General features: G+C 35.7%; 2 protein-coding genes across 7 annotated transcripts; one reads left to right on the top strand and one right to left on the bottom strand.

Moving 5' to 3' along the window:
- Positions 1-6,372: 6,372 nt before the first annotated feature.
- On the bottom strand, positions 6,373-78,043 carry LOC123552376 (serine/threonine-protein phosphatase 6 regulatory subunit 3-like). 5 transcript variants are annotated; one of them, XM_045341995.2, is made up of 27 exons: positions 77,728-78,043; positions 67,098-67,175; positions 66,359-66,438; positions 63,731-63,817; positions 43,512-43,698; positions 42,673-42,810; positions 41,422-41,487; positions 40,581-40,693; positions 38,182-38,298; positions 36,418-36,547; positions 35,372-35,530; positions 33,484-33,609; positions 33,001-33,065; positions 31,212-31,330; positions 30,646-30,731; positions 29,503-29,592; positions 24,517-24,614; positions 24,145-24,205; positions 23,268-23,398; positions 22,697-22,827; positions 22,082-22,310; positions 21,654-21,736; positions 20,671-20,974; positions 20,138-20,290; positions 19,673-19,735; positions 14,349-14,483; positions 6,373-12,867 (listed from the first exon to the last, which is right to left on the bottom strand). In XM_045341995.2, the coding sequence occupies exons 2-27, from the start codon at positions 67,155-67,157 to the stop codon at positions 12,789-12,791; spliced, it is 3,090 nt and encodes a 1,029-aa protein (XP_045197930.1). In that variant the 5' UTR covers positions 67,158-67,175; positions 77,728-78,043; the 3' UTR covers positions 6,373-12,788. The 5 variants fall into 5 exon arrangements, with proteins under 5 accessions (XP_045197930.1, XP_045197932.1, XP_045197931.1 ...); XM_045341997.2 differs by having other exon boundaries at positions 24,517-24,596; XM_045341996.2 differs by having other exon boundaries at positions 77,814-78,043.
- Positions 78,044-78,231: 188 nt separating this feature from the next.
- On the top strand, positions 78,232-125,573 carry LOC123552378 (SIN3-HDAC complex-associated factor-like). 2 transcript variants are annotated; one of them, XM_045342000.2, is made up of 5 exons: positions 78,232-78,433; positions 84,421-84,689; positions 96,277-96,487; positions 105,699-105,873; positions 116,142-125,573. In XM_045342000.2, the coding sequence occupies exons 2-5, from the start codon at positions 84,462-84,464 to the stop codon at positions 116,497-116,499; spliced, it is 972 nt and encodes a 323-aa protein (XP_045197935.2). In that variant the 5' UTR covers positions 78,232-78,433; positions 84,421-84,461; the 3' UTR covers positions 116,500-125,573. The 2 variants fall into 2 exon arrangements, with proteins under 2 accessions (XP_045197935.2, XP_045197938.2); XM_045342003.2 differs by lacking the exon at positions 78,232-78,433 and having other exon boundaries at positions 82,866-84,689.
- The last annotated feature ends 2,373 nt before the right edge of the window (positions 125,574-127,946 follow it).

Genomic DNA, 127,946 nt, shown 5'->3' with positions numbered 1-127,946 from the left:
GGTATATTGATTTACATAAAAAATAAAGAGTGGTAATTTGTCATAAATTCAGTCAATATGTATCTTCACTGATTGTCGCAAGTCCATTTGATGGCATAAATGAAATTTCAGATCAGTATATTCATTAGTTACGGAGATTATACCCATTTTAATTTGAAATAAAGGGAGGTAATTTGACATAAAATCAGTCCATAGTTATCTACCCCGATTGTCTGAGTCCAACTAATGACAATAATGAAATTTCAAATGAGTCCTATAAGTACATACTGATATAAATCCATTTTGATTAAAATCAGGGGAGGTAATCAGAAATGAAATAACTCTAGAACCTATGATCGGATCTGACAGATTCATCATGGAATCCAAGATTTATTGTTGTTGGAGATATTTTGCAAGTTTGTATCAAATCAAACCATAAATGAAGTCTCTAAATGACAGCAAAAGCCAAAATAGCAAATTTTGGACCTTTAAGGGGCCATAACTCTGGAACCCATAATGGGATCTGGCCAGTTTTCGAAAGGAACCGAGATATTATGCCAATACAAGTTGTGTGCAAGTTTAATTAAAGTTGATTGCAAAATGATGTCTCCATCGTGTTCACAAGCAAAAATTAGAAAATTTTGGCCCTTTCAGGGGCCATAACTCTGCAACCCATGAAGGGATCTGGCCAGTTTTCGAAAGGAACCGAGACGTGACAGGTGAGCTAAAAAAATATAATTATACAAAAAATTCCTTTGATTTGACCTAGTGACATAGCTTTTGACTCCATGTGACCCAGATTCAAATTATCCAAGACTTCATGATAAACATTCTGACAAAGTTTCGTAAAGATTGAATAAAAAAGTGTCCTCCAAGTGTAAACAAGCTTTTTCTTTGATTTGACCTGATGACCTAGTTTTTAACCCCACATGACCCAGATAAGAACTCTGGGACAAACATTCTGACCAAGTTTCATGCACATCAGATGAAAAATGCAGCCCCTATTCGAACTTGACCTACAGGTCATCAAGAAGATCATTCTGACCAAATTTCATAAATATCTTGTGAAAAATGCAGCCCCTATGGCACACACAGTTTTTCTGTTATTTGACCGAACGACCTAGTTTTAGACCCCAGATGACTCATATTCGAACTTGACCTAAATTCATCAAGACAAACATTCTGATCAAATTTCATGAAGATCCAGTGAAAAATGCAGCCCCTATTGCATACACAAGGTTTTTCTTTTATTTGATCGGGTGATCTAGTTTTTGCTCCCAGATGACCCATATTCTAACTTGACCAAGATTTCATCAAGACAAACATTCTGATTGAATTCCTCGAATATTCAGTGAAAAATGCAGCCCCTATTGCATATACAAGGTTTTTCTTTGATTTGATCATGTGACCTAGGTTTTGATCCCAGATGACCCATATTCGAACTTGACCTAAATTTCATCAAGACAAACATTCTGATCAAATTTCATCAAGATCCAGTGAAAAATGCAGCCCCTGATGCATACACAAGGTTTTTCTTTTATTTGACCAGGTGACCTAGTTTTTGATCCCAGATGACCCATATTCGAACTTCACTTATATTTCATCAAGACAAACATTCTGATCAAATTTCATGAAGAACCAGTGTAAAATGCAGCCCCTATTGCATACACAAGGTTTTCCTTTGATTTTTTGATTGGGTGACCTGGTTTTTGACCCCACATAACCCAGATTCAAACTTGACCTAGAAGTCATCAAGACAAACATTCTGACCAATTCTCAGGAGTTTCAAACTTAAAATGTGGTCTCTAGAGTGGTAACAAGACTTTCCTTTGATCTGGCCTTGTGAGTTAGTTTTTGACCCCACCTGACACATATTCGAACTTGACCTAGAGGTTATCAAGCCAAACATTCTGACCAATTCCCACAAGTTTCAAACTTAAACTGTGGACTCTAGTGTTAACAAGATTTTCCTTTGATCTGGCCTACTGACCTAAGTTTTGAATCCACATGACCTAAAGATCATCAAAACAAACATTCTGACCAAGTTTCATAAAGATTGGGTCAAAACTGTGGCCTCTAGAGTGTTAACAAAGCAAATGTTGACGCACGACACCGGACGATGACCAGTCACAACAGCTCACCTTTTTCTTGCTCAGGCGAAATAAAAAGGCTTTAGTAAAATTTTCTAAACTGAAAAAGGGGCAGAAGTTTTCAAAATGTAAGCTAGAACTATGAATCTTGTTATGTGAAAGTCATCTCATGGTGCCAAAGATGTAAGGATAATCTAAATACATTTAGCCATGTAGTTCCTGAGAAACATGCTTACATGTAAAACTTTCACAACATTCCTGTTTAAATCGGGAATACATGCCTTGTTGGGTAAATTCATGATGCCAGACACAGGTCTGTAAAAAGTGAAAGCATTTGGCCTAGTTGTTTCTGGGAAACCTGCTTATATGCATAACTTAAGCAAATTTCTAAGTTAAAATGGGGCACAATTTTGCTAAAATATAAGCCGGAATTTTGAAACTTGCCCTGGGAGGTTATTCAATTTATGTTGCAGACATCTGCGAAATTAAACAGCATTTAGACAAGTATTCTTTTGAGAAACCTGCTTACATGCAAAACTTGTGGTGGACATTAAATTTTTTTTCAAATAGTCAAGGTAAACAAGAGCTGTCGGAGGACAGCAACGCTCGACTATTCAACAGCCTTGTCAATTGAATGAATACAAAAGCTGGCCTCCTAGCAGGCTTGAACAAAAATAAAGGTTTTTAAAAAGGCTCCAATCTATGGAAATAAAGGCCTTTTAGTGTAAAATATTAAAAAAACAGAGTAAATAAAGGCTATTTTTGTCGGAATTCTCGTTGAATACACATAATATAAATAGGTATTTACTAAAAACATCTAATGTATGTGGTCAGGTGAACACAACAGCATTCTGAAAAACTCAAGATGAAAGATACACAAGCAGTATCCTAATAACAACACTTAAAAGGGAGGAAGAAATACAGTAGTATAACCAGTACTTGCTTTAAACTGGCACGGCAAGCAGTCTGAACAAAAATATAGGTTTTGAGTGAAAATTACAGGCTATTTGGCCGTTTTAAAGGTTTTTTCAGAAGATTTAGAGGTTTTATAGGTTTGCTCTGAAATTAAAGGTTTTTAAAGGTTTCACTAGGAGGCCTGCAAAAGTCGAAAAAGGGGCATATTTTTTTAAAAATTGGAAAAAGGCTTATAGAACCTTCACAGTGCTTATCAGCTCATAAAGTGAACAAGTGCGTGAAGTTTCAATCCTTTCCCATAAGTAGATAATGAAATACCAGCTTACATACAAAAACTTAACCAAAAACTGCTGAGTCGAAAAAGGGGCATAATTTTGAAAAAATTGCAAAGTAGAGTTATGGGACATATACAGTGCATGTAAGATCATGACAGTGACCAAGTGTGTGAAGTTTCAATCCATTCCCATTAGTGTGTACTGAGATACTAGCTTACATACAAAACCTTAACCAAGAATTTCTAAGTCAAAAAGGGGGCATAATTTCATAAACAAGAGGGCCAAGATGGCCCTAGGTCGCTCACCCAAGAAACACACCATAACAGTGTAAAACATGTTTGACCTAGTGATTTCATGGAAACAAATATTCTGACCAATTTTCATTAAGATTGGACCAAAAAATTGGTCTCTTGCGATAAAACAAGCATTTTCTTAGATATGACCTAGTTTTTGACCCTAGATGACCCATGTTCAAACTCGACCTAGATTTTATCAGGGCAATCATTCTGACCAAAATTCATGAAGATCAATTGAAAAATACAGCCTCTATCACATACACAAGTTTTTTCTTTGATTTGACCAAGTGACCTAGTTTTTGACCTCAGATGACCCATATTCAAATTCGACCTAGATTTCATTAAGGCAATCATCCTGACCAAATTTCATAAAAATCAATTGAAAAAAACAGTCTCTATCGCATACACAAGATTTTTCTTTAATTTGACATAGTGACCTAGTTTTTGACCTCAGATAACCCATATTCAAACTCGACCTAGATTTCATCAAGGCAATCACTCTGACCAAAATTCATGAAGATCAATTGAAAACTACATCCTCTATTGCATACACAATGTTTTTCTTCGACTTGACCTAGTGACCTAGTTTTTGACCCCAGATGACCCATTTTCGAACTCGGCCTAGATTTTATCAAGGTAATCATTCTGGCTAAATTTCATGAAAGATCAGTTGAAAAATACAGCCTCTATTACATACACAAGGTTTTTCCTTGATTTGACCTAGTGACCTAGTTTTTGACCCGAGATGACCCATTTTCTAACTCGGCCTAGATTTCATCAAGGTATTCATTCTGACCAATATTCATGAAAATCAATTGAAAAATACCGCCTCTATCGCATACACAAGGTTTTTATTTGATTTGACCTAGTGACCTAGTTTTTGACCCAGGTTGACCCATTTTCAAACTCGGCCTAGATTTCATCAAGACAATCATTCTGACCAATATTCATGAAGATCAATTGAAAAGTACAGCCTCTATCGCATACACAAGGTTTTTCTTTGATTTGACCTAGTGACCTAGTTTTTGACTCGAGATGACCCATTTTCTAACTCGGCCTAGATTTCATCAAGATTATCATTCTGACCAATATTCATGAAGAATAATTGAAAAATACAGCCTCTATCGCATACACAAGGTTTTTCTTTGATTTGACCTAGTGACCTAGTTTTTGACCCGAGATGACCCATTTTCGAACTCGGCCTAGATTTCATCAAGGCAATCATTCTGACCAATATTCATGAAGATCAAATGAAAAATACAGCCTCTATTGCATACACAAGGTTTTTCTTTGATTTGACCTAGTGACCTAGTTTTTGACCCGAGATGACCCATTTTCGAACTCGGCCTAGATTTCATCAAGGCAATCATTCTGACCAATATTCATGAAGATCAATTGAAAAATACAGCCTCTATCGCATACACAAGGTTTTTCTTTGATTTGACCTAGTGACCTAGTTTCTGACCCGAGATGACCCATTTTCGAACTCCGCCTAGATTTCATCAAGGTTATCATTCTGACCAATATTCATGAAGATCAATTGAAAAATACAGCCTCTATCGCATACACAAGGTTTTTCTTTGATTTGACCTAGTGACCTAGTTTTTGACCCGAGATGACCCATTTTCGAACTCGGCCTAGATTTCATCAAGGTTATCATTCTGACCAATATTCATGAAGATTAATTGAAAAATACAGCCTCTATCGCATACACAAGCTAAATGTTGACAGACGACAGACAGACAGACAGACAGACGACGGACATCGAGTGATCAAAAAAAACTCACCTGAGCATTGCTCAGGTGAGCTTAAAAGCAAAACAGAGTTATGGAACCTGTGCAATGTAGGTCAGTTTATCACAGTGAATAAGTGTGTGAAGTTTCAATCCATTCCCACAAGTTGTTACTGAGATACCAGCTTACATACAAAACCTAAACCAAGAATTTCGAGGTCGAAAAGGGGACATAATTTTGTAAAAAAGCAAAACAGAGTTATGGAACCTGTGAAATGTAGGTCAGTTTATCACAGTGAATAAGTGTGTGAAGTTTCAATCCGTTCCTACAAGTGGTTACTGAGATACCAGCTTACATACAAAACCCTAACCAAGAATTTCTAAGTCGGAAAAGGGGCATAATTTTGTAAAAAGCAAAATAGAGTTATGGAACCTGTGCAGTGTAGGTCAGTTTATCACAGTGAATAAGTGTGTGAAGTTTCAATCCATTCCCACAAGTGGTTACTGAGATACCAGCTTACATACAAAACCTTAACCAAATCGGGACGCGGACACATGGGTGAGTCCAATAGCTCTACTATTCTATGAATAGTCGAGCTAAAAACGGACATGCAAGTCTCCACAATATGCACATTTCCATTTTATATTGATGATATATACCAGGTTTCATTTCAGTTAAATGGAAACTTTATCGAGTAGAGTACACAAATTACAGATGTAATATTTTAACGTCCGAATGGCCATAACTCTTACACAGAAAAAAAAAAAATTGTACACAAATGTCCCGAAAAAAATGTGCATGTCCACTTCATATTGATAACATATAAAAAGTTTCCTTTTACTTGAATGGAAACTAGGAATTGAGTACACCAGCATAACGAATAGACTGACTGACAGTTCAAACACCAAGTCTCCTGGGTCTTAGACACTGGGTGCATAAAATTTGTCCTCATAAAAACAGCCATTCAGATGCTGTGGTTTTGTGCCTGGCTGCCAAAATGAATTTAAACTTCAGAATCCAAGATCAGGCCAGATGCCTTACTATTGACTGAATGTATACAAGGCAAGTAATAATAAGAAAGGCATTTCTGCATCAGAATTTTATTATTTCTTTTTTTTTCATGATACAGGTAGATTATGTGGAAATCTATGATCAAGAGACAAAATAAACACTCTTATAGTACATTTCTCTGTTTGATTCGCACATAAAATACTATTTATATACAGCTTAGAAATAAATTACAACTTTACTTCAACAGGCTAAAAAAATTAACAAATGCCAAAACCTCGAGACATTCATCAACTTTATATGCATTTATCCATAACAAAATTTCATAATACTTTTTGCTACCAAATCATTATTTACACATATTTAATCTTTGGTAACAAAAAGTGAAAACAATGATTAAGAATTAACGCATCGGCAAATAAAAAAAAAACATTTTTATACATGAACATATTATAATTATGCAACAACCCTATTCAAGGCTATTATATATTTATTTTGCATTAGTCATTTACTCTGTGGCAATGCTACATGGCTTTGGCTTATCGAACACTACGAGTGATGAAATATCAGGTCAGTTACATGTACATTTATGAAATTCTGACAAACTGAGCCCAATACATGTATGACATACTGAAAAGCTGAGTATCTTTCAAAAACTTAGTATGATTGTATGTTTATATGACAATCTTTATTTCTGCCTTGCAATTTATGATTTACCCATATATGTTATTAAAAGTAATTCCAGTTTCAAGGGATTACAAGTGTTAAGGAAACCATCTTTAAAGGGGCAACACTCCAAATTCTAACAAATATATAAATTTTCAAGAACAGCACTGTTTATAAAGTATTAAAACAAGTATGCCCACAGCAGAATGTCGAGCCCGCCAGCTGTCAAGCGTGACCTTAACCTTGGACTTAGGGACCTGGTTCTTGCGCATTACACTCCGTCTCATAATGGTGAACATTCATGCTAAGTTACATCAAAGTCCCACCATGCATGAAGAAGAAATGCTCCGGACAAACTTCAATTTGACCTTTGACCTCCAACTGTGACCTTGACCTTTGAGATAGGAACATGGGGTTTGCACATGACATGCCTCCTCATTGAGGTAAACATTCATGTCAAATATAAACAAGATTGGTCCATGCATGTCAAAGTTATGGTTCGGACAAAATCAGACAGACACACACATACACCGAGTGGTGACTATATCGAGTTCACCGCAAGCAGCTCGACAGAAATATTAATTACAACTTAGTTGGTATTTTGTAGGTACAGACAATTTCAAATCAAATTATTTTCTATATATTTTACAGACAACATAAAGAAGTATGTTTCTATAATTAAACATTGCCAATGAGTCACTGTTTTTTACCTGTGGTTTACAGTTTTTGGAGTGTTGCAATTTTGACAAATCTGTAATATTTCGGTGTGCCCTATGAAGTCAAAGCTGCAGTCTACACATCATTGATCAATTACATAATTTCCCATGACAGCCAAACCTCAAATTATTCAAAATATGCAGATTTCAACTTAAAAACACAAGTTAAAAGCAGATTTTAATAAAAAGTGCACTTTTTAAAATAATTCTACCATGAAATTATTTTATCTGAATTTGAAAAAATCACTGATTACTGCCATGAAATAAAACAAATGCCAAAATAAACAAGAATAATCTAATGTCAAAATCGTCCTTTGTTTACAATGTTACTTACATTCTGGGAACATTTGTAAGCAATTTTCATTCTAAAAATCAATATTTTCTTCTACAGGTAACTAAACTAAAATGTGACTTCCCTACAATACTTCATTAAAATCAAATCAAATCATGGAACTGGTAGCAAACAAAGTATCAAATCTTTGTTTTGTTTTGTTTAAACAAAGCACATGCACAGCAAGTCGGAACTTGAATTTCGCACTTTGTGAACAAGAAATAGACCAACTGTACTTCAGAAGACAAAAATATTATTTTGTATAAAATTATTTCATACTGCTGTTCAGATGGTGTCTATTATACAACTTCTTGATTCTAGATCAAAATCAATTGTGGTGTTTCACAGCGGATTTTCAAATGGATGACAGAGGAAAATGCAATGGGTGGATAGTCTATGATGAATAAATAATGTTAGTTTGGTGAAAAAAAATAGATGGTCCAACAAAAATAATAAATAAATGCGAATTTGGAAACAAATATATAATTTGAAAAACTCTTCAATTGATTTCAACAAATAAAAGCCTTTTTCACATTCAGGGCTTCTTAAATAGAATTTTAAATATATTCAACAAATGAAAATGAAAATAATGACCAAATGTTTTTTTCTGATGGGGAAAACAGAATTGACACAAAAAAATAAACAAATGTATCTAGAAAATTTATAGTTGCATGTTACGCAAAAACACTCAAATATTCATGGATATAAATCTGTTTCCATTTATATTTAAGTCAGTTTACAGATGCATCTATAAACATGATTATTCATATAACAGAATAGAACAAATTCCAGCAAATTTATTTAAAAATCTTGGGGAAACTCTGATTCAGTAATATTTCAAAAGAAGCCGCTAATCTAAAATTATTACAATTACAATGATAAATTAACAGCCAATTGACATGTATTAAAGCACTTTCAGCTAGTTTAAATGTTAATAAATTGTATTATATAGCCTCCTTTAAAATGAAAAGTCACATTTTTGCTTACATTTGGAAATACATCAATCTTCCTGATACTATCAACTATATATGTTGATTAAATCAATTAAGTTATACTAGCCTTAACACTAGAAAATACTTTTTTTCTTAATAAACTGAGAAAGAAATTGGATCAAGTTGTTAAACATAGAAATAATGAAGTTTAAAACATTCTTAAATCTCACAAGTACTTGCGATACACATTCTGTATGAACTGAAGTATATATACATTGCCTCTCAAAAACAGAATTCATCCAATTTTTTTCTTAACAAACAGTATAAATATAGTATACAAATTGGGATTGAACCTTTTGTTACTGACATTCTTTTAATTAGATCCACAAAACAGAAAAATTAAGTTGCATATAAAGTGAGATCCAGCAAGATTTTAACCAATCACAGTATCTGTCACACTATACTTCACACATACAGTCCCAAGAAGGGAAGCATTCTAAAAATAAAGGGGAAAAAGTGATCCAGTAGTTAAGACGCAAGACTATATATCCAGGGTTGTGAGTTTGAACCCCCCTGCTCCTCCACTAAAATTTAGAGTCTTACTGACTTTAAATCCAGGTACCCTGTCAGACACTTACACTTGGGACATAAAAATGGAAACTTGGAGCATCTTGCACTATATCAAAGCCTACATTGACTAACATTCTTACTGAGTTGGTGCCCATACAGGCAATGCATAACCTAAATACCAACAATGAAGTGCTTATACATGCAAATACAGACTCTTCTGTTCTCAGCTAAAGCTTTCTTAGCAATCTCAAAATATTAGCAGTTGTGGCAAACAATTTCTTTTGCTTTAATAATACTTAATAACTCAAATCAAATTTGTGTTCCTCAGCAAAAAAAGCACATAAAAAGCTGCTAATCTAAAATTAAGAAGATAGGGAAGTTTTCAAAAAAATCAAACCCATTTTCATACTCACAATTTTCTCTATACAATCTGCATCCAACTGTTTTTTGTCTGATCTATAATTTTCATAAGAGGAATGGAAAATTCTGCTTTATTTTGGTAACTTATACTTAATTTTTTTTTTTAAAGCATCAAACTGAGAAAAACAAGAGGACCATGATGGTCCTGAATCGCTCACCTCTTCCCACATGACCCAGTTTTGAGTACGAGTCGTTTTTTCTATTATTTGACATAGTGACCTAGTTTTTGAGCTCATGTGACCCAGTTTTGAACTTGACCTAGATATTATTAAGATAAAAATTCTGACCAATTTTCATGAAGATCCATTGAAAAATATGGTCTCTAGAGAGGTCACAAGGTTTTTCTATTATTTGACCTATTGACCTAGTTTTCGAAGGTACGTGACCCTGTTTTGAACTTTACCTAGATATCATCAAAGTGAACATTCTCACTAATTTTCATGAAGATCTCATGAAAAATATGGCCTCTAGAGAGGTCAAAAGGTTTTTCTACTTTTATACCTACTGACCTAGTTTTTGACCGCACGTGACCCAGTTTCGAAACTGACCTAAATATCATCAAGGTGAACATTCTGACCAATTTTCATGAATATCCATTGAAAAATATGGCCTCTAGAGAGGTCAAAAGATTTTAATAATGTTAGACCTAATGACCTAGTTTTTGACCGTAGTTGACCCAGTTTCAAACTTGACCTAGATATCATCAAGATGAATATTCAGACCAACTTTCATAAAGATCCCAAGAAAAGTATGGCCTCTAGAGAGGTCACAAGGTTTTTTTATTATTTGACCTACTGACCTAGTTTTTTATGGCACGTGACCCAGTTTCAAACTTGACCTAGATATCATCAAGGTGAACATTCTGACCAATTTTTATGGAGATCCATTCAAAAGTATGGCCTCTAGAGAGGTCATAAGGTTTTTCTATTTTTAGACCTACTGACCTAGTTTTTGATTGCACGTGACCCAGTTTCGAACTTGACCTAGATATCATCAAGCTGAACATTCTGACCAATTTTCATGAAGATCTTGTGAAATATATGGCCTCTAGAGAGGTCACAAGGTTTTTCTATTTTTAGACCTACTGACCTAGTTTTTGACGGCACGTGACCCAGTTTCGAACTTGACCTAGATATCATCAAGCTGAACATTCTGACCAATTTTCATGAAGATCTTTTGAAATATATGGCCTCTAGAGAGGTCACAAGGTTTTTCTATTTTTAGACCTACTGACGTAGTTTTTGAAGATCGTGACCCAGTTTCGAACTTGACCTAGATTTCATCAAGATGAACATTCTGACCAACTTTCATTAAAATCCCATGAAAAATGTAACCTCTAGAGTGGTCACAAGCAAAAGTTTACGGACAGACGCATGCACGACGGACACCGCGCGATCACAAAAGCTCACCTTGTCACTTTGTGACAGGTGAGCTAAAAATGTGTATGTAGGTACAAAGTAATTAAGTAAGAATTTCTTAATCACTGAAATCTTTTATTTTACATATCATGAGATGCATATATCTAAATGAGTTATTTCATGTTACATACAACATACATCCTTTCAAGTTTTCTGAAAATACTTAATAATCACAGGCAATGCAAACACCTATTTATATTACGCAAATAGGCCAATGGGGTCCTTTCATTTTTGTCTACAGATAATAAATTGAAACGAAGCACCATATTAAATCGGATTTATCATTACACTGAAATGTACACGACTGATGACAATGCATTAAGATTCACCAAATCAAACATTACACTTTTATCTCGACTAATATTGTACGACTTTAACCTGTTAATGGTTTGCAAACAATCATACCATGAAAATGCTGGTATATCACATATACGCATAAATTATTTTAAACTAAATGTGTACAGCTTCTGTAGATTTTTCCCAGTAGTAGGTGAAATGTTGAATGAAACCAATAAATAGGCAGGCAACTATAAATACAAGTACAATATGCCTTAGTGGTCCAGAATGAGAAATGTGTTATCGTTTGTCACCAGGCAGGTATTTAAGGTAGTAGCTCTGTAACGGTTATTAACAATTTCTGTTTTATCCTGTGTTCTCCATATGAGATAACTGTCATTTTGGACCAATCACCTTAAATACTAATAACCAATGACCTACCTATCTACTGGATATCATTATTTGTACCTTCAACATTTATGACTAGGGGAATTCAAATCCACCACTTTGCATTTCAAATACACAACCTTATTAACAAACAGGAACTAATTCACTGTATGCAAGCCCAGAAATTGTAAAAGCTTATATGATATAAACAGCTGCTTAATGAATCCATTTACTATTTTGGCCAGCGGGCAGAATGGTGATGTAGATTTTTTTTCCAATGCAAGTCATTTTAAAAACAATCCTATCTCGCTAAAACCCATCATGTCTTTACAGATTTACAAACTAAAATGTAAGGATTTTATGCATCATATGCTGTATTTTCATGCATTTCTATGCGGCTATATATTCCAATATGCTGGTGCTTTTATGAGTCTACTATCAATTGTTTAACTAAAGTCAATTATCTCTAGCAACAACACTACACGTCTCTACATACTGAAATTTGCAATCACGATCACAGCATTATCTCTATATACAGTAACACCGACCTTTCAGCAGGTCGACGCTGTACTAGTTTTTATTTTACTTTTTCCTTATTAGGTAACACAGTGACCTTGAGTTAAGTCAAGGTCACTCATTGTTCACCTGTGGAACAATGTTGTTAGGTTTTACACGTAACGCATTATGATAGACAGACTATATACACAGCTGCCGTGTAATCACAGTATTATAACATGAACCAGGTTTTCTTTTTCAACTGTCTGTGTCGGCAAGTATCAAACAGGACCATTCTGTACATTGGCACCAGATTGAATTGCTGTATCAAATGACTCCAGCGCATCTTTAGCCTGAGTCCTGAAAAGAAAATTTAATAATAAGGGGCTCACAATCGTAAATGCATTCTTTTCTCAAAAAATCATAATTCAATGTAATACACTGGGACCCTGTTATAACGCTGTAGTCGTGGTCCAAGGTTCGAGACCCATGGATCTAGCAGGGTTAAAAGTTATAACACGGGTTGATGGTATCAGCGGTATATGCAATACCCCACCCATCAGTAATGTATCAGACGTATTTTGGACGCTGTTTTTTGTTAATAAGAAATAAGAATCACATAACGGGACATTTATTTACCTTAAATGCTACTGAAAAATACATTAAAAGAATTATAACGCTGTGTTATCTTCTCATTTTGTCGTGATTCTAAAAGAAAGTTGGAATTGTGTATCCCGGAAGTAAACATATATAACGCTGTGTGAGGAATGCGCGGTTGTGACATACGCAATGCAATTGCACTGAGGGTTTATGTAACTAAGAGAAAAAACGTGGACAGTCTTAAAAAATTTAATTTTGAAAACATGAAGAAAATCGATAAATAAGATTGAAAATTGTTAAATCACCGTCGTTAATATACCATATTCAAAAGGGAAAACATTCTCAATATGGTTTTCAGTTCGTCGAATCTTCGTTAATTCCAATGAACTGAGTGTGATGATTACGAAAAACGGCTGCATTTTATTACAAAACTGGGCCTGTTGTTCGATTTTTTATTCACTCAAGTGTTCATGTCATCCGCTTAATTGGTGCAAACTTAAACGGTTTGATAGTTGACTAACAAATGTTACAAACAATCTAATTTTGACACGGTACTGATTGCCTGATTGTCACATATCTACATGTATTCAAACTTTAACAAAGGCGATACGCAAACAAGTAAGCTAGCAGACAATTATTGATTTTTGACACAAAGTTGTCATGGCAAAGGTGTCAAAGTACAAAGTACATGTAGTTTTAACGCTGGTTATAATCAAATTAAATAATATCCGCGGACTCAGTTTTTTTGTTTGTTTTTTTTTTTTTTAACCCCCGAAAATTCCGGAGCCAAGGGCCTACCGCGTTATAACGAATGCCGCGGTATATCGAGTAGCGTTATAACGGGTTTCGAGTGTATTTGGGAACACTTTTGCAAGGTCCATGAAGTTTCCACATTTCTGTGCTTCATTTGTCATTGTTTGCTGCAGTTATATTAATTAGAAAATGTAACAATTTATTTTATTAAATCAAATCCAGCCCTGTTTTCTTACACGGTATAGTTCCTCCCAGACTTAGATTGGAGTTTCACCATATAGAAATTTTGAAAAACCTTTGCTAATTACACAGGACACAGGCCAAACTAAAGATCTCAGTTCAGAAACAGTGCGCACCTACTGAAAGTAATGTATGAACAATGAACATCAAAACTACAGTTCAGTATCATGTTTTCAACATTTAGACGAGCGTGTATCACAGTTTGGTGTACTGTCTTCTGTAACAAGCCACTTAACGTAAGAACATACCTTAATTCTTCTAATTTATCTGTTGATATATCAGGTGTATCTTTCGTTGGTCCATTTCCCTGAATATCTGACTGACTGGGGCTCACACAGTTTGGGGCACCAGCCGGCTTCAAAAGACCAACTTTGGTCAGAAAACTGCAATATACAAATTCCAAAGTTGTTTCTCTACACACATGTAAAATTACACCAAGCCTAGTTCCTGCTTTTGTGTTATACTGGTTAAATATGTAACATGTTGTCCTGTTAATGTGGTAATCTTAATTAATGTCACTATACTACTACATGTACGTTGTAGGTGTTACCAAGACAGATATTAATTTATGCATGCTTGCTAAAGAGTACCACTATTAAAATGAAAAGTAAAATTCATATTCTCATATATTAATAAGATGGTTCAATAGCATTATGAATCATGTATTATACTAAGGTTTTATAAACTTTATAAATGAAGCAAACAATGTGTATAATTGTGCTAGTACATTAATTATGCTGTGTCTAAGTTTGAAGCCAGCTGTTCAAAATTATTTACAGAAACTGTCACCTGTAACAATAGATGTCAACACCTTCTAGATACTTGGCTAACAACTTGTGTAAGCAGTTGCGTCTTGTTTTCGAAACAGTATGAATTATTCAACAACTTTGTCTAACATGAAAACAGGCTTTAGTATTTGAGACAGAGGGCATTATCTGACATGAAAGGGGACATAAATGGGGTTCTTTTATTTTTGCCATTCTATCACTTTTTAAGGAAAACAGAAACAGGAACTTGGAAATCTAGGCCAGTACTTAAACCTAGAATCTAATTTTGCAGTTAAAAAAAATGCAAGTGGTAAAAATCTTTGAGTAACATACAATTTTGCTTCACAAGGCATATCCATTAAAACTGCTTATGAGTCAGTAAGCACACTAAGACAGACAGGAGACGTGCAAAATTTCCAGAACACAATAAGCAAATAATGCAGGTCTACCATTTATCCTCTAGATATGGATACAAAAACTTTTGGTCCCTATTCGATTAACCAACTCACAAACATATTTTGACTACCTGTTTGATTCATTAAGGACATATTCCTTTAAACAAGACTTGAAACTTGCATAAATACAGATTTTCTTAAAATAATTCCTATGCTGCTGAAGTCCCTAAAAAGTACCAAATTTTATAACAGAAAAAGGGGAGCCTTGTGAGGTTACTGACTCATAACAGTGGCAAAAGCATTTCAGGCAACACTTCACACCAGTTTACTGTAACTTCATTCACATTTTCTAAATGCTATTAAATTATTACATTTTGCTTTAGATATAATTTTCATTTTGTTGGACTCTTACTGACAATTACACAGTTCAGGTCGTACAACCACAGGGATCTGTCACGTGCTATGATAGAGGGGTAAAATTTCTTTTATATGTTTTGAAAAAAAATACATATAAACCATATATAGAGACAAGGGGGATAACATGGTGAATTTCAATTTTTTCCCTACGTTCTTGTACCCCATGCTATCGTGCAACATTTTGGTAATAGCCGACTCATAACTACTGAACTACATGAGCAAAGGATGATACTAACAGAAAATGTATACTTTTCCCACTTTAAAATGTACCAAAAAGTCGTAAATCATAATTTTCTATATGCTGACACAGCCGTGTTTACAACTTGGACACGATCGCGTAAAGCATTAACACTGTCATGTCGAGGTGTAAACTGCAATAAATCGCGGTAGAAATTAGTGAAACAAGTTATGATTCATAAGAATGTTAATAAATACACTAACTGCAAACATTTACACACCTCTGATATTTCTGTCCGGGAAGAATACGCGTATTTTATCATAACTGACAAACATTGTCTTCTTTTCTAGTTATGAAGCAAGAAAGGTCACATGATCTTTTTTTTGTATCGGTCATCCAATCAGAAAACAGGTTTCATCAACACTTAGACGGCTGTCAACATGGAGAGAAATGCATGAATGTACAGCGAGAAAGATAAAATACGCGTATTCTTCCCAAACAGAAATTTCTGAGGTGTGTAAATGTTTGCAGTTAGTGTACTTTTAACATTCTTATGAATCATAACTTGTTTCACCAAGTTCTACCACTATTTATTGCAGTTTACACATGGACATGACAGTGTCAATGCTATACGCGATCGTGTCCAAGTTGTAAACACGTCTGTGTCAGCATATAGAAAATTATGATTTACGACTTTTTGGTACATTTTAAAGTGGGAAAAGTATACATTTTCTGTTAGTATCCATGGTTTTCCCTCGGAAATTTTGATAGGGGGTCATTATGACCCTTTCAAGTTTGACTTTGGGGGTCATTTTCAATTTCAAGGGGTCATTTTTTTAAGTTTAAAAAAATGAATAAAATGGTATTGAAATCTATATAACAAGAGCTGTCTCCATAGGATGACACATGCCCCCGATGGCACTTTAAATGAATAGTTATGGCCAATGTTAGAGATTAGGACCTTTGACCTACGAAATTGGGTCTTGCGCGCGACACGTCGTCTTACTGTGCCACACATTCATCCATAGTTATTTTAAAATCCATGTATGAATGACAAAGATATGGACCGGACACGCCCATCAATGCACTTTCATGAAAAATGACCTTTAACGTCTAAGTGTGACCTTGACCTTTGAGCTACGGACCTGTGTCTTGCGCGCGACACGTCGTCTTACTGTGGTACACATTCATGTTAAGTTATTTGAAAATCCATCCATCGATGACAAAGATATGGACCGGACAAGCCCATCAATGCACTATCCTTTAACGTCTAAGTGTGACCTTGACCTTTGAGCTACGGACCTGGGTCTTGCGCGCGACACGTCATCTTACTGTGGTACACATTCATGCCAAGTTACTTGAAAATCCATCCATCGATGACAAAGATATGGACCGGACACGAAAAATGCGGACAGACTGACAGATGGTTCAAAAACTATATGCCTCCCTTCGGGGGCATAAAAATCCAAAAGAAAACAGTGTGTTTATCATAAATTAACTTGCAATGTACTGTAAAGTAAAGAACAAAAAGAAATACTAGTACATTAACAAATTAATTTTTTACACTTTTTTGAAATCAGACAGTAATTGCAAACTTTTGAGTGCATCTGCGTGACGGAGGGATCTTTCAACGAATCTTGGACGTTTCGACCCCAAGACATTTCAACCCCAAAATTTAATTTTCTTGGACAATTCGACCCCAAAGAAATTTCGATCCCAAGGGATTTCGACCCCTCAGAAATAGTTGTATGTTTTCATTTTATATTTCTTTCATTTTGCATATTTTAGAAAATATGAATATATAGATCTATATAAATATTCTATTTTTAAATGAATCATACACAAAATACATGTCAGTGAATAATCCGCGCCGGCTGGAAAGGATCGGCCGTATGTTTATTATTGACAAGTTATTAACAAGTTTCGTGAAGAATTTTTGCCTAAGGCTAAGTGTAGTGTTGCAAAAAATTTCGCAGCCCAATACGAAAGGATTGTTTTGAATCTTTGATACATGGCCAGCATTTCATTTCGAAGTGATGACAAGTGATATATAGGGATATATAAATGTTTACATTTTCGGTTGAGGACCTTTCAACAGGGTTTTCCTCCGTGCAGAGAAAAACGTAATCTTTTGTTGATGCACCATTTTATTGAATGGTTTACCGTATAAAGAGACGCCGATATCGAGCCGATAATTAAACCTAGAACGCAGTCTACCTTTACTACTTCGTACCTACGCGCGAATCGGTACTTACTTACAATATTGGGTACGAAAATTTGTGTCGTCGTAATTTCGGCCGATAGTTGAGTTGCGTCAACAATGACGCGTTCTGAATTATTTTGAGGGTCATTCTGAAAATCAGTGTGCTAAAACGCACAAAAATGTGCGTCAAGGAAAACCCTGAGTATCATCCTTTGCTCATGTAGTTCAGTAGTTATGAGTCGGCTATCACCAAAATGTTGCGCGATAGCACAGGGTACAAGAACGTAGGGAAAAAATTGAAATTCACCGTGCTATCCCCCTTGTCTCTTTATATAGTTTATATGTATTTTTTTTTTCTTGAATTTCATTTAAAACATTTAAAAGAAATTTTACCCCTCTATCATAGTACATGACGGACCCTGTGCATACAACAACTTTCCAGTTTTAATGGCAGATCAAGACCACAAGTACACCTCCCTGTGTTAATTCAGACACAAGCTGGCACCTCGATAGAACCCATAAGCCAGCTACGGAGCTTCTTCACAAGAGTCAGTGTTCAAAGCAACAATCTTATTTTTACAGAGGTGAGCGTAAGGTGATTTGCAGTCACCACATTATCCACTTGAGTAAAAAGGCCTCTAGCTGTATGCTTTTTTTTCTGTGAAGCAAGATTTCCTATCTTGTCTTTTAATATTGCTAAAACTGAACTAACTAGAAGAGATTAAATGCCAGTTCAGATACTATTCCAATCAGATAAATGATCTGCCAATAGGAGGGCGGCCAACCCATGTGACTTTTCCGTATCGTATAAATGGGGGAAGATTGCTTGATTTAAGTAACATTGTAAGTTCCTTGTTAATTGTTATAAAAAGGTTTTGAAGACAGATAAACAAGTGCTTTCGTCTACAAGAATTTATCAATGTTTTTTCAAACACTTCACCCTAATTCCAGCATGTACATTACCTACACATTTGGTCCATGAAAATACATTTGGGCCAATTGTTCCAGAAAAGTATCAAGAATGTCTGGCAGACACTATGTGGTGAGGAAAGCACCCATTTTCCTGTCTTAGATGCTTTTTATTTTATCGCACCCATTTTCTGGTCTTAGACATTTTTATTTTATCGCACCCATTTTCTGGTCTTAAGACATTTTTATTTTATTGCACCCATTTTCTTGTCTTAGATGCTTTTTATTTTATCACACCCACTTCCCTGTCTTAGATGCTTTTTATTTTACAAAATCTGTCTAATAATGAAATTATAAGCAAAAATACATGTTACCAGAATCAAGCGATTTTCCCCTATGTGTACAATATCAAAAAGTCATGTGGGCTGGCCATCTTGAATAGATCGGTGTCAAAATATCTAGCCTTTACTAAACCATCCATTTTCAAAGGCAAATTACTGTATGTCTAACACCAGTAAGGAAGAAAAGTTCTAAATATTTATGTAACCTTCACCCCCACCCCCCAAATGAAATGTAACAAAATTACAGTAAACATAAATCTGATTAATACAAAGCTGAACACAATAGCCAAAGAACGAAGTTATACAGTACAGAAAACATTGTGTTGACAACAACGTGGTTAGTGTTTGTAACCAAAACTCACTTAAAGTTAGAACTAAGATCATCATCTGCAGACTCTTGTTGTTCATTCAAGCTTGTGTTACACCTTAAAACATAGCATATGCCCAAAAACGTTAAAAACAAAAAGCAAAATAGATGAAAATACCGCAACTTCTAGAAAACACAGACATCAAGCTTCATTCTGACATATCACAAATTACTGTGAATAACTAAACTAATTAATGTGAATGTACTATGTACTAATGTGAGAAAAAAATCAACTTATTTATATAAAGTAAATGGTCTCATTCATGCTGAATTGCATATATGTTAAAAAATAAAAATGTGAACATATTTTGGAAAAAGTGCGACTATTCTGCAACAAAAAATATCACTGTGTACAAAGTTCTTTTAAATGATTGAAATGAAACATGCTACTGTTCTACCTACGACTTGGCAAGGCAATTTAATATTGTTAGTGTTTCACAAAGTGATGTAACATACATACCCATCCCCCTGTGCGTTTGTATCTAGGTTTGGCTTTTCGGAATCACAGTCTGTACTAGGGGCTGGGGGAGATCTAGGGGACTGGGGCACCTGCTGGTTCCCTTCTTCATCTGGCAGGGGACTAGATGGTGGTGTAGGGGGCTTCTCTAAGGGACTAGTAATTACAGGAAAAAAGTAAATTGTAATTTATGTTCAAACTACCTAAATGGAACCTTGCATATATTACAAATGTGTTGACCAAACGCTACAAAAACAAAGAGCTAACATGCAACAAAGTAAAAACAGCCTGTCTGCAAATTAAGTAAACAATGCTTTTTTCTGTTTTAAGACTCCCCCTTCACACTGCCACAAAAGAACAAAACGGCTTTTACAAATCTGCCATGCTATCTCGTAATATATCATGTAACTGTCAGCAACAAAAATAGAGATATATAAAAAAATCTGCAATGCAAGCTATATAATAAATAGCAAGGAAATTCTTTTCTGGCATACTGGCAGTTAAAACAATCCCTCAAAGTAAAAGAAAGCAGTTACCTTTCAGTTTTTTCTGGAATATTTGACTGTGTCACCTTCTGTGTTGTGTCTTGTGAAGACTGGTTCTCTGATTTATTCACACTGGGAGACTGTGAACTAGACTGAGAAGCAGACTGGGAGTCAGTCTCCTTGTTGACATTATCACTTTTTTCACTTGAAGTGTCAGTATTTGATTGTTCCTGTTTTGCACTAGAGTCTGAATCACTATTTTTGTCTACAAGTTTATCGACATCAGTTCCTAAATCTTCGTCTGTTGTGGTATCTACACTTTCTAACTTTAAATCCATTTCTTTGTTACTGGCCACTATAAACATACAAATATGATAGTTTTATTTCATGAAATTCAATCGCCAGTTTGACAATGATCTCTCAGCTTCTACAGTGAGACCCTTACTACAATTTTACATCTACAAAAATTATCTTTTTAAAAGCAAAGAATGGTTTACTGCTCTGACATTCTTTTATCAACATAACATGACTGAATAAAAGCACTTTTTTGCTGTAAAATTGACAAGCAAAATACATTTCAGATGCGATGCGATTTTATAGTTGTATGCATGCATTAAGGATTTCAGCCTTTAATTTAAATAGCTTCCAAGGAGACAAAATTTAGTAGTACATGTTTTAAACACATTTTAGCTGTATAAATCCAACACATACATCTAAAGCCAAAATCTGAAGTTTTTAAGTATGCAAATTTACACATAGCAGGCAAGGCAGTTAATTTATTTTTGTTTTTGTTGGGTTTTAATGTCACACCGACACTTTAGGTCATATGGCGACTTTCCAGCTTTTCGTGGAGGAAGACCCCATAAATTATTTAATCACAGGAGGGCACCTGGGTAGAACCACCAACCAGCTGGTTGGCTTCCTCACATGAAGAATTGTATGAACAGGAATTTTTTACATGTAGATCTACACACAGAAGCAATGAAATCACCTCTCTTAAATTACAAGACTTGTCTGAAAGTGTTTGTACATACAGTAAGCATTTGTTCTTGAGCTAGGTTCCGTGGTATCCATGGCGACTGGTGAACTACTTCTTGGCTCAGCTTCACTACCTTCACTGTAATTAATTAAATGACTTAATGAACTGTTCAATCTGTAACCTGCAAAGTACCTATGATTAGTATGAATTCATGGATTTCAAATTTTCTATGTAAAAGTTGCATGTTGTTTTTTTTTGTTGGGATTTAAAATCAATATTATCATGTACTGACAATAACCACGAAATCCATGAAAATTAGTTTCCTACGAAAAATAAGAATTTAACAGTTATAACATCAAGCACAATAGTTTTAATGTTTCCATCAAGCAGCTGCCACAAAACCTAACAGAGTGAAACATCTTGTTCTACACGCAACCAATCAAACACAATCCATGGATCCAAGTTCTTAACAGATTATCGTACCTTTTAATGTTATCAAAATTCGTGAAATCTGCCCAGTTATCTTTGTTACTACTGTCCTCTGAAGATTTAGTCTTCTCTCCCTCTGAGGCCTTCTCAAAGTTTGCCCAATTATCTGATTGTGCTGGTTTATCTGTAGTGTTACTGTCCCAAGGCGAGGTATCCATGGCAATAGGACCACCTTCTATTGAGCCTGTCTGTTGTTGTTGTTGTTCAAAGTTTGCAGTCCATGCTGTAAAATGTATATATATATATATATTTTTTTAATCTAACAAAGTAATTTACATATCCCGCACCTTCACACAAATCTGTTAAGCTTCATGCCAGTAAAATCATATCGTATCAGTTTATTTTTAATGGAACAGCTGAAATTTTGTCATCTAGCAGTCTTCCGGGACATTATATCAAGTGTTGCTTTGAAGTAGAATTAGTCATTCAGAGGACCTTTGACTTACAAAACTCAAAATAGTAAGTCATCCACTGACCATCAGAAACAATCCTTTCAAGTTTTATGGTTGTTCTCTTGTTACTTCCCAGAAATCAAATAGTCAACCAACCAAATTACCACTGCGACTCCCTTTTCTTCAAAGGATTGGGCAGGATGGAGAAGCGACTTACCCTCATTTGAATCAACATCCATCTTTTCTGTCGGTCCTGGTTGTTGTACAATACGTTTGGGCGAGTCTAGTTCCTCCTCACTGTCTGTACTATCACTGTCGTCCTGACTACCACGAGTGACTGGCAATCTCCTGAAATAATGAAATAGTGGTGTAAATGATTGTTGTGCACAGAGATTGGCTTACATTGCTTTACTCAAGATTTCGTTTTGTTTTCTGGTTTTAAGTCACACTCTACTTTTTCCCAAATTTTAGAAATGAAGTTCTAAACAGTGCCACTCTACTCTGCTAAAATGGAATGTGTCCTTATATTTCTAATGTTGTTGAGAACAACGTCAAGGTGAATGCAATCTCATAGTCAGGGTTCATAAGTGGACACCTAGCCTTACAGGGTGGGATAGAATGTGCTGGCAAACTAAGACTCAGACCTGGGGCCTTGAAATACTGTTCTTCTGCTCTACAGATTGAATTACTTAAGTTCCATACAGAGACAAAATCAGCAGAAACAGTGCCATGTTTAATTGATCGTAAAGATGAACCTTTCACAAACTATTACAGTTTAAAAAGCTTACTCTGATCGTTTCTGTTGTGAAGAAGGTGAAAACGTGATTTCTTTCTCCTCCCAAATATCTTCATCACTATCGTTATCAAATTGTTGTAGTCTCTCGTTACAATACTGTTCAAAACGGGACGCATTTGGCCGCTGAAATATAAATATTTAGTACTTGTAGACAACTAGAAATGTGTCCATAGCCTAGGACACCAACACCTAATTTTTTTATGTAAAGCCTGAAGAGTGTGTCCTGTGAATAACAGCACTCCTGACAATTAAACATTTAGGAACTGTGACCATGTTCATTGATGTGACACATTGTCTCATACTGGTGGTCATTCAGTTGGTTATTTCTGAATCTGTCCAAGCAACATAAAGATATAGACCAGACATATTTTTGAACTGACACAAATGCAAAGACAAGGGTAACCCTCTAATATGCCCTTTATGGGGCCACATTAAACAGAGCCAATAAACTGACAATCAATTTCAATTTAATCATTCAGCACTATCAGTATTTTATCAAATTTCTTTTGAAATATGTATACATAGTCTAAAATACTGTTTATTTATTATACTTATAACCTGTAACTTAAGTTTATTCATTTTTTTTTTTTTTTTTACTTCAAGGCTACTTCTGAGAAACAGACAAAAATTGTAATTTTCATATTCCATGAATTTTCAAGACAAAAAAACCCAATTTGAATGACTTTTCCAGGTCTGTGCAAGCTATGTAATGTAACAGTTACTTATCCCACATGCTCTTATTCATAAAAGAAATAGCCAGGCATAGTGTTTTTTGCAAACTGTCTTGGGGAAACGTTTGGCACATGTCTCATTCTTTCCTCCGAACTTAGGAGGAAGGATTATAAACTTGTACAGTATAAAGTACCTACCACATCTTCGTTAACAGTGCCTCCAAAATCTATACTTGATATTCTGTCTGTAAATGGGGAACTGAAAACAAACATGTTTACATGTTTAAAGTAATACAATTAAGCACTCACTGCACATACATGTCATTCATAGTAATACTGCTCATACTTTGTCCAAAATAATTTGTTACATGAAACAGATATGATATTTTTAGTAACTTCAAAGAAGTTCACATATGAAACATCAAAATGCAGAAAGAATTTACCAGTGATATGATTTAGAAAATCATTTTATATTTGTCTCTGAAATCAATTACAGTTAAGACAGTTTTTCTTTGAGCAGCTTTTATTTAATGTGTAAGGCTCCTGCTAAATAAGAAATCTCCAACTTACTCTGTTTTTTCTTCGTGTTCCCCGAACTCATCTTCGTTAAATCCAAACTGGTCTATGAAGTTGGATGTCATCTGTTGCAGCTGATAATCAGAGAAGGCCTGAATAAACCAGGCAGTATTTCATGGTCACCAGCTTATAGGCGCAACACAATCGTAACACAACACACACACACACACACTACCAAAAAGCCAGCACAGGCACACACCAGTAATACAACCCATCAGGCATTAGCGATGTTGTGAATTTGTACTTGTTCTGGTATGCATATATGTAGTACTTCATTTTTTATTTAACTGAATGTCTGAGGTGTCAAAAATTAGAACATTACAGGTTTTTTTCACACAATTTACTCATACATGTTTGAAATGTACATGTCAAAACTAACTCTGAAGCCATCAATATGTAGATTTACATGTAGCAAGCAAATTCATCAGACAAAGTTTAGCTGAAGCTTATTACAATATATAGAGAATTACTACACTTATGCATACTTGTTCAAGTATGAAACCACAATACCACAACTGTCTATATTTTCTTGCTGTTTAAATACTTTCCAAGGACAATTTGTTTGTTTGGTTGGTTTAATGCTGTTTTTTGACAGTTTTTCAGTTTCCATACCAGTATTAACCTGTTCAACAAATACAAAACACGTCCTCCACAGTAATCAGTCTCAATCAATTGAGGTTTTGAACAGACTACCTCATACTCTTTCTACTGAGCTTACTGGGTGTAGCTTTTTAGAAAACTAATATACAAAATTAATTGTGTCTTTCAGCATAAAATAAAGAATTTTTATAACATGACACCTTATATAAATTGCCAGTACATAGTTTGTGCTACTGACAGGTATATAGTTCAACACTAAATTTTGCCACTTGAAAGTCGAAGCTTGAAGAAAAATATATGAAAATTTACTTCTGATGTCAGGTCATAAAACACTTACTGAATGTCAGTCAAAAGTCAAACTATCTACCAGCATGCCATTCAGTAAGTATATATTATATGCTTGTTTCCAATTCCTTCCCACTAATGTAATGTATCAGTATATTTTTAAAGTGTTTGTAACAATACTTTCTCTTACATTTCACCTTTAGATGTACAGTTAAAATGGACAAGCTCAGTATCATGACAAAATTTAACATTCACTGGTGTGTCCCTGGCCTTTACATGCAAGAATAAATGGGGGGAAATCTTTGAACAGAAATGGGGAAGATTCCTTATTAAATATTCTCAACAGAAAACACACATGTGACATATACTGAACATCGTATTTTCTACCTAAACATCTCTCAATGTCAAAATATATGAACAAGGTGTTCTATGCGAGGATTTGAAAAGAGCAACCAAAGAATAATGTATCTGTTATATCATTACGCACATAAAAGCTTTTTTAGTATTTCATTAAAGCAAGAAATTCTGTTGTTTAATGACTTATGAGAAGTAAATAATCTTTCTATTGAGAAGACATTCATACAAAAGAAAGCCTGGATTTTCTAGGTAACAAAAGGTGCTATACATATTAATACATGCAGATTTAGTACCATGAGTTTGATTTCACACAAGTATTCTAATCTTCATAGGAATAAGGAGAAATTCTGCTTTAAAACATAACAATTTTGTAATTTTTTCTGCACCTGCTAAAGATTGCAAGTATCTGGAAAACTACTTGCGATTTTCAGTGGCATTTTAAGAATGCTTTCTTGTGTTATATTTGGGCCCAAAGAGGAAAACATTTTTTTTTCCAAATTCCTTTCAAAAAGCAAGATTTCCAAACAATATAAACTAAAATTCTCATAACAAAAGACAACTGAATGAAATTGATGACTTATAAATTATGATATAATGTCAAATAAATATCATATGCGCACATATTTTTCTGCAATTCAAGAATTCCAAAAATCTGTAAACTTTGGTAAAAGTGTCATGCAGCATCATAAAAATCAGGTTTTAAATGCCATATGAATATATATGACAATATACATGTAAAACTGCAAAAACACAAGTTAAAACATGCAAAAACAAATTGTTACAAAGTTCAACTTGAAGTAGACTAAATCAAATATCGAAAACACGGAAAGCAAATCATTTCAAAAAGCAGTGTTTAGTAAGTGAAGTATCCCAGCTGTGACCATTTAGCTGGGAACATATGACCCAATGTTCTTGTATAAAACTACATCAACAGTACTGTTAGCAACATTCATTTCAAGAATAATTCTCTTTTGAAAGTATTCTTTATGCTTTATTAAAATGTCTTTTTGTATTTCCAAAACTCCTATTTACATACACTTTCAGAATACTGGGTCATATGTAAAACATAGTTGAACATAATTTTCACAAAAAAAGTATTTAGGTTTGTAAATTAAAAAGAGTACAGAGTCAGTAAAAATCTACCTAGTTAAAGCTAGTAAGATCTAAATCACATTGAGCTTGAAGCTTTATCTCTTAGCTCAAAAATTACTAATTAATTAAGACAGGTAAGCTCTGCTGATACAACTCTAAAAAGTTTCCAAATTGTGAAGGATATGCTACTTGAGAGTAACAAATTGTATCCCAAACACTTTGGAGGTGATTCAGTCACAAAACCTTTTTGGCATCGTTTGAAACTTAACTTTCAAAACTAAGCTAAGTTAAATTTTTCAAAGTACTGACTCTTCAAGTACTGGAAATTTCATAAATATGTATGTACACACAGGCTTTGCTATTAATCCATATATTCAATACAAATGTACCTATTTTGTAGTATCTGCAAAACACCTATAATCATGATATAAATACAGGATTTTATATTTTAATACTGTATTTAAACAAAATTGTCCATTAATTTTAATAATGCTTGTTCTTTTTAATTAGATTTGGGAACTTTTGTATGAAAATAATATCAGTGTTCTACATACTGCTAACTGCAAAGCCTGTCTGAACATATTATAACAAACAGGTTAACAATTACACATGGAAAACAGCAGATTCATGTGCTTGACAGCTGAAATATACTCCAGTGCTTTAATTCCAACAGGACAGGATACTTTTTATGTACATACAAAATAGAAAGTGATATCCTTTTCAACATTAACCTTGCAATTTTTCTAAGCATTCTTTTAGCATAACAGAAAACAAGAGCACCGCCTTGCGGGTGCTGACGCTCATCTGATTTTTTTTGTATAATAGAAATATTGTCCTACCCATGATTTTCTAAGTCTAAAAAGGGTCATCACTCTTGCAAAAAGCAGGATAGAGTTATGTTTCTTGATGTACAGTGTCCACTTATGATGGTGAAAAACTGTTGCAAGTTTTAAAGCAATAGCTTTGATAGTTTATGAGAAAAGTTGACTTAAACATAATATTCAACCAAGAAAATGATTTTTCTAAGTCCAAAAGGGGCAATAATTATTGCAAAAAGCAGGATGGAGTTATGTTGCTTGCTGTACAGGGTCAGCTTATGATGGTGAACAAGATTTGCAAGTTTTAAAGCAATAGCTTTGATAGTTTAAGAGAAAAAGTTGACCTAACATAAAACTTAACCAAGAAATCTGATATTTTCTAAGTCCAAAAGGGGCCATAAATCTTGCAAAAAGCAGGATGGAGTTATGTTTCTTGATGTACAGGGTCTGCTTATGATGGTGAACAAGTGTTGCAAGTTTTAAAGGAATAGCTTTGATAGTTTAGGATAAAAGCTGACCTAAACATAAAACTTAACCAAGAAATCTGATATTTTCTAAGTACAAAAGGGGCCATAAATCTTGCAAAAAGCAAGATGGAGTTATGTTTCTTGCTATACAGGGTCAGCTTATGATGGTGAACAAGTATTCCAAGTTTCAAAGCAATAGCTTTGATAGTTTAGGAGAAAAGCTGACCTAAACATAAAACTTAACCACAAGACCCACATCTTGATAATTTTTTTAAAAAACAGATGGCCAAAAATCTACTATTAAAAGCATGCAAGGATGAATCAGTCTGTATCTTAACATCAATTATTTTTAACAATATTACACAGTAAAGAATAGCTTATAGTTGGGCAAAAAAGCAGACCTAAACATAAACTTAACCAGGCAACGCCGACGGCCGACAACCGCTCAAGTGATGACAATAACTCATCATTTTTTTTCAAAAAATCAGATGAGCTAAAAATCTACTATTAAAAGAAAACAATGCAAGGCACATGAATCAGATACTGTCATCTTACCATCAAATTATTTTTTTCCAACATATATTTGTTAAAACAGTATGTAGAAAGCTATAGCATTAGCACAAACAGAGCAAGACTGACTTTTTCTAATCAAAATAAAAAATTTGGCACACCCTGGTCCCTGGAAGTATAAAGCTATCTTATCAACCACTGTAATATCTTCAGTATCTTCTACAGATAATAGCAGCTCTCAATCTGTGCTAATGTTATTACCTTTTCTATGCATTAGAAAACAAGATCATCTGATGCCAACAGTATCCACCTGTCACTCTTACTTTTTTTGTAATAGTTACTTTAACACTTCACCTAAACCTATTAACTACAAAAGCAGTGTTTTAATCTTTAAACACAATAGCACTGCATGTCACAACAAGGGATGCATATTTTAAGTAAATTAACATTCAAAATCTCTGATCAAATGAAAAAGATGACCAATCCAATCTACATGTAACATAAGCGAAGGAGACATTTAATAAATCAAAATAGCTAGCATGTCATTTGCTGGAAAATCTAAAATGCAAGTGAAAAGTGGATAGCTTTTACTTAAAATACATCACAGAACAGACCGATCTTGATTTGCTGAAACACTTATAAAGCATAAAATTTTCCAAAATCTATAACAAAATGTAACTCAGTTTGGTCTTATTGTAAATATCTGACTTTGTAAAATTAAAAAGCAAAAACAGACAGTTAACAAACCCAATGGAAAGCCCTGCGTAACTAGTACGTCAATTTTTTCAAATTGTGAAGTTCAGCAAAACAGATCCTCCCAATAACATGTAAGATGTAAGAAAATTGAATACCTGTTGCATAGCTGTATCCTGGGGGAACGGAATGTTGCTGAAGTCTGCGTCATCATCCTCGCTGCTTGAAGCAAGGCCATGACCTTGAACCTTTAGTGTAAAAACCTATTTTTATCAGACTGGATAAAAAAGTTAATCTGTAAATTATCTGTGTATCCTGAATAAAAATTGTATCAAAATTCATTTCTGGTTGTCACCAATTGCTAATACTGGCAACCCCTCCAGAGGGATGTTGGTCATTTTATATTTGGAGGAAAAGTGAAAGATACAGAATATGCTTATATGCCAGAAGCTTTCCCTGTGTATCGCCAACTTTAAGTCACATATAAATGACTATTAATATCATTTATGCAGTGTCCAGCTTTCAGTGGGGTTAAAACACAACCTTCCGCCATGTCACCAGTGCACTGAAACTCCCTTTAAGAACAAGGTGTCTGATGACAGCCCGCTCGACTTTTCTCAGTGCTTGGATCCGAATTGCTTTGCCAGTAAAAACTTTATAAAACTTTAACAAAAAAAATTCTAAGTTAAAAAGGGGTATAACTCTGTCAAAATTCAAATCAGAGTTATGGGGATTATTTCTCCTAGTGTAGACTTTGGAAGGAAATAACTATTTTAAGTTTCAAGTCAAAAGCTTTGATAGTAACAGAGAAATTCTACTTTATCAGAAACTTTAACCAAAAAATTCTAATTTAAAAATGGGCATAACTCTGTCAAAATTCAAATCAGAGTTATAGGGATTATTTCTCCTGGTGTAGACTTTGATAGTAAATAAATGTTTTAAGTTTCAAGTCAATAGCTTTGATAGTAACAGACATTTGACTTTATCAAAAACTTAGCCAATGCCAACGCTTCGAAGTCGAGCTAAAAATGGGAAGTTTCAAGACATTTAAATACTACAAAATAAATATTGTAGACATCATGTACTCAGAAAAAAAATGATGGGTTCTGAAAGAAACTGATGAGTAGAACTGCAAACCTGCAATTCAACTGGTTGCTTCCCTCTTCTCTATTTGAACCCGCAGCAGTAAGGAACTAGTAAACTATAACCTCTATGCCAGCGAGGTCTAAATAGGTTCTGATACAATACTGTTTTAAATTAAAGCAGTTGTTTTGTATTAAGAGTTTTCGAAAAATACTGACCAGCTCCACTGTGTTTCTTTTATTCGTTTCTGTTAATGTACCCGTTAAAAATGTTTCCCATTTTTCCTTTAACTCTTCAGGGAGGTCTGAAAATAAAAATAGTCACTTTTTCCTAAACCAAGTAAATTTTCCACATTTTTTACTTGATGCACTGTAATCACTTCTGACCATCACAATTTTATTACTTATAATACAGTGAATAGGACATGGAAGAGCTGAACCGATAAATGAGGGATTGTTGGGTGATTCAGCAATGTACAAGTAAGAGGGCAATGATGGCCCTTTATCACTTACCTGCATTTATAACTGTTTAAACTTGTAAATATTTACTCCCAAACTTGAAATTATATAGCATTTTTAACTAAAACAAGGGTCATGTTATCTCAGCAATCTTGTCCAGTATCAAACTTTTTTTTTTTTCATCTTGCAGCTGCCATATACATTGTGTGTGTTTCATGTAGATTGGATGGAAGAACTAATGCAGAGCTAAAAATCTATCATCATATATGTTTATACCCAATCAGCCGGACTTCAATTTAACTGTTAAACTGATACTGGTAATTTACCTGTAATTAAGGTTTTAATAGCCTCTGCATTCTCTCCCTTTTCCTGAGCATTGACTACATCATTGGCTAACCGTGTTAAATGACCCATAAAGCCTTTTCTTCGACCACCTTCTTTACTCCTGTGGATATAGAATAAGTTCAGTCATTAGTTTTTACGTCATACATACACTTACTAACTCTATTCAGTTCATATGTTGACTTTTCAGCTTTAAAGTGAAACAAGACCTCAAGAGCAGATACCTTGGTAGAACCCACTACCTATCCATGGCTAGCCGTACACCACCATCACAAAAAGACCAACCTCAAACTGTGAGGGGAATGATTCAAAGTCTGCCACCTTAATCTCTCAGCTGGCGAGACTATTTGCTTACATGTCTACAGCTGCTCTTCCAGTCTCCATAATAGTAGTTACGAGCTAACTATATAATTATAAGACAGAACTAAGGATGGGAACAAATAATTAATTACAGATTGTTGCAGATATGCAAATATTAAGTACTTGGTCCCATCCTCATAAAGAACTCATTTAATATGAAACAAATCAGTCAGGTAAATCTTAAAAAGCCTTGCACATCAGTGTTCATAATATTATATGCCAAACAGGAAAAATATCAAGCAACTTATTAAACCTATGAAACCTGCCTGCGTATTACTGGTAAAAAACTGCATTTTACCTGACTTTCTACCCACATTATCATTCAGATATAACTTACATTATATTGCAAAAATTTATGACTTTCACGCAGATTTCTCATCATATTTGAAAGCAAACTAGAGATGCTTTTGAGAAAAGCGCATGTCTCCCACAACTGCCCCTATGAAAAATGTTAGTTTCTCTAGATGTTTTAGACGAGTGGATCCAATTAGATGGTCTGGATGAGTGGATCCAATTAGTAATTCAAGGGCCATAAATCGAAAGTGCCTGGGCGGATTTGGCTAGTTATCGAACTTGGGTAAGGTCTTATGGCCAAACACATTTTGTTCAAGTTTGGTGAAGATCGGATGAGAAATGTTCGACTTGAGAGCAGACAAGAGTAAACAGACAGATTTTTTCGGTAATTCAAGGGCCGTAACTCTAAAATGCCTGGACCGATTTGGCTAGTTATCGAACTTGGCTGAGGTCTCATGGTCAAACACATTTTGTTCAAGTTTGGTGAAGATCGGATGAGAAATGTTCGACTTACAGTGCAGACAAGAGTAAAAAGGCCGATTTTTCGATAACTCAAGGGCCTTAACTCCAAAATGCCTGGACTGATTTGGCTAGTTATAAAACTTGGCCGAGGTCTCATGGTCAAACATATTTTGTTCAAGTTTGGTGAAGATCGGATGAGAAATGTTTGATTAAGAGTGCGGACATGAGTAAAAAGGCCAATTTTTCGATAATTCAAGGGCCGCAATTCCAAAATGCCTGGACCGATTCGGCTAGTTATCGAACTTGGCCGAGGTCTCGTGGTCAAACACATCTTGTTTAAGTTTGGTGAAGATTGGATGAGAAATATTCGAATCAGAGTGCGGACAAGAGTAAAAAGACCGATTTTTGGTAATTCTAGGGCCATAACTCCAAGACGCCTGGACCGATTTGGCTAGTTATCGAACTTGGCCGAGGTCTAATGGTCAAACACATTTTGTTCAAGTTTGGTAAAAATCGGATGAGAAATGTTCGACTTAGAGTGCGGACAAGCTTTGTGACAGACACACACACACAGACTGGAGTAAATCAGTATGTCTCCCACACCACTGTGTGATGGGAGACATAAATACTATGACAGGATTATCACAAAACACTTACTGATCTTGATCATTTGTGTCCCACTCATCTAAAATTCTTTGTACTAATTTGTATTCAGAAAATAACTGAAATGGAGAGAATATTGATTAATAATAATATTTCTAACAAGATTTTTCATGATAATTAGTAGTTAATCAATTAAGCACTTTTTTAACTAACAAATTTTTATTTTATTTCATTTCTGTTTGTTCAACTAAGGTTTGTAAATTCAAATTTTAGTTCTGTATTTACTAAGTAATATGTACCTTAACGTCATATCATTAACATCATTTTTTCATAGCAGGGGTAAAATTTATAACCAGTGTCAGTGTAAACTCTACCTCAAAACTTTTCCCCCAGGATTTTTGGCTAAAATCGGGGATGCATATTATATGCGAGTGTGCATCACAGATATCTACGGTAGCACAAGGAAAAGATATACTTGTTACAAAAATAAAATGGTTTCAAATAGAGAAATCTAAAAACTATATCAGATACACTTACTTGATTTAAAAGAGGACTTTCCTTTTTACCATCAACATCTATTGGTGGATTACTGAGTATTGTATATAAACACTGTGTGACATGGGTATGTAAGAAATTATTCCATATATAATTAAAATACAAATCCTGAAAACAGAAAAGAAAACCTAGTCATTTGAAAGACAAAAATGTTCAATCAAAATCATTTAAAAAAAAATATAACAAACATGAATCTACCATCAAAGTAATAATGTTACAACAATCACTCCAAATACTGTACACTCAATAATATAATTTTTTAGTCATGCTGATTTAGAGATTTCATAAGATTTTTTCATAGACAATTGATAAAATGTCAATGGTGAGAATTCTCAATTGGTAGGAAACACTTCTGGGAAAAACGAAGCTAATCATTCACATATTTGAAATTTGCATGTTGCTCATGTGGTACTGTTTGCCAGTATAAGTTAACAAGAGCACCGCCTTGCGGGTGCTGACGCTCATCTGATTTTTTTTTGTATAATAGAAATATTGTCCTACCCATGATTTTCTAAGTCTAAAAAGGGCCATCATTCTTGCAAAAAGCAGGATAGAGTTATGTTTCTTGATGTACAGTGTCCACTTATGATTGTGAAAAACTGTTGCAAGTTTTAAAGCAATAGCTTTGATAGTTTATGAGAAAAGTTGCCTTAAACATAATACTCAACCAAGAAAATGATTTTCTAAGTCCAAAAGGGGCAATAATTATTGCAAAAAGCAGGATGGAGTTATGTTGCTTGCTGTACAGGGTCAGCTTATGATGGTGAACAAGTGTTGCAAGTTTCAAAGCAATAGCTTTGATAGTTTAAGAGAAAAAGTTGACCTAAACATAAAACTTAACCAAGAAATCTGATATTTTCTAAGTCCAAAAGGGGCCATAAATCTTGAAAAAAGCAAGATGGAGTTATGTTTCTTGCTGTACAGGATCAGCTTATGATGGTGAACAAGTGTTGCAAGTTTCAAAGCAATAGCTTTGATAGTTTAGGATAAAAGATGACCTAAACATAAAACTTAACCAAGAAAACTGATTTTCTAAGTCCAAAAGGGGCAATAATTCTTGCAAAAAGCAAGATGGAGTTATGTTTCTTGATGTACAGGGTCTGCTTATGATGGTGAACAAGTATTCCAAGTTTCAAAGCAATAGCTTTGATAGTTTAGGAGAAAAGTTGACCTAAACATAAAACTTAACCAAGAAATCTGATATTTTCTAAGTACAAAAGGGGCCATAAATCTTGCAAAAAGCAAGATGGAGTTATGTTTCTTGCTATACAGGGTCAGCTTATGATGGTGAACAAGTCTTCCAAGTTTCAAAGCAATAGCTTTGATAGTTTAGGAGAAAAGCTGACCTAAACATAAAACTTAACCAGGCAACGCCGACGCAGACGCCGACGCCGACGCCGACGCCGACAACCGCTCAAGTGATGACAATAACTCATCATTTTTTTTCAAAAAATCAGATGAGCTAAAAATGAAATCTGTATAAATATAACGGAATTACATTAACAGTAATGCTATACAGGCTGTTCTCAGCACTGCAGGAATAATCTTTGTCCTACAGACAATAACCCCTTTAGACTTGAGCTTCAAAGGCATACACAGAAAATAATTTTCAATGTCACTTGAACACACAAGTTGAGAAAGCTTATCTACAGATAAAGTAGCCCCTGAAGCTAAGTGGTTATTGTTGTGTCTTTGAATCACATGCCCCTCACATCTTGTGTTTACCAGTACGCCTCACGTTGTGCATCATGCCAGGAAGCCATCCAGGCTGGTCATTTTACTCAGGTGCTTGGAAGTAAACTTCCATTTAAGCAAGAGGGTCAACATATGATTAAAACTAAAACTCCAAAACATTTATCAATATACTTACTATTAAAACATTTATGGTCCCCAATTGTGCTAGTTCTATATTTATAGAATGTGTATTGGTTAAAAGAAGAGAAGCTACCAGTCTACCCGTCTGTAATCTAGTGTTACCCAGAGGTGGAGCCAGGGGCCCAGCTGTGGAAGGCATTACAGAAAAACGTTGCTGAAAATAAACACAAATTCATTTCATACAAAATCCTTTCTTCACTGCAAAACTGCTCTATCTGCTTCATCATCTATAAGAAGTTTCATTACTTTTCAAACAGGGGTATCATTTAAGAACAGCTGTAGTTCAAGAGCCGGCATTCATATGTTGTCAAGAAATTCTACAGCATGAAGAAAACTGAAATATATTTCATTATTTTGGACATAATTAAGGGAAAAACAACCTCTCTAAACTTCTGAACGCTAAGTTTGGAAATCTGTAAATTAAGCCAATTTTCACAAGGTTATGCAAATCAGAAGTATTGCTATATATTATTAACTCTAAAATCATCAATTAAGACATTCTAATACAAGGATAATAACATATGACCATATTTCATTATATACAGTATTCATAAACATGAAAACTTCATATCAGTTTCTCTGGGGTTTTAGTCAACCCAATATGACAATCGGCAAATAACAAATTCTCTGTATGTTATTTGGGAATTTCCTGTTTTTATGGGAAGTTATATGCGCCTTAGCTACTTTACATCCAAAGAACGCCAAACTGTCTGGCAAGAATATGGAACAGCACAGAACTGCCAACTGTCATTACAGGTTCAATACCTTACTAGAATTTTTATTCCGCGTAGTACTGACTTGTTCTTTAACAGTAACTAACAACTTCACAACTTGTGTAAGCTGAGCAATCCTAAAGGTAAACATTTGCAAAGGAGATTGCAGGAAGGTTATGACTTTATACCTCTGTTGGCTCCACTACTATGGTGTGGAAATCTTTCAACCAAGAATAGAAATGGACTATGGCTTATCTTTGGTGCTTTAATTCATATACTGTGGAAACTTTACAATCTGGGGCAGACTGCAATAAGGACTATGACTTACCTTTGGTGGCTCCACCAATATTGTGTGGAAATCTTTCAACCGAGGACAGATTGCAGTAAGGACATTATTTACACCTAAAAACATCTGTTCAGCATCTACAGTAGTCATCTGTTCTACTGAATCTTCTGGCCTAAAATACAACAACAGTTCAGTCGTAGACTAATATCACTCACATTTTGTGTTTCCAGGCATTACTTATCTTAAAAGTATGCAAAATTACTATGGCTTGTGGGTACTGATGGCTTTTAATATCAGAACCTTGCAGGGATAACAATCAAATCACAAATGATGTCACCACTGTTTTTACCCCAAACATTATTATTATTATTTACCAGATTTTCATAGCGCTCTTTTCATCTATAAAATAAACGTTCAAAAGTGCTGGAATAAATGACTCCAGTCAATTTCCAAGCTTTCTATCTAATCTAACTAAAAAACAGCTTCTATTTGTTAGTTCGGGCTTAGCACCATTTTTTAGCAGTATGACTGTTATGCAGTATGACTGTTATGTAACAGCTAGCAGTTAACCTGTGCTCCTAGATTCTGCACCAGTACTATCAACCGGTCTTCCGCAAGCAACTGCAAACCTAAGACAAAGTATCTTTTATCAATTCGTCAGTAGAACATACAAGATCCTGAGATCCATAGATCTGCCCTTTGCCTACTGAGCTAAACAGGCCGGCTTCTAAACAAAAGCAGTGTTGAAGACTATTGTTTGTAGTTTCATTCAACACCAAGGTAAACATTATGTTTTATTGATATTGTCTCATAATAAAAAGCAGAAAACTGGGTAACAGTTCTTCTAAATTGTAACAATTAAATGGATTCATTCATGTTTCTACAACTTTCAGTGTTTGCATTATAGATAAATCATTAACAGCATACATAAATGAAGATAATAATGTGTATTTATCCTTGCTACAGGCTGTCTAGCATACCCTGACAAAAAATTAGGGCTAATTTTAGGGCAATTTGTACAAAAAAATAGGGCTAAAATTAGGAATTTGGTACAATTTTAAGGAAATTTTAGGGCTAATTTTAGGAATTTTCAAATTAAAATATGGACTTTAAAGGCCATGTAATGTGCTTACCTTTATGTGATTGACATAAAAGTAACTCACAAATAGTGCTTTATTTACAGAAAAGACGTCTACCACTGGTAAACTGCTTTGAACTGTGCTAAACTGTTTTTTTTCTGAATCAGAAGAACTTTTAAACAACATTTAAAACATTTTCTCTTTTTGATCATTGCAAAAAAGTTAAAAAATTAGGAATTTTTGTGGAAATATAGGCCTTTTTAGGAATTTCCTTTGATTTTTTAAAAAAAATAGGAATTTTAGCCAAATTGAAAAAAAATAGGAAAAAGTAGGAATTTTAGGGACGCTAGACAGCCTGTTGCTACTTTCCAACTTAGGAGTGACTGTTAGGCATTCAGACCATTATCACCTTTTTTTGTTTTTATAAGATAGAGGTTTATCGCACTGAAACAATTTAGATAATACGACAACTGGTGAGGTTCAGCTTTAATGTTGGGGAAGACACCAGATGCCACGCCAATTATTCATTCAAGAACAGGTTGGCAATAGGGTAGAACCACCACCATTACATAATAAAAACCAACTGGGTATCTTCTAACGTGAAATAATCCTACATTGAAAGCAGATTTTCAAACTGACAAGCATGGTTCAGTCAGCAATCTTATTAAACTATTTGGCAAAGAAGGCCCCTTGTCACTATACACAAGTGAAGATTTGATATACTCACCCTTGTTTCTTAAACTCTAATAGCGTCTGTATTACAGACAAACCATTAACGATCACAGACTCATTCTTTTCTTCATCATTCAACATGTTACCTAACATCTTCGAGACATTGTCTTCCCTGAAATATTCATGTTAACTATTAACCTTTACCCTGTTAAATTTCTAAAATGGACTGGTCCATCATTCAATTTGGGCAACACCACACATTATTCAAAGGAGTGTTTACTGAAAATTTACTGACTGAATAGCGAACAGTGAAGACCATGATCAGCCTGCACGAATTTGCAGGCAGATCTCGGTCTGCACTGGTCGCAAAGGAAAAATCACTTGCCGCCTGCAAGCTATAGGTTAACACTTGTCTTCCCTGAAATAACACTTTCAAGAACTTATGAAACAAGTTTCTCATTTATTTTTCAGTAACTTAAGAATCTTTTTTTGCAGTTTCTTTAGAATCAACTTAAGACATCTGAAGTGTATACTGTGCAAGAGATTATTTTTCTGTCACAAAATTTTTGCGGCTACCCAAATAAAAAACATTTTACACACAGAAATGCTTCCTATGAATTAAATTTTGGTATGAAAGAGCCTAAAGTCATAATGAATCAAATTTTGGTATGAAAGAGCCTAAAGTCATTTTCATTATTAACAAGGCAGTTTGAAAGACAGCTAAATCCCCCACCACTGTTATGGATAGTGAAAGGTTAAACCTTTGACCCTGAGCTGTGACTTGACCTTGAACTGACATGGCTGACACATGAATTCTGCACATTGTGATGAAGTGATCATTTGACACAAGTTTCATGAAAATCCTTCAAGGGGTTTAGGAGATACAGAGCTCAAACATTTGACCTTGACCTTGAGTTGACATGACTGACTCATGAGTTCTTGATGAGGTGATCATTTGACACAAGTTTGATGAAAATCCTTCTTAGGGTTGAGGAGATACAGAGTGGACACAAAATGGAAGGCTCAAACCTTTGACCCTAAGTTGTGACCTTGACCTTGAGCCCGCATGGCTGACTTATGGGTTCTGCACATGGTCTTGATGAGGTGATCATTTGAACAAAGTTTTATAGAATTCCTTTAAGGGGTTTATGAGATACAGAGCGACACAAAATGGAAGGCTAAAACCTTTGACCTGGAGTTGTGACGTTGGCCTTGAGCCGACAAGGCCAACTTATGAGTTCTGCACATAGTCTTAATGAGGTAATCATTTGACCCAAGTTTGATGAAAATCCTTCAAGGGGTTTAGGAGATACAGAGCGGACACAAAATGGAAGGCTCAAGCCTTTGACGCGGACATAAAATGGAAGGCTCAAACCTTTGACCCTAAGTTGTGACCTTGACCTTGAGCCGGCATGGCTGATTCATGGGTTCTGCACATCGTCTTGATGAGGTGATCATTTGACCAAAGTTTTATAAAATTCCTTCAAGAGGTTTTGGAGATATAGAGCGGACACAAAATGGAAGGCTAAAATCTTTGACCTCGAGTTGTGACCTTGATCTTGAGCCAACAAGGCTGACTCATGAGTTCTGCACATCGTCTTGATGAGGTGATCATTTGACCAAAGTTTCATGAAAATCCTTCAAGGTTTAGGAGATAATGAGTGGACATGAAGGTGTACCGACAGACCTAAGGACGGACGGACGGAGACCATTCCTATAACCCACACCACTCGTGGTGGGGGATTAAAAATGGCTACTTACAATCCTACTTTTTATCATCAAGTATTTATTTAATATGTTGTAATAAAAGCCTATAAGCTGTCAACAAATGAGCCGTGCCATGGGAAAACCAACATAGTGGGTGTGCGACCAGCATGGATCCAGACCAGCCTGCGCATCCGCGCAGTCTGGTCAGGATCCATGCTGTTCGCTAACAGTTTCTCCAATTCCAATATGCTTTAAAAGCGAACAGCATGGAGCCTGACCAGACTACGCGGATGCGCAGGCTGGTCTGGATCCATGCTGGTCGCACACCCACTATGTTGGTTTTCCCATGGCACGGCTCAAATATTGATTGTTTTACTTTTGTGAAGGTGTGAGAAACTAAATCCTTTGTTTCATAATATTACGAGTGGAAAGTCAAAATATATATCTTAATTCAAAATACAATTATGTTGAAGTTCTAGGCAGGTTTATACAATTTTTTTCATTTCTATGTAGCATTTTGCTTTAACTTTTGCATTATTGCTATTCTAAAACAAAGAGTATTCAAACACTTTAAAGACATAAACCTATATTTTGTTTGTTTGTTTGGTTTTGGGTCTAGCGCCTTTTTCACAGTATAACCTAATCAGTGTTCTTGAATTCTGAATTTGAACAATCAACTAAAATGAGATTGCTGACTCACACAATGGATCAATTAATACAAAACAAATTCTGGAAATGCAAACTTACATTTCTACAGTCGTAAGTAAAGGGTCAGGATCTGCCCTGTCTTGTAACTGTATAACCTGCTCTCTACCAAGACGTATAATGTCACATAAACTCTGTGCAGCATTACAATGGATCTGAAACAAAAATGTTTGGTATTTCTTAACCATATATATTTGATGTCATATGTAGTCATTTACCTTAAAACTGAATTCAGAAACAAATAACAGGGTTCGAATATATAAGCTCGCATACTCGCAAATTACGAGTGACTTTTGCACAAACTCACAAAATTTTGCGAGTGCAAAATCTCAAGTAGAAATTACCACGGTTTTAATTTCTTTAACTTTCAGTTGGGATCTGCTGTAAATACGCATTTAATGATGATGTTAAACATAGTACGCACTGACTGATGACATCTTTACATAGTGTGTGGACTGTTTGCAGATTTTGATTACGCAACACTACAGCTACGGTATGCACCTGCACGATACTTGATGGAAAAAACTTGTTTTGTACTACACACGCTTACCGGTAGTGTTATAGAAGACAGAGCCTTATACATAGAAAGAAAGGTTGAACAAATTGCGAGTAAAATTGATAAATTGCTAGTAAAGCTTCGCAAGTGCAAAAAGCTGTTAAATTCTAACCCTGAATAAATTTTCTTCTGACAATATTTTTGTTCACAACTGAAACTTTTAGAAAATTGAAAAATGCAGATCTTGTAACAGTCAATGATGCATGAGCTTCAACGATTAATGAACGTAAATCAAAAGTAGTCACTTTCTCCTACCATGGATTCGCAAGGCTTAGAGAAGTTCAGATCACATTACTGTTTCGCTGTAATGAGAGTTAAAATACTTACGTCTTCATCATAATCTTTATGTATACAGTTGACTAGTTTCTGGACAATTTGCTGTTCATTCAACCACTAAAATATTATATAAGAACCACAAATGTCAAAATATACACATTATTCATTTATTTCATATTAACACAATGAGGTTTAAAATAAAATACAGTTTATGACTACCCAACTAACTCTTGAAGATTTTATCATAATTTCTTTCTGCAACCAAAGTCTTGTCAAACTACTTTCAGTTACAATTTCTGAGTGTATTAACACCAAGGTTCTTTGAAGGAAACTTCCTGGGAAAGCTAGTAGATGATGTGGTATTCAATTCTTGACAGGCAGGTGTCTATTGACAGATAAGGAATCATGATCTGTAAAACATTTATATTGTAACTAGTAATGTTCCAATTGTTGCCGATGATAGCATAATTGTCGCCAAATTTTCAAAGTCGGCGAGATCGATTCCCACCATAGAGAATCCATTCTAGTCGCTCATTTTAATGATATGAAAGTCTTGAGAAAGGTTTTCTGTTACTACCATACTGCTACATTACAGTAGTCTATTTTGGTCTTCCAATTTCGATTCTTTTAGATTAATCGGATCGGAGAGATTAGAATTGGACCGAATAATCAATGCCGCTTCAGCCGTTCCATTCTCATCACTCGTAACAATAAATGGTAAGATCTCATAAAACTGAAGTTTACACATTCCCTTCCGTAAGAAAAATGTTTTTGACCAATATAATTAGTTGGTAATAAAACTAAAATTCATGGTTCATACAGAACTTTCAAAACAAAATTCAAGTACTTTTCAAGGATTTTTTCCACATTTTCAAGGACTACAAAATCGCATTTGTCGCATTTATTTCTTTTACTCATGAGGAATTCTGTAGATTTTCTACAAAATAAACACTGCGACAATAACCCAGAAATGACCTTCAATTCAGCACCAATAAAATTTCACATTGTGATTAATTGCGTTTAAAGTACTAAAACCAAACCCGGTACCGTACCATACTATCATTTACTCGTCGGAAAGCCCAGTCGAAGATAGGTCTGTCATTTGTTCGTCTTTTTTTCTATAGTTTGGTGTGATCTATTATTTTTTATCAAAATTTACATGCTTTTTTCAAAATTCAAGTACTTTTCAAGGAGTTTTTGGCAGTTTCAAATTCAAGTACTTTTGAAGTACTAGGCATCAAATTCAAGTACTTTTCAAGACATGTGCGAACCATGTAAATAATGAGAAAATCTTCTACAAACCTCAATCATGGCACGCCTGATTTCAGGTGATTCTATACAAGTGAGCAATCTCAGAAGTAAATCCATAATGGCAGAGGTCCCTATGTGTTTGAGAAGTGTACCAACAAAATCTTCACGTGTTTGTAGAAATTCTAAAATCTGAAATGTTATATATAAAATCATTCTAAAGTTTATCGGAAAAATTCGTGACGGACTAATTTTTCACTAATTGCATGGTTTCATTATTTTGCTGAGAACTGTTCCTAAGAAAATTCCTGAATCTAATTACTTTAATAGGATACAATTATGCAAAGATAAAGCCTAGCATTTCAGACTTTTTATATATATACATTTCACTTTTATTTACAAAATTGCACTTTTGACTTGGAACATGTAGTTCAACAAAGTTTTCCTTCATTTTCTTAAAAATATTTAGACAGTAAGGGACAAATTACTTGAAATGAGACATATACTGTATAGACTTTGAACAGCTCTTGCAATATATCCAAAAATGTAACCAGTACCACATAGCAATACAAAATACTAATTTCCTGGGGACTCAAATGGAGTTATAAAAGGAAATAATTTTCCCCTTGTTTTAAAAACCAGGATTGGGACAAATCTTGACTATCACAAAACTGCTGTTATTTTGAGACCAAAATAAGTAATCCAAATATTGTAATATATATATATATTCAACACATTATCTAATCTGGAACTAGTCTTTGTATGTGTTCTTTAAATCAGTTTTCCAAGGAATGAACATTTCGAACTTCCAACAAACTGAATCATTTTTCTCCAAAAAAAAATATATAAACTGAGCAGTGCTGTCATTTTTCTCTGACATCAAGCTAACTTACCATTTCACTTTTTCTAGTTATAAGAAGCCCCATAACTTTACTGAAGAAACTGGCAAGTAATGGATTAAGTGTCTTGTCTGTATCTAAGAAAGCGTAGAGTTTTTTGACAAGTTCATCGCTACCAGCTAACGCATCATTGATTTGTGATACATCTGAGGTCAGTAACTCACATGCAGTGTTTGGATATCTGCAAAAGGATAATTGATATGTACTGTTTATTTCATAAAGACAAAGGAATTCTGAATCAACAAGTGATTTAGGCGATACCACCGTAGTCTGTAATTGCAATCCAAATGCTGCAAAAGAATACTAGCTTTATATAGCGGGGTTAAGGTAGTACCTTTTTTGCATTAACCCCATGAACTGTGCAATCATTAGAGAAATTATCCCTTATTCAATACTGCATCCAACAATGGAATCTTTAATTTACAAGTAGTCATTGCCCACCAGCTCCAATGTCTGTAACTCACATGCTGTATATGGATATCTACAAATGGTATTCACTTCCACATGAACTGAGAAAAAAAAACAATGGAACCCGGGCTTTTAGCCCTTTTTAATCTACCTCCTGTAAAGGAGGCAGTCCAAAAGCAAAAAAGTTTTTTTTTTTTTCCTTCCAAAATCTGAACTGAAACTTCCCAAATGATAGTTGACTTTTACGGTTTTTGCTGTTTTACAATACTTTGCTAGTATGTCTGCTTATTTTGGTTATGTAAACAACATAAATATTAAGCTGTTGAACAATTACGAAATGTCATCCTACATTTGTAAATATAACACACAAAAACCATCTTTGTATACACTATTGTAATTTTCAATTTTTCCACATTTTGCCAATTTTTAAAAATGAGCGCATTTTCCCAATTTCACCGTTGTTGGTGCTCAAAAGGCATGGAACATAAAGTGTAGGCTGCAATTTAGAAGACAGTAAAATAGTTGTTGTATCAACAGATATCAACTGATGGTCATATTGAGGGGTGAATGCGAAAGAGTTCTAAGTGCATATAAATAAAGAAGCACAGAGTTCTGCTGAGGCTGCATTTTTGCGCCACTGGCGCGAAAAAAATATGAATGGCGCACCAAATTTAGCGCCGGTGGGCCTTTGGCATGCCAGAAAATCTGAAACTAAAACCCGTTAGTTTGCCGGTCTTGCACGGTAGATAGACATACCTCCAGGGGAGATCACTGCGACAGGCTTGAAAAAATAATGTGTCGTGATAATTGCACCATGACTGTATCAAAATGGCGACCGCACCGAAAGGAAAAGCGATTATGCACAATTTTTTCAGTCCTCCTGCCCCTAGGAAAATGAACCAGACTTTAGTTACACCAGGGAAAGATACAAACAAGAGGACCATGATGGTCCTGAATCGCTCACCTGTCCCAACATGACCCAGTTTTGAACTGAGTATGACGTCGTTTTTTTTCTATTATTTGACATAGTGACCTAGTTTTTGAGCTCATGTGACCCAGTTTTGAACCTGACCTAGATATCATCAAGATGAGCATTCAGACCAACTTTCATACAGATCCCATGAAAAATATGGCCTCTAGAGAGGTCACAAGGTTTTTTCATTATCTGACCTACTGACTAGTTATTGATGGCATGTGACCCAGTTTCAAACTTGACCTAGGTATCATCAAGGTGAACGTTCTGGCCAATTTTCATGAAGATCCATTCAAAAGTATGGCCTCTAGAGAGGTCACAAGGTTTTTCTATTTTTAGACCTAATGACCTAATTTTTGGACCGCAGCTGACCCAGTTTCGAAACTGACCTAGATATCATCAAGATGAACATTCAGACCAACTTTCATGAAGATCCATTGAAAAATATGGCCTCTAGAGTGGTCACAAGGTTTTTCTATTATTTGACCTACTGATTTAGTTTTTGAAGGCACATGACCCAGTTTCAAGCTTGACCTAGGTATCATCAAGGTGAACATTCTGACCAATTTTCATGAAGATCCATTCAAAAGTATGGCCTCTAGAGAGGTCACAAGGTTTTTCTATTTTTAGATCTAATGACCTAGTTTTTGACCGCAGCTGACCCAGTTTCGAAACTGACCTAGATATCATCAAGATGAACATTCAGACCAACTTTCTTACAGATCCCATGAAAAATATGGCCTCTAGAGTGGTCACAAGGTTTTTCTATTATTTGACCTACTGACCTAGTTTTTGAAGGCACATGACCCAGTTTCAAGCTTGACCTAGGTATCATCAAGGTGAACATTCTGACCAATTTTCATGAAGAACTTGTGAAAAATATGGCCTCTAGAGAGGTCACAAGGTTTTTCTATTTTTAAACCTACTGACCGAGTTTTTAACCACAGTTGACCCAGTTTCGATCCTGGCCTAGATATCATCAAGATGAACATTCAGACCAACTTTCATACAGATCCCATGAAAAATATGGCCTCTAGAGAGGTCACAAGGTTTTTTTATTATTTGACCTACTGACCTAGTTATTGATGGCACGTGACCCAGTTTCGAACCTGACTTAGATATTTTCAAGATGAACATTCTGACCAATTTTCATGAAGATCCATTCAAAAGTATGGCCTCTAGAGAGGTCACAAGGTATTTCTATTTTTAGACCTAATGACCTAGTTTTTGACCGCAGCTGACCCAGTTTCGAAACTGACCTAGATATCATCAAGATGAACATTCAGACCAACTTTCACACAGATCCCATGAAAAATATGGCCTCTAGAGAGGTCACAAGGTTTTTCTATTATTTGACCTACTGACCTAGTTTTTGACGGCACGTGACCCAGTTTCAAACTTGACCTAGTAATCATCAAGGTGAACATTCTGACCAATTTTCATGAAGATCTTGTAAACAAGAGCTCGTCGAACACGAAATGCCCCCCTTGATGCATTTAGTAATTGCACAAGGAACAGAAATTATATGCACACTGTAAATAAGTATATGTAAACCATGTGACCCACAGGGTGGAGCCATATTTGGCCCTTGGGGAATAATTTGAATAATCTTAGTAGAGGATCACTAGATGATGTCATATACAAAATATCAAAGCCCTAGGCCCTGTGGTTTTGGACAAGAGGTTTTCAAAGCCTTTTCCTATATAAGGCTATATAAACCATGTGACCCTAGGGGTGGGGCCATATTTGACCCCAGGGAAACAAGTGAATGAAGTATTGCCATGCAATACAAAGTCCCCTACTGGAAGGCACCTAATTTTCTCTACTGCAGTATAACATAATGAACTGATATCTGTCAATGATGTATAAACAATATTGTACTACATATACAATATGTGATAACAACACACTTGGATTAAAATGTGCATATATAAAAACCCACAGTTGTTTTCATATTGAATTTTTTTGGCTGATTATAAAAATGTTATCATGTAAGTTATTTATAGTAACAACAAAGGGAAATTAATCTTTAAAAAAAAAAAAAAAAAAAAAAAAAAAATCTATATAATATAAGTCCACAAGAAACTCTTTACCAGGTAGAGATAGGTCAAAATACACCTAAAAATTGGATGTAACATGCATGCTGTACCACAGAAAAGTGGTCTCAATTTTTCTCTACCGCCAGTAATAAACAAGAGGACCATGATGGTCCTGAATCGCTCACCTGTCCCCACATGAACTGGGTATGACGTCGTTTTTTCTATTATTTGACATAGTGACCTAGTTTTTGAGCTCATGTGACCCAGTTTTGAACTTGACCTAGATATTATCAAGATAAAAATTCTGACCAATTTTCATGAAGATCCATTGAAAAATATGGTCTCTAGAGAGGTCACAAGGTTTTTCTATTATTTGACCTATTGACCTAGTTTTCGAAGGTACGTGACCCTGTTTTGAATTTTAACTAGATATCATCAAGGTGAACATTCTCACTAATTTTCATGAAGATCTCATGAAAAATATGGCCTCTAGAGAGGTCACAAGGTTTTTCTATTTTTATACCTACTGGCCTAGTTTTTGACCGCACATGACCCAGTTTCGAAACTGACCTAGATATCATCAAGGTGAACATTCAGATCAATTTTCATGAAGATCCATTGAAAAATATGGCCTCTAGAGAGGTCAAAAGATTTTTCTAATTTTAGACCTACTGACCTAGTTTTTGACCGCAGTTGACCCAGTTTCAAACTTGACCTAGATATCATCAAGATGAACATTCAGACCAACTTTCATACAGATCCATGAAAAGTATGGCCTCTAGAGAGGTCACAAGGTTTTTTTATTATTTGACCTACTGACCTAGTTTTAAAGGCACGTGACCCAGTTTCAAACTTGACCTAGATATCATCAAGGTGAACATTCTTACCAATTTCATGAAGATCCATTCAAGGGTTTGGCCTCTAGAGAGGTCACAAGGTTTTTCTATTTTTAGACCTACTGACCTAGTTTTTGACCGCACATGACTCTGTTTCGAACTTGACCTAGATATCATCAAGATAAGCATTCAGACCAACTTTCATACAGATCCCATGAAAAATATGGCCTCTAGAGAGGTCACAAGGTTTTTTATTATTTGACCTACTGACCTAGTTTTTAAAGGCACGTGACCCACTTTCGAACTTGACCTAGATATCATCAAGGTGAACATTCTGACCAATTTTCATGAAGATCTCATGAAATATATGGCCTCTAGAGAGGTCACAAGGTTTTTCTATTTTTAGACCTACTGACCTAGTTTTGACCGCACGTGACCCAGTTTTGAACTTGACCTAGATATCATCAAGATGAACATTCAGACTAACTTTCATACAGATCCCATGAAAAATATGGCCTTTAGAGAGGTCACAAGGTTTTTCTATTATTTGACCTACTGACCTAGTTTTTGAAGGCACGTGACCCAGTTTCGAACTTGACCTAGATATCATCAAGATGAACATTCAGACCAACTTTCATACAGATCCCATGAAAAATATGGCCTTTAGAGAGGTCAAAAGGTTTTTCTATTATTTGACCTACTGACCTAGTTTTTGACGGCACGTGACCCAGTTTCGAACTTGACCTAGATATCATCAAGGTGAACGTTCTAACCAATTTTCATGAAGATCTTTTGAAATATATGGCCTCTAGAGAGGTCACAAGGTTTTTCTATTTTTAGACCTACTGACCTAGTTTTTGATGGCACGTGACCCAGTTTCGAACTTGACCTAGATATCATCAAGGTGAACATTCTGACCAATTTTCATGAAGATCTTGTGAAATATATGGCCTCTAGAGAGGTCACAAGGTTTTTCTATTTTTAGACCTACTGACCTAGTTTTTGACGGCACGTGACCCAGTTTCGAACTTGACCTAGATATCATCAAGATGAACATTCTGACCAACTTTCATAAAGATCCCATGAAAAATGTGACCTCTAGAGTGGTCACAAGCAAAAGTTTACGGACGCACGGACGGACGACGGACGACGGACGCTGCGCGATCACAAAAGCTCACCTTGTCACTTTGTGACAGGTGAGCTAAAAAGTTACAATAAAATCTATTTATAGTAAAACAAAGGGCCGTAATTCTAAAAACAAGGGTGCCTCATGGTGGTGAACATTTAGTCCAAGTTACATCAAAATCCCTCCATGCATGAAGAAGAAATGTTCCTTACAAAGTCATTCTTGAATTTGACCTTTGACCTCTAAATATGACCTTGACCTTAGACCTAGGGACCTGGTTCTTGCGCATGACATGTTGTCTCATCCTGGGGAATATTTGTGCCAACTGATATCTAAATCCTGCTTTGCATGACAAAGTTATAGACCGGACAGGAAAAAAATCCTCTTGACCTTTGATCTCAAAGTGTGACCTTGACCTTTAAGCTAGGGTACTGGGTGTTTCGCATGACACGTCATCTCACCATGGGAACATTTATGCCAAGTAATATTGTAATCCCTTGATGGATGACAGAGTTCTGGATCGGACAGGGAAAACACCTTATTGACCTTTGACCTCCAATTGTGACCTTGACCTTTGAGCTAAGGGTCTGCGCTTTGCGCATGACATGTTGTCTCATAATGGGGAACATTTGTGCCAAGTAATATTAAAATCCCTTCATGGATGGCAGAGTTATGGACGGGACAGGAAAAAAACTCTGTTGACCTTTGACCCCAATTGTGACCTTGACCTTTGAGCTAGGGGTCCTGGATTTGCGCATGACACGTCGTTCATCATGGGGAACACTTGTGCTAAGTGATATTAAAATCCCTTAATGAATGTCAGAGTTATGGACCGGACACGAAACAGACCCTGTTCATGCTATGTTAACATTTGACTGCTAAGTGTGACCTTGACCTTTGAACTAGGGGTCTGAAAGTTGTGCATGACACATCGTCTTATTATGAGGTACATTTGTGCCAAGTAATATTAAAATTCCTTCATAGATGGGAGAGTTATGGACCGGACAGGAAAAAAAAGCCTTGTTGACTTTGACCTCCAATTGTGACCCTTGACCATTAAGCTAGGGGTCCAGGTTTTGCGCATGACACGTCATCTCCTCATGGGGAACATTTGTGCCAAGTAATATTAAAATCTCTTCATGGATGGGAGAGTTATAAACCGGACAGGAAAAAAACCATGTTGACCTTTGACCTCCAATTGTGACCTTGACCTTTGAGCTAGGGGTCCGGGATTTGCGCATGACACATCCTCTCATCATGGGGAACATTTGTGCCAAGTAATATTAAAATCTCTTCATGGATGGGAGAGTTATGGACCGGACAGGAAAAAAGCCCTGTTGACCTTTGACCTCCAATTGTGACCTTGACCTTTGAGCTAGGGGTCTGGGTTTTGCGCATGACACGTCGTCTCATCATGGGGAACATTTGTGCCAAGTAATATTAAAATCCCTTCATGGATGACAGAGTTATGGACCGGACACGAAATTGCGGACGGACGGACGGACGGAATGACGGAAAAGTGCATTCCTATAGTCCCCGAAACTGGTTTTCAACCAGTAGGGGACTAATAATCTGAACAATCTTGGTAGAGGACCACTAGATTTTGCTACATACCAAATATCAAAGCCCTAGGCCCTATGGTTTTGGACAAGAAGATCAGAAACCATTTAACTGTTCCTGGCCAATGTGACCTTGACCTTTGACCTAATGACCTCAAAATCAATAGGGGTCACTTGCTGGTCATGACCAACCTCCCTATCAACTTTCGTGATCCTAGGCCTAAGCGTTCTTGAGTTATCATCCGGAAACTGTTTTACTGTTCAGGGTCACTGTGACCTTGACCTTTAACATACTGACCTCAAAATCAATAGGGGTCATCTGCTGGTCATGGCCAACCTAACTATCAATTTTCCTGACACTAGGCCCAAGTGTTCTTGAGTTATTGCCTGGAAACCATTTTACTGTTCCTGGTCACTGTGACCTTGACCTTTGACATACTGACCTCAAAATCAATAGGTGTCACCTGCTGGTCATGACCAACCTCCCTATCAACTTTCGTGATCCTAGGCCTAAGTGTTCTTGAGTTATCATCCGGAAACTGTTTTACTGTTCAGGGTCACTGTGACCTTGACCTTTAACATACTGACCTCAAAATCAATAGGGGTCATCTGCTGGTCATGACCAACCTCCCTATCAACTTTCATGATCCTAGGCCCAAGTGTTCTTGAGTTATCATCCGGAAACCGTTTCACTATTCAGGGTCACTGTGACCTTGACCTTTGACATACAGACCTCAAAATCAATAGGGGTCATCTACTGGTGATGACCAACCTCCCTATCAACTTTCATGATCCTAGGCCCAAGCGTTCTTGAGTTATCATCCGGAAACGGATAGGTCTACATTCCGACCGACCGACAGACAGACCGACCGACATCTGCAAAACAATATACCCCTCCTTTTTCAAAGGGGGGCATAAAAATATGGCCTCTAGAGAGGTCACAAGGTTTTTCTAATTTTAGACCTACTGACCTAGTTTTTGACCGCACGTGACCCAGTTTCGAACTTGATATCATCAAGTTGAACATTCTGACCAACTTTCATAAAGATCCCATGAAAAATGTGACCTCTAGAGAGGTCACAAGCAAAAGTTTACGCACAGACGGACGCTGCGCGATCACAAAAGCTCACACTGTCACTTTGTGACATGTGAGCTAAAAACAATTCCATCAAGGTCAATATTTCTTAATAATGTGATCTTCCACAGGTACCGTAGATACCCATGTATAATGCGCAGTTTTTTGATCCCCGGGACCACCCCCGAATCGTGGGTGCGCATAATATACAGGTATAGACAATTTTCCTACTTCAAAACAAGTTTGTTACCGATGTTCGCCATTTTGGTAAAGGGAAACTACTCCCCGCGCTTACTGTCTCCGCTAAAATCTAAGATTGCCGTTACGTTCCGTAAAAGATCGAATTGTTTATTTTTCTTTGAAAGAAAATTAATTTCATATAAATTTAAAAGTATTTTGACGAAAGAAATGTTTATAAATCACAAAAATTATGATACTAATTAAAGATCGAGAATTATCTTTAACCGAGATCAAACTGTGAACAACATAATTGACACGAGGTGACACGTTAATTGCCGGTAATTACTGGCTTTATGATCGTGACAAAAAGACTATCACACCTTTTGTTATCAGTTTGAATTGAGAAGCTCATGTCATTTTGAAAGATACCATTCCGAAATATTGAATCAGCTGCTATTTATTTATTCAAAATAGTGAATTAAAAAAGGTAAAACAACAAATATAACAATAATTTACTGGTTTTATTTTCGAGAAAACAAAAATCGATAGTACCGTGAGACTGATGCTGCTCTCCGCCGCGGAGATAAAATTCATTACCGGTGTCGATGTAAACTCTACTTTCGTTTTCCATCCACCTCAAAAATTGACCAAAATTTTTTTTTTTTTTTTTTTTTTTTCCCCCCAGGATTTTGGACTAAGATCGGGGGTGCGCATTATACACGGGTGCGCATTATACATGGGTATCTACGGTAATTTAAAGTCCAAATTCAAACTGTTTAAATACCGGCCTTACATCTTTTTAAAGATTTGAAGGACTTTATAAAATTTATAAATTAAGATAGAGGTGATCAGAAGAATAGACCTATTAAATGTACTAGCCCAGTTATCAAAAGCACACATGTAAGTATAGACCTATTTGAGAAAAGTAATCAGAAACAGGACTATAAATTGTATTTGGCCTTAATTGGTATTGAATCATGATCATTTGCATTTGTTTTTTAACTTTTGGATTATCAACGTTTAGAAGGAATGAATGTAGCAAAATACTTAGAGGCATTGCAAATTACAATGTGAATATGAACAAAATTAAAATTCTACAAAGGGTATCCAATTACATATTTATAATAATATGTTTCCTTCTTGTTTTAGATCTCTTTATCAGTTTATAAAATATAACATTTAATGTCATTTCCTGTGTATCTGAAGATACCGAAACTTTCGTGATAGCTTAATAAAATGGAATTAATAAATATCTAAGAAGGATCTGTAATATTTACTATACTGTGAATACTACCTGAAGTTTGATAAATTAGAATATCACCTTGAGATATAAATATTTCTCTCCTAGAAATCGTAAATTCTAATGTAAATATAAAACCACAAGAAAATTACATCTTAACCAAGTCTCTCCAGAAAATCTATCACAATGGAAAAACAGTCCTGATGCAAGTTTAATTACACTATCTCAAATACCCTAAAGAATTTTTTGTTTATTTCTTTAGGAAAAAAACATATATTTCAGAAACCTACATACTTAGTAAGCTAACATCACCTGGGCGTTTCTTAAGTTGTTATTATGAATAAAGTTCACTCCTAAATAAAATAAATGTCTGCCCCATTACTTGATAAAATTTGTTCTACATGTACACATTGACTTAACATGCTAAAATCCATTAAAAAGAATTCTTACAACTGCAAGAATGATTTAAAAATTTGTTGAGAGAGATAATGAAGTAGAGATACAGCCACCTAACCATGTGCACCCAATTTGCTGATCAAGCCAACATCATCACTCAACATCCTCATATAAAACATTACTGGTTCCATGATTATATAGGGTATGATAACCAGTCTGTGATGGTCAATTTCAAGAATGAGCTAAGAATTAACCAAACAGATGCTGGAGCTCTGAGACTGGTGTCCAAATGGAAGGATGTCTCACTGCGTATAATCATAGCGATGAAAGCACTGAAGGACAGTAACTGTTGTTCTGAAAAGTGTCAAACCAAACAGAGCAAAAATGAAAAGCACTAGGGCTCAATTTAACAATTAGCTAGATTATATCTATTTTAAATTTCAGTTTCGGCGGCGTACATAATTTATGTAATACTTTTTTTTTTTACATAGGAAATATATCGGGCACTATTTTTTTCACTATCACACACTCATTTACATTGTTATTCACAGTTCAAAAGAATAAATGGGTCACTTTAATCATCCGTTAACTGCAAGCGTCTTCTGAATCCTATTAAAACAAACAAACTTTCAGTTAGATACTGTTAATGTATGGAACTATTTTATTCCAAAGGAGTTTCGAAATCACAGGAGTGATAAAAAAATCGAATAAGGATTTTTTCATGTATAAATTTATCGTTTTTCATATATATATTTATTGGAGAGTGGGGGAGGAGTGTTGTATGTCTTCGACAACCGTCAAAAAACAATTTAAAAGGTGTTTTATGCTGAAAATATGTTCAATGACATGTCAATTCTTATAAATCCAACTTCCAAAATAACATAATTATATAAGCTTAGAAGAGGGAAAAGAGAGTCAATTTTCTGTTATTCTATTACAATAACTGTCCATAAAAAAACAAGAGGACCACGATGGTCCTGAATCGCTCACCTCTTCCCACATGACCCAGTTTTGAGTATGACGTCGTTTTTTCTATTATTTGACATAGTGACCTAGTTTTTGAGCTCATGTGACCCAGTTTTGAACTTGACCTAGATATTATCAAGATACAAATTCTGACCAATTTTCATGAAGATCCATTGAAAAATATGGTCTCTAGAGAGGTCACAAGGTTTTTCTATTATTTGACCTATTGACCTAGTTTTCGAAGATACGTGACCCTGTTTTGACCCTTACCTAGATATCATCAAGGTGAACATTCTCACAAATTTTCATGAAGATCTCGTGAAAAATATGGCCTTTAGAGAGGTCACAAGGTTTTTCTATTTTTATATCTACTGGCCTAGTTTTTGATTGCACGTGACCAAGTTTTGAAACTGACCTAGATATCATCAAGGTGAACATTCAGATCAATTTTCAATGAAGATCCATTGAAAAATATGGCCTCTAGAGAGGTCAAAATATTTTAATAATTTTAGACCTACTGACCTAGTTTTTGACCGCAGTTGACCCAGTTTCAAACTTGACCAAGATATCATCAAGATGAACATTCAGATCAACTTTCATACAGATCCCATGAAAAGTATGGCCTCTAGAGAGGTCACAAGGTTTTTTTATTATTTGACCTACTGACCTAGTTTTTTAAGGCACGTGACCCAGTTTCAAACTTGACCTAGATATCATCAAGGTGAACACTCTGACCAATTTTCATGAAGATCCATTCAAGGGTATGGCCTCTAGAGAGGTCACAAGGTTTTTCTATTTCAAGACCTACTGACCTAGTTTTTAATCGCAGTTGACCCAGTTTCAAACTTGACCTATACATCATCAAGATTAACATTCAGACCAACTTTCATACAGATCCCATGAAAAATATGGCCTCTAGAGAGGTCACAACGTTTTTTTCATTATTTGACCTACTGACCTACTTTTTGAAGGCACATGACCCACTTTCGAACTTGACCTACATATCATCAAGATGAACATTCTGACCAATTTTTATGGAGATCCATTCATAAGTATGGCCTCTAGAGAGGTCACAAGGTTTTTCTATTTTTAGACCTACTGACCTAGTTTTTGACCGCACATGACCCTGTTTCGAACTTGACCTAGATATCATCAAGATGAACATTCAGACCAACTTTCATACAGATCCCATGAAAAATATGGCCTTTAGAGAGGTCACAAGGTTTTTCTATTATTTGACCTACTGACCTAGTTTTTGATGGCACGTGACCCACTTTCGAACTTGACCTAGATATCATCAAGATGAACATTCTGACCAATTTTCATACAGATCCCATGAAAAATATAGCCTCTAGAGAGGTCACACTGTTTTTCTATTATTTGACCTACTGACCTAGTTTTTGTTGGCACGTGACCCACTTTCAAACTTGACCTTAATATCATCAAGGTGAACATTCTGACCAATTTTCATGAAGATCTCATGAAATATATGGCCTCTAGAGAGGTCACAAGGTTTTTCTATTTTTAGCTCTACTGACCTAGTTTTTGAAGGCACGTGACCCAGTTTCGAACTTGATCTAGATATCATCAAGGTGAACCTTCTGACCAATTTTCATGAAGATCTTGTGTAATATATGGCCTCTAGAGAGGTCACAAGGTTTTTCTATTTTTAGACCTATTGACCTAGTTTTTGATGGCATGTGACCCAGTTTCGAACTTGACCTAGATATCATCAAGATGAACTTTCTGACCAATTTTCATGAAGATTTTATGAAATATATGGCCTCTAGAGAGGTCACAAGGTTTTTCTATTTTTAGACCTACTGACCTAGTTTTTGATGGCAAGTGACCCACTTTCGAACTTGACCTAGATATCATCAAGATGAACATTCTGACCAACTTTCATAAAGATCCCACAAAAAATGTGACCTCTAGAGTGGTCACAAGCAAAAGTTTACGGACGGACGGACAAACGCACGGACGGACGGACGACGGACGCTGCGTGATCACAAAAGCTCACCTTGTCACTATGTGACAGGTGAGCTAAAAAGTTAGGCACTCAGTGGGATTTAGATTTACAAAGTCTATTGAGATCAAGTAATCTGTAATAAAGTTTATTCTTTCTTCATACTGACACTGACATTTTCTCAGAAAATCCTCTTCTCTCTTATAGGCTCATCTCAACAGAGTTAGAGTCAGAGATAAGAGATATAAGATTCTTTCACTGGTTATAGGTGCAGATGGGAATTTCCGGCCTCGAGGGTAACTGTTTAAGCGGTAACGAGGTTCCTACCGAGTTACCGCCTAAACAGTTACCTGAGAGCCGGAAATTCCCATCTGCACCTATAACCAGTGACAGAATCTTTTTCTTGCATACCGATATCAAGATATAATAATAAAAATAAAATCAGTGGAATGGCTTTCTTTTTAGAACTATTTCTTATTGCAGCGTATTTAAACAAAGCGCGGGAAATCAACGTCCGTAAACAGGAAAGACGTCATGACGTTTCAAAGACAAATAGCAATGTTAAGTTCCGGTTTTATTTAATCAGTTTCAGCGTAACGTTATGAATTTTTGATAAAATAACGTGTTTTGAATCGAGAAATATACTATCAGGAACAAAGTGGAACTGTCAAGGTATTGGATTTTTATTCCGTTTTCCAAAATAAAATATAAATAACCAGGGGTTCCACTAGACCTGAAAACCCAAGAGTCCCAGGACCCTTGGGCCCAAATTTTGAAGGGTCCTTTTCCAAAATACAGGAGTCCTGTCCCAACACGTCCATATAATTGACTATATTTTTTTTATTTAGTAATACGTAGATCTTTACCTAAGAAAACAATAAACCCAAGATCATGTTACAGCATAATAAAAATGTCAGTTTCAGGTCATATAGTCTCATATTGTAAACTAATAGTTATCAAAATTCATGTTATTTTGATAGGTTTTTCTTCTATATTTCATTTAATTTTTAATAACAGAACAGTGCTATAACACTCTATAAAAATGTATCCAAAATGTACTATCCGGATACTGGTACACTTTCGGAATGTCATCGGAAAGTAGTTTTTGCTTGGTTTACTTGGCCAACTAAGCTAAATCAGAGATAGTTCCTCAAATAATGATGCTATTTATCATTAAAAACTGCATTGAAAGTCAGTTTTTTTAAGGAATTTTGGAAATATGCATATGACATCGGGTGTAATTAGACTCGTGAACGGACATTCTAAATTTATTTTTGCTTTCAAAATTCATCAAAATTTGTGAAGTTTCTTGTTGAAATTATGGTATGATCACTAAACAATGGTCTATTTTAAAGTTGGCATGGAAAAATCTTGCAGGGCACTTTTCACATGCTCGGTAATCAGCTGTTTACGATAATTTAATAATTGGCGCCTTTTTTGACAGTACACAGGATCAGTACTCTTTATCAATTAATTTCAACACTTCATTGATTCTTCTTATCTATGTGCACTCACCGTGACGTAACTTGCTGATAAAAAAATCAGCGAGGCATGTCTACAGGAGAAAGGGCGGGATTTAGCAGAAGATCAAAGGCAGGAGGGCATGACCGCGAGTGTTTATTTTGGAATACACGTGTCTATCGTGGAAATAGTTTTACTAAAGGAAATGAATGATAAGAGAAAGGATTATCAAAGGAAAATGCCTCCGGGTCCCGAAGGACGCACAGGCAAGTATCATGCCGGGTCCTTTGAGCGTCTTTTGAAAATCTCCCGAGTCCGGACCCGGGGTCCCGGGTCAAATGGAACCCCTGAATAACTACATAAATCTTCTACATATATGTAGTTCGTAATACGTCATTTAAAGCACGAGAGTCATCTTACACCCTGGGGTGTAAGATGGATTTTTCCAGCACCGGTAAAAATACCGGAAATCCCCGTCTGGTATGCAAGAATAAGTTATCTCCAAACTAGAGCTATTGAGCAGAAACCATTTTTCTGTTTTTATTTACAGTGACCTTGACCCTGACCTGAGTGACCCCTAAATACATTCCCAACCTTTGAGTTTGATAAAGGCTATAATCTACACACCAAGTTTGCTGACAATAGGTGTAACCCTAAATAAAGATACAGTCAGTGGAAGCAATTTTACTTTTTTTTTAGTAACAGTAACCCCAAATATGTATCATCCAAGGCTTATTCTTCAGATAAGCTTGCTGTACATCAAGTTTGGTTAAAAGAGGTCACAAGGTTTTTCTATTTTTAGACATACTGACCTAGTTTTTGACCACACGTGACCCAGTTTTGAACTTGACCTAGATATCATCAAGATGAACATTCAGACCAACTTTCATACAGATCCCATTAAAAATATGGCCTTTAGAGAGGTCACAAGGTTTTTCTATTATTTGACCTACTGACCTAGTTTTTGAAGGCACGTGACCCAGTTTCGAACCTGACCTAGATATCATCAAGGTAAATGTTCTGACCAATTTTCATGAAGATCTTGTGAAATATATAGCCTCTAGAGAGGTCACAAGGTTTTTCTATTTTTAGACCTACTGACCTAGTTTTTGAAGGCACGTGACTCAGTTTCGAACTTGGCCTAGATATCATCAAGATGAACATTTTGAAAAATTTTCATGAAGATCTTGAGAAATATATGGCCTCTAGAGAGGTCACAAGGTTTTTCTATTTTTAGACCTACTGACCTAGTTTTTGATGGCACGTGACCCAGTTTCAAACTTGACCTAGATATCATCAAGATGAACATTCTGATTAATTTTCATAAAGATCCCACAAAAAATGTGACCTCTAGAGTGGTCACAAGCAAAAGTTTACAGACGGACTGATGCACGGACGACGGACACCGCGCGATCACAAAAGCTCACCTTGTCACTTTGTGACAAGTGAGCTAATAAAAACTAGAGCTATCACTAAAGGTGATGAATGTACCCCCCGCATGCACTGACACAGTGCATTGCAATTTGATGCACACAAGATTGCATAATTATGTGGAAGATAAGGCGCACACAAGGTTGCATATGCAGACTGTATGTACATAGTATGTTAACAAGAATCAAAGTCCCATAACTCTGCAATTTTTGTCGTTGAAAGAACCTAACATGCCCCATGCACAACTACTGTTGTTACTGATCACCTGTGTGAAGTTTCATTAAATTGTGTCAAGGGGACAAGGAGAGATGGTGCGCACAAGATTGTGTCTATGTATATAGTATAGTAACAAAAAAAAAAAAACCCCCCGTAACTATGCAATATTTTTTTCTGAAAGAACCTAACATGCCCATTCACAACTAGTGTTGTTACTGATCACCTGTGTGAAGTTTCATTAAATTGTGTCGAGGGGATGAGGAGAGATGGTGCACACAAGATTGTGTCTATGTATATAGTATAGTAACAAATAAAACAAAGTCCCGTAACTCTGCAAATTTTTTTCTGAAAGAACCTAACATGCCCCATGCACAACTACTGTTGTTACTGATCACTTGTGTGAAGTTTCATTAAATTGTGTCAAGGGGATGAGGAGAGATGGTGTGCACAAGATTGTGTCTATGTATATAGTATAGTAACAAAAACAAGAGCTGTCTGATGACAGCGCGCTCGACTATTCGAAGAATTGATTGAAGAATGGGGTCAAAATATTTCCACAGATATTCAGACAAAAGAAATAAATAGATTAGACAAACAATGTTCCTGTATTACTTTGATTTCGATAAGTCTTGCACTAAATGGCAATATATGAGCCAATTTCAAAGTCCAAAAAGGGCCATAATTCAGTCAAAATAGTTATGTACTCTTGCCTACAGATGGAAATCATAATGATAAACAAGTTTTCAAAGTTTAAAAGCCATAGGTCAAATAGTTTTGACAAAACATGGACTTGTATGAAAACAGAACCAATTTCAAAGTCCAAAAAGGGCCATAATTCAGCCAAAATAGATGACAGAGTTATGTTCTCTTTCCTACAGATAGAGACTATTAAACTAAACAAGTGATAAAAGTTTCAAAGCCATATGTCAAACACTTTACAAAAAATATGAACTGGTACGAAAAACTTAACCAAGATTTCTAAGTCAAAAGGGGCCATAATTCAGCCAAAATCCTTGATGGAGTTATGTACTCTTGCCTATAACTGGACATGGTGATGGTAAACAGGTGTTGAAAGTTTCAAAGCTTTATCTCAAAAGACTTTGTCAAAATATGAACTGGTACGAAATATTAACCCAGATTTCTAAGTCAAAAAGGGCCATAATTCAGCCAAAATCCTTGATGGAGTTATGTGCTCTTGCCTATAACTGGACATGGTGATGGTTAACAAGTGTTGAAAGTTTCAAAGCTTTATCTCAAAAGACTTTGTCAAAATATGAACTGGTACGAAAAACTTAACCATGATTTCTAAGTCAAAAGAGGCCATAATTCAGCCAAAATCCTTGATGGAGTTATGTGCTCTTGCCTATAACTGGCCATGATGATGGTAAAGAAGTGTTGAAAGTTTCAAAGCTTTATCTCAAAAGACTTTGTCAAAATGTGGACTGGTACGAAAAACTTAACCCAAGGTGTGACGCCGACGCCGACGCCGTGGTGAGTAGGATAGCTCTACTTATTCTTCGAATAGTCGAGCTAAAAACAAAATCCCATAACTCTGCAATTTTTTTTTCTGAAAGAACCTAACATGCCCCATGCACAACTACTGTTGTTACTGATCACTTGTGTGAAGTTTCATTAAATTGTGTCAAGGGGATGAGGAGAGATGGTGCGCACAAGATTGTGTCTACGGACGGACAGACAGACAACCTGAAACCAGTATACCCCCCTTTACAACTTTGTAGTCGGGGGGGGGGGAGGGGGGGGGGGGGGGTACAATGATACACTGAACAAAAACGACGATTCAAATATAGATATCGCTGAACATTAAACAACCTCAGAATCACAGATTGATTGGACCCCCACCCAGTCAAGTTATTTGTATAAAGCGAAAAAGTAAAAAGAGTAAAACATCTTGACAAACAGAGCTTTCAGAAGAACTTATTGGTTGAGCATACATGGTTAACAGGGTTCATACAGACAAGACCAAGTCAAATTCAAGGACTTTTCAAGCACTAGTCTTATAGTTTTCAAGGGCTTATTTATAAATAATACTTACACAGATTTGTAACGAATTGACGCCATTTTAAGCAGGGGAGACAACGCTAACAGAAAGTATGAAACATTCATACCCAAACTTTGCTTTCGTCCCGAACACATTCGACCTTTTTTATTATGGTGTTTTCGTAGCTCTGCCCATTGCTCGAAACTTGACGATTTTATTCTAGTAGATTTACTTTTGATTTTCAGGGAGATTTTAATTGTCTAGCATACCAGAAAATAAGAAATTTAAGTACTTTTCAAGGTCTTTGGGCAATTTTCAAGCACTTTTCATGACAAATTTTGTTTTCAAGGACTTTTCAAGACTGCCCTTCATTTTCAAGTACTTTTCAAGCCTGTGCGAACCCTGGTTAAGATATAAGGAAAAGAGAATTAATGACATGTACTTTGTGTACAATTTTACATTTAAACAAGAGATCACAGAGTGATCTTGGCGCCCACCAATGTGCCATTTTTGAGTGTTCCAAATTTCAAGACTTACTGACTAGCTCAAGGTCAAATTTCATTTCCGTACACAACACTTTGCATGTGGTCCAAATTCGAAAGCTGTAGCTTGAGAAATGTGAAAGTAGGTCACTAGATCAATTTCAAGGACGAAATGTGAAAGTAGGTCACTAGGTCAAAATCAAGGTCAAATAACACTTCAGAACACAAATTTATGCATGTGGTCCAAATTTAAAGCCTGTACCTTCAAAAATGTGGAAGTAGGTCACAAGGTCAAAATCAAGGTCAAATTTTATTTCGGAACACAGAACTATGCATGTGTTCCAAATTTGAAGCCTGTACCTTCAAAAATGTGAAAGTAGGTCACTAGGTCAATGTAAAGGTCAAAGTTTGTTTCGGTACACAAAACTATGCATGTGGTCCAAATTTGAAGGCTGTAGCTTGAGAAATGTGAAAGTAGGTCATTAGGTCAAAATCAAGGTCAAATTGCAATTCAGAACACAAAACTATGCATGTGGTCCAAATTTGAAGCCTGTACCTTCAAAAATGTGAAAGTAGGTCACTAGGTCAAAGTCAAGGTCAAAGTTTTTTTCAGTGCACAAAACTATGCAAGTGGTCCAACTTTGAAGGCTGTAGCTACAGAAATGTGAAAGTAGGTCACTAGGTCAAAATCAAGGTCAACTCATGTCAAGGTTCATCTTGCCACTCAAAACCATACATGTGGTCCAAATTTGAATGTTGTAGGTTATTGACAAGAAGATTTTAAAATCTTTTCCCTATATAAGTCTATATGAACCATGTGACCACCCTGGGCGGGGCCATATTTGACCCTAGGGGGATAATTTGAACAAACTTGGTAGAGAACCACTAGATGATGCTACATTACAAATGCCAAAGCCCTAGGCTTTGTGGTTTGGACAAGAAGATTTTCAACGTTTTTCCCTATGTAAGTCTATGTAAACCATGTGACCCCCGGGGCGGAGCCATATTTGACCCTAGGGGGATAATTTGAACAATCTTAGTAGAAGACCACTAGATGATGTCATATACAAAATATCAAAGCCCTAGGCCCTGTGGTTTTGAACAAGAGGTTTTTCAAAGTTTTTCCCTATATAAGTCTATATAAACCATGTGACCCCCGGGGCGGGGCCATATTAGACCCCAAGGAAATATTTTGAATCATCTTGGTAGAGGACCACTAGATGATGCTTCATACCAAATATCAAAGCCCTAGGCTCTGTGGTTTTGGACAAGAAGATTTTCAAAGTTTTTCCCTATATAAATCTATGTAAATTATAGAAATAAACAAAGGGCCATAACTTACTAAAAAATTGTTGAACCAGTCTGATTTTCAGGGGGACACAACTAGGGTACCAATACATCATTCTGACAAAGTTTGGTCAAAATCCCCCAGGTAGTTTCTGAGGAGATGCGATAACGAGAAATTGTTAACGGACGGAAGGACGGACGGACGGACGGACGGACGGAAGGACGACGGACCACGGACGCAGAGTGATTTGAATAGCCCACCATCTGATGATGGTGGGCTAAAAACTTTACACTTCTTAAAGCATAAGAAAGGTAAATTGTTTTATAAGAAAGGTAAAGTTTTTTAAATGTAAAATTTGATTCTTTTTGAATGGCCCAAAAAGTTTCAGAATGGCCCCATGTTTTCAAGGTAGACGGGCCATGGGCCCATCATGCTGAAATCCTCGGCAGAACTCTGGAAGCACTTAGAACTCTTTCGCATTCACCCCTAGATATATATTTGTAATGATTCAAACAGTACTACACTTTATCATGCTTCCTACATGTTCCCAATAAAAAGAAGCGTAACCTTACTTGTATCTGATTTTCTCTTCCACATCCTCTGCTGGTTCCTCTGTAATCAGTCTCACCAGCTCTTCCATATTCTCTGGCAGTACCAAACTGAAATACAATATCACAATTACTAAACCAAGAGCTGTCGGAGTACAGCAATGCTTGACAATTCAACAGTTTGTCAACTGAATGAATATTAAAGTCATAGGAGCATAATTTTGTAAATTGCAAAACAGGGTTATGGAACCTGTACAATGCATATCAGCTCATGACAGTGGAAATTGTGTGAAGTTTCAACCCATTCCCATTAGTGGGTACTGATATACCAGCTTATATACAAACAAGAGCTGTCACTAATGGTGACAAATGCCCCCGCAGCGCCTTGATCTTTGACCTGGTGACCCCAAAGTCAGTAGGGGTCGTGTACTCAATAAGTACTATCAGCATGTGACGTTTGAAGGTCCTGGGTGCAGTGGTTCGCGAGTAAAGTGCCCTCATGCAAAAAGTTAACGTTGTGACGAACTAACGAACGAACAGACAGTTGAAAACTAATATGCCTCCCTTCGGGGACATAAAAATTAACCAAACAAGAGCTGTCCGTAAGACAGCCAAGCTCGACTATTCGAAATATTGTCCCAGAAGCAGGAAAATATTACCCAAAAAGGTTAAATATCAAAAGAGTTCAAAAGTTCAAATGGGGGAATAATTTGACCAAAATGCATATCAGTTATGGGACTTGCTGCTATCAACTAGTTTTATAACCCCGAAGGCACATGTGATGTTTCAATTCAATATCTGCATTAGTTTTGGAGATAGAAATTTGCATGTAAAACTTTAACCAGAAGTCCAAAAGGGGGCATAATTTGCCCAAAATACATGCCAGAGTTATGGGACTTGATCCAATGAGGTTGGTAATTGATCTAGAAAAAGAAAAAATAAGTTTCAAATCTATATGCCTTTTAGTAATAGCTGTATGTACTTGCACGCAAAACTTTAACCAGAATTTGCTAAGTCCAAAAGGGGACATAATTTGGCCAAAATGAAGGTCAGAGTTATGGGACTTGCTGCTATCAACTAGTTTTATAACCCCGAAGACACGTGAAGTTTCAAATCAATATCTGCATTAGTTTTGGAGATAATAACTTGCATGTAAAACTTTAACCAAAATTTTCTAAGTCTAAAAGGGGGCATTATTTGCTCAAAAAACATGTCAGAGTTATGGGACTTGACCCAGTGAGGTTGGTAATTGATCTAGAAAAAGAAAAAATAAGTTTCAAATCTATATGCCTTTTAGAAATAGCTGTATGTACTTGCATGCAAAACTTTAACCAGAATTTTTTAAGTCCAAAAGGGGGCATAATTTGGCCAAAATGAAAGTCAGAGTTATGGGACTTGCTGCTATCAACTAGTTTTATAACCCCGAAGACACATGTGAAGTTTCAAATCAGTATCTGCATTAGTTTTGGAGATAGTAACTTGCATGTAAAACTTTAACCAAAATTTTCTAAGTCCAAAAGGGGCATAATTTGCTCAAAATACATGTCAGAGTTATGGGACTTGACCCAGAGAGGTTGGTAATTGACCTAGAAAAAGAAAAAAATAAGTTTCAAAGCTATATGCCTTTAATTGATGGCTGTATGTATTTGCATGCAAAAACTTAACCAAGGTGTGAAGCCGACGCCAGGGTGAGTAGAATAGCTAGACTATTCTTTGAATAGTCGAGCTAACAAGAGCTGTCACTTTTAGTGACAAATGCCCCCGAAATGTGCCGAAGAATGCTACAGTTATCTGTGCAATATATGCCAGAATAGTTTAGGTATGAATCATTTTGTGACCAAACAAAAAAAAGTGTTCTCCGAATATAACTTTGACCTTGAAGCTACGAGTCTGGGTCTTGCGCATGACACATCAACTTGTGATAGGGAATATTTGTGCCAAGTTATTTTAAAATTTGTTGATCAATGTCAGAGTTATTGACCAGACAAGAAACAGACCCTATTAACTTTTGACTTCTAAGTGTGATCTTGACCATGGAGCTAGGGGTCTGGGTCTTGCACATGACACATCAATGGCAGAGTTATGGACCGCACAAAAAACAGATCATGTTAACCTTTAACCTCTAATTGTGACCTTGACCTTAGAGCTAGGGGTCTGGATCTTGAGCACGACACATCGTCTCATTATGGGGAACATTTATGAAAAGTAATTTCAAAACCCTTGATGAATGGCAGAGTTATGAACTGGACATGAAACAGACCCTGTTAACCTTTGACTTCTAAGTGTGACCTTGACCTTGGAGCTAGGGGTCTGTGTCTTGCACATGACACGTCATCTTATAATGGTAAATATTTATGCCAAGTAATTTCAAAATCCCTTTATGGATGGCAGAGTACTTCATATAATCAAAACTCTGTTTATCCTTCAGCCTGTTGGCAGCAACTGATTCTGCCTTTGCGACCAGTGCAGACCAAGATCAGCCTGCATGTCCGTACAGGCTGATCAATGTCTGCACTGTTCGCTATTCAGTCAATGACTTTTCAGTGACCACCCCTTTGAATAACAAATGGTACTGCCCAAATTCAAGGATGGACCAGTCAATTTACAAATTTAGTAGGCTGAAGGTTAAAACTAGATGCAAAATCAACTTACAAATTGATAAGCTTTCTGTTTTGTGCCTTGCATTCCTGCAGGATATCATCTTCATCCATTAATTCATGGAGAGTAACATCCTGTAAGTACAAAGAAACATATAATCCTAACGTGTCAGTTAAAAGGATGTCAAACCTTGATTATTCTACAATAAAAAGCACTTGAAGTGGTATGGTGTCAATGTCATTTGGCAGCATGACGTCTGTTTCATTACTCCCAGAATATTTTTCATCAAAATATTTCTATAGAAATGTTAGAATGAAAATAAACAAAACCTTTCTGTGGTTAATTGTCCGATTTACTACAGTTTATCATCAGACGCTCTGCTAGTTAACCACTTAGGCTAATGCTCTCATAGTTAAGTTCCTGTGCATCTGTACATGGTTTATCCGACAACAAAAATGAAGGCCTTATTATTTAAGGTAGTCTTTTTTTAAAAATTTGTTTGAACTGTGGCAATTGTGACTCCATCTACTGGATAAAATTATGTCTCAAGATATATACAGGGTCATGCTAGCTTTTTTGTGAAAACATACTGCAAGATGTCAAATGTCATCAGTGCAACAGTGAGCAGTCATGTGGTTCTAGATGAAGATATAAATTTGTTTTGTATCAGTATTTTTTATCTGCTAACTTAAGGCAAGTAAATTAGGGCAACAGCATTAAGGAGAAATATATTATATGCATAACTTTCAATAAATCATTCTTGGGCAATAGTCCTTTAATGAACAATACTTACTTCCTTGTCTAACAAGGTATCAATGTGGGATGTTGTCAGCAAGTTAAACTTCCAAAACATCCTGAACAGTGTATCTCACTGAAAAACACAAAATGTAACCTTGTGATAGGCAAGCTAAATATATGTCTTCAACATGAAGAAACAAACTGCTCCTAGACTGCTCACCTACATGTAAATTAATAATATAGTTGAATCAAAGCCCCTCCCTCCTCAAGTGGAATTGGACCAAAGATCTTAGAGGGGGAATAAGAAGCAATTTCACACAACGAATGGGAATACAAGCAAAACTGGAACTCATGAAGAGGGGTGTAGTTTGAAAATGTCTGGAAATCTGTAACTGGTGAATATTTTCAATATCAATATCTGTATTTAAAATAAGTGTATGCAGGGGTTCCTCTTGACCCAGGAGAAGGGATTTAGATCCTTGAAATTAGCAAAAATGTACATACAGACTCCTAGGATTTCAGCTGAAGGGTCCTTTTTATCAACATGAGATATATTTCAAGTTTAAAGTAAACTACAAAGAACTTGATATATGGTCTCAGAAAGGACACCACATCACCTAATTTAATAGCTGGATCGACCTGTGTTTGTGATGAACCAATTTGAGATCAACCAACAAACGCTTGTATAGAGCTGGTTTCGCGAAGATCATTCGGCGCTTTATGATCTAGACTGCCCGAAATAAAGTCATTGTATAGGTCCAATAACGAGTTAGCATAGGAATAATTGCACCGAAACCAGTCTTTGAGAGTTATTTCACATTGAAATACCGCTACGATTCTGAAAACAATAGCGAAAGTTGTTATTTTACACCAATGCTCTTCAATTGGAGGAGCGCAAGTTTAATTTGCGACACGCTTTATCATGTTTATTTTGCAGCAGCATTAAAACAAATGTATAGGACCCTTCCGCAGTTCGTACATTTTTGGTTCCATTTTTTTTTGTTTGGTTGTTTTTTGGGGAGCGGCAGAATAAAACAAGAGCACCGCCTTGCGGGTGCTGAAGCTCATCTGATTTTTTTTGTATAATAGAAATATTGTCCTACCCATGATTTTCTAAGTCTAAAAAGGGCCATCATTCTTGCAAAAAGCAGGACAGAGTTATGTTTCTTGATGTACAGCGTCCGCTTATGATGGTGAAAAACTGTTGCAAGTTTTAAAGCAATAGCTTTGATAATTTATGAGAAAAGCTGACTTAAACACAATACTCAACCAAGACAACTGATTTTCTAAGTCCAAAAGGGGCAATAATTATTGCAAAAAGCAGGATGGAGTTATGTTTCTTGATGTACTGGGTCAGCTTATGATGGTGAACAAGTGTCGCAAGTTTCAATAGCAATAGCTTGATAGTTTAAGAGAAAAAGTTGACCTAAATTAGGGGTGGGCGATCTTGACCGCGGGTTTAGACCGTTAATTGCAAAATGTTATTCCTACGATACAGATTTGCGAATGGTTTTCAATTACCGGTTATTTTTAAATTTAAGTAACACTACGAAACCCATATAGAGTTCACAAAAAAAATCCTTTTTCTTGCAGCACGATCAACTTTGTTTTCATTTGTCTCCATCATTTCGTTGAGTGTAGCAGACTGGTTACGCTTTTAGGACCAATCCCATAATAAAACCCAATAAGAATTAGTCAAATATAATTTGGGTATTTGTCAGCGACTCATTAGTATTTTTCTACAACTTGAATTATTATTCTAACAACAGTTTTATAACCACTTTCTTTGAGATCGGTGAATTGAGCAACCTGTTATATATTGATTGTCACCCGTAAAACCGAATGTATGCGCACATTACATAGTAATATTTTGTCGCATCTTCTTTCGCTTTGATATCTGGGTATCGGCGCATACATGATAGCACCTTGTCTGGACTATCGATTTGTTGAAAATAAGCAAAATATCCATACAGTTAAAAGTATTTGTTGACAAATTGACAAATATTACCCCTTATTAGTCAAAACTTTTTTATTTTTATTGTTTACTGTATTTTATTTATGAGAAGTCGAGCAAACACCATTTGTTGAACAGTAATTTTTAATCCATTTTAATTGAATAAATTTGAAAAAAGCAGTATGAGTCATCATGTTTTTGTTCATTAAAGTGGTACATATATCCGTATATTGCAATTCCAATATCAATATGCAATATATGCAATACAATTTCGTGAAATACCCACCCCTACTAAACATAAAACTTAACCAAGAAATCTGATATTTTTTAAGTCCAAAAGGGGCCATAAATCTTGCAAAAAGCAGGACTGAGTTATGTTTCTTGCTGTACAGGGTCAGCTTATGATGGTGAACAAGTGTTGCAAGTTTCAGGGCTTAAGCTAGGCTAAGATTTTAGGGAGAAGTCACTTCTCCCTCAGGTAAGATTAGGGAGAAGTGGAGAGATTTTAGGGAGAAGTGGCGAGATTTTAGGGAAAACGTGGAAAGATTTTAGCACCATGACATGCAAGCTGAAAAAGGAACTAAATATGCTTTATATAACGTTACTATTTTTTATTATTCCCTGTCTTTGTTTACAAAGTCTATTAATTTAAAGTAAATAACAAATTCACTGAAAATGTCAGTGATTCTGTTTTCTTATCATTTTTAACCTTGTGAATCTAATTTGATTAAACTGCAAATTCAAGTTTTTTTTCACTCTTGCAATGATTGTCCAAACCAAGAAAACCCTTTAATTTTAAAATATGAATACAATTAAAAAAAGTTGATTCCATATCAGCAAAAAAAAAATAAATCAAGCTCCCAGTGCTAATGCACTCAAAGTCAGTCACTTTAAATAACAAGTATGTGAATTAAATACATGTCAATAGCAGTGACATCACTATGACATCACACAGAATACACATCTTCTTTGATCTGTTGTTGTCTCTTTGATAAGCTGGTGTCAGCACACATTGAAAGAAACAGTTGTCAAACAGGTTTAACCCAGTTTCTGATGGCAGGTGTCAAAAATTTGCCTAATTTAGTCACAGAAAGTGTCAGTGATAATATTATGTTTCTAAACTTTAAGACTAAAGTTTGGGTTTTAAAAAATATGAGTAAAATTAAGTGGATTTCAGGAAATTACTGGAGCCAAACACGGTAAGATACTTTCTAATGGTCAAAAAAAAATGTGTAAGCTTATGTAATATAAATCCCTACTGCTTTGTTTATCAACAGTCAGTTTACAAAACAAGTGTCACCTTCGCACTTCTCCGTAATCTGAAGTAGGCGGAGCTTAAATTATGCTATCTGTATTCCAGTCAAGTGTCAACAGGCCGATAGCGGATAACTGGAGGAGTGTGGATGAAAAAATCGGGCGACTTGAATTTCGCTTTGATGTTAGATTAGAGCGAAGTGGGGAGCTACAAAGCGACTATTTCGCTAAAGTCGCTCCCTAGCTCAAGCCCTGAGTTTTAAAGCAATAGCTTTGATAGTTTAGGAGAAAAGCTGACCTAAACATAAAACTTAACCAAGAAAATGATTTTCTAAGTCCAAAAGGGGCAATAATTCTTGAAAAAAGCAGGATGGAGTTATGTTTCTTGATGTACAGGGTCAGCTTATGATGGTGAACAAGTGTTGCAAGTTTCAAAGCAATAGCTTTGATAGTTTAAGAGAAAAAGTTGACCTAAACATAAAACTTAACCAAGAAATCTGATATTTTCTAAGTACAAAAGGGGCAGTAAATCTTGCAAAAAGCAGGATGGAGTTATGTTTCTTGCTGTACAGGGTCAGCTTATGATGGTGAACAAGTGTTGCAAGTTTCAAAGCAATAGCTTTGATAGTTTAGGAGATAAGCTGACCTAAACATAGAACTTAACTAGGCAATGCCGACCCCGATCAAGTGATGACAATAACTCATCATTTTTTCTCAAAAAATCAGATAAGCTAAAAATGTTGGGTCCGCATAAAAAGGAGGGGTGGGCGAAATACCCCTAAAAATTGGAGGTACCATCCATGTTGTACCACTGAAAAGTGGTCTCAATTTTTCCCTACGTCTGCTTTTCAGAAAAGCGCACGTCTCCCACAAGCATCTGGTATGACTTTAAATCAGATTTATGAATGTTTTATACTGTTAGAAAGATAATTTTATCATCTTTTAAAAGGTATTTTTTATATTTGTGTAGCTTGACAAAAAATGATTTTATGGGGAAAAAAGTACAGTAACCCTTAGAAATCACCAGAATTCCAGCTGATAAGCCATTGATTTCCTTATCAGCTGTGGTTGCTACCACAACAGTTACTGCCTAATCATCTAAATAGTACCGTAATTCAGTCTTTATATACTGTTTACTCACTACAAATATAACTTTGAAGAAAAAAATGCTGATTTTGTTTAATTAAAGGGCCATAACTCTGAAGTGCCTAGGGCGATTTGGCTAGTTAATGAACTTGGCCGAGGAGTTATGGTCAAAAACATTTGGTTCAAGTTTGGTGAAGATCAGATGAAAACTATTCGACTTGAGAGTGCGGACAAGAGTAAAATTTTTGGTAGATTTTTGGTAATTCAAGGGCCATTGCCTGGGCCAATTTGGCCAGTTATCGAACTTGGCCAAGAACTTATGGTCAAACACATTTTGTTAAAGTTTGGTGAAGATCAGATGAGAAATGTTCCACTTACAGCGCGGACAAGAGTAAAAAGGTCGATTTTCAGTAAAACCAAAGGCCATAATTCCAAAGTGCCTGGGCCAATTTGGCTAGTTTTCGAACTTGGCTGAGGACTTATGGTCAAACACATTTTGTTCAAGTTTTGTAAGATCGGATGAGAAATATTTAACTTAAGAGTGCAGACAAGATTTGTGACAGACAGACACACACAGACAGAAGTAAATCAATATGTCTCCCACACTACACAAAACAACGTCTTTTGACCTTTGACCTCTTAATTGCGACCATGACCTTGAAGGAGCCATCCAAAACATACGCTCTGCATGTCGTCTCGATGTGGTGAACATTTGTGCCAAGTTTCTTAAAATTCCTTCAAGCAGTTCAAGAGTTACAGAGTGGACACGAAACAGACTGATATGACCTTTGACCCCTAAGTGTGACCTTGACCTTGATGCGAGCCATCTAAAACAAAATTGCTAATGAACAGATGGACAGACAGAAGGGCAGAGGGACAGACGAACAGTGGGGTATATCATAATACGTCCCTTTGGGCGTATAAAAAACTATTGACAGGGTTCATACAGCCAGACTGACAAAAAATTCAAGGGGTTTTCAAGGAGTTTTCAAGGACTTTTATTACATTTTCAAGGATAAGCAAAAAATTGAACAATCACTTATTACACATGAAATGACTGGCTTACAATTGGTGAACACTTCTTTACATCCAAAATGACTATCACGTGATATAAGTTTTTCTATAAAGTTCTAATTTGCAATTGATCACACAAAATGACTGGAAAACAATTGATCAACACTTCTTACATCAACAGCGACTTATCATGTCATATAAGATCAAGTTTTAGGTGCCTCTGGCTGCTAGGGGCGAAGGTGGAATAGTAAACACATCAAGAGTGGCCGTGGGTGACTCTCGATCAGGTACATTTTTCTTGTGCTTCTCAGACTTGACGTGCGATTTCAGAGCCGATTTACCCATTGAACTAAAGTCAATAACTTTGTTACAATATTTGCACATGGCTTTCCGTTTGTTTTCGTGCTCGACCAGCCATGGATAGGATACAAGCCACTTTTTGTTGAAAATACACATTTTCTTCAATATCGGTAACGGAAATGGTGTGCGTAATTTTTACACGTCGTAATTTTCCTTGTCCCAGTCTGTTTAAAGCTCGTATCGTACGGTACACATAGGTTATGTAGACATAAAACATGGCGATGCGTACATATAACAAAGCGTCTTTTACGATCTATTTTTATTAAGCTGACCAAAATTTCTGAAGAAGGAAATTCAAGGACTTTTATCATAAAATCAAGCACTTTTCAAGCAGTTTTCAAGGCAAGAAACAAATTCAAGGAGTTTTAAGGAGGTTTTTGCAAATTCAAGCACTTTTCATCTAGCAGCTTGAAATTCAAGGAGTTTTCAAGTCTGTGCTAACCCTGATTGAAGATAATTAAAGATAGCAGTTGGATAAACATGGTTAACTAGAGATGCTTTTGAGAAAAGCGCATGTCTCCCACAACTGCCCCTATGAAAAATGTTAGTTTCTCTAGATGTTTTAGACGAGTGGATCCAATTAGATGGTCTGGATGAGTGGATCCAATCAGTAATTCAAGGGCCATAAATCAGAAGTGCCTGGGCAGATTTGGCTAGTTATCGAACTTGGGTAAGGTCTTATGGCCAAACACATTTTGTTCAAGTTTGGTGAAGTTCAGATGAGAAATGCTCGATTCAGAGAGCGGACAAGAGTAAACTGACGGATTTTTTCGGTATTTCAAGGGCCATAACTCTAAAATGCCTGGACCGATTTGGCTAGTTATCGAACTTGGCTGAGGTATCATGGTCAAACACATTTTATTCAAGTTTGGTGAAGATCGGATGAGAAATGTTCGACTTACAGTGCGGACAAGAGTAAAAAGGCCGATTTTACGATAATTCAAGGGCCGTAACTCCAAAATGCCTAGACCGATTTGGCTAGTTATTGAACTTGGCCGAGGTCTCATGGTCAAACACATTTTGTTCAAGTTTGGTGAAGATTGGATGAGAAATATTCGAATTAGAGTGCGGACAAGAGTAAAAAGACCGATTTTTGGTAATTCAAGGGCCATAACTCAAAGACGCCTGGACCGATTTGGCTAGTTATCGAACTTGGCCGAGGTCTTATGGCCAAACACATTTTGTTCAAGTTTGGTGAAAATCGGATGAGAAATGTTCGACTTAGAGTGCGGACAAGCTTTGTGACAGACACACAGACTGGAGTAAATCAATATGTCTCCCACACCACTATGTGGTGGGAGACATAATAATTGTGTAACAAGAGGGCCAAGATGGCCCTGTATTGCTCACCTGAGTACCATTGCTCAAAATGATGTGATCAAGTTTTGACATAGAGCATATAGGCATGGGGAACATTTGTGCAAAGTAATATTAAAATCCCTTCAGAGATAAGAGTTATGGACCGGACACAAAATTGCGGATGGACGGAATGACAGAATGACGGAAAAGCACATTCCTATAGTCCCTGAAACTGGTTTTCAACCAGTGGGAGACTAATAAAATCCTAAATGAAGCTGCTATAGAGCAGACAAGGTCAAAATAGCTAATTCTGGTCCTTTCAGGGGCCATAACTCTGGAACCCATAATGGGATCTGGCAAGTTCAAGAAAGGAACCAAGATCTTATGGTGATACAAGTTGTGTGCAAGTTTGGTTAAAATAAAATCATAAATGAAACCTCCATCGTGCAGACAAGAAATTGTTGACGGACGGACGCATGGACTGTAGAAGGACGACCACAAAAGCTCACCTTGTCACTATATGACAGGTGAGCTAAAAAGTGTAACATGATGCTAAAATTAAAATTTTAAGCCAAGTTAATGACATATTACCAGTCTTCTAGAGAACCAGTAACATCTTGCACGTAATATCGGCTGCCTGAAATTATTTTTGATTGTTTACTTTGTGTTTTTTTAGGCTGAAAAGCATCGTATTTACTTAGATATGTGATCAAAATACAGCCGTGATTCGTCAATCCAGTTAAGTGCAAAGTTTTAAGTAAATTGCCAAGTATTGTGTAGAGGTCTTCCGCATAAAAAGTAACGCGAATCAGCTTTTGTATTTGCAACCATTTAGTGCATAATATATTTTGTAAGCTAGAAATAAAATTAAGGCAATCATAAACCGTCTGCTGTGTATTTGACATCTTTTGAAGTAGTGACACATGTCAGAAAATTGGAAGTTCTAAGCAATCACACTCAAGCGTGACGTAATTATCAGGGATCACTTTTTGCAGATACCTTTTTGAAATTAATTCCCATTTGCCTTGAATCAATGAGATTTTGATAAAATGAATGGGATTTTTTCTTTTTATAATGAGATTTTACATCAGCAGACAGCCTTTATTACACTGAAAAGAAAACATCTGTTTATTTGTAAGAATAATTCATCTTTGTAAATAAACAAAACTGTTCCTTTCAGAGACACTTTTAACATAACTCAAAATTCTGTGCCTGAATAGGTTGATGAAAGGTGTAGCCGAGTGCAGGGTCCACATGCATTTTTCCTTTCAGGAAGGAAATTAACTTTTGAGCTTTTACTTCGAAGCTGCTCTGTCCAAGTGGAAGTTCAGTTATATATTAATCTTTTGGATCTGATACACTTCCATTAGGCCAGAACAGCTTTGAAGTCAAACTCGTAATGACCCTACCCTCGCCCTCAATTACAAACATTTTGTTTGGAATTTCTGGCGTTCAGCGTTTTTTTCATGAAGGGACTTCACGAGGGGTTTCTCCACCTTGTTGTTATTCTCACCGCTAATCGTCCGCACGAACGGAAGCACAGTTTGGCCTTCCAAACGCTTCAATTTCTTCTTCGGTGGCAATTTGACACTTCGCGAAAACTGGTGATTTTTGCCTTGTTATCATTATCACTTGACCCTCTAAAAGAGATAAAAGCGAAATTCAAGGGCCTAATAAACATCTTACGATCAGCAAGTAACGGCAAGTCCACATTTCAGCGAAAAGTTGCAATTTCGGCAAAAGATCAACGGCCGCACGGATGCAATTTTAAATCGCATGTGAGCAAAATTTATTCAATTTTCGCAAAAAAAAAACCCGTGAGAATATCGCGAAATCGCAGCCAAAAGTGATCCCTGCATTATCGGATAAATTGTAACACCGCGGGTGGTATAATAGCACAGCGGTTTTGTTTGATTTTAAAGTCAAAACACTGTGCTTTCACAGTCATGCATTAATCCATCTAAGCTAAATTAAATTACGGTCAGCGGTTTAATTTTACCGTCAGTTGGGCAACCAAAAACACAACTATTTTTTTAGGCCTAAAAGGGACCAAACACCTCAAACTGAACAAATTTATGAGAAGACCTTATATTGATGCCACAGACCAGGTTTCATGAAGATCCATTGAGTGGTTAACAATAAGTAGTCATTAAAATGTATTTTTACTTTTAGCCCTAAAAGGAACCAACTGCCCCCATTTCAACACATTTGAGAAAGAATCGCTCTTTATGGTAATGCAAGTGCACTTTCACACTTGGTGGTGGATTTAAAAACTTTTGCGCCAAAAGCCAAAGGTCGCGAAAGACCCTGAAAAAATTCACAGGACAGTCAGTCTGGTAAACATTATTTTTTTACAGGACTGGATGATATAATACCAGACCGAATTTAATATCTGAATCTTTAAAACTGGTATTTATACATATTCTATATAGATAGCATTACAAATTTATTACATCCCTTAAGTTTATTTCCACATAAATCTATTAATTAAAACAGATTTCAGACATTAAGTTTTCATATTCATTTTCTAGATCTATATCATCGCTGTCTTTTCCCCAACAAAGTTCATTTATGTAGTCTATTGTTCGCTCAAAACACGGAGTCACATTGATGTTGACATTGAAAGAGAAAGATGACCTCGGAATATCTGGGAATTCCCATCCGGTTCCCATGCTATCGGTAGAAAAATTGAATGCGTACATAAATCAAGTAACCATCCACAATTAGTCAGAACAACGTATTCAATGATATGCGCGTTCTTAGAATTGTCGTGATGTCGAGAGGGGTTTCTATTGTTTCTATTTTAAGGACCAATCAAACAAGCCCTTACTAAAATTAGGTCTGACAACAATTTCTCGGGATTCCATGTTACAATAATAATGAGTTGTTTTTTTTTTGTTCAAACTTTAGCCAAATTGTGGAGGACTTTCTTCTTATTTTATCATATTGACCTGCAATTTTTATTGTACACTCGGTCTTGTGAACTTGATATATCCCGGCGGACCAGATCAAAATTTACTGGACAGGTCCGACGGCTTTTCGCGACCTCTGCAAGGCACCCTAGCAGACAGCAAGTAGTTCTCCCCAAAGTGAATTCAAAACCTCCATTTGACTGCTGAAAAATATTCATCTCTCAAAAATCATGCATGATAGGTTTCCAGTTAATTGAAAAAATATGATTATTTTCTTTTAAGAGATTAACCATTGGACAGAAATTGGAAACTAAATAAAGAACCCGGCGAATAGGAAATGATGTAACGGTGACCCGGCTTCCTGTGAATTTTGCAAAGTGTGATATTTGCTGTAACAGGTATGATGACACTAAATGTAAACTTGCTGTTTTCAAGTGAATAGGTTTTTGTGAATTTTCAGTTTATTTTGAATAGTGAATACTTGCTTTGTAATATATTCTTAAAGCTAAACCCGATATCATTGAGCTTGCTTTGAGGTTTTGCCTGATATTAAATTTTGAACCACTACGGCATCACGCAGATGTCTGAAACTTCCACAATTCAAAATCCTATACCGGATAAACTATCTTTATAAATGCAGTAATTTGTTGTACACTTTGAATGTAGGGGCAAAGCCATCTTCGAATGTAGATGCATAGCAATAAACATGACATCTACGCCAGTGTTGTAATTTCATCAAACATGGGATAATTTGGGAGGGGATGTCATTCTGAAAAAGGTTACGCATGTACGAAATTGAATAATACCTTTTATATAAAAACAATCTTGAGAACTTCTTGATACTTGCGATAATCTAGTTGTTATTTCGTAGTCATAACCTTGGTAAACATACCGAGAGATGACAAGTTCGCAAAAAAAGTGATTTTATCCGTTTAACATGTCAAAGCCATGACAAAAAATCATGACATTTTGCTGGATTTTTTCGAAGTAACTCGATAATATTGTTGTTTTACATTTGCGGTTCTGTAACACAAATAAAAGAAATCAGGAAACAGCGCAAAAACCACAGAAACGGGCGGGAATGAGTAAAATTTTGTCCAAAATGGCGTATTCCAAAGTGAACGTCCCAGAATCCTTCACGAAATCTCGAGAAATCTCGAGCGTCTTAAAATAGAATTTCACGCCGAATAAAATGTATTTTGTTACAAAAATATAGAAACATGAATGATTGTCATTTCTTAAAAAGAATGACAGTTTTGTATTCAAACAGTAATTTCTTGTTAATTTTATGATTTTAATAAGATATGTAATGAGAAACTTGTAGGTTTATGTTTGGAATTTTCGTTTCCTTGTGCGTCAATGAAATATTTGCATATCAAAGCGTCATCACGCATGCGCATTCATTGATCATCAGAAGCCGTGTTGACCAAAGAGGAAACAGACGTCTGTTCAGAAAAGTTTACATCTTCAACGAAGTAATTGTTGGAAAGAAGAAATCCACTGCGGAACCTGGTAATTATGCTTTGTTTTCTAGCTATGATTATTTACTTTCAGCTGTTACTTCTTTTATTTAGAATTATTTGAATTTTATTTCGTTGACCTAATTTTCTCATAAAGAATTCCAGTCAGTAGGTCGTTGGCCTATAGGCCTACTCCGTCGCAGTGTGTTGTATCTATGGATTGAATTTCTTTGTACGAAAGGAAATAATTCGCTAACACGTTTATTTATGACAGTTGTTAATATTAACTAAGTTATTCACATAGAAAAATAATTTATAAATAGTCAAGTATGTGCATGAAATTTAGCAGTCGCGGTAGTATTTTCTTTGTGAGGCTTTTGCTTCGTGACAACCACCCTCGGGCTATGTAGAAGTGACAGGATGATAACCAACTGTCAATCCATCAATGTACCATTTATTACATTTCTTAGAGACGGTTTAGAATTTTGAAATATGTGTATATCCCTGTAAATGGTTAGAAAGTAAAGGAAGAGAGATAGAGAAAATGTATAAAGTAAAACTTCAGGACAAATTGATACATATTGGTCCCTCCCTGGGATCGAACCTCAGACCTTGTGGTCAGAAGGTGGACACTATAACCACATTCCTAAAGGGTAAGCAAGGCTGTTGGAAGTGGCTTATAAACCTACTCCCCTTCTGTTTTTCAGAGCTCACCAGCTCTCCAGACAATCTATGCCCACCACATGAGTCTGTCAAACACTTATGACACCATTAAAGTAAAACTTGGAGAGAAAATACCTAGTCCCCTCTCAGAAATTGAACCCCGGGACCTTGTGTTCTGTAGACAGACACTGTACTGGTTGGGAACCATTTTCCGGACACATTTTTATATTTCGGCTCTATTATTCCTTAAAAAAATATTTGACATGAATGAAACCCACACTGCACAAACTTCAGCTCCTTCCACATCCGATGTTGTAATCAGCATCGTGTTGTGACGTGAAATATGGGTTCCATGGGGCCTCACATGGGGTCATTAAAAGTTATTTTTCCCGTCAGGTAAACCAGTATCCGGACAAATATTTTGACGTTGTTTGGTTGTTAATTTGATACCAAAATAAGTAATTAAACTATTTCTACACATTTCTTTATCATTCATCTCTTCAAAATTGCACATGAAACATAACCCTACGTTCAATAGCAGCTACGAAAGCAAACTGAGGTTGACTGTAAAACACTCGAATTTCGTCTTATACGAATTCTTGATAATTCCAATTGATATAGAATAAAATTAGTGCAAAAATCGACAGCCCTGCATCTTACGTAACTTTTAGCATGAAATTAAAAGTAGAACATTTTATCAGCAGACAATCATTATGTAGTTTGATTATTTCTTCCCCACTTGATACCTCGGCATGTGTGAACTACTGCCCATGCACAGTGCTATCTTCATGACCTGTTAAGACAGAAAGTTGTTTTGTAAACGCAGGTGAGTTATCATCAAAAACCCAAACATTATACAGCCTTTTAAAATAGTGGTTTGTTGTAGACATGAAGAACAAACATCTAAATGATCTAGATGAAACAATTACATGAATAACAACGAAATTAAGCGGATATTACATGTGTCCTGGAGCTGTTCCAGTCCGGAAAATGGTCCCCAACCACTGAGTAGCCGCATCAGTAATGGATTAACCCAACAGCAAGGTTGTTGGAAGCAACTTATAAATCTGCTGTCACTACAGTGCACTGGAGTAGGACAATTTCAAAGTTAAGAGTAGGGGTAATGGGGATGACCAGCTAGACTTATGTAGTGGGGTTAATGGACTGAAACAACAATGTTATAGTTAATCCATTTATTGCACACAGTAGCAGTGTAGTACGTACAAAGAAAACGTAATTTTTAAGCATTTTATAATACACATGAATTAATACAAATTATAATACAACAATTGCAGATTTCTCAAAACATTTAAGTAAATAATATGAAGTCAGTTGTCCAAAGGTAAGGACAGGTTTACAAAAAGATTAAAAATGCTATAAAGCGGCTAGAAAGAGGAACTTGTGTTCACTAGGAACTGATTCTCAAGAATGATTATAGAGGGCTATGCAAATGTTAATTTATGTCCATAGTATTTTGTGCAGAAAACATAGCTGACCAATCAAAACATATTCCCTCTTACTCCTTGTTTAAATGGGTCAACAGTGTTGTTGTACTTATAAAATAGACTGGCCCAGTTTATAGGTTGGTCATGGCTACGGATATGCGATATGTATTGTATTTTGTCATTATTTTTTAGCATGGATGCCCTTCAGTTTGGAACTGTCCATGTTTACAAACACGTTTGTTTATTAGCTCGACTATTCGAAGAATAGTCTAGCTATTCTACTCACCCTGGCGTCGGCGTCGGCGTCACACCTTGGTTAAGTTTTTGCATGCAAGTACATACAGCTATCATTTAAAGGCATATAGCTTTGAAACTTTTTTATTCTTTTTCTAGGTCAATTACCAACCTCACTGGGTCAAGTTCCATAACTCTAACATGTATTTTGAGCAAATTATGCCCCCTTTTGGACTTAGAAAATTCTGGTTAAAGTTTTACATGCAAGTTACTATCTCCAAAACTAATGCAGATATTGAATTGAAACTTCACATGTGTCTTCGGGGTTATAAAACTAGTTGATAGCACCAAGTCCCATAACTCTGACCTTCATTTTGGCCAAATTATGCCCCCTTTTGTACTTAGAAAATTTTGGTTAAAGTTTTGCGTGCAAGTACATACAGCTATTACTAAAAGGCATATAGATTTGAAACTTATTTTTTCTTTTTCTAGATCAATTACCTACCTCACTGGGTCAAGTCCCATAACTCTGGCATGTATTTTGGGCAAATTATGCCCCCTTTTGGACTTAGAAAATTCTGGTTAAAGTTTTGCATGCAAGTACATACAGCTATTACTAAAAGGCATATTGATTTGAAACTTATTTTTCCTTTTTTTTAGATCAATTACCTACCTCCCTGGGCCAAGTCCCATAACTCTGACATTTATTTTGAGCAAATTATGCCCCCTTTTGGACTTAGAAAAATCCTGGTTAAAGTTTTACATGCAAGTTACTATCTCCAAAACTAATGCAGATATTAAATTGAAACTTCACATGTGTCTTCGGGGTTATAAAACTAGTTGATAGAATCAAGTCCCATAACTCTGACATGTATTTTAGGCAAATTATGCCCCCTTTTGGACTTAGAAAATCCTGGTTAAAGTTTTGCGTGCAAGTACATACAGCTATTACCAAAAGGCATATAGCTTTGAAACTTATTTATTCTTTTTCTAGGTCAGTTACCAACCTCACTGGGTCAAGTTCCATAACTCTTAACATGTATTTTGAGCAAATTATGCCCCCTTTTGGACTTAGAAAATTCTGGTTAAAGTTTTACATGCAAGTTACTATCTCCAAAACTAATGCAGATATGGAATTGAAACTTAACATGTTTCTTCGGGGTTATTAAACTAGTTGATAGCATCAAGTCCCATAACTCTGATATGCATTTTGGTCAAATTATGTCCCGTTTCGAACTTAAAACTCTTTTGATATTTAACATTTTGGGTAATAATTTCCTGCTTCTGTGACAATATTTCGAATAGTCGAGCTTGGCTGTCTTACGGACAGCTCTTGTTTTATGAGGAATACAAAACAAGTTTATATGCATGGCTAAACATGATAAAACAAACACAGTGTACAACACAGTAAAATGGATTACAGTGAATAGAGACAATACAACAGGCTATTGAGTAATAATGCAGTTATTATCAGGACATGGAAATGTACATACAAATATAATACCTCTGGGAGGGCTTGCACCCTCTGCACCTACACCTTTGATTATTTGCACACTTGATCAAGCTAGAGTTCTAAATTGTAAGTTATTTTTGAAAACCAGTACTAACAATAAGTTGCTCCTAAAAAGAAATGACACCCTACTATTGTTAAATTGTATACGAGAGAGACAGAATGGTGGTGGAAGGGGTCTGGAAGAATCTGTCGTAACAACAGTAAACAATTACCATTCATATGCTTACTCTGAGATCTTTCTAGAGTTTGTTGGAGCCTTCAGATAAGTTTTTGAAAAAAGTAGGGGTACCGTTAGGAAATGTTGGAGACCCTGGAGAATGAGTAGAAATTCTTGACTCTTGTCCATTGACTAGGGGTGGGTATTGCCACGAAAATTGGTATTGCGATATATTGCAATATTGTATGTGGATATTGCAATATACTGCGATATATTGTACCAGTTATTTAATTAATGAACAAAAACATGACGAATCATACTGTTTTTTCAAAATTTATTCAATTAAAAATGAGTACAGTGACTAGTATCAACAACATGAGTGTTTGCTCGACCTTCTCAATAAATAAAAATACCAGTAAACAAAAAAATAAAAGTTTTGATTACCGGATATGTAAAAGCGAAGTAGACTTCGTCAAAGTATTATTTAGTTTATTGTGCGGCACTACATTCGGTTTACGGATACAATCATATAACACAGGTTGCTCAATTCACCGATTATAAAACGAGGAAAGTGGTATAGCTGTTGTATGAATAATAAATTCAAGTTGATAGAAAAATTACTAATGAGTCGCTGACAAATACGAAATTATATTTATCTAAATTTTCTTATTGGTTTTATTATGTGGAATTGGGTCCGTAAAATAACTGTAAACCTGTCTGCTACCTGCACTGGAAATGAAAGGAGAAAAATGAAAAAAAATTTGAATCCTGCTGGCAAGAAAAGGATTTTTTTGTGAATCTTTTTGGTTTACGTTTGTGTTACTTTATGTTATAAAATAACCGGTATTCGAAAATTATATCGCAATATTGTATCGTCGGAAAAAACATCGCTATAACCGGTCTACCGCGGTATATCGCCTACCCCTACCATTGACATGGAGATTCAGACGTGAAACATTTCGTAACTGCTTTTATTATCTTGAGTCCCGCACCACATCATGAAAAATCTAGTTGATTGTATTTCAAATTAAAGGATGCATTCAGCTGCAATATATCCAAGGGGTCTCATACCTGTGCGCTGGCAGTCATGTGCATACAAGTTTTAATTCTTTTATTACTGCCGAAATTCTAATCTAAAACTATTGACAGCATAGAAAACTTTGATTTCGAAGATTCAGTTATCAGTTAAGAGAACATGCAAGTAAAATTTGAAAATGTTTTGATACTTTAGTTTATTCTCGTCAGTGATTTTTATTATCTTTAAAAGTTAAAAACGTTTTTGTTATTAACCAGTCCAAACAGAAAATTAACAGAAGGAAATTAGAAACAAGAGCAAACTTACCTGAAAGTTGATGCCTAGTTTCCATTGAGTCACATTAATGAAAAAGGGTCTCGTTTGTAATAAACTTCCCTTATAAATGAATGTACCCAGGAAGTTTCAGAACGATTGAGTTGTTTCCCAGAAAAAGAAGTGGATCATTATAATGATATTCTGTGAATCTGATATAAAAAGATTTTCATACACCTACAGTGGAATACACACACAGACATGCTGAGGAATAGAAAAAAAAAGATGGAAAGCTTCATAATGTTTCAAATTGATTTTCTGATTAGATTATTCTTTTCTACCAGCTCTAACAGCTTTATCTGCACCATTTTAGATAAATATTTTTTGCCCAAATGTTTATATATTCAATTTTACAAATATCTATATGTTTTTAGGTTCTGATACATTTTATTATAATATCATGAATATTAATTAAGCTAGCAGTAGTCTCCCTGTAGCCAATATAATGTCTTGATGTCAAGCAGTGCATGGATCAGTTATGCTTGAACAGCTCTCTACTTCGGTCTAGTGTTATTCATTACCCAGTTGAGTGGGCGTTCAGTTTGAATCATAGTGCGTAAGTGTAACTAGTGTTGATGCAGTATTGAGAGAGTGAAAATATTTGTGAATAGAAAATATGTAGACATTGTAAGATTTACCAGTGTTCTTTAGTTTGATTGTATTGTAAAACAAATTTCAGGTACAGTACACATAAAAATTTGAGAGAAGGAAAAAGGGAAAATGTTTAGTTTCCATAAACCGAAGATATACAGAAGTAATAATGGATGTTGTATTTGTCGAGCAAAATCATCAAGCTCAAGATTTACAGATAGTTCCAAGTACGAGGATGAATTTCAGAAATGTTTTCGGATACAAGAGAGACGTTGTGGGGAAATCTGTAATGCTTGTGTCTTGCTTGTGAAACGATGGAAAAAGTTACCAGATGGAACAAACAGACATTGGAATCATGTAAGTAAAAATGTATTGAATTCATACAATTATCAAAGACATTAAGAGTTACATGTTTGACATAAGTTCCTTATAAATTATTTTGATTGAGTGACAAGCCTTGAAAAAGTTATCAATTTTGACTTAAACACAAGTACCTGGTATGGATTGAAAAGATTAGTCTGGTATTTGGTTGGAATGTTTACATATACTGGCCCACACACATCTCTCAATGATATCGTAACCTGTTACACTGACTACACCCAGGGTAGGTTTAAGTTTGGTTATCTTGAACTGTTAAACGCCAGTCTCATTACAGATATGTGAATTTTGTCCGCTTTCTAAACTACATGTAACAGATAATTGACGTTGAAGTGGGTTGGACAAAAATGGTCAGTTCACCTCAGATTGACCGCCATTTTCTGTGTCCTTAAGTTGGCAGATGGTCAGCTGGGTGACTGATCAAAGTTTATTAATTTTAGGGGTTACTCAAAGGTCCATTTTATTATTTTCAAACAATTACATTCTTGTTTTGGGGAAAAGTGTATTTCAGTGAGTCTCTTGAAAAAGTGGGTAAAAAATATTATAGCTTTTCATGGAGGAAGTAATTATAACTTTCAAGCAAGAGAAAAGATCATCTTTGATTGGCCTACAGGAAAATATTGTGAAACTCAAGACATGATAACCATAAAAAGTTATCATGCCCCCTCAAACACATCTCAAGAATACCTGGTTTTTGATGAATATCATGTGGTTCATGAAAACACTGCCTACATAATGAAAGCATGAAAGGTTGGTATGTAATCATCTTTCAGCTCTGTTGCAACCCACTGACCTAGATTTTTATCTGGAGAGAAATCATAACACAGATGGGGGGTAGTTGTTCGGAAAAAAATATGTCCATATGCAATATGTATATAAAATTCAAATGAAACAGTTTAAGAGAAGAGTGCAAAAAATGTAGCTGCATATTAACAAAAAATTTTGCTTAATTTGACAGGAATTTCTGACAGTAAGGTTGTTAGTTTTTTGTGTGTATGCATAAAGAGATCAGCAGTCTTTTTAGAAATTAGATGCTTGACAAAATAAAGTCCCTTTGTTAACCCTTATCATTCTATAATAAATTTATTCTGCCCATTGCAACCAGTGTAAATCATGATCAGCCTGCACATCCATGCAGTCTGATCTAGATCTGAACTGTTCGCCATTCAGTCAGTATCTTTTTGGTAAACACCCATTGGTACTGTTGAAATTGAAAGATGGACAGGTTCATAAAAGTTCACAAGCAGGGAAAGGGTAAATGAAAAAAGGGGTCTGTTTTTCACTGTTAAGTGAGATCAGATGTACAATACTTTCCCAGTAATGGTATTATTCATTACAAGAAATTTCATATGCATCTTATAGATGTCTGTAGGTCCATCTAGCGGTCAATATTAGCCTGTACTGCTATAAGGTTCTATCTCTCCTAATATTCGTAATGGGATACAATCATTATGACCTGGCCCTATGAAATTGAGAGTGATTACATTGGAGGCTTAGGGGTACCTTCTGTTTATGTTAATAACAGGAGTACATTGCCCCCAGGTCATAATGGATATTGCCTAGTTGTCCTGGTGCACAGATGTGGCAGTAGATCATTAGGTGTGAAATCTGCAGGGCTTATCACACTTCTTATAGATAATTAAATGATTAGTTGATTGATGAAAGGAAATGGCACATGCCTGCTCTATCCATATACATATGGTTAAAGAGATAAACATGTCAGACCATTATGTATTAATCAGCTAGGTACTGATTTGCAAATCTGCAGAAACTGTTGTTAATATACATTTATATGTATATATAACAACATTGAATTATTTGTTATTGAAACTAAAGTTCTCTTAATTTTTTAAAAAACTTTTTAAGGACATTATACTAGGTTTAAATGGAAATTTTATTAAATATGTTCTTATTGAACCCTTCTGATTTAATCTTACAGCAGTACAAGGAAAGATAATTTTTGATTTCATGGAAAGGTATTCCTATACTATTTCCGAAAATATTACAAATCATATCACATGAACAGCGTATATATATATAGATCTATATTTAAGAGCTGATTTAATATTACTAAAATATTACGACATTTTGAACTCCCAGGACACAGATAATCAGCTAAACTACTTCCTAGTGTCAACTAGTTTAAAAACTTACCTGTATCTTTATTCTAGGTAGTTGGTTGCCAAAATAAAAACAAAAAAATATTGAGTCAGTATGTCAAGCCTGCTTTAGCATTTTCGGATCATTGCTCTGTTCTGTTTTCTTTCAGTTCATTGTTTATTGTGGTCTGTGTTTTTTTCTGTGGCCTGCCAGTTTTGTAAATTGCCATTTTACCAAAATAGGAAAACTTTAATGGTTTTTAGCCCACCATCATCAGATGGTGGGCTATTCAAATCACTCTGCGTCCGTGGTCCGTCGTCCTTCCGTCCGTCCGTCTGTCCGTCCGTCCGTCATTCCGTCCGTCCTTCCGTTAACAATTTCTCGTTATCGCATCTCCTCAGAAACTACTAGGGCGATTTTGACCAAACTTTGTCAGAATGATGTATTGGTACCATAGTTGTGTCCCCCTGAAAATCAGACTGGTTCAACAATTTATGAGTGAGTTATGGCCCTTTGTTTATTTCTATAATTTACATAGATTTATATAGGGAAAAACTTTGAAAATCTTCTTGCCCCAAACCACAGAGCCTAGGGCTTTGATATTTGGTATGAAGCATCATCTAGTGGTCTTCTACCAATATGATTCAAATTATTTCCCTGGGGTGTAATATGGCCCCGCCCCGGGGTCACATGGTTTATATAGACTTATATAGGGAAAAACTTTGAAAAACCTCTTGTCCGAAACCACAGGGCCTAGGGCTTTGATATTTTGTATGTGACATCATCTAGTGGTCTTCAACTAAGATTGTTCAAATTATCCCCCTAGGGTCAAATATGGCCCTGCCCCGGGGGTCACATGGTTTACATAGACTTATATAGGGAAAAACTTTGAAAATCTTCTTGTCGAAACCACAAAGCCTAGGGCTTTGATATTTGAAATGTAGCATCGTCTAGTGGTTCTCTACCAAGTTTGTTGAAATTATCCCCCTAGGGTCAAATATGGCCCCGCCCTAGGGGTCACATGGTTCATATAGACTTATATAGGGAAAAGCTTATAAAAACTTCTTGTCAATAACCTACAACATTCAGATTTGGACCACATGTATGGTTTTGAGTGGCAAGATGAACCTTGACATGAGTTGACCTTGATTTTGACCTAGTGACCTACTTTCACATTTCTGTAGCTACAGCCTTCAAATTTGGACCACATGCATAGTTTTGTGCACTGAAATAAACTTTGACCTTGATATTGACCTAGTGACCTACTTTCACATTTTTGAAGGTACATGCTTCAAATTTGGACCACATGCATAGTTTTGTATTCCGAAATAAAATTTGACCTTGATTTTGACCTAGTGACCTACTTTCACATTTCTCAAGTTACAGCTTTCGAATTTAGACCACATGCACAGTGTTGTGTACGGAAATGAAATTTGACCTTGAGCTAGTCAGTAAGTCTTGAAATTTGGAACACACAAAAATGACACATTGGTGGGCGCCAAGATCACTCTGTGATCTCTTGTTTGTTAAGAGACAGTTAAGATTTGATTAATGAAAGGGAGTGTTCTTTATATACTGTGAAATAACTGTCATGAATGTCATGACAGGCTCATTACTTATTTCTTGATTTATCTTTTTGACATTTTAACCTAAATATGGATATCAAATGTCAAAACATCTAGGCCTATGTTATGTTAAGGTGACAGTTGGCAAGTGGCTTAATGCAAGTGAAATATTTCTCTTCTTTATTTCTTTAAAGGTGTTAGTATTATACACAACCCCTAACCCTTATCATGCTGGACACGATTAATTCTGCCTTTGCGACCAGTGCAGATCAAGACCAGCCTGCACATCATGATCTGCACTGTTCGCTATTCAGCCAGTATCTTTTTTAGCCCACCATCATCAGATGGTGGGCTATTAAAATCACTCTGCGTCCGTGGTCCGTCCGTCCGTCAGTCCTCCCTTCTGTCCGTTAACAATTTCTCGTTATCGCATCTCCTCAGAAACTACTGGGGGGATTTTGACCAAACTTTGTCAGAATGATGTATTGGTACCCTAGTTGTGTCCCCCTGAAAATCAGACTGGTTCAACAATTTATGAGTGAGTTATGGCCCTTTGTTTATTTCTATATTTTACATAGATTTATATAGGGAAAAGCTTTGAAAACCTTCTTGTCCAAAACCACAGAGCCTAGGGCTTGGATATTTGGTTTGAAGCATCATCTAGTGGTCCTCTACCAAGATCATTCAAATTATTTCCCTAGGGTCAAATATGGCCCCGCCCTGGGGGTCACATGGTTTATATAGACTTATATAGGGAAAAACTTTGAATAACCTCTTGTCCAAAACCACAGGGCCTAGGGCTTTGATATTTTGTATGTGACATCATCTAGTGGTCTTCAACTAAGATTGTTCAAATTATACCCCAAGGGTCAAATATGGCCATGCCCCGGGGGTCATATGGTTTACATAGACTTATATAAGGAAAAACTTTGAAAATCTTCTTGTCCAAACCACAAAGCCTAGGGCTTTGATACTTGTAATGACTGTAGCATCATCTAGTGGTTCTCTACCAAGTTTGTTGAAATTATCCCCCTAGGGTCAAAAATGGCCCCGCCTCGGTGGTCACGTGGTTCATATAGACTTATATAGGGAAAAGCTTTTAAAATGTTCTTGTCAATAACTACAACATTCAAATTTGAACCACATGTATATTTTTGAGTGGCAAGATGAACCTTGACATGACTTGACCTAGTGACCTACTTTCACATTTCTCAAGCTACAGCCTTCAAATTTGGACCACATGCATAGTTTTGTGTACCGAAAAAAACTTTGACCTTCACATTGACCTAGTGACCTACTTTCACATTTTTGAAGGTACAGGCTTCAAATTTGGACCACATGCAGAGTTTTGTATTCCAAAAAAAAATTTGACCTTGATTTTGACCTAGTGACCTACATTTACATTTCTCAAGCTACAGCCTTCAAATTTGGACCACTTGCATAGTTTTGTGTACCGAAATGAACTTTGACCTTAAGATTGACCTAGTGACCTACTTTCACATTTCTGTAGCTACAGGCTTCAAATTTAGACCACATGCATAGGATTGTGTACCGAAACAAACTTTGACCTTGACATTGACCTAGTGACCTACTTTCACATTTCTCAAGCTAAAGCTTTCGAATTTGGACCACATGCACAGTGTTGTGTTTGGAAATGAAATTTGACCTTGAGCTAGTCAGTAAGTCTTGAAATTTGGAACACTCAAAAATGGCACATTGGTGGGCGCCAAGATCACTCTGTGATCTCTTGTTTAACAGTTAATCAATTAATGGTACTGTCCAAATTGAAAGATGGACAAGTCCATTAAAGAAATTTAGCAGGTTAAGGGCTAAATTAAACAAAAGTCATGATAGTTTCCAATCAGTCCTCTGGCCATTGAAAACTTGGCCTTCTTACATACAGACATGAATTTGCTTGGGTGCTATCGGTAAAATTTCTAACAAATGTTGTAATGGAACTAGTTCTAACCCCATATCATGCCTTGAGCAGTGGTTTGTTGCTATTAGTTACAGAAAATGCACCCTTGTTTTCTTCTAGTGTCTGCAGTGGTTATTACCAGGTGAATATGCTGTATTTATGTAGCAATTGATCTCATCAGAAATACTGATTGTATAAATTATGATCCTATATATACAGAACTGATCACAAGCTTACTAGCATTTCTAGCTAATTACCAGAGATATATTGGCATGTCTGATACATGACCAGTATGAAAGGTCTATGAACTTCTGAACTAAAACCGCTGGTCATCTGTGGTCACTTCAAGAGGCCTCCAATAGGGTTAGATATTTATTTGATCAATGATAAGGGTGATAGAGAATATTTTAGGCATTTTTTACTAACCTATTTAATTCATCCAGGAGTGATTGTTTTCAAAACTATAATTATAACTTTACTGATATTTAGTCAGCAATAACAGTGACTAGATTGGGCAACATTTCACTTATAGATAACTAATGAACATTGGACTGACTTTGTAAAAATAAGTCTTAATTATTACTTAGTCTTAACTCAGGTATTTAATTAGGTAGCCAGCAAATTGTTAATGAAATGACAGTGTTATGGTTTTGTACTCGAATTGAAATTGGGGCAGGTGTTTGCAGCATGTTTTCAGTTAGAAGTTTCATAGAAGAATTTTACATGTAGTCGTATTTACCAATTTATCTCAGCAGTTCAATCCTGCCCTTTGTCTGACCAAATATACTGTTGTCCACTCTTCATTATTTATAGGTAGGTTGTTTTCAGTATGTACCTAGGTGGTCAATAAATGTGTATTGACCTTTTTGTTAATGGTCAAACAGTGACAGTTGTTATTGTTTGGTCAGCAAGGTCACTTTTAATCTGTCTTCACCAGCTGACCCCACCCTCATTATAAATGGAAACTAATTTCTTTATTTTAAACACAAATTTATGGCATCATTTAGGGACTGTATGCCACTTGAAAAAGAGAAAAGTAAACAAAAATGTTTGCGTTTACATTGATTTCAGATACAGGTACTCGTCATTGTCAGACAAAGAAAGTAGTTACTTACCTTTGTCTTTACATTTTGATAGGCTTTAGTGGAATATAGCCAAGTTTAAATTGCTGCCATTTTAAGCCTATTGCAATTGGCAGTTGACTTTTTCTCATCGTTTGTTTTCTTTCTTTCTTTTGCTTATGAGTCATGGTGTGGTTTGCATATTTTGACTGACATTCTGAGGACGAAACATCCAAGAAGGAAAATACATGGGCAGCCTGTGGTCGAATAAAATGTTGCCACTGTTATCAAGGGTTTTTCAAGTATGTCCAAATCTTAGACCAGAAAGCAGGATATTTATTGTGTTGTAAAGATAGAGTAACTTGGCAAGGAAATACTCAGGATGGGGTGAATTGATCAGTTGAGTGTAAAATAGTTATTTAAGATATTCATAGTGTCATCAAAAGGTCAGGGTAAATTAGTCAAATGTTTCTTTTCCAAAGATTTCATTACTGTTGCTAGGGATAATAATGTGAACACCAGATAGGCAGTTAGAAACCTGGCTTGTTATTTAGTGCCTACTCAGCTTCCATTCCTATGAAGTCTAAGTCCATAATTACTAATTTAGAAAATTCTATGATACTGAAAATGATAAAACGGCATGACCGTAATAAATTCAGTCCACCAGGCAAAATGTACAAGAAATTGATTTGTATTTGAGTTTAGATAGTGGATAGAATTCTAAAAAGGTCCCAGGGAATTTAGTTACAACACAAACAATATAATTATTCCAATATTGATGGAGCTTTTGCTGACGAAGGGTTCCCTGATTACGATCAGCTGATGATTGGTTCCCATGATGAAAGGGAAATCAACAGTATAATATTGATTCTGTCTGATGACATTGCACTTATGAATTGTGTATATTGATTGATAACTGTGCTATGACTTATTATAACATTAGTAATTTGTATATTGATTAGTTTCTGAAGTAAATGTGCCTTTGTTAGTTTTGATCCTTGGTCTTTGTCTACAGATCATATCACAAAATGTTTGACAATGTAACAAGTAAGCTTCAAGTTTCATTATCTTTGACCACCTGTCTCATGTGTGGATATACTGCCAAAAATGTCTATTCACTTTTTTTTTGGTGAATAACTTATAAATTTCAGTGCTAATGTCCGAAAGAATATATTTTCATTACAGTGGGAGTTTAATGTTATAAGCTCTTATTTCATACTAGGCTGACTGTCTAGACCTGTTACATACTAGTATGTTTGAACAGAGAGAGAATAGATACTGGAGTTGCTTGGCGACCCCAACCCAGAGCAGTTGTTCTTAGCCTTGTCTTGTCAGCATAGGTTACTGAAATCACAACACAGTGCCATCTTTCAAAGTGATATAAATTATGGATGTTTGATTGATATTGAATATAAAGCACTGAACTTAATTTATAAATAGAATGTCTTGTCAGATGAACATGAACCATGCAAAAGTGAGAAAGATCGGAGATAAAGGGTGATTAAGTTCGAGCCAAAGACAATTTTAGGATTGCAGTCCTTTAAAAATGCAATTTATAGATATATTGCAGTTTTTTAGCCCACCATCATCAGATGGTGGGCTATTCAAATCACTCTGCGTCCGTGGTCCGTCGTCCTTCCGTCCGTCCGTCCGTCCGTCATTCCGTCCGTCCTTCCGTTAACAATTTCTCGTTATCGCATCTCCTCAGAAACTACCAGGGGGATTTTGACCAAACTTTGTCAGAATGATGTATTGGTACCATAGTTGTGTCCCCCTGAAAATCAGACTGGTTCAACAATTTTTTAGTAAGTTATGGCCCTTTGTTTATTTCTATAATTTACATAGATTTATATAGGGAAAAACTTTGAAAATCTTCTTGCCCCAAACCACAGAGCCTAGGGCTTTGATATTTGGTATGAAGCATCATCGAGTGGTCTTCTACCAATATGATTCAAATTATTTCCCTGGGGTGTAATATGGCCCCGCCCCGGGGGTCACATGGTTTATATAGACTTATATAGGGAAAAACTTTGAAAAACCTTTTGTCCAAAACCACAGGGCCTAGGGCTTTGATATTTTGTATGTGACATCATCTAGTGGTCTTCAACTAAGATTGTTCAAATTATCCCCCTAGGGTCAAATATGGCCCCGCCCCGGGGGTCACATGGTTTACATAGACTTATATAGGGAAAAACTTTGAAAATCTTCTTGTCCAAACCACAAAGCCTAGGGCTTTGATATTTGAAATGTAGCATCGTCTAGTGGTTCTCTACCAAGTTTGTTGAAATTATCCCCCTAGGGTCAAATATGGCCCCGCCCTGGGGGTCACATGGTTCATATAGACTTATATAGGGAAAAGCTTATAAAAACTTCTTGTCAATAACCTACAACATTCAGATTTGGACCACATGTATGGTTTTGAGTGGCAGGATGAACCTTGACACGAGTTGACCTTGATTTTGACCTAGTGACCCACTTTCACATTTCTGTAGCTACAACCTTCAAATTTGGACCACATGCATAGTTTTGTGCACTGAAATAAACTTTGACCTTGACATTGACCTGGTGACCTACTTTCACATTTTTGAAGGTACATGCTTCAAATTTGGACCACATGCATAATTTCGTGTTCCGAAATGAAATTTGACCTTGATTTTGACCCAGTGACCTACTTTCACATTTCTCAAGCTACAGCCTTCAAATTTGGACCACCTGCATGGTAATTGTACCGAAACAAACTTTGACCTTTACATCGACCTAGTGACCTACTTTCACATTTTTGAAGGTACAGGCTTCAAATTTGGACCACATGCATAGTTCTGTATTCCGAAATAAAATTTGACCTTGATTTTGACCTAGTGACCTACTTTCACATTTCTCAAGCTACAGCCTTCAAATTTGGACCACATGCATGGTTTTGTGTACCGAAACAAACTTTGACCTTTACATTGACCTAGTGACCTACTTTCACATTTTTGAAGGTACAGGCTTCAAATTTGGACCACATGCATAGTTTTGTATTCCGAAATAAAATTTGACCTTGATTTTGACCTAGTGACCTTCTTTCACATTTCTCAAGCTACAGCCTTCAAATTTGGACCACTTGCATAGTTTTGTGTACCGAAATGAACTTTGACCTTAAGATTGACCTAGTGACCTACTTTCAGATTTCTGTAGCTATAGGCTTCAAATTTAGACCACATGAATAGGATTGTGTACCGAAACAAACTTTGACCTTGATATTGACCTAGTGACCTACGTTCACATTTTTGAAGGAACAGGCTTCAAATTTGGACCACATGCATAGATTTGTGTTGTGAAGTTAAATTTGACCTTGATTTTGACCTAGTGACCTACTTTCTCATTTCTCAAGCTACAGCCTTCAAATTTGGACCACTTGCATAGTTTTGTGTACCGAAATAAACTTTGACCTTAAGATTGACCTAGTGACCTACTTTCAAATTTCTCAAACTACAGTCTTCAAAATTGATGCACATGCATAATTTTGTGTACAAAGAACTTTGTCCTTGAAATTGATCTAGTGACCTACTTTCATATTTCTCAAGTTACAGCTTTCGAATTTAGACCACATGCACAGTGTTGTGTACGGAAATGAAATTTGACCTTGAGCTAGTCAGTAAGTCTTGAAATTTGGAACACACAAAAATGACACATTGGTGGGCGCCAAGATCACTCTGTGATCTCTTGTTTTTTTTTTTAGGAGTTGGGAAAGACCCTTGGCGCTGGTCAAATGGGGAAAAATTACGCGAAAGAGGCCTATTTGGGGAAAATTCTCAATATTATATGCATCATGTAATACTGCTTTTACACTGTACATTAGTCATTAGATTTTTTTAAAGCAATTCATATTTTAAGTATCCTATTTTAGGGATCAAATTTAACTTATTTTCCCATTGGCAGTTTTTTCTAGTGCCATTTTTTTTCAACTAGCAACATTGTGGGTTCCACTTGCAATTATTTAAAGGCTGTTTTTCGTGCTAAATTTATGAAGTTGTTTTGTTGTTGCTTGTTTTCATATAAAAGTTAAATGTTAGCTCCGTTTCCAACTTTTTCACTGTTCGAACAGGCCAGGACTTTCTGGTTTCAGAAGTACGTACCAAAGTACTCAATGATTCTTTGGATTTTTGGCTGGACACGGAAGTTTTAAGTTCTTTCAGGTCACTGCCTATGGTGTCGCTAGCATTTTAGGTCTCCGTGGTCCTTTTTCGCCCAAAGAAACTTGTAATTTTTCTCTCCATTATCGCAGTTGCGAATCACCAACCAAAATGAAAACAAATATCGTCTAGATGCTTTCTTAGATATCTGATAATTTACACTTGTATAACAGCAACTAGCGTCTACAAGCGGTCACATGATTATCAGTAAAATAACTACCCCAAAGGAGCTTTTAAAGAGCAAAGGACAGTTTGAGCGAATTTGTTGATTTCCAAACGTGAATATTCGAGTGCAATGACTTCCTACACGTATTTTTTATTCTTACTCAAATTTTGCAAGTAAGCGACCGTTAAATTTGATCCCTGAAACATAAAAGTTGGAGATAGATTGGGGAAAATTATTTTTTGGGGGGAAAATTTTCCGAGGGGAAGACGCCAACTATCGGTGTCACTTTCTTAGTAAAAAACAAACAAACCTGTAATGTAGATAGAATTTGGTCAGCAGATAAGTTAAATGAAGTCATATTGCTATAAATCTTTGAGAGAAGTGTTTGTCGCTAAAAAGCGATTAGCTTGTATGTGAAAAGGTGTGGTACTGCTCATCTCACAAATGTCTGGTTTTCTGTCACTTGCAGACTGTTTATGTAGTGCTATAATTATGGTGATGATTTGAACTATGTCTGAACTTCTGTTTACAACATAAATGTTTATTTATTGGGTATACAGTCTGTACATTTCTGTTTTCAGGTAGTAGATGCGCGAGCAGGGCCAGGAACAAAGTCCACACACAAAATCAAGAAACAACTCAGTCCCACTATGCAGAAGTATAAATCCCCACTGAAAGCCAAGCATCGTTCATCATCATCACCATCATCAGTGTCATCACAGCAACAACAACAACAACTCCATCAACAGACCTTCTCCTCCATTCCAAGTCCACTTCCAGAGGAATTATCAGGTATTCTCAACTTGTCATTTTCATTGCAAATGAGACACTGATACAAAATGTCTCAATGTGTTGATGAGGTGTTTTATGACCGTGTTGTGTCGTGTAGTGCATGTTCATTGTTCACATTTGACATGGTACTCTTTTTAGCCATAGGGCGTAAACGGCATAGACTTTCTGTTCATTAAACCAGAGCAAGGAAGTGCAGATATGTTAAAAAGTTCAGACCTAATGACTTTAAGTAATGATATTGTGCCCACTTGATTACTGTACCTTAGATAATTTTGTGTAAATGGCAGTCTAATTTACATTGTTAGGAATTAGCAAAACATGAGCTTTTGTTTTTAGAACATGATGGAGATCACAGTTCATATAAATAATGGTGCTTGAAATACAATCAAAATAGTCTCATTGGGATTTGTTTGTGAAAAGGAAGTACCTTTTAAATAAATGAAAAATGTTTCTGGAACACTTGAAAAAGAAACTTCAGTGTAACAGAAACAGAATCGTATTATTATGCCTTTCTTCAGAGGAGACAGCATTGTTTTTCTTGTCAGTTGCAAGTTGGTAAGTCCAGTCCATAAGAGAAATTCTGGTTTCCGATCAGTAGGTTGAGGGCCTACAGCCTTCAAACTTAATAGGATGATTGCCTGTGGTTAGTATATGACCCTTAAGCTGGAAATAAGGCGGTGTTGTCAGTGGTCAAGGTTATTTCAGCCTGAAAACCAGGGACTAAGTTACCTCAGACATACCATCAGTGCATTTATTTTACAAACAGCTGTAGTTCTAGAAAATCCTTAGAATAGCTGAATACATTACCAAAGGAGCAGGCTATGAAATGACACATTCCAATCCTGTCATCCCTAATTCATTATGCAGATACAAAAGCTTATTATTTATAATTCATACTATTTTCTGGGGATTATTCTTTATTTCTAATGGACACAAGTGTTTCACAGCTTATTAACAGATTTATGACAGATGGGCTGACTCCATAATCTACAATGGCTATAAAAAACATTACAAACTTCAGCATAGTGGCTAGAATTTTTAGCCCACCATCATCAGATGGTGGGCTATTCAAATCACTCTGCGTCCGTGGTCCGTCGTCCTTCCGTCCGTCCGTCCTTCCGTCCGTTAACAATTTTTCGTTATCGCATCTTCTCAGAAACTACCGGGGAGATTTTGACCAAACTTTGTGAGAATGATGTATTGGTACCCTAGTTGTGTCCTCCTGAAAATCAGACTGGTTCAACAATTTTTTAGTAAGTTATGGCCCTTTGTTTATTTCTATAATTTACATAGATTTATATAGGGAAAAACTTTGAAAATCTTCTTGTCCAAAACCACAGAGCCTAGGTCTTTGATATTTGGTATGAAGCATCATCTAGTGGTCCTCTACCAAGATGATCCAAATTTAATTCCTTGGGGTCTAATATGGCTCCGCCTCGGGGGTCAAATGGTTTATATAGACTTATATAGGGAAAAACTTTGAAAAACCTCTTGTTCAAAACCACAGGGCCTAGGGCTTTGATATTTTGTATATGACATCATCTAGTGGTCTTCTACTAAGATTTTTCAAATTATCCCCCTAGGGTCAAATATGGCCCCGCCCCAGGGGTCACATGGTTTACATAGACTTATATAGGGAAAAACGTTGAAAATCTTCTTGTCCAAACCACAAAGCCTAGGGCTTTGGCATTTGTAATGTAGCATCATCTAGTGGTTCTCTACCAAGTTTGTTCAAATTATCCCCCTAGGGTCAAATATGGCCCCGCCCTGGGGGGTCACATGGTTCATATAGACTTATATAGGGAAAAGATTTTAAAATGTTCTTGTCAATAAACTACAACATTCAACTTTGGACCACATGTATGGTTTTGAGTGGCAAGATGAACCTTGACATGAGTTGACCTTGATTTTGACCTAGTGACCTACTTTCACACTTCTGTAGCTACAGCCTTCAAATTTGGACCACGTGCATAGTTTTGTGCACTGAAAAAAACTTTGACCTTGATTTTGACCTACTGACCTACTTTCACATTTCTCAAGCTACAGCCTTCAAATTTGGACCACATGCATAGTTTTGTGTACCGAAACAAACTTTGAACTTTACATTGACCTAGTGACCTACTTTAACATTTTTGAAGGTACCGGCTTCAAATTTGGAACACATGCATAGTTCTGTGTTCCGAAATAAAATTTGACCATGATTTTGACCTAGTGACCTACTTTCACATTTCTCGAGCTACAGCCTTCAAATTTGGACCACTTGCATAGTTTTGTGTACCGAAATGAACTTTGACCTTAAGATTGACCTAGTGACCTACTTTCACATTTCTGTAGTTACAGGCTTCAAATTTAGACCACATGCATAGGATTGTGTACCGAAACAAACTTTGACCTTGACATTGACCTAGTGACCTACTTTCACATTTTTGAAGGTACAGGCTTTAAATTTGGACCACGTGCATAAATTTGTGTTCTGAAGTGTAATTTGACCTTGATTTTGACCTAGTGACCTACTTTCACATTTCGTCCTTGAAATTGATCTAGTGATCTACTTTCACATTTCTCAAGCTACAGCTTTCGAATTTGGACCACATGCACAGTGTTGTATACGGAAATGAAATTTGACCTTGAGCTAGTCAATAAGTCTTAAAATTTGGAACACTCAAAAATGGCACCTTGGTGGGCGCCAAGATCACTCTGTGATCTCTTGTATGACTTTAACACATTTTCCACTGTCTAAGACAGTCCTATTTGCTTGCTTTACACCTAATTAACACACTTCATTGCTGTAAAGCCTTGTCCACATTCTTCACTAGAGTTCACTGAACCTTAGAAATGTGTTTTTTACAATCAATAAATATCCATTAATATCAGTGAGAAGATCATGGGGGAAGCTGGATAGTGTTGGGTTGTTAACATAATGAGGTTTTGAGTTCCCTTGACTGCACCAGGGGAAATACATGTTCTTTCTAGTGAGGGTAGAGGAAGTATGGCTATTCTTCAATGGCAGTACAGAGTGCACACATTTACTTCCCTCAATGTACCAGTTGTACAAGTTTACACCTTTACATTCTTAGATGAATGACCTCTGTTCAAATCTCAGTCAAGGCTTAGGTTCTGTGTGATGTTGTACTGAAGCCAGCCTGTTGAAAGTCATTCGTTCTGTTTGATTCATGTTGGCAAAATTGGCCAGTACTTTAGGGGTACAGGTAAATACTGGTAAGGATTCTATGAACTTGTAGGATCAATTGTTAGGTAATTGATAGATGTATATAACTTGGGTAATAGTGTTGAACAGCATTAAAGGCACAAAATAACATAGAACTACAAAATAACATTTTCACACAAGTACACTAAAATGAACACATTGATTGAGTTATGCTTCATTTATTGCAGTTTTAAAGTAACAGGGTAATGTCCGATGTGTGCTTTGAGGTCAGTGACCGTTTTCTTTGCCTCATCAGAATGCAGGGTGAATGATCCCACAATGCTTTTTTGTGCATTGAGCTTGAAACACATGAGGAAGTGAGAGTGTTAGCTACTGTACGATTTGCCAAACTCTGTTTGATTACATTTCCAGATGTATTGACCTGTACTGAAACACAAAAAATATTTAAGGTAGTCTATAACTATGGTCCCAAGTTATATTCATAGCTACAAGAACCATGCCCAACATCATAATATAGTACAAGCGCATGTTAATATTTACGGAATGAGAAAAACAAGGGATTTCTTACAGAGGGGCAAGTGACCAGGCCAGAGATTGAGGGGACGGGTTGGTAAATTCTCAGTATTTGGACAAAGGGGAATACAAAAAACATGATGTAAATCAAAGTTTTGGCAAAACTGAAAGATTTTGAAGTTTTCTGAGTGGAAGAGTTTTTTATGTGGCCCCTGTTACAAAAGAAAAAAAGAAAAAAGCCCTGACGACTGTTTAAACTCAGAAGAGAGTTTATTGGTATAGGGCTCAGCCTTTGCCTGCTGCCGTTATGACATTCCCAGTGCAAAAAAAAAACACTTAAATATTCTGTTGTCCATTTAGATATTCAATTGTTCACTCTCCCCTAAGTAAAACAGAAAAATGCCAGAAACAAACCAGATTTCTCTTTTCTGTAAAAATCAAGAACAATGAACTTGTTTGTAAACATTTCAGTTTACTGTGAAATCATTAATGTTCATGGGGGACTAATTTTCTTGGATTTCGTGGTTGAGTCAATCCACGAAATTTAATCCCAACGAACACGTAAAATTCCCACTCATTTTATGTTCAGAAGTTGAAATCCACGAATTTTCGTCCCTACGAAATTGCCATTTTGACCAAAACCACGAAATTTCATGCCTACGAAGTTAAATGAATTCACAGTAAACAACAGTCATAAAACCACAACCATTCCTTCTGTAAATACTATGGACACTACAAGAACACATTTAAGCAGCTTAATATTTTGTTTAATCAGCTTTTTCAACAAAACATGCCTTTAAAGTGATACATCAATCATTAATCTGATATATCAATTTGTCTTTTGTGCACTGTTTGTCTGGATCTGGTACAGCACAGAATGGTAACAGCTGTGAAATTGCCCGCGACTGTTTTGTACTTAATTTTATATAAAATTTGTTTAGATATTACATCCTCATAAAACATATAATTAACATTAACAACAGTTACTTGTGTAATTGATTCTTTATTTTACAACTATTTGTATTTGATTCAGCTTGGGTTTAGAGCTTCATATTAAATCAGACAAGATTTTAATAATTAAAGCATCATTACCTTGAATACCATGTTAATGAGTTCATTTATTTAACTGAGTTCAGGGCAGGTCCATTGGGAATAACAATTTAACCTTTGAGAAAATTTCTGCAGAATTTGTCCATCTGTTGGCAGTTCTTCATGAATTTGCAGTGTAGCTTCGGTGTGGTGAACATTTGCAATGCTAGTAGATTGAACTTACGACCTCTTTCCCTGTAGAAAATAATTATGCTCTACCTATAGAGCTACCCCAGGCTTAAATATTTACTTGTCCACCTTTATGAGAATTGTACAAAATGTGCTAAATTTATTGTCATATATCCAACAGTGACTAGCTGTATATCCCATTCAGTATACCATTGATGATGAAAGTGGTTATATAAGTGTCTAGACATTCTAATATATTCTGTTGTTGAAGTGTGCAATCTTGGAGTATACTGTGTAAAGGTGATAGATAGTCTGAATGCTGACTGGAGTATATTATATGATAAACAACATATGTCTTCTTTGATATAATGCATAGAACTAGCAAAAAAGCAACGACTAGATACACCACATGTTTACAAATTAAAGGTTTGCAAGAAGGGCAATTTAAACTACAAATTAAAGGTTTGCAAGAAGGGCAATTTAAACCACTTACAAAGACTATAACAAACAACTACCCATATTCTAACTGGCATTGTATCCTGTAGTACCTGAAACTTCTATTGGTGTGATGATGTACTCCTTCAGCACTAAGAATGCAAGCAAAGAACACCTTGTTTAAACTGACTGTTTCCTTGTCACTAGCTGACCCAGGAGTCTTCACCATTTCTTACTGACATACCAGGAAAATAAACAGAGTAATATATATTCTTTGTAACAGCATTTTTATTTTACCACAGCTGAAGACATTGTCAATTATATTGGATGTTTTCACTGCACATGCATCTCTCTCTCTCTCTCTGCATTACAGGACATTGTCCTCACATGACCTCTGTCACCAGAGATAAAGGTCATAGGTCAATGTCTCCTATTTCTTTTGGGGTTAAGTGTAATTAGCAGAGCTATTGCTTATCTCCCATGGCATCATTCTTAAACTTAACATTGCACTTTTTTATGACATGTTTATAATGAGGAAAGTTTCTGCCCTTTAATTTTTGAGTTTTTGAGGGACCACTCACTGTATCTGGCAGTGTGAAAACTGATACTGAGCATCATACAGGGTGACAGAAAAGTCAAGTTTAGGCAATTTGCAAATGTATTCATGTGTAAGATTGATCGGTGACATCAGTCACATGACCAACATGTAGGATATTCTGCTGTGTTTCAGAACAATTACCTTTTATATCCTATTTTGTTGAATGACATGTTCTTCCTTTATGCTGTTTATGGTAATTTGTTTATATGATGAACACACTAAAATGGCATGTGGGCTTGAATTCATAAACAGCTCTTCCCTGCATTTAGAAAGGCACAATAATATTAACAGCTGTTGTCCTCTGTGAAATGTTTCTCCTTTTTTCCACATTGTCCATAAAAGACTTTGCATACGGTAGGTTGTGAAATTTTCCATTAATTTTTTGTGATAGACGTCAGACTTGTTTGTGTTATTACAAATATGTATTTTGTACTTGATATAAATAGTATAAGAGGTAATGCTTGGGCATTTTTCCCTTATAAAGAAACACCTTTGGTAAAAGGGATGCATTCCCAAAGCAAAAAAAGTTGTGTTTTTTTCTCCAATTCTGAACTAAAAAATTCTAAATGATTGTAAGCTGTTTTTGCTGTTTTACAATAGTTATATTATTTAAAAATATAAACAAAGTTGTGTTTATTAATTTCACGAATGTTTTGTTAAGTGTACTTATTCACTTTGTTGTTGTTTACTACTTGTTTCAATAATTTGTTTACGTACATTGACCCAGTTCCATCCCAGTTTTCAATGAACTTTCTGTTATTGATTTCCGCAGTTCTACAATTGTCTGACATGGGGAACGCATTTAGAAATCTGCAGTCTGGTGGTATCGGGAAGGCATGCGGGGGAATTTGATCAATATGGATATTGGCTTGTACCTAACGCGGATGTTCAAGCTCTCAAGGAGATCAATACATTTATTCAGTCATTGAAAAAAATAAATTAGAATGTGCTTTGGCTCATCTGACTGAATTACGTTAAATCAGGGCATGATTATTGGCTGAAGGGAAAGTTGTGATGCAACTTTATACTTTGATGTTGAACTTAAAGAACTTGTTTATAGTTTTCTATAAAGTTCTTCATCAAGGTTTCACCAAAGGGCGGGCCACTGAAACCTAAATTTTTGCTTAACCTGGTAGATGGTACCTGTAGGTAAATGAATGGATCCTTATCAAAAACCATGACATTCAATGATTGCAGGAATTTGTGAAGACTTTTTGGCTCACCTGAGCACAAAGTGCTCAAAGGTGAGCTTTAGTGATCGCCCTGTGTCCGTCGTCCGTCCGTCCGTCGTCAACAATTTGACTGTTAACACTCTAGTGGTCACATTTTTGGCCAAATCTTAATGAAACTTGGTCAGAATGTTACCCTCAATAAAATCTTGGACGAGTTTGATATTGGGTCATCTGGGGTCAAAAACTAGGTCACCAGATCAAATCAAAGGAAAAGCTTGTTAACACTCTAGAAGTCACAATTTTGGCCCAGTCTTTATGAAACTTGGTCAGAATGTTACCCTTAATAAAATCTTGGACGAGTTCGATATTGGGTCATCTGGGGTCAAAAACTAGGTCACGGATCAAATCAAAGGAAAAGCTTGTTAACACTCTAGAGGTCACAATTTTGGCCCAATCTTAATGAAACTTGGTCAGAATGTTACCCTCAACAAAATCTTGGCCAAGTTTGATATTAGGTCATCTGGGGTCAAAAACTAGGTCACCAGGTCAAATCAAAGGAAAAGCTTGTTAACACTCTAGAGGTCACATTTTTGGCCCGATCTTAATGAAACTTGGTCAGAATGTTACCCTTAATAAAATCTTGGACGAGTTCGATATCGGGTTATCTGGGGTCAAAAACTAGGTCACCAGGTCAAATCAAAGGAAAAGCTTGTTAACACTGTAGAGGCTGCATTTATGACTCTATCTTCATAAAACTTGGTCAGAATGTTAATATTGATGATCTTAAGGTCCAGTTTGAATCTGGGTCATGTAGGATAAAAAACTAGGTCACCAGGTCAAATCAAAGGAAAAGCTAGTTTACACTGTAGAGGCCACATTTATGACCTTATCTTAATGAAACTTGGTCAAAATGTTAGTCTTGATGATCTATAGCTCAAGTTCAAATCTGGGTTAGGTGGGGTCAAAAACTAGGTCACCAGGTCAAATCAAAGGAAAAGTTTGTTAACACTCTAGAGGCCATATTTATGACTGTATTTTCACAAAACTTAGTCAGAATGTTAAACTTGATGATCTTTAGGAAAAATTTGAATCTGGGTCATGTCAGGTCAAAAACTAGGTCACCAGGTCAAATCAAAGGAAAAGCTAGTTAACACTGTAGGGGCCACATTTATGACCGTATCTTAATGAAACTTGGTCAGAATGTTAATATTGATGATCTTTAGGTCAAGTTTAAATCTGAGTTAGATGGGGTCAAAAACTAGGTTGCTAGGTCATATCAAAGGAAAAGCTTGTTAACACTCTAGAGGCCACATTTATGAATGTATCTTCATGAAACTTAGTCAGAATGTTAATCTTGATGATCTTTAGGTCAAGATCGAATCTGGGTCATGTCGGGTCAAAAACTAGGTCACGGGGTCAAATCAAAGGAATAGCTAGTTAACACTTAAGAGGCCACATTTATGACCATATCTTAATGAAACTTGGTCAGAATGTTAATCTTGTTGATCTTTAGGTCAATAGGTCAGGTGAGCGATACAGGGCCTTCATGGCCCTCTTGTTTTTCATCTTGATTTGAAAACCTGACATTTGAGTCAGCACTTGTTTTAAAATTCAAAACCCCTACCATTATAATCCTCTGAAACCCTAATACCCTTACCTCTATTTTGTAAAAAAAACAAAAAAAAAACAACAAAAAAAAAACAAAAAAACTTTATATTAAACTTGCTGTGAAATCAAAAATATTCATGGGGGACTAATTTACATGGTTGAGTCAATCCTTGAATTTAAATCCCAAGGAACAAGAAGAATTCCCATTTCATAATTATATATTCAAAGGTTAGAATACACAAATTTATATCCCCATGAAGTAGCCATTCTGGTCAAAACCACAAAATATTGTGTGCATGAAATTGAGTGGTTTTACGGTATTTTTAGTACACTGCATAAAATATCAACCCCTTTAAGTATATACATATTTGTGGTTGCATGGAATGTTAACAGCACTTGAAACAGCTTCTACATATTTGATCTTGCATGACATATTTGATCTGTTATGACATAATTTACACACAAATAATAATTTGGACATATTTCTCTCCATTGCAGGGTACGAGGACAGTTTAGATAAATCAGACCTGTTCAGTCAGCCAATGACAGATAGTGAAGAGTCTGACACAGAAAACAGCCAGGGTTCGAGTCTCTCACATATCAACCATAAAACACCACAGAAATTATTAGAACACCAAATAAGTCCATTCCTCGATCTCACATACTGGAAAATGTAAGTAAAGGGTGTTTGTATATCAGTATTATAGTAATCAGGCTACATGCTGTCTGAAATTTCAAAACTGTGCAAGAGAGCACACAAGGTGAAAGACAGGTCTGTATTTCACTGATCAAGAGCTAGGGTAAATGTGTCTTCGATATGCTGTGAAAGCACTTAATTTCATGGGCAAAAAGTTACATGGCTTTGGCCAATATGGCTATTTCATGGGGATATGAATTCATGGATTTCAATTTTTGAATATCAAATGAATGGGAATATGTTTATATATTACGATATAATTTCTTACACAACCAAGAAATCCACAGAAGTTAGTCTATGATTTGACAGTAACTAAAGCTGTTTGTGGGGTTTGAATGGATCTTCAAACAAATGTTAAACATGCTTAGAAGGTTTGTCATGCAAACTTAAGTCCTTACCTCACTTTAAAGGTCCATTACTAAGGGAAAGTTGAGTTGGCAATTTTTTTCATAGCCAGTGCATAGACTTCTGCAAGACACTAAATAATGAAGATTGACAGGTCAAAATTTACAGAAGGTCTTTGGAACTCAAAGAAATGTATGTGTATTATGTTGAAATTTCTATGAATCGACAGAATGACCCCCCAGTTCTTTTTAACTTTCTTTATACTTCATACATAAACTGCGATTTATTTCGAATTTCTACATACCAACTTTCATTTTCCAATAAAATGAAATAGTTTCTGTGCTTTTTAAAAGAAATTAAAATGTTCACTTTCCTTAGTATTGGACCTTTAAGGTCACATTAAAGGGCACTTTGGGTAGGAATAGAGTGGCCTGGCACTATTAAGGGGATTCAAGTGAAACTTTCCAGAAATGTTAAAGATACTGAGAATTATGCTTAAAAGCAAAGGTCTATACCTCTAAGGTTAAGGTCATAGACAAGGTATTTGATAAGGGTGTCTCAGGTATAACATATAATCAATTTGAATAGGGGATTCCTGTAAAACTTCATGAAGTTTACGCATGTATGTTTCTCAAACACCGTAGTTGTTGTTGTTGTTTTTTTGTACCACCTGAACAACAAAGTTGTAAGGGGTGTACACTGGTTTTAGGTTGTCTGCCTGTAAACACAAATCTTGTGCACACCAACTCTCCTCATCCCCTTGACACAATTTAATGAAACTTCACACAAGTGATCAGTAACAACAGTAGTTGTGCATGGTGCATGTTAGGTTCTTTCAGAAAAAAAAAATTGCAGAGTTACATTTTTTCAGTATACATATATTTTACTTCAACTTCGAACTTTTGCCATACATGTGTAGATACAGGTCAGTAAACAACTTGTTATTTGTAGTTACATTTAAGTGCTTATATAATTTATCAACTGACCGGCCAGTGACCAGTAGCAAAAATGTAACTAATTAGACCATATTGACCATAAGTAAGTAAAATAGGTCAAAATATGATCAGGTAGATCATGATTTATAAATAGCTGAGAATGGTTGATAGGTGAGACATCCATAATGTCATTTATGATGTAGTTTTATTACTTGGAAGGTTTGAAATAACTTGGTCTGGTAATGAATGAATTTCTTCCTAGAAGTGATTAGTTCAGTTTTAGGTATAGGTTATGTTAGGGAATGAGGGAAACTTCGCCCAGCGACAGTGGATTGGCACTGAATTAACCAAGGTATATTTAAGAGGCCATTTAATCTTGTATGCTGTAGGGTTTGCCTGTAAGCTAAGCATGACTTGTAAGGAGATCCTAGGTTCAAATCTCAAGTAATGTCCTCCTTTATGATTAACTGAAAATATACTGGTGTCAAGGTGAGAAGCAAGTATTTAAGATATAGTAATGTAAATTTCAAATGCTCCCATCTTCTAATGATTTTCTGGGCTTAAAACAAAAAGAAAATGTGCAAAACACGCACTTAAAAAATTCAAAGATCACCTTACAAATTTCATTAAGAAGCACACATTTACAAAGAACTGAGGTATATATTAGAAATGTGAGGCAGTAAACACTGCACTGTATTGTTCCTATGCAAGTAGGTCAGACAGGCGTATAATATATTTTGTAGTGTATAGTACTCAGGAGTTCAATTGTTACTTCCGCATGTCACATTACTTACAAATTAAACAGATTTAGAACAGGAATTTTACTGTAATGATAACCTGTAGTTCTGTTTTGCTTGTTGAGTGCCCTGGATGTAAGGGGAAAATTCAGCAAGCTTGGAGGGATTGTTTTACTCTGTAGACTCGTAAGTGTAATGGAGTGGCCGGCAAAACAACTTGTAATTTAGATATTCTTTATCAGTGTCTTTAGGTAGCAAAAAGTTTTCATGTTTGAGAAATTTCAAACAAAAATGAAAATAAAGGAAAGGCAAGTTTACCATGGATAGCTTTTGATGCTGGCAATATACCTTCTACAGATGTAGTCAAATGCATGTATTTTTTGTTCCTCCCTTAGTTGTTTCATATATATATATATATATCTGTTTGAAAACCACAGTCTTACACATCTGACAGCAGTAGACTTGTTATATTGCTGAAGGGAAGGGATCTTCAATAAAATATTCAGTAAAATATAAGTGAAATAATGTCAATAACAAGTTCAATCAGTCCATATGATACTGCTCATGGCAGCCTGACTCAATAGAAAATATGTCAAGGACAGCTTGCTTGATTGATCAAAAAAGCAATAATCACGTTTTCAAAGGATGTACATTCTTTCATGTTACTATAAACTGTTTTATATGGTGTTGGGACTGTCAGTCTAAACACATAATGATTCTGGTTTACACAGTACACAAAATAGACAATACAAAAATTGGTATACATCTTCCAGAGACATTAAGTTCACACTCCTTTAAGATGATGTAATGCATTTACTTTTAATTGAACGCGGGATAGTCTGAAAAACAGAACCATTTCGCACATGGTAGCTTTTTTACTGGTTTTGTCCTTAGAGGGAAAGATGGAATCTTTAAGAGATCTTTGGGGGGAAAAAAAGAAACAAAACATCCTTATAATCCTAATGAATAAAGCTGATCAAGGGAGTGCTTTTATGATGTAAAGATGAAATTTCCCAATAAGGGGGATTAAGGGAGATTAGAACTGTAAGTAGAAGAAAAGTTTGAACAAGGATGACAGTCAAAGTAAAGTACTTAGACGTTTCTAACACTTTTCTTAAATTATCTGAGAAAATGGAGGCAAAAAAAATCACCAACAGCAGAAAACTAAAGATATTATAGAAGGGTATAACAGATGTGTAAAACCACTTTTATTATATAATCTCTCATCTTGGAATGTTAACGGTATGCGCAGAAATAGGCGAACCGTCTGCACACTTGGTGCACTCACGTTTTCTCATACACACTCGTATACTCCTCCCTGGAGGCACGTGTTTGTGATCTAAGGAGTCTAGTTGTTTCAAGTGGCTTTTTCATGAAAACATACTAGAGTTATGAATCATTTCTGCTAAATCATCAAATAGTAAAATTCATAAGCAGTTTATTGATTGTCTGTTGTGTAGTAACATCCCATATAAGGCTGAATACACCCTTCCATCCCCAGGTATAAAATTACTTGCTGATATAAAATCATCAATATTTGTAAGGGATTAATTATACTTGAATTCATAGTTGAATTAGTTCACTTAATTCATTCCTAAACTTGTCTTAAGAAACAAGCAAAATTCTTTCAAATTTTTGAAATCCACAAGTAAAAGCGCCATGTCCTGAAACCACGGAATTGAATGTGTATGAAATTAGACAGTTTTAAAGTAGACTTAAGGAAGGGGATGGTTTTGAAGTTAAACACGTGGTCTTTTCAGTTCCTGGATAAGAACAAGTAAACACTGGTATTACCGTAACTGTACCTCTAACTTTTATTTATCATTGCTTTGTTAAAAGCTAAAAGCATCTGAGCTCCCTCGATTTGGAATACTGTAAAAGCAGAAATTTTTGCAAGGGTTTAATTTTCGCTATAGTCACACGGCCCTACATCTCGCAAAAATTAATCCTTGCGTAAATATTCACCAGTGGTGTGGGAGACATATTGATTTACAGTCTGTGTGTGTGTGTGTGTCTGTCTGTCTGTCACAAAGCTTGTCCGCACTCTTAAGTCAAACATTTCTCATCCGATTTTCACCAAACTTTAACAAAATGTGTTTGACTATAAGACCTTGACAGAGTTCGATAACTAGCCAAATGGGTCCAGGCTTCTTGGAGTTATGGCCCTTGAATTACCAAAAATCGGCCTTTTTATTCTTGTCCGTACTCTAATTCTAACATTTCTCATCCAATCTTCACCAAACTTGAACAGAATGTGTTAGACCATGAGACCTCGGCCAAGTTCAATAACTAGTCAAATCAGTCCAGGCATTTTGGAGTTACGGCCCTTGAATTATCGAAAAATCGGCCTTTTTACTCTTGTCTGCACTCTAAGTCGAACATTTCTCATCCGTTCTTCACCAAACTTGAACAAAATGTGTTTGACCATGAGACCTTGGCCAAGTTCAATAACTAGCCAAATGGGTCCAGGCATTTTGGAGTTATGGCCCTTGAATTACCGAAAAATCTGCCTTTTTACTCTTGTCCGCTCTCCAAGTCGAACATTTTTCATCCGATCTTCACCAAACTTGAACACAAAATGTGTTTGCCATAAGACTTAGCCAAGTTCAATAACTAGCCAAATCTGCCCAGGCAGTTTTGATTTATGACCCTTGAATTACTGATTGGACCCACTCATCCAGACCATCTAATTGGATCCACTCGTCTAAACCATCTTGAGACACTGGACATTTTTCATAGGGGCAGTTGTGGGAGACATGCGCTTTTCTCAAAAGCATCTCTAGTTCAACTTCAAGTAGGATACCATTGACTTTCGCGAATATTAAACCTTGCGAACACACTCAAAACTTCAAATTCGCGAAATTTTGACTCAGCGAAAATATTTGCTTTTACAGTATAGGATTGCTGATTATAATTATGACTGTTGCTGAAATATCTGTTGGAAAAATTGCAGTAGGCTCATATAATAAATGATGTATCATCCAACACTAAAATATTCTATAAAACAAGTCTTATTGATTTCCTGCTCAATTAAGTTAATGTGCTGATCAGTCATCACCTTGTAAGTGGCTCTGATTAATTCTGGACCATGTGGCCTCACACTTAAACTGTAGTAAAACTGGGGTCCAGGTCATAAAGTTCACATGAAATGTAATCAGGGAAACAAAGTTTGCTGCCCTTAAATGGGTAAACAGGGAATTGTTTCCTATAATTACATATTAAATTTCATGCAGGATTATACATGGTATTTAAGACTAATAATGCACTCATTGTAGTGGATCTGTTATGACAATCGGCACTTTCCGTGTTTGATTCTGGTTTAATAGGAAACAACTTACACTTAAACCCCACCCACATTAAAAGAAGTACGTATACATTAATGATTTTTTGGCCATTTGAGTCCTGATGTCTTTACCATTGAATTCTATATTCATACTTACTTGTCGGTTTGATATGGAAAGCCATAATTTATGCTCTTGTGAGCTGTATAATAATTCGTGCTGTTGTGAGCTGTATAAACATTTCCTATGCACGCTGAAATACAGTAATGAAATGTAAATCGCCGATTGTCTTTAGGTTACCTTAAGTTACGAAATGCAGAAAATCATGCAATCATTTTTTCATACTACTCATTTTTTTTGCAAAATTGTTCGGTTTTAAAGTATCTTTGAAAATAGAAATTTATGCTAATAAAAGGTTTAAATATAGCTTAATGGTTTTCAAGTTGTAGATCTGATAAAGTGCTTTTCATGTAGTAGCAGACATGCAAAGCAATGGTGTTTATTCAAGCTTATTCTCCCCAGCAGCTCCCTGGAGTTTCTCATTTTCTAGGAAATATTATCATTAATGAATCTTTTCTGCAAGAATTCTCTTAGTTTTTAGCTCATCAATTTCAGAAGAGATAGTTTTCCATGTTCTATATTTAGATTCATTCTATACAATGGTAAATCTTATTTTGCTGAGTAGCAACTTGGCAGAGGCTTTCTGCAAGTCAATACAACAATCTTAATGAGCTAAATTCCGTTTGTGCAAGAGTTACATCACGACCGCCCTGGCTGTACAATGCACAATATCGATTTTGCCCATGTGTTTCCCATTATAAAAAATCACAATGTCTGCAATCAGAAAATATCAAACAAGTTGCATTTTGAGAAAGTGCACATTCTAATGGGAATACTTTCTCGGTGCCACATTATTGCTGGTGCCACATTTTTGCAGACTTCTACAGCAGTTAAACAAAGATGTGTCTCTTAGATTTAACAGAACTTTGCAAGAAGATGTGGTTACCGTTATCAAAACATTTTGTTGATCATGTTTTCGTTGCTGTAAATAAAATTGTTGCACCTCTGAGGTTGAGTGGTTCATTTTGTGGTTTTCATGTCATCTCTCCCTCTCCTGAATGTGTTATGCTCCAGTTGTAGTATGAGACAGTTATCCATTTGACTAATGAATGAAGGTTGTGGTTCTACCAAGGTGCCTGTCAGAGGAGTATCAGGCGTCTTCCGGCACCATTAAGCTGGAAAGTGGCCTCATGATCCAGTTTATGTTGATGCGTCTTAACCTCCAAACAGCAAATGATTATAAATGGTACAGATTCCATAGCCATCAACTTTTCTTGTCAAATCAGTCTTGGTCAAAGTGTGGACAGAAAACATGAGTGTATTCTTCAGAAATGTTGCATACCTGCAGTTGAAACTCCTACATTCTGTTCCACCTGATCCTAGAGACTGCTGTCAAAACTGTAATAGTTTCAGTTCATGTGTACTGGTGCATGTTTAAAACTATGTCAGTATGGTACAAGTGCAGAAAAGTAATTCGTTAAAGTTACCACTTATTTTTTTAGCTCACCTGTCACAAAGTGACAAGGTGAGCTTTTGTGATCGTGCGGTGTCCGTCGTCCGTCGTCCGTCCGTCCGTGCGTGCGTGCGTGCGTGCGTCCGTCCGTCCGTAAACTTTTTGCTTGTGACCACTCTAGAGGTCACATTTTTCATGGGATCTTTATGAAAATGGGTCAGACTGTTCATCTTGATGATATCTAGGTCAAGTTCGAAACTGGGTCACGTGCCATCAAAAACTAGGTCAGTAGGTCTAAAAATAGAAAAACCTTGTGACCTCTCTAGAGGCCATATATTTCACAAGATCTTCATGAAAATTGGTCGGAATGTTCACCTTGATGATATTTAGGTCAAGTTCGAAACTGGGTCACGTGCCATCAAAAACTAGGTCAGTAGGTCTAAAAATAGAAAAACCTTGTGACCTCTCTAGAGGCCATATATTTCATAAGATCTTCATGAAAGTTGGTCAGAACGTTCACCTTGATGATATCTAGGTCAAGTTCGAAAGTGGGTCACGTGCCATCAAAAACTAGGTCAGTAGGTCAAATAATAGAAAAACCTTGTGACCTCTCTAAAGGCCATATTTTCCATGGGATCTGTATGAAAGTTGGTCTGAATGTTCATCTTGATGATATCTAGGTAAAGTTCGAAACTGGGTCACGTATGGTCAAAAACTAGGTCAGTAGGTCTAAAAATAGAAAAACCTTGTGACCTCTCTAGAGGCCATATATTTCATGAGATCTTCATGAAAATTGGTCTGAATGTTCACCTTGATGATATGTAGGTCAAGTTCGAAAGTGGGTCACGTGCCATCAAAAACTAGGTCAGTAGGTCAAATAATAGAAAAACCTTGTGACCTCTCTAGAGGCCATATTTTGCATGGGATCTGTATGAAAGTTGGTCTGAATGTTCATCTTGATGATATCTAGGTCAAGTTTGAAAGTGGGTCATGTGCCTTCAAAAAGTAGGTCAGTATGTCAAATAATGAAAAAACATTGTGACCTCTCTAGAGGCCATATTTTTTATGGGATTTTTATGAAAGTTGGTCTGAATGTTTTTCTTGATGATATATAGGTCAAGTTTGAAACTGGGTCACGTGCCTTAAAAAACTAGGTCAGTAGGTCAAATAATAAAAAAACCTTGTGACCTCTCTAGAGGCCATATTTTTCGTGGGATCTGTATGAAAGTTGGTCTGAATGTTCATCTTGATGATATCTAGGTCAAGTTTGAAACTGGGTCAACTGCGGTCAAAAACTAGGTCAGTAGGTCTAAAATAATTAAAATCTTTTGACCTCTCTAGAGGCCATATTTTTCAATGGATCTTCATGAAAATTGATCTGAATGTTCACCTTGATGATATCTAGGTCAGTTTCGAAACTGGGTCACGTGCGATCAAAAACTAGGTCAGTAGGTATAAAAATAGAAAAACCTTGTGACCTCTCTAGAGGCCATATTTTTCATGAGATCTTCATGAAAATTAGTGAGAATGTTCACCTTGATGATATCTAGATCAAGTTCAAAACAGGGTCACGTACCTTCGAAAACTAGGTCCATAGGTCAAATAATAGAAAAACCTTGTGACCTCTCTAGAGACCATATTTTTCAATGGATCTTCATGAAAATTGGTCAGAATTTTTATCTTGATAATATCTAGGTCAAGTTCAAAACTGGGTCACATGAGCTGAAAAACTAGGTCACTATGTCAAATAATAGAAAAAACGACGTCATACTCAAAACTGGGTCATGTGGGAAGAGGTGAGCGATTCAGGACCATCATGGTCCTCTTGTTTCTATTTCAGTATGTGAAAATAGGTTAAAGGTTAATGTTATGTTTGGACTTGTCTTGTGAGTTTGAGATGAAAAACAGATAAACGCCCTCTCATTAAAGTGTTAAACAGCAAGACACATTATTTGTTTGTGTAGTTAAGTTTTTGGTATGCCTTTTGTAAGGATTTATAGAAAACCTATGGGAGGATGAATTTTTTTAACTGTTTCACAATGTCGTGAAAACTTTCCGGTCAACAAAAAATTACAGAATGGACTGTTTGTTGTAGGGCTGCTGTCTGAAATCCTACATTAACTAACATTCAAAGTTTCTGCTTATTTTGCCTATTTTAAATTTAATTTCATTTTAACTATAGGCTCAATATGTTAGCAGTCACTATATATAAGTAAAATAGGTCACAGATGTAGTGGTGAGTCATGAAAAATTCAGTTCGACATTTATCTGGGTCAACATATCTAGCTATTCAGGTGTTGTATGAGGAAGAGCTTCAGGGTATGGGTGTGCCAACACATTTGGTATTTTGCGGCTTTAATGAAGCTATTAAAATGTATATGGTTGATAAAACAGTACTTAGTAGTCACACAGGTGTTGTTAGTTTAAATGCTCTGTAAATACTCAGAATGTTGTTTCAAGAACTAGGTGTTATTTTTTGGTGAAAAGGGACAGAGGGTGGTGATAAGGTGCTCATATTGTGGCAATAATGTCAGTAGAGATGTAGTAATGAAAAATGTTGCATGTAATGGTGAAGTTTATACAGATTAAGCAAGCAGTGTGAGATTAAAAGCCAACCCGGTTTTATATTAATGAATCATATATGAACTTTTTTCCTTTGATGTGCTTTGAAGTAGTTTAAGTTTGTTTGATGTTGAAACAAAGAGATTTTATGAGAGTGATTTTAATTTATTTAGTGTATTTGATTTTTCATTTGATATAACCAGTATTAATGTATATGCCCAGACAGAAGACTGGTTTTGTAACAGTTTGTCCCCTCAGTGCTAAAAAAATGAATATTTATTGATATGATTGAGATGATGTTATAGGTTTAGAAATTTAAAATGGCTTTAGGAGAGTCTTTAGTAACCCCTACTAATGTTAAAGATAATCCAATATACATTTTTCACTAAAATACTTTATTTTTAGATACAATTCACATCAGATGCATTTCACTTGATGACTATGGATTTTGTTGAAATCTTATCTTTAAATAAGTGTATGTATAAGGAGAAGAATGCTGGTACAGATGTCCCTCAGGGGGGTGAGGTTGTGACTTCATTTTGGCTCTAATAATTGACTAAAACTTCATCCTTAACACACTTGCTTGTTAAGACATCATATTAATTATATGAGCCGCGCCATGGGAAAACCAACATAGTGGGTGTGCGACCAGCATGGATCCAGACCAGCCTGCGCATCCGCGCAGTCTGGTCAGGATCCATGCTGTTCGCTAACAGTTTCTCCAATTCCAATAGGCTTTAAAAGCGAACAGCATGGAGCCTGACCAGACTGCGCGGATGCGCAGGCTGGTCTGGATCCATGCTGGTCGCACACCCACTATGTTGGTTTTCCCATGGCACGGCTCATATCATATTCTGTTGTCTGTTTTCAGGACCCAAGTTTGTTGCGGTACCATATTCAAGGGAATGAATGGTGAAGTTCTTGTTGATCCACAGCTTTTGAAACCCTGCTGGTCGTGCAACAAAGACAAATCATCTCGTACAAATAAAAGCAAGGAACTTAAACGCAGTACATCCTTGGAAGATACTGACAGTAATTTAAGCACGCCAAGTTTCAGTGTGGCAGACTTTTACGATGCGAATACACCCGAACCTGAAACTCCGCCGGAAAGTCCCCCAGACAGTCCAAAAGACTCCTTATCAGAAACAGACGGTCTTACGACACTAGCCCAGTGTACCTCAACTAAAATGAACTTTGTCTCCAACCACTCTATACCAATGGAATGTTAAAGTAAAAAGTTGTGTATACAGAAATTTGGACTGGCCTCAATTCATTAAGTTATACAAAACGAATATTAAATCATGTAAATCAGTCTAGAGTAATAATGGATTATATTTAAAGCATACAGATGTGCACATGGACACTACATAGGAGTGCTTTCAGTAAACAAAAACCCAAAAAAGAGAGGAGTTATGATTTTTAAGGGAGAGTGAACATAAAGGTCCCATGTTCACCTCATCCCAGTGTCTAGCATACAATTTCAGGGATTCATGTACATTGAAGTTGTCTACATTATACTTGCCAGTAAAATTGCTGAATCACTGCATAAAGTTTTCAGTAATTAAATGTTGTGATAAACTGTTCAAAAACATTGGAAGTGGTGATGAAAGTCTGATGTGAACAAAATAGCTTTTTCCCCTATATTTGAAGTGATCTCAGGAATTGCAAAATAAACAACAGAAAGTTGGGATATTCTGTCCCCTATTGGGAGCAGAATGTACTTCATGGAGTGAACAGTGTGAAGAAAACAACAGAAAAATGTGTTGATAATATTATTAAAATGGCTGTTTTGCAATTAACAGTTTTTTTAATCATTGATGGATTTACTATTTCTATTTTAAACCTCAATTGATTTGTGTGTTGACGTGTCGTAGATATGTGTTGCCTTGGTGATTTGAATGAAAGGTCATCAAACAGCGAAAAGAAGCTTCATGGATATGTGTGGATTTAACCTTGACCTTTGGTCGGGTCCGGTTATGTCATAAATGGATGTTTCTTCATAGTATTGCCTAGCATCCATGAACAAATGTTACAGCAACATGTACTTTAGTGTCAGGCACATGCAAATGCACACATGATATTAAAAAGCATGTGACTGGTCCATTTGGGATGACCTTGTAGTGAACAGGAATGATGAACTTCATATATACAAGTTTCTAGATCTAGTCAAGATTTATTCATAATTTTTTATACTTTTATAATAAAAATCCATGACTGCCAATTGAACTTTGTGTCAAAACATAAAAAAATTGTACATGTCATGTCAGTATTTGTTAAAATAGGTCAGTTCTCATAAATGTCTCTAGTAATTTTCTGTTTGTAATTCATATCATTATTAATGCAGGCTAGGTATTTTTTTTTTTTTTTTGAGACATGCATTATATAATTTGTTCCTCATTTCTCTCAGCCATGGCAGTGTTTTCAATTAATATAATACAAATGTCATGTTGGAACTCCTAAGCTAGCTCATTGGTTTATTGTGAGATTGCAATATTTCTTACAGTCCGAATCATTTCGTATGAAATCTTTTCATAATTACATTAAAATGTCTTTTAATTCTATAACTAGGTAAGTCTATGCAATGAAAGATTCTAGCTTCCTTTCATTTTAGTATAAAAAAGAAAAAAATTTATATTAAATATTGATTTTATGATCTCATTTATTTCTTTCACTTCTTTCTGATAAAAATACTCTTATGACATTTAGACGTTTGTTTATCGTCATGACATACTTTTCTTTATTTGAGATTTTATGAAAGAATCTTCATAATTTGTGTACTATTGAATGAATTTTAATTAATCTGTGATGTCGGTATAAAAAAGATCTGTCAAACAGAAGATGTGCATGAATCTTGTATAGTTACTTCTACCATTAAAGTATGTTAGGTAAGGATAGGTTGATTTCACAGGTAGTGCTAGAGCTCTAAAATTTGTATGCACTATTTTACAGAAAACTTAAGGATTTGGGAAAAGTTATTGCGAGCGAAACGTAAAAAAATAAGGCTTATGATGAAATTAAGGTGGGTTGCCTCTTACATATTTCTATCAGATTGAACTTTAGTTAGTGCTTTTGTTATGTACGCGACAGCTATGATTTGAACACAGATGGCTCTATGTTTTCACGAATAACTTAAAGTCATGGTATAATTTTGGTATTACAGAAACTTGTATACGTGGTTATCTTTGGAGAGTGTAATATAGCATGGTGTAAATAATGTAAATATCTATTTATTTATTTAAAATCTATTTATTGAGAGGAAATATATTCTGTATTATATTTCTGTTAATTCATTAAGTTTGTAGTTGATGAACCAAAACACTATCCAAAACTCTAATGGCACCAATTTGAAATACTCTAAAGACTTAGTCTTATGGCATACCATTCTACTTTTATATGTTATCATTCCGTAAGTTGTAAAAAAAGTATGGATGCAAACAGACTGCGTGTAACAGTTTTTGAAAAACTTGGAATAGTTTTATCTTGAGACCAGTACTGACATTTATTATATACCTACATAAATTCTGTCAAGAAAATGGCTTGTATGTCACAAGTAAATACGAACAGGCAGAAAAAAAAACAAAACAACATTGTGCGTTTTGTATTGTATGTTGCCAGACTACTTTCATATAATATGTATGGCCTGACAGAATTCTGTTAATAGCACACACAAAAACTACACTCGGTTGATAAACATTGGTGGTTCCATTCGATAACAAAATGACAAACAAAAAGATGGAGGTATATAATAAAAAGATAATAACAGTAGCTAGATCTGGGATTTTGTATTCAGCTTGAGTGGATTTTGCCAGATTAGTTCACACTGCACTTGTGGGCCTCGTGTGATCTGCCCTGGCAAAATTTACTTGAGCCAAATACAGCATCCCAGATCTAGCTACTATTATAATAACTCTTTATTTTGATTGATTGATTCCTCAGTTATCGCGATTGAAGCAGTTTTTGTTTAATTCCTTACAGAAAACACAATGCAGGCATATATTACATAATGGCAATACAAGATCAAGATATTACAGGTTTCAGCTGGAAATAGATATTTCTGTGATGTGTAAACAAGCAGAAAGCTGTTCAGATTTTGTTGTATGGTTTGAAGTACTTTTTCACATGACGTAGGTGATAAACTATGATGACAATTCAAAATGCTCCTGCATGACTCACATACTACATTTTGATCTAACTTAAATATAAACAAACATAAACAACTATAAAGTGTCAGCTAAACTAGTCCAAGTTGAATATAATGAACCAGACCTATAAATGGGTAAGTCATGCATGACTGGTAATTTACATGATTATTGTTACAATTCAAAACACTCAGTTATGACCAGAATCATTACAAAAATTTTGCTAATATGAAAAAGAAAAAAACTTTTTGAAGGAGACAAAAATATTTTCATTTTTTAGGTCAAATTAATCTTCATATAAATTGCTTTAATACTGGCATGTATTCTTACCTCTTAGCAGAAGTATGGCCGACTTCTGTATGTCCTTGCAGTTTTCCACTATTTGCACCAAGGTGAAAAAATGTGTACTAAATGTTTAAAGATTCCAGACCTATTTCATATTTAATGGTAGTGTTGCCCCCAAAACAAGTTAATGTTGATATGTAAAAATACCAATATTTTTATTAATTCTCACCAGTGAAAACTGTTTTGTTTATAACAATTATCTGTGAATTGCCGGAGGACTACAGGGCAGAATGGGATACAAGAATCACAAGAAATGTCTATCCAGTTTATGTATTATGTATATATGAACTATTTTTCAGGCCGCGGGACAGGCTGTGTAGATATACTTGTAAATAAGGTCAGAAAAAAATCTATAGATTTAAGCTTTTGACTAATTTAATTCATTCGAATCAGTAGAGTAAATGTTGCGCTTGTATATACAGGAAAAATTTTATGCGGTGAATAATTTGTTTAGAGTAGGTGGGTGTTGTACATTAAAAGAATTTCATCTATTTATTTATTTGCAAATAGAGAATGTACCCTTTACCTTTATTATGTTGAAGGTCGTATCCAATGTCAAAAAGAATATTTTCGGATTATAAAGGAATCGTAGGCTGAACATTCATGTGACTGTTGGCTTTATTGACATCATTAAAACCATTTAGAAGTTTAATGACAAAAATGAAATGTATTGTAATATATATCAAATATCACCACCTGATCAAAATTACAAGAAATTAAAAATAGTCAAATATCGCGAGATGTAATTTTACATAAAGTCAAGTCATACGGTTTTTCTGTAAAAAGTATTAATTTTTGTTTTTGCAAGGATTTACTTTCCTGAAATAAACAAAAAGTGTGAGTTACAATAATTAGATTATTAAAGAAGTTTAAAATAAGATTTTTACGTATGTCTTAGAAACAGGATGAGGTTACGTTAATATTTGGCTTTGTCAGAACTGGCAGACTAGTAACTATGAGGAATTTGGTTGTATATAGAAAATTTGTTTCTACCTTTTGTTGTTTCTGCACCAAATGTTTGAGTTTTACAGTTAGAGTTAAGGTAGCCCGGTTTAGCAGTAAAGGTGGAAAACTTATTTATTTAACTTCCCCGGTGTTTGTGTGTAAATTATCTGGTGTTTTGATTTGTCATCTCTGTGCAGAAGGACGATAACTGCATTAATGTAAAGAAGCAGTTGTCCATTTTTAGCGCAGAGATTACAATATGTCAGTTTGAGCATGTAGTGTAGTATGAAAATGTGGGTGTAGAAATGTACAGTTAGGGACAGCTACTGGTGAAATGGTAGAAACCTTAGTAGTGCATGCTAATTTTTAGGGAGATGTCGGATTCTTAAGGTGCTTAATATAGAAAACAAAGTCTTTAAATGGTAAATTGTGTATGATTTGTGCAATGTTAAAAGTGCTTTACGAAAGAACACTCATTCTGTTAGAATTTTATATTTTTAAATTGTAGTGCTGGAGGAATGGAATCGAAGTTCATAATTGTAAAATGTAGAAAATTAGAGGTACCCTTCAAAATATGTCTTGCCTAAGCTGGTTACTGTAGTAATAATTGTCGTTTTTGTAATGGGTTTATAAGAAACACATTTTTTTTTAATCATAAAATGATGGAAGTTCGTTCATGTCTATGATTTACTATAAATGTTTTTAATTAGTAATGTAACTGATTTTTAGAATGTCAAGCAATAAGTTAACAGATTGATTTTTAGCAGGTCTAACCATTGATAATGGCTTACTTGATGATTATTTTGCTATAATAAGTTTATGAACATTGGGGTTACTCCAGCTACTGTACAGAGATGTTCTTTTAATACCTTACTTTTTTTAATCTGATATAACTTCACCAGTGATTGTATCCTGTCCATGAAAGACCTTCTGTACCACTTAACCTGTTGATCCTCATGTTTTACTGTGAAATCATTTAATTACGTTGGCACGAATATTTTGTGGTTTGGGCCAGAACAGCAGGTTTGTTAGAATATAAATTTGTGGGTTTCAATATCCAGACAAGAAACAAATGAGAATACAACTTCTTTGTGGGGATTTCATTTCTTGGAATGGCCCAACCATGAAATCCATGAAAATTAGTCTCCCAGAAATAATTACGCTTTCGCAGTATTTTCTTTTTTGGGGGGAATGTATATTAAGTGTTTGTGACAATGTTGTATTATATATACAGAATAGTAATTCTAGGAGTTTTAAGTTTACTGTACAACATAAGCTTTATGTGTTATTAGTAGAAAATTGTCTGTTAGACATGTTACTGGGTATGTGTTGTATTTAGAACAGATCTGACTACAGGTTCTTGCAAAAGTTTGTTACACTGTGTACGTTTATTTCAAATGATTTTGGATAGTTTTGCTGCTGGATATTTAAGTGTTGATTAATGTTGGTGTATAATACTTCAGCATTTAAATAAGTATTAAATCACTGTAGAAATTTGTTGGTGCTTAAGGTATGTGGTTCAAGAATTAGTGGAGTCCTAGGTATTCATACTTTTTACATGTATATCATTTGTCAGAAAATCTGTCAAGTTTTATTAAACGTCTGTAGCATTTAGCAAGGAGCCATATTTTTCATTGTGTTTTTTGAAAATGATGGGTGAAAGGAAAAAATCATTTTACAAAGGATTCATTATTATATTTAAAGATATAAATACATTAATATGGGTTGATTTATGCTCAAAACCTCAAGTTCCAAGGTTAAAAAACTTGAGTTTGGAGACCAGTCAATGAAATGCAGACATGTCATTGGTTAGTTTCAGGATTTATGTCAAAGTCAGCCAATCAAATGCCAGAATTTTCAGACTGGTATCTAAGTTCTGTTTTTTAATCTTGCACCCAGCTCAGTTACTATTAGACACCCTTTAAACCATTCCAGTACAGATATATCTAGAAATGTCTCAAAAGAGTTTTCTTTTTTAAACATTTTATGTATCAGTTTTATTCTAGTGAACACCTGTAGTAAGGCTGATAAATGCAAGAAATGTGCATATGTCATTTAAAGGAGCATACCTTCAGAAGATTCTTCACAATATCAAAATAATAACAAATTATTATTTTGTTTATATATTGTAAGCATGAGCAACATTTTTCCATTCTACATAAAATTTTACTGTATTTCTGACACAGCAGACAGCTTTCCTACATACAGAGTTGATATATAAATACTGTCAAGAAGTAGGTGAAATACTTTGTTTATACCTTTTGTTTACAGACATGATAAGTGAAAGTATCATCTAAATTCCAAACCAAATTTACCTAAATCTGGAGGTGTGCTTCTTTAACTGTAAAATACAGCAAGATGTTATGTTTTTCTTTGTTTATATGAATGCTGTGGTATAATGTTTATCTATGTATAAAGCAAAAGTAATCTAGAAATGTTGAACATTTCAGAAAAGTTGAACCCATCAAAGATCTGTTATTTTTTTGCTATGTTTCATTAATGTTAGAATATTTAATGTTTATAATTTGATTGATATTTACTGATACCTCAAGGATATACTTTATTGTTAAAACTGTTAAAATTTTTCCAGAAGGAAAAAGTATTTTTTTTTTTCCAATCAAAGCTTGATACAAAATTGTTGAGAAAATTTATGGAAGTTTCCGCTCTTTTTTTTTTTTTTTTTTTTTTTTTTTTTCCTTTCTTCGTAAATGCCTTAAGTTGGAATTGGTTTTGTTAAAAAGAATGTCCCGTGGAAAATAAAGTTGTTGCATTAATTCAAAGATATTGGCAAAATGAGGTTATTAGTTCAAAATGAAAGATAAAGTTTGATCAACAATCGCGAAATATTGAAGGGATGTATTGTATATATATATACAATAAAACAAAAGATAAAATAAAACAAGTATTTGGGTTGAGGTTCAGCCATATTGTCCTCTCTTTAAGCCAAAGGGCACTTAAAGTTAAAATAGGATTCTAGCATGTGGGGTGAGGGGCAGTACTTTGCAAGTTTTAACATTTTTTTTATTGTAAATATCTTAGAAATTTGTCAGTGTCGCCCTTATACTATCAGTATGAAATAACCAAGAACATATTATAAGTGAATTATTTTACCATTCTTGAAATTATTGAGCAAATGATTAAAAGGATAACCCCCAATAACGTCTTTCTGTCCTCAGGACTGTTATTTATTTCTGTCTATGGGACTGTTATTTTTCATTCTGTCCATAGGACTGTTATTATTTCTTTTTACAAAATTCATAATTTTCACGGATTTTTATGTATCTCTTGTTTTTATTGATGCTTTTTTAGCCAGTGATCTGAGCTTTTATAAATTCTGTATCTAAAATATCATTTAATTCTAGTGTATATTGATTGCATAGAAGATTTTTGTGTGAGAACAAATTGTACTACTGAACTGGAATATATGTAAATATTATATGTCTTGTGTTATGTCAAAATGCTGCATATCGACTTTGTTTTTCATCCAAGACAGCTTGACATATATGTCTGCCTTGATAGTTAGCCTTCTGTTTTAGACATAAGAACATGCCATCAGAAGCACATGAAAATCATGCATTTATCTGAGGGTGCGGACATAAGTCCTAGGGGCCTCAGTGGCAAATTGGTTAAGGTCGCCGACTTCAAATCACTTTCCCCTCACCTATGTGGGCTGGAGCCTCCCTCGGGGCACTGAATTCTTCATTTGAGGAAGCCATCCAGCTGGCTTACGGAAGGTCGGTGGTTCTACCCAGGTGCCCGCTCGTGACGAAATAATGCACAGAGTGGCACCTGGGGTCTTCCTCCACCATCAATGTTGGGAGTTCGCTATATAACCTATAATTGTGTCGGTGCGATGTTAAACCCAACAAAAACAAAAAAAGACACATGTCCTATAGGGGTGGGGTCCAAGGAAGATGGAGTTGGGAATGAAGCTTGATTCAAGGCAGAAATATATTCACACTTTAACAAAACGTGATACAGTTTGTATATTAATGAAAAACAAATTTGATATGCAGTTTAAATGTTATTTATTAAATCATAGCGTTTTCATTATCATTCTACATTCTATTTATTATTATCTGTGTAAATGTAAAAGTATTTCATTGTGTCGTTCTGTAGGTATATAAAGTAAAGGTTAGTTACAGGCAGGGGTAACACCAGAGGGCACAGTGTGTGACACTTCTATAGGAGACAAAGATGCCTGTTGCCATTGGTGCTCCACCTCCTGATTCTTATGGAGATGACACCAATGTTGTCAGTTACTTGTGGAGAACAAGTCAGTACTGGTGCAAACCCAGGAATGTTTGCTGTTGTTTCAAAAAGCAGTTAAGGGTGAAGTTTTATGAGATGTATACATAAAACTTAAAAAAAGGTTTTGCTTTTGTCCATTGAACTGGCAATCGGTATTAAACTGTTATTTACCACACACAAGATTGCCTGACAGCCATTAATTTATATACTTACAGAATATAGAAATTTTAAAAATGTACAAAGCTGCTCCATATGTTTACGTTCTATTTGTAAAGATTATTTGTCGTTCATGTTTGTTTATTTATTTATGATTATAAATTATCAGATAGATTAGAATGGTTATTATATTGAATGCATTGTTTGACTATATCTCCATGGCGACCATTGGATTCCATAGAGCGGCTGAAATTTTTCACTTCATGACAAAAAATGAGTAACTGATAAAAAATATAATGTGGTTCACACATTTAAAATAGCAAGTTCCATTACAGACACATAGAATGCATGATTTAATGTAATTGGTTGCCATGGAAACTGAATACATGTGACTTTAAGAGATGTCATTTTGAGAGTCACATTTGTAAAAAAAATCTTCGATAATAAAGTTGGACAAGTGTAAATAATTTAGGCTTCAGTTGTTCTATTTTCTGTATTGGGAATACAAAGGAGGCATTGATACGCCAAACTGATATGTTGGTACAACGGTATGGATTTCGTTGTGAACGAAGAATAATTGTTCCATTTCCTTTGGTGAACATGATTTGGTTTGGCCACTTTTCTCTTTTAGCACCCCGGTGCTGTAGACCACTCTATCACGGAAAACTGAGCTAAATTGAGTTACTGTTAACAAGGCCGACAAACGTACTCCTGCATGTTGCTATTTATGGCTCTGTCGGTACAGAAAAGGAATGTTGTCGACAGAAAAATCAATGTTGCACAATATTTGAGTGAGATAGTGGCCTAGAGTCTCTTGGAATCTAGGGCGAACTATATTGAAAACGTTGCTATTGGAAACATCCGATATCTAATTAATTCAGTTCCTATTCTGCTGATGTACCAGGAAGTTTGTTTACTTTTTTTGAGAAGCACAATAATCATGCCGCCTTTTAGGCGTGGCTCAGCCGCTAGGTAAAACTCAAAATCCGACATACTAAACATTGTAATACGAGTCCATCCACTACGAACAATAGCCCGAGTTAAATTCCACAATCTGCTTGTATAACCGGCGCAGTAAATCAATTTTTAACGTAAAAAGAGTAGATTTCTATCATAAAGAGGTGCATTCATAACTCGATTGTATTTGTGTTCCCCCCATTCTTCAAACATGATCGATCCACTGTACTGATAGGTCGGGTTACAACATGCGACATTCCAGTGTCTTCTTTCTATTTAGATTACTAGGTCAATTATGTCACGCAAATATAAAAACTAGATATTTTTGACATTGGGGAAAGTAGGACATTAAATATATGGAGATTTAAAGGAACGCTTTAGGCTGATTGGCAAAACGGTCCATCACCATCCTCGATTGGTACATAGAATTTTTTATGACAGGAGACTTACGGATGTTCTACGTTCTACGTAGAATCCGGCCTGTGTCCGAAACAATGCCCAGAGAGACACATAGAATCTTCCACTACCGAGAAAAAAGCTGGAAAAATTTGCCATATATGACCATAATTGTGTAGTTTAACCCAACAAAAAGAAACTTTAAGCTCAACTGAGATCAATGTTTTATTATACCAGATTTATATAGCGCCGTTCAAGTGCAAAGGCAACCACTCGGAGCGCCAAATTCATCCTCGACTAGTACAGACACATAGCGATCTGACCAGAGGGACAGAGTGAAATAAAGCCCCCCTCCCCCAAGAACAGTTTTTTTTCCTTTTGGAAACACTGCTGTCTTACTCTTTAGTCCTATAAGCCGTTGCATGCCCAGTTAGCATGCTACGAAAAATGAAGAACGTAAAATATAAATCTGCGCATGTAACTATCATGGAAACGTAAAATTCTAAAAGTGAAGGCTTATTTATAGCACTACATTTTCTAGTCCGTCTTGTGAACTCGAGCTGTTACATCGTGTTTGAACAGCATATACTATAATTGTAAACATTTAACCTGTCGCAGATCATTAAAGGCAAATAGCTACTAAAATCGATGAGCTATCGTAATACTTGACATATATAGGAAATAATTCTTTAAGATATTCAAATGTTTGAACTGAAAGTTATATGGTGGTTGGGGGTGGGGAAGTGTTGGGGGGGGGGGGGGGGGGGGGTGTAAATAATCATACCAAGACATTCACTGAAAATATTCCAGCAACCACAAAAAAAAAAATGTTTGTCCCTTATTGACAATAAAGATTTTTCCCCTTTTGTCGGGTGGGGTGCAAACCATATGCTGCTCCCCCGCACCTACGCCTAAGAATCTGTAGACTTCCAACGACCAAGTAGCTCCTATAATTCATAACATGCTTATTAGTCTTAAAAACTCTTAATACATAATGGTTGTGGGACATCCGTAATCACTGACTTTGAATCCCTTCGCCTCTACGGGATAGAGCCCAATGTGAGAAAGACATCCAGCTACACACGTGGTTTGGTGAAGTCTGGTACCCGATCATATAAAAAATAATGCATTTGGGCCGCTGGGTTTTTCAACTATCAAAATAGTAACGCCGCCACACACGTCGACGTATGACCTGAACCACATGCGCTTGAAGCTCTATCAATAAATAAATGCATTACCATATCCCACCCACCTAATATACTCTTCAAGAGATCTAACCTGCGCTTATACTTCATTGATAGAGCTCAAACACCTGTGCCTGAACTTTGTCGGCGTGACTTAAAAAAATAGAATGAGGAAAAGGCAGCATACTCTGTGTTTGTCAATGTGTACAAGAATTAAAGTCTTTATATGAGCCGTGCCATGAGAAAACCAACATAGTGGGTTTGCGACCAGCATGGATCCAGACCAGCCTGCGCATCCGCGCA

Source organism: Mercenaria mercenaria, chromosome 4, assembly GCF_021730395.1.
Source record: "Mercenaria mercenaria strain notata chromosome 4, MADL_Memer_1, whole genome shotgun sequence".
Taxonomy (NCBI): domain Eukaryota; kingdom Metazoa; phylum Mollusca; class Bivalvia; order Venerida; family Veneridae; genus Mercenaria; species Mercenaria mercenaria.
This window is presented reverse-complemented; position numbering and strand designations above follow the sequence as displayed.

Coding starts and splice junctions, on each gene's coding strand:
- LOC123552378 (XM_045342000.2), top strand. CDS start 84,462: ATGTTTAGTTTCCATAAACCGAAGATATACAGAAGTAATAATGGATGT. Junction 84,690..96,276: donor CAAACAGACATTGGAATCAT/GTAAGTAAAAAT, acceptor TTCTGTTTTCAG/GTAGTAGATGCGCGAGCAGG. Junction 105,874..116,141: donor GATCTCACATACTGGAAAAT/GTAAGTAAAGGG, acceptor GTCTGTTTTCAG/GACCCAAGTTTGTTGCGGTA.
- LOC123552376 (XM_045341995.2), bottom strand. CDS start 67,157: ATGTTTTGGAAGTTTAACTTGCTGACAACATCCCACATTGATACCTTG. Junction 24,206..24,516: donor GAACACGAAGAAAAAACAGA/GTAAGTTGGAGA, acceptor GTTTGTTTTCAG/TTCCCCATTTACAGACAGAA. Junction 12,868..14,348: donor GATAAATTAGAAGAATTAAG/GTATGTTCTTAC, acceptor TTTTCTTTTCAG/GACTCAGGCTAAAGATGCGC.